The sequence below is a fragment of the Triturus cristatus genome, chromosome 3_1 (genome assembly GCF_964204655.1).
Source record: "Triturus cristatus chromosome 3_1, aTriCri1.1, whole genome shotgun sequence".
Lineage (NCBI taxonomy): Eukaryota > Metazoa > Chordata > Amphibia > Caudata > Salamandridae > Triturus > Triturus cristatus.
The window spans coordinates 777035862-777180040 of NC_140583.1; the positions used below are offsets into that span (position 1 = coordinate 777035862).

The 144179-nt window shown below is 46.1% G+C and overlaps 1 protein-coding gene and 1 long non-coding RNA gene across 3 annotated transcripts; both read left to right on the top strand.

Moving 5' to 3' along the window:
* Window positions 1–11363: 11363 nt before the first annotated feature.
* LOC146861001 (uncharacterized) lies at window positions 11364–77858 on the top strand. 2 transcript variants are annotated; one of them, XR_014978899.1, is made up of 4 exons: window positions 11364–11405; window positions 11600–11710; window positions 77614–77674; window positions 77749–77858. It is a non-coding gene; the product is annotated as an uncharacterized LOC146861001 (long non-coding RNA). The 2 variants fall into 2 exon arrangements; XR_014978898.1 differs by lacking the exon at window positions 11364–11405 and having other exon boundaries at window positions 11504–11710.
* An 18358-nt stretch (window positions 77859–96216) lies between these two features.
* Window positions 96217–130229, top strand: LOC146861002 (dispanin subfamily A member 2b-like). The gene is made up of 2 exons (XM_085644959.1): window positions 96217–96540; window positions 127300–130229. The coding sequence occupies exons 1-2, from the start codon at window positions 96352–96354 to the stop codon at window positions 127450–127452; spliced, it is 342 nt and encodes a 113-aa protein (XP_085501085.1). The 5' UTR covers window positions 96217–96351; the 3' UTR covers window positions 127453–130229.
* The last annotated feature ends 13950 nt before the right edge of the window (window positions 130230–144179 follow it).

The window sequence follows — 144179 nt, forward strand, 5'->3', positions numbered from 1 at the left end:
CAGGAGGATCACTGCCACTGATCCTCCTGAATCCATGATTTTCCTTGCTTCTTCGACTACCGCCAATATTGCGGTTTCTGTGCTCTGGCCTGGCCTGAATCCCGTTTGAGAGGGTTCCAGTAGTCCATTAGTTTCGAGATGGTGGGAGAGGCTGAGGTTGACGTGCTTCTCGGCTATTTTACTGATGCCTGGGAGCAGGGAGATCGGTCTATAGTTACCTAGTTCCAGCGGGTCAAGATGAGGTTTTTTGAGCAGTGCTTTAACCATTGCTCTTTTCCAGCTAGGAGGGACGATGCCAAGGGTGAGTGAGCTGTTAATTAGTTTAGTCAGATAGGGTAGAATGGTGGGTCCGACTAGTTTCAGGGTGTTAAGTGGAGCAGGGTCAATGGGGCTACCACTTTTGATGGAATTGAGAATAAGAAGAGTGGTGTCAGTTGTTAGAGGAGTGATGTCTGACAGCAAAACAGTAGTTGCTATTTGTGGGTGAGGGGGTTGATCAGCGTCAGGGAGGGCTGAGTAGGCGTCCAGAGAAGTTGGGGGAAGGGATTTAATAATGTTGGTGATTTTTAAATTAAAGAATTCTGCAAGTTCATTGCAGCGAGTGGTTGAAGGCTCTACCAAAGGGGGGGGCTCCGGTACTTTGAGGAGTTTCTTGGCTATTTGAAACGTTTCTTGTGATGAATTGGTAGATGATCTTATTTTCTCCTCAAAGTAATTGACTTGAGCGGCTTTAAGTGCTTTTTTGTAGGTAAGGAGGGTTATTTTGTATTCAGTTTTTTTTGTGGGATCAAAGTTTTTTCTCCAGTCTCTTTCTGATCTCTTACAGGCTTTTTTTAAAAGCCGTATTTCACTCGTGAACCAGGGGGAGGTGGCTTTGTTCCGTGGGTTACTGGAGATTTTTTTCGGGAGAGTTTTGTCCAAAGTATCGCTTATCCAAGCTGAGAATTCTGCATCAGCGCAAATAGGGTTGGTATCAAGTTCCAGGGGGGAGCTCTCAGGATGATGTTTCCAGGTTTCTACATCTAATTTGGACCAGGAACGAGAAAGTTTGCTAGGAGGGGCAGTAGAATGCGGGGTACGGATTAGCTGCCAGTTAATTGGGACTAAGAAATGGTCAGTCCAGGGTACCGGAATGGGGTCGAGGACAGTGAGATCGATGATGTTGGTAAATACCGGATCTAACAGATGTCCCCTTGTATGGGTGGAAAGATGGCCTAGTAACTTTAGTTGTAGAGTTTCGAGGTCTGCTATCAGGTCGGCGGTTGGTTTGGCTTCCTTATTATCGAAATGCATGTTCAGATCACCCAAAATCAGGCATGTGAGGTTAGTCGCTGCCAGTGTGTATGTATGCTCCATAAGGGATTCGCAAAATTGACCTAGGGGTCCTGGAGGGCGGTAGATGAGAAAGCCTGATATAGATTGACAAGGGGAGACCTGAATAGAGAACATGACGTTTCACAGTCTAGGAGTGGGCTGCCTTGAAGACGACAGGAGAAAAGGTCTTTGTAAATTATGGCAATACCCCCACCTTTTCCCTTGGGACGGTCCATGTGGTGGATAAGGAAGCTAGAAGGTAAAGAGTTTATAATGTCAGGATCAGAGTCCGGTCCTAACCACGTTTCTGTTAAGAAGAGAACTTCAAGGCCGTAGTTTTCCAGTAGTTGGTAGATTTCTATGGAGTGCTTGGGAAGGGATCTGCAGTTGATTAAGGCCATGCGTATTGGGGTGGGGGAGGGGTTTTTAGGTGCAGTGAGTGTGAATCTGTACGGGCAGTGGGAGCATCGGTTGAGGGGGTGATCCCCGAGTACACTGTGTAGGCATGAATCGTGTATCTTTTTATTAAGATGAAGTAATGTGTCCCTTGCGTAACTGCGCGTTTGGTCGGTGGTTATAGATGTAGGGTCTGGCTCTGCGCTCTGCCTAGCGCGGACGAGCGCAAATGAGCTTGCCTTGAGCGCGCCTTCGGCACGCCATCGTCGCGCCCGCTGCGCTCGTCCGCTGCGCTTCCTGTACAGACACATGTTTTATGGATGGTGTTGTGTGCGTTGGAGGGTGGGCGTGGCCACCTGAGTGGGCGTATCCCGTGGCTCCTCGAGGCAGGTAATGGCGGCGGGAGAACAATTTCAGCCCCTAACAGTGTTCCGATCGGCTGTTCAAGAGTGCAGGGTAAGTGCTGGGGGGTCGGTGGAGGGTGTTTAAAAAACAGAGTAATACACAAGTTTTAAAATTAAGCTTCTTTTAGCAGCGCGACTCCCGGCTTTTCGCCTCAGGAGGTTCGAGTTACAGTGAGGCGCTAGAGTTCAGCGTGCACTGTTATACCTGGCGAGGGTGGGCGTGGCCACCTGGGTCGGCGTGTCCCGTGGCTCCTCGAGGCAGGTAATGGCGGCAGGAGAACAATTTCAGCCCCTAACAGCGTTCCGATCGGCTGTTCAAGAGTGCAGGGTAAGTGCTGGGGGGTCGGTGGAGGGTGTTTAAAAAACAGAGTAATACACAAGTTTTAAAATTAAGCTTCTTTTAGCAGCGCGACTCCCGGCTTTTCGCCTCAGGAGGTTGGAGTTACAGTGAGGCGCTAGAGTTCAGCGTGCACTGTTATACCTGGCGAGGGTGGGCGTGGCCACCTGGGTGGGCGTGTCCCGTGGCTCCTCGAGGCAGGTAATGGCAGCGGGAGAACAATTTCAGCCCCTAACAGCGTTCCGATCGGCTGTTCAAGAGTGCAGGGTAAGTGCTGGGGGGGTCGGTGGAGGGTGTTTAAAAAACAGAGTAATACACAAGTTTTAAAATTAAGCTTCTTTTAGCAGCGCGACTCCCGGCTTTTCGCCTCAGGAGGTTCGAGTTACAGTGAGGCGCTAGAGTTCAGCGTGCACTGTTATACCTGGCGAGGGTGGGCGTGGCCACCTGGGTGGGCGTGTCCCGTGGCTCCTCGAGGCAGGTAATGGCGGCAGGAGAACAATTTCAGCCCCTAACAGCGTTCCGATCGGCTGTTCAAGAGTGCAGGGTAAGTGCTGGGGGGTCGGTGGAGGGTGTTTAAAAAACAGAGTAATACACAAGTTTTAAAATTAAGCTTCTTTTAGCAGCGCGACTCCCGGCTTTTCGCCTCAGGAGGTTCGAGTTACAGTGAGGCGCTAGAGTTCAGCGTGCACTGTTATACCTGGCGAGGGTGGGCGTGGCCACCTGGGTGGGTGTGCCCCGTGGCTCCTCGAGGCAGGTAATGGCGGCGGGAAAACAATTTCAGCCCCTAACAGCGTTCCGATCGGCTGTTCAAGAGTGCAGGGTAAGTGCTGGGGGGTCGGTGGAGGGTGTTTAAAAAACAGAGTAATACACAAGTTTTAAAATTAAGCTTCTTTTAGCAGCGCGACTCCCGGCTTTTCGCCTCAGGAGGTTCGAGTTACAGTGAGGCGCTAGAGTTCAGCGTGCACTGTTATACCTGGCGAGGGTGGGCGTGGCCACCTGGGTCGGCGTGTCCCGTGGCTCCTCGAGGCAGGTAATGGCGGCAGGAGAACAATTTCAGCCCCTAACAGCGTTCCGATCGGCTGTTCAAGAGTGCAGGGTAAGTGCTGGGGGGTCGGTGGAGGGTGTTTAAAAAACAGAGTAATACACAAGTTTTAAAATTAAGCTTCTTTTAGCAGCGCGACTCCCGGCTTTTCGCCTCAGGAGGTTGGAGTTACAGTGAGGCGCTAGAGTTCAGCGTGCACTGTTATACCTGGCGAGGGTGGGCGTGGCCACCTGGGTGGGCGTGTCCCGTGGCTCCTCGAGGCAGGTAATGGCAGCGGGAGAACAATTTCAGCCCCTAACAGCGTTCCGATCGGCTGTTCAAGAGTGCAGGGTAAGTGCTGGGGGGGTCGGTGGAGGGTGTTTAAAAAACAGAGTAATACACAAGTTTTAAAATTAAGCTTCTTTTAGCAGCGCGACTCCCGGCTTTTCGCCTCAGGAGGTTCGAGTTACAGTGAGGCGCTAGAGTTCAGCGTGCACTGTTATACCTGGCGAGGGTGGGCGTGGCCACCTGGGTGGGCGTGTCCCGTGGCTCCTCGAGGCAGGTAATGGCGGCAGGAGAACAATTTCAGCCCCTAACAGCGTTCCGATCGGCTGTTCAAGAGTGCAGGGTAAGTGCTGGGGGGTCGGTGGAGGGTGTTTAAAAAACAGAGTAATACACAAGTTTTAAAATTAAGCTTCTTTTAGCAGCGCGACTCCCGGCTTTTCGCCTCAGGAGGTTCGAGTTACAGTGAGGTGCTAGAGTTCAGCGTGCACTGTTATACCTGGCGAGGGTGGGCGTGGCCACCTGGGTGGGTGTGTCCCGTGGCTCCTCGAGGCAGGTAATGGCGGCGGGAAAACAATTTCAGCCCCTAACAGCGTTCCGATCGGCTGTTCAAGAGTGCAGGGTAAGTGCTGGGGGGTCGGTGGAGGGTGTTTAAAAAACAGAGTAATACACAAGTTTTAAAATTAAGCTTCTTTTAGCAGCGCGACTCCCGGCTTTTCGCCTCAGGAGGTTCGAGTTACAGTGAGGCGCTAGAGTTCAGCGTGCACTGTTATACCTGGCGAGGGTGGGCGTGGCCACCTGGGTGGGCGTGTCCCGTGGCTCCTCGAGGCAGGTAATGGCGGCGGGAGAACAATTTCAGCCCCTAACAGCGTTCCGATCGGCTGTTCAAGAGTGCAGGGTAAGTGCTGGGGGGTCTGTTAAATGGTAGCGGCAGTTGCAGTCGATAACCTTTTGAGTATTGCCCGGCGGTAATCGCCTCTTATACCATTCGATAATTAACCAACAAAGAGGCAGGCGCCGGAGACTGGAAGGCAGGAAACAAAGTTTTATTCTCTCCGGAGGAGAACACATCAGATCAGACAGCAAGGTATCGTCACGAGGTGCCCTAACTGCATCTCCGAGGCCTGGCCTCTTATACACAGGTTTATTGTTTTATTATCGGTTTACAGCACATGGCACATTCTTGAGATTGTTTTGGTACATGAAAGAGCATCCTCGGAATCCCCGGCTTAGATCCGCTCCCACACATAACTACAGTGAAAGTCCCCACCCCACCCACAGTAGGAGATGGCTATCACACAGCAGGATATTCCGCCAGTTCCCGGGGGTGTGTGCAACCGGTCGGGTCTCAGGGGGTGGGGGCCTTGATCTACTGTAATCCCTTTGATGTGAGGTGTTTCCTTTACAGTAGGGGCAATAAACTGTGTCCGCAGGGCTAGGTGATGGCCTGGGATTAGTTCGGACGATCAGGCATGGAGGAAGGGGTTACTGAAAGGATGTATGACCATGTATGGGATGAGAAAAAGGGGGGTGTTGGTCAGGCGCGGGAAGTGGTTCCATGGCAGGGTCGCGCAGAAGGAGAGGGTTTATGGCCCATGTATGAGAGAGCGGGGGTGGCCGGCGCGCGGGGGGGTTTTGCAGCGCCTAGGGAACGCGCTGGTGATCGGCGAGGGGCAGAGGGGCCATTGTGCTTTCAAAAATGGCTACTGCTTGAGGGGGCATGCGGGTCTGAGAGGGGACAAGATGGCGCCGATTATGTTGACATCGCAAATCAGATTTTAACAGTCCTCCCTTTTCAACATATCTAGCCAGCTTGTCTGGCCGACATTCACCTTCGTTAACCTTTTAGCCATAATATCGTAAATGTTTTCATGCGTTCCTGTTTTTAAAAGTACAGAGTCTTAGGACGGGCGGGAGCAATCTGACACAATTGTACATAGTTACATGTGGTTGACGTGACAGTCGAGGAGGTAGCGTATACAGAATTACATCAGCTGCGTCATATATCAGACACGGAGATAGGTGGGGGGAAACTTGCTTGAACACAAACTCGATACTTGAAAAAGGTTCGGTAAAACAAGGGATAATTACGCTCATTACTTAAGGCCTAGACTTCGCGTGGATCAAGCTAAACAGCATAGTCATGTGTACGGTTGATGCTATACAATTGTCATTTATAATAAGCTAATGTTTCCTCATTTATTTAGTGTGCAGTTGGAAGCAACCGATAAAAGATCTTGGAAACTTCATTGGGAGATAGTCAAATCAAAAAGTGGTTGGGAGAGGAATACAACTCAACATAAGTTACGGTCAGGGGGGGGGTTTCTTCTTTCCAGTGTCTTATTGCAGTGAGCCATCACTGGTAAGCTCTCTCTTCTTCTTTCGTTGGCACTGTTGAGCACCGGCGGTGGAGCTAAGGTCCAGCTCAAATCCAGATTTTTCGCGTTGCAGGGTGTGATCATCCTTTGCTCTTGGATCACAGTCCAGTTCTGTCCTGTCCCTTGACTGGTCTTATCATAGGTACCTTGAGACGGGGTACCCGCTTCTCATTTTTCTTTTGTAAAGTCAATGTCAAAAATAGGGGTGCTTTGGGAGGCCGAGGGAAGAGGGGGTGGAGTGGGATCGGATCAAAAGTGGACCAAGGAGAGCAGAATCTTTCAGCACTGGGCCCACCAATTGGGCCCGACGGGTTGGGACTTCAGGCATGAGCTGATCAGCGAGCAGGGGGCTTCGGGATAGCCCTTCGTTCTATTGCTTTCTATGCTGAGAATGGTGCCTCGTCCCGCATCCTTTTGCTTCGTGGCTCCCCCTTGGTCGATGCCATAGATGTTCCATGGTCCGCAGCCAGGCTGTGCGTCACGTCCGACCCCTCTCTTCCGATGAACGCATGTTATCTTTGAATGAGCACAAGAAAAACAAAATCTTAGAGAGTTGGTAGAGAAGACATTTACACACTTCGTTCTCTCTCCCAACCACCGAGTAGTCGGGGAAATGCTTTTATCGGTCGCTGTATGATTGATGTCTATTAACTCTTATGTCGGTGTGTGTTACTAATTTATTAATCATTGCTGTGGTGCAGGTTTCTGTGGGTGTTCCTGTGAATTTCCATCGTCTGGCCTGCTAGGTGTCGATTCCTGTACCCTATAATCGTTGCAGGAAGCCTGACATCTGTCAACTTTCTGGTCTATCAAAATTCGAACCGGCTTCTCCGGTAGAGACTCGTTCTTCTTAACACAAGTTCTGTTAATACACATTTTCCTCCGAGGACTGCTAAGTTTATGAAAAAGTGCGAGGTGCTACTCTCATGGATTCACAGATATCTATTTCGGGGAGGGACACAAGCTAAACATTTTTCTTGCTGGAGACGATAGGTAACCCTCATCTGCTTAGGCGATGTACTTTTAGAAAATAAAGTCATCAGCTGTTTTGTTCGAAATACTCTGGGACGGCTAGTACAGAGCTGGGGTGATTCTGAGAGGACGGGGTGCTTAGACATTCTAGTTCGGCGCAATTGGGCGGGGGCAATTCTGGGCGGTGGAGATGATGTCGTTAGAGCTTTAAAAACGAAAACCACTGACATATAGTCCCCGTGATGAGGGCCAGATTGGGAGACATCAGTCGTCTTACCTGTCCTTTCTTTCTCAGCCAATTAAGTTCAACATTTTGCAGAAAGGAGAGGTAGTAACGGGGTAAAGTACGGTCGTTTTTGTTTCTGTTAATTTGTTCGAACACCGCCGTGTTTTAGGCCAATTATACACATTCTGAGGAGGTATAGGGTCGTTAATTTATTCAAAAAGAGGGCAAGAGAGCCTTCAGCGAGGGGGGAGAGAGAGAGAGAGAGAGTGAGAGAGAGAGAGAGAGAGAGAGAGAGAGAGAGAGAGAGAGAGAGAGAGAGTGCATCAAGTAGGCTATTTGGTATACGTATGACATAAAACGAGAGAGAGACGTGTACGATAATAGGCTACTTGGTGTACACACAACATGGAGTAGCATGGGTCAGTTCTTCATAAGAAAACACAAGCGGGGAAAAACATGAATTCAGCGTTCACGTACACACAAATACCGGATAGGGCGTAACAGTACATGCAACAAGCGCAGAAACTTAAGACGGAGACACAGGGCTACGTTGAGTAAGGGGACCTCTCCTTTCCTGTCCTCTTTCCTATGCATGCTGCGTATTTTTAGTATTTTCCGTAATTCATTTTGGGGGGGTGTCGGACTTTTTACTCCCCTCCCTTTGATCGATAGACAAGTACTTCAGTCATACGATGACGTTCTCTTCCAGCGACCCAAGCATGTGTAATGCATACACATTCATACCGTACAATCAGGGCACATACGCACAGTCATACTATACAGTTTTTCACGTTCCCAGTGGTGGTCTGTGCTTCACGCACCATCCCACAACGTTTGTCTATGTTTTTCCCTACCTTGGGCACGGTGCGGTCCATGTTCACTCCATTCTCCAGTCGGAATTCCGATGTGACCTATAGGGAAGAGAAGAAGGGGGGGGGGGGTTGCGCAGCATTCAAAGTACATTAGCGCGCGTAGACACGGAAAAGTTCTACTTACCACCTACCAGGCTAGCCGCAGGAGTGGGTAATACCACAGACCTATTATTCTTCCTTTCGACTATACAAAGATGCTCCATTTCATTCATCTCCTAAATTCGGGTTCCCTGGTCGTGCATTTATTTCTCAATCGGTCGTATATTATGGTGCAAGATACCGTACCTTGCATTCGGCATATACCTTAAGCTACAGTCGACCATTTTCTGACAACTCTTGGAAAAAAGAACAGCCTGAACTAGTCAGGTAAAAGAACCTAACCTAGGGGGATGGGAGGTGTCAGAAAACAATCTTGATTCTGAAATACACCAAATGTAGAAAAAGGAAAAAATGTTCTTTTTCTTGAGTCCCCTCACTCACCAGGGTTTCCCCACGGTGACATGCTTCATCATTGGGGTCCTCCCAGTCCTCTACGGACTGAGGCGTGCTGCGACTTGCGAATTACGTAGGAGCACTAAAATCAGACTATGTGTAGTGCAAGTGAAAAGGTGGAGTGGAAGTTAAAATTAATCAGCTAGTGGGCCAAATAAACTTTATTGATGCTCTAAGCTGAAAAAATTAAAAATGGGGTGATATGCTAAAGTCCCTAATTGTAATGAATAGGTGTACCTAGCATATTGTCAGGTCAACTAGTTTCGAGCTGTAATCGCCTCTTATACCATTCGATAATTAACCAACAAAGAGGCAGGCGCCGGAGACTGGAAGGCAGGAAACAAAGTTTTATTCTCTCCGGAGGAGAACACATCAGATCAGACAGCAAGGTATCGTCACGAGGTGCCTCAGGGGGTGGGGGCCTTGATCTACTGTAATCCCTTTGATGTGAGGTGTTTCCTTTACAGTAGGGGCAATAAACTGTGTCCGCAGGGCTAGGTGATGGCCTGGGATTAGTTCGGACGATCAGGCATGGAGGAAGGGGTTACCGAAAGGGGCCATGGCGCTTTCAAAAATGGCTACTGCTTGAGGGGGCATGCGGGTCTGAGAGGGGACAAGATGGCGCCGATTATGTTGACATCGCAAATCAGATTTTAACAGGTCGGTGGAGGGTGTTTAAAAAACAGAGTGTGACCAGCGTTGATAGCCTCACAGCACTTATTGTTTTGTGACTATCAATCGCACTGCTGTACAGCATGGCCAAAAAACATTGATAAAGCCAAAACCTCTCATAGGCGAGACATATTGGTTTTGCCATTTCTTGTTATTTCTTTCTGTTTGGGCCTGCCAGGCTTTTCTTTGCAGTACAAACAAGTAAAAAATATGTCAGAGCTTCCTCCTTAAATAGGGCGAATGGTCTGGTCTTCTTGGACCGATGGCCCAACAAATGTCAGGCCATCATTCTATGGTTTCCACCTGTGAAGTCAGCGTGACAACTTCCGCCAAACCATGATGGTTAGCCCTACTCTAAATAGAGCGACCGAACAGTCATTTTTGTGGACAGGGTACTCTGCCACATTTATGGCAGCGTACCCTTTTTGCAAAGCTCTAAATAACCCTCAGGCTCTTTATCCCTGGACAGGCTATTCCCAACAGGCGATGAAGAGGAATGCTTCCACTGGGGCACCCACAAAAGCAACAGAATCAAGTGTGCAGCTCTGCACCCCGCTCCCAACAACCCTTTGGGGAGTAGCACTTGGGGGAAAGACAAAAGGGCAGACTGTGACTGAAAGATTCCCTTCATACTTGGGAAGAACCTGCTGATTTACCTCTCACTTCCCACAGCCACCCTGATGGCAGTGTTCAGAGGGCAATAATCTGCAGAAACTTCACCAAATAGCCACTGCTGCATTTCTAAAGCAACCCAGTCTCCATCCTCTCACACTTTCTCCACCCATGGAATGACAGAAATACCCTTATCTGGGGCAGCTACAACCTCCATCTTGTGCTATGCTGTATGAGGGCGTCCAAAATGGATGCCACTGACCTGGTCAAGCTTACTCTCACATTTAACATGGGCAACACTCACACAGTACACATGCATGTTCACTCTGAATGGCAACACATGAACTGGACACTACTTCCAAGTGAAAACTTACATGAGAAGGATCATTAGGCACCACACTCTCCCTAATTAGAAAAAAGGCCTGTTTATAACTCTCAATTTGAAAACATATGGTGCACATCCACGAGCGCTAACTGTATTGTATATTTCTCAGGACACAAGTAGTAGTCATGAATAAATTCAAGGGTGGGCTTGGTTCGCCCCTCCAGACCACACAGCCAGGCTGTGAATCAGGTGTGGCCCATCCGTATGGGTTGAAGGGCCACTCTGTGACAAGTGAGGTACTGCTGCCTTCCCTCATTTGCTGACCCTAGGTGAGCCATTGAGGGAAGGCAGCAGTCTCATACCTTCTGGGACCTCCGAGGATTCCCTCCCGGCGAGCTGTAGTGAAGGTAAGTTTTGTTTTTTGATGTTTGGTGCGTGGGCGTATGTATGAATGTATGTATGTGAAGTGGCGGCTCCTCCACTGCTGTAAAGGAAACATAAAATGATAATAACCTATTGTTATATTTTCCCTATTGCAGTGGGGCTGGCCAGACAAGGGAGGAGTGCTGTGCACTCTCTAAGTGTACATGAACTATTTGGCCGATTCTCTTGGGCCGACCAAACAGTTCATGCGCACTTTGCATGTTCCTACCAGGCTATATTGCACAGCCCAGTGGCGGCTCCTCCTCTGTGGTGGAGGAGCGTTGCCTCACTGCTTTTAAGCACTGCAAAGTAAAGGAAACATAAAATGATGCTTTGAGTTATTATTATTTTATGTTTCCTGTGCTGGCAAGCGGGTGGCGGGGCTGCTCTGCTCTCTTAGCAGGGCTGGGAAGGAGTGGTTTGCCCACTCCTAAGTGCACATGACTGTTTGGCTGGCCCTCTTGTGCCGCCCAAAACAGTCATGCGCAATTTCCTTGTTCTCCATGCAGGCTGCACCAGGACGCTCAGACCAATCACATCGCTGCATTGCAGTATTGTGATTGGTCAGGGGGAGCCTGGGTGCTTAATGCTGTGATTGGGCAGGGTAGCCTGGCTGTGCTTCCTGTTCTTCGAGTCTGATTAGGAGAGCAGGAGTAGAGACGCGGTACCCGACGGCAAGGTAATTGTTTATTTTTTTGTTGTCATTTTTTTTGCATTGCGCACCCCGCCCACTGCGCCCGCCCCTCCACCCGCGAGTCATGCTGGACGCCACTGACACAGCCTGGTCAGGAACATGCACAGGCTTCATGTTTTCCTGTTCCAGTCTCTACGGCAATCCATGGTGCTCAGACTAATCACAGCGCTGCATTGCAGGGTTGTGATTGGCTCAGGGGAGCCTGTCTGCCCGGATGCTTCCTGCTGCCGGCCGGGACAGGAAGAGGAAGAGAACGAGAACGGAGGAGAGGAGGCGGCCAGCTGTTAAAGGTAAGTCCTTTTTTTATTTAATTCCTCTCAGCACCCCTAACCCCCACCCCACCACCCCGATCCGGTAGCAGCTGCTGCTGTGTATGTGTATTTGAGTGAATGAGTGTTGTGAATGGGTGTGTGTGTATATGCGTGTTGTAAATACATGGGTCAGTGATTGTGTATGTATGTGTGGCCTCGCGCGCCCGTCCCTGCCAAAATTACAGCAAGCCACTGCTCTGGGTGTTACAAGTTACAGGATGTCCTAGGCCAAATAGGGCACACCAAGACCAAAACAAAAACGGCAGGAAACTAGTTATCATGCAAGCTGTGCTTACTCAGAGCAGAGGCTGAATATCTGTGTTATCAGGCCGACATTCCTGTCTATTTTTGGCTTCCTGTTAGTGTCTTCAAAAACACTGTGAAAAAAACATTGTCAGAAATGCCTGCCAATATCGGTAATCCAGAATTCATAGTGGTTTAAATGATGCCGTGTCCTTATTTACAGATTTTAAGAGACATTTCAAAATACAAAGCAAGGTTGTGTTCACCCCATACTTGTACTCATTCGAGTTTGCATTATAATAGTGATGCACGATCAGGACACAGTGAAAAACCACAGGTCGATAGTTCTTGGTACTGTGGGGTTTTGAGCGAACTACAAACACCATACATTCAGCGACAAATTCTGTGTCCCCACATGTATCTAGAAAATATTTGGAATTTTCGTTTATTTAACCTGAGAAAAAAATCTTGCTGGGGCAGACACACACACACCTTAAAGCTGCAACCGCTGATTCTCTAAACCGCGTGAGGAAGAGAAGAGAGACCACTGCCGACATGAATTTGCCTGAGCAGTAGGATCCACGTGGTGCCCCAGCAGTGGGAAGAGGTAGTCACTCCAGATACATTTTTTTAAGGAGGCGGCAGCATGATTTACAACAGAGGCTATGGACGCATGCTACAATGCGGTACAAGATTCATCTCATCTACAGAACTGTGCTCCATATACAGACTGAATAAAATATGTGAGTATGTCACTGTTCCTGCAATAATTCAGCACTGTGTTTGGGCTGTCGTGGATGACCGCTACCGCTTGCGTTGAGAAACCTTCCATTCACGTTGAAGAAGCTGCTGCTGAGTAGAACATCTACTTGAGCGGCAGAAAGAAGCAGCGCTACGCATGGTGCAGTTCCAGCGCGGGACAAAAATCTGTTGCAAAAGATCTGCGTGAACGGTGTGGCCTAACGCACTCCACCACTTACAGAAATCCGGCAGAGTTTTTTGGTCATTTCGCACTCCGTCAACTCCTCCCAGTCCTAGTTCTATTTAGAAAAATATCCACTTCAACTTGCTCCAAATGCACATTGGTCCAGGTATACAAAGAGCTATTTAACAGTTATTTTGATATGTAATAAAATAGTGATTTATGTCATAAGACAAATGTCTTAGGTTGACGACATGCCGGAGGTGGAGGTGCCTTGAGACTAGGTTGACTGAGGTACCCCTGCGGCCCCCCAGGCTGAGATGGGGTTGACCGACACAGCGGCTCCTGCGGCAGGGGAAGCCTCCCCCTCCCACTTTCAACACCTGTGGACATGCTGAGAACAGTGGCCCCAGAGGGCTAAAGTATTGCATTACACTGTAATTCCTGTGATGTCTTTAGTTGAACTGTTGCCCTGCTCTCTGCTGGGAGTGGTAAGGGATGTGAGAGCTGCAGCTTAATGGGGTTGGGTGGGTGCAGGTCATCCCGCCCCACCTTCTTGTTTTGTATGTATTGTTCCCCGTGATGGTTTTGTTTGTTGTTTAGGCATGGTTGCGAGTGAGTGGAGATTGAGATGCACGAGTGACATGAGGAGTGACCTCAGTGCGAGTGTGTGAGTAGTGACTGCGGTCTGTCAGGGGAGAAAGGGGAGAAAGGGTTCCTTGGCCTGACCATGACTGGTTGCTCCCAGGTAATTGCCTCATCCCGCAATAACGTTTTAGTGAGTGTTGTTTTGGGGTTTGTTTAGACTACAGGGAGGGGGATATCATGACTTGGGAGACACAATTCGGGTTTGTGTGTATTTACCCACGGCGTGGTGTGGACGATGTAGGGGATATTGAGTTTAGGTTTTATTGATTTGTGTGTAGTTAATTGGGGGTCGCACCACAGACTCGATCTGAAGAATGGCCTGTCAGGGGGTGGTTGAAGGGGGGACCCGAACCTGGACATCGGGGGAGGGTGGAGGACGATGCGTATTTGAACACCTATGGAGGGACACCTACACTTTATTCCCTGGAATGTGCGGGGTCTTAACACGTCTTTGTTAAACGCTGCAGAGTGAATTCCTATCTATGTAGAATGGGGGTGAAGATTGCATGAGAGGCATCTGTTGAGGGGAGGCTCAGAAGCTCCAGAAAAAAGTGGAGGCGCCAGCCGAAGTGCGATTTACACTTGTGTATGGAACACTTAATGGGGTAGAAGTGTGTCTGCATAATGTATATGCACCCAATGTGGATGGCCAGAATTTTTTGCCGTAGTGGAGGGGGAGCTAACGCCATATATGGGAGTACCGATCCTTTGTGCTGGCGATTTAAATTTCATACTGGATGGCACATTAGATCAGCGCTCTCCCCAGGATTGGCACTAAAAGGACAGATGGGGCGCCGTCGCACCCTATGGTCCACCGCACAGACTTCCTGGGGATATTCGGCCTCAGCACCCTTTGTGCTCCTGAAGAGGGTACCCCTGAGTACCTTTCCGCCTCTGGATCGCCATGTAACTCCGCCTGCAACACAAATAAAAAGATTAGAACATCCTTCCTCCCCTCACACGCCGGGTAAGCGGTAGGGAGGGAGTTGGCGTCAGGGCGAGGGGACAAAGAGGCCGCCAGGGGGGCGGGGGAGGACTATATACCTCTCCCTGACCCCTCCCCCCCGGCCGGAAGTGATGCGCAGGGGACCCCAACAGTGGTCTCAGGCCAAACACTAGGGTGCCCAGTGTGCCATCTTGTGGCACTAAAGGGGCCGCCCTCTTATGAGGGTCCCCTGCGGGGACTGTCGGTCAGCCCGCATTCTATGAGCAGGACTTACTGCTAGAGTGCTGATGGGTAATATTGTGTCTGAGCCAATTCAGGTACGGAGGGGCATGAGACTGGGCTGCCTGCTTTCCCTCCTGCTCTTCTAGCTGGCGATGGAGCCATTGGAGGAATGGATTCGGCGGGAACTGGGGTATTCTGATTGGAGACTTTGCCCACATTGTTTTGATGTATGCAGATGACACTCTTGTTTACTTCAGCTGCCTGGATCGCTCGGTGTGGGTGATGCTGGGGATCATGGAGGAAGTTGGGCATGTGTCGGGTCTTTGTGTCAATAAGCAGAAAACTATACTTTTCCCCCTCGGGCGCTTGGAGAGTCGGCCAAAAGTGGATCTACTGAAGACGGGACTGCCCTGCGAGATGACAGCTTTCAGTACCTAGGTGTGCAAATCGCTCACACAGAGAGGCTCCAATATGATCTTAATATGGGCCATGTGCTAATCGGCTTACGCGCCTCGGTGGGGTTCTGAAATATGCTGCCACACTCGGTTATGGGCAGGGTGGCCCTTAGCAAGATGGTCCTCCTCCCCCGATGCTTGCATACCCGTCAAAATTATTTCAGTGACATCCCAAGATCCACGTTTTGGCCCTTGACAGTCTTTTGATTTCATTAGAATGGGCAGGGCGAAGGAGCAGAGTTAAACTCAAGCTCCTGAAATTGAACACCGACGAGGGTGGCCTGGGCCTTCCAGACCTCAAACTGTACGACATGGCCAGACAGCTACAGCATGCAGTGCTGTGGTGCATTGAGAGGGGTAATAGGGAAAAACGTCTTGTGGCTGTACTGGTGGAGGAGAGTGACCTCCCCAGAAATTTCATGAGCGGGTCACGCGTCTCGACGTAGACTCCGTTCATAGTGAGGCATGTGGCCAAGGTTAAGAGATGGCAGTTAATGTGTGCTGAGGAGGCCCCCCTATGCAGAGCTGCTCTCACTCTGGTGGCTACCACCCTTCCGCAGTATGCAGACACTGATGGACATGTCCCAATGGACAGCAGGTGGATGCCAATATATGGGCAACCGGTACCAGAATGGGATGTTCTTCATGATGGCTGAAGCTACCGACCTGTTTCAGTTGCAGCCTGGCCAATTCCTACAAGATGTTAAGCTATCCCGCAAGGTCCATGAAATATGGTTGGATTGCCTGGCTGAGCCGACAGAGTCCAACACGCTCAGCATGATACTGGACATAGGATCTGACGGGGCCTGATCTCACGCTTGTATGCAACGCTGAAAGGAGATAGAGGAGTGGACATGGAGAGGGTCTGTGAAGGGTGGAATGAGGCACAAGGAGACCAACTCACAGAGGCGGAGTGGAAATGTGTGCAAACTGAGGTTCGGAACACAGCTAGCAATACATGGTTTAAACTGACGCTGTTCTTTTACCCACATCGCACTCACCTTACGCCACAAAGTCTACATATGATTTTCCCAACTAGAGCCAATGGTTGCCCTAGGTGTGGAGGGACCCTGGCACACTTCATACAAATGGCATGGGACTGACCCAGACTGGAAGAGTATTGCACAGCCATGGTAGACATCCTGCATAGGGTGATGAACACCCGAGTAGAGAAAGCAATGCGGCACTGATTGCTGGACTGTTGCTGACTCCTGCTAAGGAGAGGAAGATGAGATTTCGCTTTGCCTTGCTGGGTCTGCTATTGGGGAGGAGGCGTATTGCAATACACTGGGCTAGGCCTATGCCACTGTCACCAAATTGATGACTGGCAGACCTCAGGGAGTGAGTGGCCTGTGGCTGAGGAATGCAGGCTGAAAAAGGCGAGAGTCGATGAACATGTGGAGCGTGACCTGGAGCTCCTGGGGTGAAATGGTAGAAAGTATAGCAACGGATAATCAGGGGGTCGATGCAGATTCAGAGTCCACTGGAAGGAGCGGGGATACATCTGCTGGGGCAGGGAACAATGACTACCATAGAGAGCATCTGTCAGCGGAGAGCAGTGTGTGAACAAATATCTGCCTTATTTAGAGATAAGTGGACCATCAGCTTTCCGTCGAAAGAGCCCACGTTAACTCCATCAAGGGAGAGCTAGCCTCCAATAGCCGAATGGAGTAGGGCCCGTCGGAGTAAAACCCTCACACCTCCCACTTTATTTAGAGTACACGGTCTCATTGTGTTTTTTTTTCTGTCTGTCACCACCAGAAAAAACCTTGCGGTAATCAACAAAAAAATGAAATAATGACCCCATAACCTTAGAGGAAATTCCTTGAGCGTTAGAGTGGTTCATGTTTTGTTTTTCAATAAGAAACTCCCACTTTGGGATTTTATTTTGAAAAATAAACAAATGTTAAAAGTTTGGTGGATGGCTGTCAAAACTGACAGCGGCCACCCAGTACACTTTTTGTACCTTGAAGGGTATCACTGTGACGGCAATTCTTTTCATCCTAGAGACCTGGCCGCTAAGATGGATTTCACCTATAAATAGGATAGACTACCTTCTGTTAATAGGGTGGACATGAAGTCCTCTGCCAAACTGATAGACGTTACTCCGCCCGTCAGCTATTTTTCAGGAAGTCTACCTAGCATATGTATGTCTCACACTAAAAGTAACCCTTGCTTGCTTCACCTTGTTAGTCCCTGGAACTTAAATCCCAAATAGGAGGTACTTGCAATTTAGTGAAATACCTGGCTCTGGAGGTTCCAGGATCAGCAGCAATACTTATCTTAAGGGTTGTCTAATTGCCATTGAGTCTCAAATGCCTGTAGAAATGCCCTGACAAACTTTCTTACTCCTACCCCCACCCGCCATGGTGCAACATTTTTAAATATTGAGATTGTATTTCTTTCCTATAGAAAAGTCTTGCACCACGGTGAATCACTAGCCCTATTGTCACAAATTAGAACAAGATTTCACAACGACAGGCATTTGGGCGTTTGTATTTTGAAAGAATGTTCTGAATCTCGCGTAATACACAGAAGAGGAAGCAATAATGTTATGCTTATATTCCACACTCAGGAAATCTTGCACTGTTGATGCTCGTGTTGTACCTTTTCCATTTGTGTGAGAGGATTGACACTTCTCCCCCGGCTTGTACATTGTCTTAGTGTTAACTGAGGCTTGGACTGCAGCTGCCCAGGCTGTACCTGTGCTGTATGTCAATGAAGATTAGTCAACACCATTGCCCCTTAGAGAAGCCAGTATGAGTGCCACTGACAGTGGTGTTGCTCATAGCGGAAGGAGAGCGAGGAGAAGACGGGGTGAAAAGGTCAGTCTGCATCGTGAAAGGCTCGCAAGGAGGAAACGGGGAGCGCAGGGTGCTAAGAAGATGTGCAAAGTGCACGGGGGAGCATAGGGTGCAGAGAGGGAGCATAGGGTGCAAAGGGGAGCATAGGGTGCAAGTTTCTTTCTACATACAGAACAAGTACAGCAGTGCATGCTCTACCCAGCACACACAGAACAGGTCCCACATGAGCATCAGCCTCAGCATAGGCCTTCTTCTCAATGAGAACCAAGCCATCTCGTATCACTACAACCCAGTCATACACATAGCGGCGTCCGCATGAAGAGCAGTGGGGAGGTGCTGCTGGTCCCGCTACGGCTGCAGGTAAGAGCAGGGGGAGGCCACCGCCCCACTAAACTTGTGCCGCCTATAAATACAGATAAAACAGAAGTGATGGAGTTCGGGCCAGGTTTGCCCCTGTGGAATAAATCATGGTGGCCATCAGAGGCCGGAGTCTGTCCGTCCCCAGTAGAGAAGGTTAGAAATGTGGGCGTCCTCTTTGATAATAAACTTAACCTGGGGGCCCAAATGAATAGTCTTGTGTCTTCCTGTTTTTTCCTCCTGAAAACTCTGAGAAAGGTTTTCCCTTTCATTCCATCAGAACTTCAAAAAACAGTGATGGTGGCCCTGTTTCTCTCTAAGTTGGATTATTCCAATGCCTTATTTTTGGGGATCGATAAATGTCAACTGTTGAAGTTGCAGTCATTACAGAACGCAGCAGCTAGGTTGCTGCTGGGTCTAAATAGAGGACAGTCAACTTCAGCAGGGATACGATCTCTTCACTGGCTACCTATAAAACAACGTGTAGAATTCAAGGCGCTTACATATGTCCACAAGGCAATTTATGGCGGTGCTACAGAGGACTTAGAGAATTTCTTTGTACCCTATGTTCCTGAACGCCCCCTTAGATCAGCTATGCAGGGTCTTGTTAGAGTCCCAAAAATCAGAAGAGCACGCTGGGGTGGTCGGACGATTACATATTATGCACCCAGGCTGTGGAACAACTTGCCTCAGGCCATGAGACTGCAACCCAACCTTCAGGTTTTCAGGAAAGGATTAAAAACTCGCCTCTTAGAAACCATTTGAGTGATCGTCCTTATGTCCCCCTGCTACTACACCTCAGCGCCAAGACGCCTCGGCATTCGAGCGCTTAAGAAACATATATGAACATAAACTACCATTCTTTGTCACTACCATCCCACATCCCTGCCATTCAACATTACTGCCATTCTATGTCACTAACAGCCTGTGCCTCTACTATCTTATGTCATTACTATGTCATCCCAAGTCCCTTCCATCTCATACCACTCCAATCTTACCAACTTATCATCCCATGTAATATCATCAACACAGAGTCACCGCCAGCCTAAGTCCTTACCATCCTACACGCAATGGAACTATGATCCTATGTTAATACAGTCATCACACAATACTAACACTCCAGGCCACTACTATCCTATATCACTACATCACATAGCAGTACTATCCCATGTTAAGATCAACTTCCATTACCGCCATAGTCTATCATCAAGGTCCTAGGTGACTACCACCTCATGTTAAACCGTTAGCACCCTGAGGGTTTTTCATTTCCATCACAAAGCCTTTTTTGATGTTTGGGGCACTTCGCGTTTAAGCCTTCAACTTTTTTCCAGAAAAGATATCCAGGTCAAATTTGCGTCCTTTTTTTTCCATAGGTTGAGGGTTCTAAAGCATCTGTGGATTCCCTGGAGGGAACTGAGAAAATAGCAAAAATATAGAAAAATGTGGTTTTTTTGGGGGGGAAGAATTGGAAAAAGTACTGTGCAAGAAAGACATGTTATTTTCCTACAATGCTGTGCTAAAGATCACCGTTTTCCCAGATTTCAGGAACAAGTATAGTTGTAAAGAAAAGTTTTTACCACACTTTTTACATTTTCTGACAGTCATTTTTTCCTATGTTTTGTTGGGTCTACCTGTTCGTGTACCTCCAGTTTGTGGTGGAGACAACTGTGAGAGCCTTGAGAAATCCGTAAAGCAATACATTTCTGAAAACTAGACAAAACTGCGGGCAATGGATCCAGCCACACCAGTGGGTACTGTTTTTATCAGAAGTGTTTCAACTTTTGGTGATGTGTTGATCTCTGCACATTCTCCAACATCCCTCCACAGCACCTAATGGCACTAACTGGTTTCACTTTCATCAGTGTGACGTCAGACGTGCTGAGTGTGCTGTTCATCACACTGATGAAAAAAAAAAAACTCAGGACGCAAAATACGATTTTCCATTGCATCCCCACTCTGATTTGTTTTACACTGCAGTGGATGAACCATTCACGTCCATCTCACTATCTAGGTAATGTGGTGGATGTGAACGGTTTTTCCACCACATTAAAGCAGTTAATAGCATCCATCCACTATATCCCATGACATCATCATCTCATATGATTACACTCCCTCACCAGGGCCATCGCATGTCATTGTGGTCCTTTGTCACCATCATCTCACAACAACATGCTAGGTAAATGCTATATACCAAGGGACATATTTATGACTGGGGTTGCGCCGCGTTTGCACCACGCAAAGTAGTGAATCCACGATGCAAGCCCAAAATGTGATTTATGAAGCAACGCAAGGCCACCTTGCGTGGCCCTGAGTGGCTTCATAAATCCAGAGTAACTCAACATAGTGCAAATTGATGCATTGCGGTACTTTGTCCTAGGAAGGTGTTCCATGGGCGTTGCATGGGTGTTCCAGCACATATAGAATGAGGAATATGCCTTTAAGGATTGTTTTTGTGCAGGAAGGTGCCCCACAAAAAATAATCTTGCATGGAACGGAGGCATCCGTGCAACATGGTGAACAGAGCTTGTGCGTTGTTACTAGGCAGCCAAAACGGCACCAGCGCAGGGGGAAAGGCAGGAATGAACTGTTTTCTTTTAGATACGGCACATTCCTGCCCTTTCCCTGTCATGCAGCGCAGCAAGGTGACTTGCTGCACTGCGCTGCACTGGGCTGCACGGCGCTGTATGATATTCTCAGAAATGTACCCCCAAGTCACTAAATCCAATCTTACCCGCATCTTAAGTCACTCCTCCAATATTGTGTTTATCATACCTCACTACCATATCTTTCTATTACCCGAACATGGACAATGCTCATGAAGGAAGTTTGCACCGCAGCTGCTGCTGTATGCTGTGTGTATGGGAGTGAAGGTCCTTGGATATGAGCAGGAAGCTCTGCTATGTTACCAAATATCACAGGGCATAATATTGAAGATAAGAATAATTGTTTCTCCTTGTTAATAATATTGGTGTTATGCAGATATATTATGGTGCTTAATTTACTTTGTATTAATATTGTAATTTGTATGCTTGTTATTCAATTTTTTTTTAAAGAGCTTTGTTAGGTGTTCATTTAAAAAAAAATTCTGTTATCATTTAATGTTCTTTTTTTCCACATCTTTTGTAATTTTGGGGTTCAGGGTGAGTAATGTTTCATTTTTACCTTATGATATATATTTTAGTTCAAATAATTGTTTAAGATGTGTACTTTTTTGTTTTAATTGTTATTGTATTTACATTTAATTTTAATAAGTGTTATTTTTAGAAATGTTGAGGGTTCATACATTTTAGTATAATTGTTTTTCATGGGCTATGTGATTCATTACATGATTGGATGTGTAGTGTTTTTATGTTAGGCTAATTTTAATAATTTATTTTGGGGGTTCAAAAATAACTAAAGAGGAGAGGTGTGGCGCAACGGCCAGAGCAACTGACTCCGGAGCACGGGGCTGGTGGTGTGATTCCTGGCACTGGCGGCAGCTCAGCTCAGCACCATGTGACTCTGGGCAATAGCTCAATTAATATCCCCGACAGCCCCCAGAGACTTGAAACCTTAAGGGGTGATATGTTAGCGCTATACAAATATGGATTATAATGTGTTTGCTTGTTATTATTTTTTTAAATATAGTTAGGGTAATTTTGGGGGTTCAATTTCATTAATTGTATTAAATATTATATTTTATTTATATGACTTATAAGTTACATTGTTTATAAATATTTGGGGGGATAAATCATTTTTTTCATATATATTGGGGTGCTGCTTTTGTTTAGAAGATTAGTATATCAGAGACCCCATTTTTAGGTCTCGCCTATTCTATCCCGCAGGGATGGATAGGCAAGATTATAGAGAGCAGTCCGAAAAGTCTACCTAGCTGCGGATCGCGTACAGTTCATGTGAACACAATCATGCGCATTGTCAACAACTGCCACAACCACGCACATTCTTTACAGCTTCCATTTTCTACCAGACACTATGTGCGTGCGCGCCACGCTCTGCCTCTGTTGCCACATGCATTCAGCTCACCAGGCTGCACACCCCCTCACTCTCCATATGGTCACACGCCTTTTCTTTGATCTCCGCCGCGCATTCTCACAGGCTCCTCTCCGCCCACGCGTCTCTCCCCTTCCGTGTAGTTCCGCCCCGCCTTCTCTTTCTCGCATTTTTTTGTGGGCTTTGTGTGACTGACTACTTGACCTCGTGCCTATGAGTTTTGCATGCGTCTATTATATTTATTTACTTTTAATGGTTTTTTTTTTAACCGCCCACGCGTCTCTCCTCTTCCATGTAGTTCCCCTCTGCCTTTTCTTTCTCGCATCTTTTTCTGATTTTCGGCTTTGTGCGACTGACTACTTGACCTCGTGCCTATGAGTTTTGCATGCGTCTATTATATTTATTTACATTGAATGTTTTTTTTATTTAACTTTACTCACCCAATTTTTTTTTTTTAATTTAACTTTACGCACCCAAACACGTTCATTGTTTCCTTTCCTTCTTACATTCTTATGCGGAAAAAAAATCACCCTCTCCACAAACAGCACTTTTATCCTGTCTCGCCTCTCTGTGTATTGCTGTCTGCCCCCGTCTTCAATAATTTCCAGCCTCTGTGTTCTGCTTTACGCATCCAAACACGTATGCTTTTGTCTGATTTTCCTGCTTACAATCTCATGCAAAACAAACAAAAAAATCACTCTCTCCACAAACAGCACTCCTCTCCACCCACGCGTCTCTCCTCTTCCATGTAGTTCCGCCCCGCCTTTTCTTTCTCGCTTTTTTTTTTATTTTTTGTGCTTTGAGTGACTGACTACTTGACCTCGTGCCTATGAGTTTTGCATGCGTCTATTATATTTATTTACTTTGAATGTTTTTTTTTTTAACCGCCCACGGGTCTCTCCTCTTCCATGTAGTTCCCCTCCGCCTTTTCTTTCTCGCATCTTTTTCTGATTTTCGGCTTTGTGCGACTGACTACTTGACCTTGTGCCTATGAGTTTTGCATGCGTCTATTATATTTATTTACTTTGAATGTTTTTTTTATTTAACTTTACGCACCCAAACACGTTCATTGTTTCCTTTCCTTCTTACATTCTTATGCGGAAAAAAAATCACTCTCTCCACAAACAGCACTTTTATCCTGTCTCGCCTCTCTGTGTTTTGCTGTCTGCTCTCGTCTTCAATAGTTTCCAGCCTCTGTGTTCTGCTTTACGCATCCAAACACGTATGCTTTTGTCTGAGTTTCCTGCTTACATTCTCATGCAAAACAAACAAAAAATCACTCTCTCTACAAACAGCACTTTTATCCTTTTATTCTGTTTTGTCTCACACAATGCCCTACACACATTAGACCACACAAAATGCCACCTCACACACTGCCCTACACACATTAGACCCCCCAAACTGCCACCTCACACACTACCCTACACAAATTAGACCCCACAAAATGCCAACTCACACACTGCCCTACACACATTAGCCCCCTCACACTCTGCACCCCCTCACCCTCAAATAAATAAGAATATAGCTTACTTCCAAGGCATTGCAGTCATTTACGTGAGCCAGTGTCAGATTGTGTATTTTTTTCAATACTAATACAGCCTTTAAAGAAAATAGAAATACAGTTACTGACAAGTCACTAACCGACACTGCCTCTCTCACACAGACAGCACACAATGCCCCCTCACACAGACCACACACACTGCCCCCCTCTCACACAGACCACAAACACTCCCCCCTCACACATACCACTCACACTTACCCCTCCACACAGACCACTCACACTTACCCCTCTACACAGACCACACACACTGCCCCCTCACACAGACTACACACACTGCCCTCCTCACACAGACCACACACACTGCCCCCTCACACAGACCACACACACTGCCCCCTCACACAGACTACACACACTGCCCCCTCTCACACAGACTACACACACTGCCCCCCTCTCACACAAACCACACACACTGACCCCTCCTCACACACTGACCCCTTGACACACTGCCCCCACATACACTGCTCTCACATATTACCCACTCACAGTGCTTTAGGTCACACACACTGCACACTTACACCCCGCACACACACACAGCCCGCACCCTTACTCACTCACACTGTGCCCTCATACAATCCCCCCTCACACACTGCCCTCTTACACACTGCCCCCTAGTTTGTACGATGTCAGTAGGTGCCTTTTGTAAATTTTAACAAAAACACAAACGTTACAGGATCAAAGCGTTTCTAAAATGCATCAGTAGATTTTTTTTTTTTCGTCGATTAATGTCTATTGGTGCTAGGCGTTTTGTGCTTAAATTTGAATTTTTGTTTAACTTTATTGGACAAATGAACAAAGTTCACACTGACCCCTCTCACACAGACCACAAACACTGCCCCCTTCACACATACCACTCACACTTACCCCTCCACACAGACCACTCACACTTACCCCTCCACACAGACCACACACACTGCCCCCTCACACAGACTACACACACTGCCCCGTCACACAGACCACACACACTGCCCCCTCACACAGACCACACACACTGCCCCCTAACACAGACTACACACACTGCCCCCTCTCACACAGACTACACACACTGCCCCCCTCTCACACAAACCACACACACTGACCCCTCCTCACACACTGACCCCTTGGCACACTGCCCCCACATACACTGCTTTCACACATTACCCACTCACAGTACTTTAGGTCACAACCACTGCACCCTTACACCCCGCACACACACACAGCCCGCACCCTTACACACTCACACTGTGCCCTCATACAATTCCCTCTCACACACTGCCCTCTTACACACTGCCCCCTAGTTCGTACGATGTCAGTAGGTGCCTTTTCTAAATTTTAACAAAAACAGAAACGTTACAGGATCAAAGCGTTTCTAAAACGCAACAGTAGATTTTGCGAAAGTTAAAACTATTGGAATTGTAAATGACAAAGCTATTAATTTAGCTTTATTCAGAACCAACACATAAATACAAAATTTGGCATTTACAATACCAATAGCTCAAACATTCCTAATGCAAGACCTATTGCATTGCAAATGTTTGTTTTAAATGTGCACATTTCTACAGTTTATCAAAGGTTTGCAGGAATGGAGTTCAAATCGTATCTTCAACTTTCCCCCACCAACTCCAGTTCTATGACATTTGTGGATTTGAGTTGGAATAGTAAATAAAACTCCACAAATGTATGTACTTTCCCCAATGTTTGTGGACTGAATTTAGAATAGTAAATCTCAGATCCTACCAATTTATCAACTTTCTAGATTGTTTGAGGGATAGGGATTAGAATAGAGTATTTACCCCACACACATTTATGAACTTTCCCCAATTTTTGAGGGCCTAGAGTTTGAATAGTATATTTGATTACACCCCACCTAACTGCATCTGTTTTCTACTTTCTCCAATGTTTGTGGGACTGGCGTTAGAACACTAAGGGGCTGGTTTAGAGTTTGGTGTACGTGCACTCGTCCGCCGCCATGGAGTTCCGTTCATCCACTTTACAGTATGGTGGGTTGACAGACGAAACTCGGTCAAACATCTGCCGACTCCATTGCTTTTTCCTACCTCTATCAACAGAGTTATATTCCAAACACGATGGATCGAGTAATCCAAGTCATAACTCCGCCCCATATTTAGATTCTTTGATGGCCGGATGAGTAAAGGATGTGGGAAGTTGACCTGCATGTATGCCCACCTAATTTAGATGGGCGGATATACAGGTCAGTTTTCACTGCCTGTCACCGCCAGGAAAAAAAAACACTGGCATTAAGGGGCAGTGAAAACTGCATAATTCCCCCTCACTATGGGAGATATTTTCCATTGGGAGGGGGCATTGTGTTTTTTTTATTTTGCCATATGGCTCTGTCATGTTTGACAGAGCCATACGACAAAGTTACAATACATTGGGAGGAACCACCCTGACGACAATTTGGTTTTTCGGACCTCCGCCAGGGCGATGGAGTAATTTGCTACGCTACACTGGCAGAGGACAGACTGACCGTCAAATTATAAATCTGGCCCTAAATTTTGAGGTCGTACTTCATAACTCACTATTAACGTCTAAAGTACATGAGTATGCTTCACAGTGTCTTTTTGTTTATTCTTAGAAATATTGACATTAATATAACAATATTAAATATGTGAAGTTACTTACATGCATTTCTGAATGATTAGACATTTTCCTGTTAGTCCTTTTAATGTGTGGAGGGTACCTAATTCTCTGCTGGACCATACCGTGAGCTGTAGTTGGTCAGGCCCTTTGCACAAAGATGTTGAGTTCTTCCTGTAGCCTCTATCACCTGTAGCATCAGCCATGCAGTTCTCATAACACTTCCAGTGTGAAGTATGCAAAACACCTTCTCCTCCCAATGCATGAGGTTGGGGGTCCTGGGAAACCCACCACCAGTTGCCAGCACATCTCAGTGTGTCCTGGTGACCTGGAAGCAAGGGAATGTACTCTTCCACGCAGATCGGAGACATCATTTACTGTATGCACTATTCTGTCCCATATTTGCCGTCTGTGACTCGTGGTTGCTGTGTGGACCAGGGCTCCAATAAACTGGGACTTAACCCTCACTATCTCATCCACAATAACTATTAACTCAGGGAACTAATTTTCTAAAAAATAATCATGAAGGTCTTCTACCAGACTGAAGTCAGTGTGCTGACACTGCTGCTGTGAGATGAGAATGATAAATCGTTTGTGTGGTTAGAGTGGTAGCTTTTGTAGTTTGAGTTGCAGATGTGATTTATAAGTTGATATTAACCAGCTGTGTGTGTTGCCGAACACGTCCCTCAATATGATGGACACATCCGCCATCTGAAAAAAGGCCTGACATTGCTGTACTTCGTTGTGAACTTCCCCCATTTCACTATGACAGCAGACAAGTCTAAATATGGTGGACAGACATACAGCATGCCAACGCTAATGGAATTGTACCCATCGACAGTGGACTGGAAAACCAACGGGAGTACTGAGGACCAGCTGATGGACTCTACTCCGTCATGACGGAGGGCAGTCCTTTAGCAACAACTTTAAAAATGGTCGATGGTATTCTGTTAGTCTGGTGGATGGATCAGTTCCTCCTTGAAGAAGAAAAGATGGTCTGTACTCCAAACTCTAAATCAGCCCTTAAATCTAAACATCTAATCTTAACCCTTCCCCCCGTCAGAGTTTATGGGGTTGGACTTAAAATAGAATATTTGTGTCCCCCCCCCATTTTTGCACTTTAACCAAGGATTGTGGAACTGAAGTTAAAATAGTAGATCTGCACCCCCAATGTATTCAAGTTCTCCAGTGTTTGTGGGTTAGGAGTTAGAATAGTATATTTGTCCTCTCTCCTCACATTTACGCACTTTCACCAATGTTTATGGAACTGGAGTTAGAATAGCATAGTTGCTCCCCTTCACCTGCTTGTATGTGCTTTCCCCAATGTTTCTGGGACTGGAGTTATTTTTTTTTCAACATAGTTCTTTATTAGCTTTTTAGTACAACTGATTAATACAAGCACAACATATCTCCGGATATCAGCCTGTGTAGTTCTAGTTGTGCAATAGTAATAATGTATATAACTCACTCCCCCCTATGTGCTTCCACCACCAGGTATGAACTCATATATATATATCCCATGTTGTCTGTCTCACTACACTCAAGATACTGAAGTACATTGTTGTATCCATATACTCACCCTCAACTGCAAGGTGGGCGTGTGTCAGATTTTGCTTCTAAAGCTATTAGTGCTTTGTCCCAAACATCCATGAGTGTTTGTGTGCTGCTTTTTATATTGAGGGCCAGTATTGTCGTAATCTCTGGCCCTGTCTATTTAATCAAGCCCCTCACCCACTTCATCACACCAGGAGCAGTGCATGCCTTCCAGTTCATAGTGATGTTCCTGTTGGCCACGATTAGTGCCACATCTATAAAATTATACTGTTGTCTGGGAGATTGGGGCCTAGAAAATAGGCCCAATAGACGCTGGAGTGGTACTAGTGGAATTACACATCAAGTGAGATCATTTATAACTCCCAGTAGCTTCCTCTAATAGGCCCGTATTATAGGGCAGCCCCACACCATGTGGCAGAAATGGGCCTGAAGTTCAATGCATCTGGGACAGGTGTCAAGAGCTCCAGTGTACATTCTTTTAAATCTATGGGGGGATAAGTAGGTTGGGTGTAGGTAATTTACCTGCATGAATCAGAACCCAATGTTCCTTGAAACTGTATGTTCGTACTTCAGCACATTCTCCCACGTACCATCATCAGGCTCAATGCTAAGTGCATCTTCCCACCTGTATCTCGACATGAAATTCGGGGGGAGTGTTGTGTGTTGGAGCATTGCTACGTGTTTGCAATTTCCCATGCTAAGGATGTATCATAGTCCTAGGGACGTTGTAGCTTTTTGATAACTAGCCAACTTAGTTTCCTTGTTGTTTCCACGAGGGCCACACATGCCATGATTATACCCACTGGTAATTCTGTTTCCTTTCGTATATAGCATCAAAGGACCTCAAGGATCCCCCAGGGAACATTGCACTCATCCTCCCCAGTCTGACATAGCTCGAGGTCTGTTTGTCATAGTGTTTAATCAAGCAACTAGACAGTGGGAGATACTACAGTTGGATCTCAGGGGCACAGACATTTTTGACTTCCCAATCATAGCCTGCAATGTCGAAGGACTCAAAAGGCCCTCAGGTGTTTCTTAGTAATCCTTGCAATACCCAAAAGCAGCAAAGCTACTGACAATCCCAGAATGGATGCCACCATTTCTACTGTATCCCAAAATTAAGTGTCACCTATCCAGCTCATTGTCAAGATCAAGTGTGCTGCCAGGTAATACGATTCCATGATAGCTGCCCCCACTGCTCCTCCGCACAAAGGGAACATTATCTTGCTCATGGCTAAACCCCCCCAACGCATTAGATCGGATATAGAACCAAAAAAGCATATTTTAGGATAATTGATATTGCTTGAAAGTAGCAGAACAACAGTGGCAGTACTATCATAGTGTTTATGGACACCCTGCCAAAATGGGAGAGAGGCAACTTTCCTCAGAAGGTCACGGAGGATCACACGGATGCCACAGACCTTACCGGATAACCGCTCACTATTTGTTCCACCTCACAATAAATCCAGAAACCAAGATTATTTTAAAGGGTTGAAGGAGTGGAGTTAGAATGTTTCAGGAGATAGAAGCTTAAATCTCTGCATGCATCCCCATGCATTTTTTTTAAATAAGAATTGGATTGCATTAGTTTAGTTAAGTTTAGTTAAGAAGCAGTTTAACAAAATTAACCAATTATATATATATTAATAAAAAATAATTTAAATACAGTATATAATAATGAAATAACACGTATATTCACTTGTTTAAAGTATACTTTATTGAAAAAACTTTAAGAAAATACAAATATTTACATGCAATATTTGTTTTCTCAAAATAATTTATGCATCCGATAGTTTTCATGTATGCATCAGATAATTTTACAAAATGTTTGCTATCATTAAGGAATCTATAAATCCAAACTTTGGTGTTCTAAATTAATCTGTAAAAAAGGATTATAAAATAAGATCCCTTTCAAATGTATAAAAAATTAAGTTTACTTTCACAACATAATTAATGACAGAAGGTATAGAAAAACATTTAGATAAATATTTTTGTGAGGAAAATATTTAACAAAAATCATTTTGTGTATATCAAGTAACTGAAAGGAATTTTAATAGTGTACTGCATAATAAACAGGCTTATGAGCTACAGGAAACATGTATATTTTTATTATTTTGTTTGGACTATTTCTAATTAAAAAAAATACCCTTCAAAAAACGTTTTCACAATTTTTAAGCAGTAATGCAAGTTATAATAATATATCAAATATAATAATGTTTTTACATTGAATGTAATTTATTTGTTGTCTCTTTAATATTTTCATTACACCACCATTTTTCCAAAAAGTGTGTTGTATAGTATTTTTGTTATGTTATTTTAGTTATTGTAAGTGTAAATTGTGGTTTGTAGATTTATAGGGAAGCAAGCATATATTAGTATTAGGTTAGTGTTTGTTTGATGTATTAGCATAGGGTGTATATGAAGAGATTACCTAATATATGTTTTTTGGGTCTCTGTCAGGAAGTTGGGGTCTGTTATGATGACAGGAATATGTAATCTCCTAATATTAGTAGTGTTTTTTATGAAAATGTGTTGGAATGTTTTGTAACTATGTTTAATATTTCACTTATTTTTCTGGCGGAATGTTTTGAGTTGTTTGCTGTGCAGAAATGTACTGTTATTTGTCTAGTTTGTAGTGTAATTTTTTTAGTAATACGTATATTTTGTATTTTAAAACTTACTATTATATATAGTTACTAAATTAAATATGTTTTGTTTATTTTTTTAGTTTATAGAAAATGTATTGTATTTATCTCATCTCTTTAAAAGTGTTATTAACTGAGGTTATTCATTGTTAAGTTTAACTAGATCTGACAGGTCGGTGTTTATGTTGTATATAATATTTTGAATATGTGTTGGACACTTTATAAGTGTTTTTTATGGAATTTTATATCATTTAAGCAGCATAATTTTGTTCCTTTTGTCTTAAGTTTGACTTAAGACAAACTTAAGACAAACTTAAGACAGACTTAAGACAGACTTAAGACAAACTTAAGACAAAATCCTAACTTAAGTCTGTCTTAAGTCTGTCTTAAGTTTGTCTTAAGCCAAACTTAAGACAAAATCCTAACTTTACTACTACTATATGCCTTCTGTGAATACCAAAAGTAGTAAGATTAGGATTTTGTCTTAAGTTAGTTCTGTGAATCAGGCCCTCCTGATTCACAATTTATATGCTATGTCTGAGAAAAGCATTATCAAAAGCATTCCTGAGGTTTGTCATACCCTCTGTAATATTGAAGTGAATCCTATGAAAGTGCAAGTGGTACAACAATAACCTGTCTTTACTACCATCAAACAAGTGCAAGTTCCTTGGCAGTGCTAATCTTTCTATGTAAACATATTAACGATTGTTCTCCAGTTGAATTACTTAAGTAACTTTGTGTAGGGTCCAGCCTAACAAACCGCCTTTACATCAGCCACAATCCTGAGACATCCAGACCTTCCATTACTATTCTTTGTAGAGAAAGATGCCTCTGCTGGAGCCATTGGAGCCATACTATCACAACTAGATGTTCACACCCAGCCGTTGCATTCCATTGCTTGGTATTCACAAACTTTATCCACTACCGAGCACCATCAAATGTCTACGACTGAGAATTAGTTGTCATTAAAGACTAATGCACACATTGCTGACATTACCTGTAAGTGGCTATGTATGAAGTGATTGTGTGGCCTGAACTCAGGGATTTAGGGTTCTTGCAATCCTTCCCCCCCCCCCCGACCGGCTTTCTGCTTCATGTTATAACTAATTGAAACATGGCGTTCCTCAAGGATGGGCCTTCAGTCCCACCTGTTTAACATTTATATGGCTCCCTTGGCCAAGGTGATGGAACTCTGGGGTCTCAATATAGTGTCATTTGTGAATGACACTCAACTAATGCCTTCCTTCCAACTGATTGACAACTCATTGTTGCAAAGTTTCCAAGGCTGTTTATCCACAGTGGCTCCTTGGATGCAGCAGAGTTGCCTAAAATAGAACTCTGACAAATTGAAATTACCTTTTTTTTTGCAATACCTCCCCACTTGACCTACAAAGGTGGTAGCCAAGGGAGCTAGGGGAACCTCTCACTCTCTCCACAATGGTGAGAAATCCAGGGATAAAATGAGATCACAACCTCTCCTTCAAACCCCAAATTCAGTTTGTTACAGTGACCTGTTTCGCAGTGCTCAATTCTTTAAAAAGACCTTAAAATTCTTACCAACTCAGATGCAAAAATTGGTTGTTCATGCTCTAGTGACCTTTCAGATTAGATTATCCCAACTTGCTATATGTAAGTGTTCCTGTCGGTCTGATAAACAAATTACAAGTGATTAAAAATGCTGTTGCTCATTTGATCCTTAACTGCCCTAGAAGGCTGCCCATTCGCCTCTGCTTGAAGGAACTTCACTGGCTGTCGGTAAAAAGAGGATCAACTTTAAGGTCTTATTGGTCACTTTGAGAGCAATTTATAACAAATGGCCTCGCTATCCCATCAGTAGATTCAGTTAAAATGTTCCTAGCAGACAGTGGTGTAGCTAGCGCTATTGCCGCCCGGAGCAATCTCTGAGTTTGCCGCCCAGGGATGGCCTGAGGTAAGAGCGAGGGGTTGGCGACAGACAACGATGAGGGGGAGCGGTGACAGACAACAATGAGCGGGGGAGGCGACAGAGGATGAGCAAGGGGGAGGCGACAGACAACGAGGGAGAGAAAACTTACCTTGCGCTCGCTGCCACCCCTCAAAAAGTGCCGCATGGGGCAGACCGCCTCCAGTCAGCCCCCCTCTCGCTATGCCACCGCTGTCAGAGCACAACGCTCCTGAAATCAGAGAGGGTTGTATTCCTGGAGTCCGTAAAGCTAGGAGGGGCAGCCGCTTCTTCTCTCTGCTGGCAGCAAAGCTGTGGAATGAACTGTCTCTAAAGCTGAGAAAGATTTATTCAGAAGTAATGTTCCAAAAAAGGTTTTAAGAGCTTCTTCATCGGAGAACTGTAGTCTTTGGAATGCTCGCCATTGCTGGCTAGCACCGGGATGATTCTTTTGGAAGCAGCTGTGGCACTGCACAAATCGCAGCTCATTTATTTATTCATGAGATGTGAAAATCACCACCATGTACTTTGGATGATAATCTTTTCACACTTTCATTTTTAGGTCTCGCCTGCAAACGCAGCGCGAAGCGCTGCTGTCCGCAGCGAGATCTATTGTTGCTGACTTGCTTGGGAAGTGGGACAGGAGATGGGCACGCGCAAGGCTATTGGCGGATTTGAGCCTGTGTACGCGCACGTGAACACGCACGTACAGACACGCGACGTGCACATCTCCTGTCCCACTTCCGAGGCAAGTCAGCAACTTTGTGCCATCATACTCACTGTTGCCACTGATCCTTTGAACATTTGCGCTGCAGATCTGGACGATGCTGTTAAAATCCCGGGACGGGGAGCGCTGCGGGCCCAAGTGCCCGTACATGGTGGCGGTAGTGCGTCTGCTTTTTCTCGCTGCTGTGAAGGCTTCCCAAGTGCTACCTCCTTCGATCCAATACGGCGATCTGACGTGCCCCGGTACTGCTCCCAAGCCCTCTCCACTGCTCCGGCCTGCACCCTAGCGTTAGGTCCGCTATAGTCGGGTCTCTGAACCTGCCCCAGCTATCAGCTGCGTACCCAAACACCCATACCAGGCATGCGCCACACGCTGAGCAAGGCACGCCTTACGGCGGGCGCACTCGATACTTACGAGCTACGTCACAAGGGCTGGTTGTATGCAGTGAGGGAATGCATCGCAGCCTACTGAATCGCCACGCAGCTATTCACGCCTTTGGTCTGAGGATACGCCAGCAGTTCTGAGACTGACATTTTCCTCCTACAAGCCACCTGGGTAGATGTACTTTGGCCTGGGAGCCCGCTCTTGCTTTATAATCATGGCGCCTGGTCCGTGTAAATTTAAGCCGTATGGAAGCTGCACTTAGTTTTGTAGCACGGTGCCCACTTAATCTAATATACAAGGCACCGCGCGCTATATGTTCGACCATGGCATCGCTTATTTAATGTTCCTTTTGTCCTGTCACTGCTCGTCTTGCCATCCGCTTCTGTTGCTTTAATGCAGGTACTACTTCTCCTTGTTTCCGTTGCCGTGCTTCCTTTTCTTAGCTGTGTGCGGCATGTCTGCTTCATGGTGTTTGCCTTTGATTTTATTTTCCCATAGTGGCGATGCCCTCCCCTCCCATACTCCGTCCCCGCCTCTGCAGCACACACTATGCTGCGACTCCTCTGGTTGCATTCAGTGCTCCTGCAACTGCCTCAGCCCCGCCTTCACCACTTTCACTCTCGCAGGGGAAAAGGTGTGTGTTTATTTAAATAGGGCTTCTGTTTTCAGCGGTCAAGGATCGGCTGAAAACAAAAGCACTTTTAGCTTGTGTTTTCAGCCGATCCTCGCCCCTACTCTAGCCCCTCTCTCCCAGTTTACTTTGTTTTAAGCAACCAAGCCGATCATTGTCCTTACTTTACTCCTGCCGCTATGTGGTAATTACAGAAAAAGTGGCAAATGCATTCTGTTTCTATTTCAGCCGCAGTGCTTTTACAACCCAAAACAGGGTCGTTAGAACCCCATTGCTGATGGTACCTAAACGTTTTTTACCCTCAGTTCTTTGTTCTCCTTGAAAATACAACTTCACACAAATATCGATAGTCGTTTCGATTTTTTTGTTGTTGTAAAAGTCGCATTTAATCAATGATGGAGAAAGAGCTTATTTTCTGCACTGTCTGTTTTATACCTTTCAAATTTAAACATGGTGTAAAAACGAAAATAATAAACCTTAATTCCTATACCGTCCTTATCTCCGTTTAAACATACCAACCCTCACCCTCTGGCCTTACAGACCACACTCTATTAGACTTCATGTAGACCTGAGTGACTTTTTTAAAAAAATCATTGGGAAGCAGAAGCGGGTCAATAAGCACGTCTGCAAACATCTGCTTTTCAGATTTTGATTGCCATGGATAGAAAAAAGGGCACTGTTTATTGCTGCCAGCTTTATCACTCTCTCAGCGTCAATGCCATCCATGCTTTTCTCGTGCTTGCCCATTTATTCTGTGTTTATGTCAGATCCCTCTTTACTCAACTGATCTTGAATTTGAAGAGCTGTGTTTGTTTGTGTGTTGATATCCTTCTGCATAATCTTAAAGGCTGAGCTGCCAGTGAAAACACAACACAATCACAACACTCATGTACCTTGACTACCTCTCCTTTCCCTGGGTGATCCGTCTGAGTGGTGCTGGGACAAACCATTTCTGCTCGTCCCGACAGCAGCACATCCTTCTCTGATCTATTTTGTCTAGCTGCAGACACTGAGAAAGCACCAAAAACAACAAACAACCTTAACAACATTTACCAAAACTGTTCACCTCCTTGTGTCACCAATTTGTCCCCCAAATATATGCTTTAGTTGGGATGTCACATATTTGTTTGTTTTGGTCAAAAGATGAGTGCGACGGCTGTCTGCATTTTGAGCCCTCTGCAGTTTTTGGACCTGTTATATGGCAAGATTGCAAATGACGCTGGACGTAATCAAAGCGGGAGCTAACTAGTGCTCCTGAAACTACTGCATCCTTCACTTAGGAAATGTAGGGTTAGGGCTCTTTTGTGCAGATTCAGTGGGCTTTTTTTAAGTGCGTATCTGATATATTTACCCTGCACACATCCACTTAATTCCAAAACACATAATTACACTCCACAAAAAAATTCATCTTCACAACATGCCACATAATACCACTACAAATCATGCCACATAATTCCACACATTACACAATTCAATGCCACACAATTCTGCATAACACAACATAACACTCCACATAATAGCACTCAGCGCCACATTTTCACGCTACACATAATTCCACTCTACTCAATACAACATAAATACACCCCACATAAATGCACTCTATGCCACATACAAGCAATCCACATAAATGCAGTCCACACCATAACACATAATTTCAATAAGCATATTTTCACTCAATTCCACACAGTTCCACACCATACAATTCAAATCCACACACTTCCAATACACACCACATAATTACACACCAAACCACATATTTCAAATACACAGCACAATTCCAATACACACCACATACCTCCAATACACACCACAGATGTACACATCATACCACAACTAACAATTCCAATACAACTCACATAATTCCACTCCACACCACTTACATTCACTACACTCCAAACCAAAACACATAGGTAAAAGACATTATCATTTACAATGCCAATAGCTCTAACTCTTACAAATGCGAGACCTATTGCATTGCAAATGCTTGTTCTATTTGTTACTGCCCTGGAAAGGGACATCTCATACTGAAGAAACTCCAAAAACAGAAGCTCCAGCTCTTCTCATTCTTCCTGCTACATCCAAGTCTGCTTTGCAAACAGAAGCTAATCTAGCGTTAATCAAAACAGAACAAAGGATGAATAGTGATACTGATATATGGACACACGAGCACCCAGACAAAAGACAGCAAATGCAAGGTTTACTGTTCCATGAAAATTGTCTTTACCTGCCTACCAAATCTTCTCAAAACTGACTCTTCCATTAGTGTCATGAGGTCGCCAGTGCAGGTCATCCTGTAATCAGACGACCAATGATCTTGTTACCCGTTGTGATTGGTGTCCTTAGTGGCGCATGGATGTTATTCAATATGTCCTCTCCTATACAGTTTGTTTACAGAACAAGCCCATTCACACCAAGCCTACTGGTCTTCTTCTGCCAGTCCCTGCTCCCTCTGACCCCTGAATGTCTATTTCAATGAACTCCATAGTGGACTTACCTTAAATCAAATGGGAACTCTGTCATTGTGATGGTTGTGAAGCCCTCTAGGTTGAGTCACTTAATTTCTTTGCCTCGAATGCCCAGTCCTCCTCAGTTGCCTAGTGTCTTCTTAAAAGACGTTGATAGACTGCAGGGTCTGGCTTCTGTTATTGTCACAGATGGAGGTTTCTAATTTACTTCTCCATTTTGGTCTCTTCTTGCCAGCCTTGGCATTATGGTTAACAAGTCCACCAGTTATAATCCTCAAGCAGATAATCAAACCAAGAGGGTTTGTCATCCACTGGAATTTATCTTAGCCCAACATCCTCAGGATTGGGGTTGCTGGCTCCTTATCACAGAATTAATGTACAATTCCCTACACAGCTCATTGCACTGTTCTACCTTTTACTGCTCTATGGTTTTCATCTATGCAAGCTTCGTGTAGATATTCCTCCTTCTTCTATACCATGTTTCTTTTCTCATTTCCTATCTTTAGTCTCTAAAAAGTATATGGTTTCACATACCATGCATGCCAAAGCTACATGCAAAAGACTTACATTCCTGCTCCTTTCTACTTAGTTGGAGATTCTCTATGGCGGTCCACACATTATCTGTGCATTCCTGGGATTCATGCAAAATTCCACCCATGCTTTGTGGGTTCTTTTCTTGTGTCTGCTTCATTAATTCTAAGTCTGTGTGTAGCGATCGCCCAAGGGATGGCTTCGAAACAGCCCCGTCAGCGCGGAGCTCAGGAGCCCATTTCCAGGCTCTTACAGCGAAAACGCCTCCGAAACTACATTTTCCTACAGGCAATGGGGCGCAACTCAAGGTCTGCCCTACATAAGCACTTCCACCGGAGGCGGAAGGTGCTAGTCAATCGTACTCAACGGATCTTCAGGGCGGAAGGTGCTCCCCGCCGGACTCCAGCGAGAAGCATTTCCGCATTTCCTCCTGTGTCGGGCCGAGACCCGTTTCCCGCACCGCTGAAGTGAAGGAAGTGAGACGAGCCTCCGAGATTTATCTTCGCAGTGGTTCAGGTAATCCGGGAAGGGAAGCCCGTGTGCTTCCTTCCTTGACCACGTTCTGCTTGCTGATTTGGGAACTCCCGTAGCGGTGAGAAGGGCACAAGGGTGCTTTTCTCGCTACGGCCAGAATACATTAATTAATTCTCTAACGCTTACGGAAGAGTAAGCATATCGAGTGCACTGTTGCCCATTGACTGTGTTTGGGCTACAGGTGCATCAGTATATATTTTACTCCATTGTCACCAAGGGTTGCGAGTGTGACGGAACACTCACCCCTTTTCTCGAGACGTTGGGAACCTTATAGCCCGCTATCCTGCCACGAAGCACAATGAGGAGGGCAATCTCTTTATTCCTTTTTGTTTGTGTAAAGTTAACACGCAGTCTTTCTTCGTTGCTTGAGTCAGTCACTGTTGAGTCTTGTTGACATTTTCTCTGTGTTCAGTGACGACCAAGAGTGCTCGGACTTCACCGAGTTCAGAATTAAGAGTACTATTCTAGGAACTGAGCTGGAGTAACCTCGCTACGCTGGGGTGTATGTTCATGGGCTGGAGCGAGACTTTCCTGGGGTATTAGAGCCAGTTCATCCATTCCCTGGCAGACCTAGACACTCCTGCTAGCTGCAACTTTACGGGTGGGTATCTGTAGGGCTGAACGCACATTCTTTCCGCCAGTAGAGAGATCACCATCACATCCGCTGTCTCTCTCTTCCCCATTCTGCAGGTCGCATCCTTCCACGAACGCCCTACCTCCCAGACAAGACCCCGAAGGGACTGTATTACTTGCAGCAGCCTTTCTTATTTTATCCTATTCCCCTTTTTCCCCCGGGCACAATCTCACGCAGCAGGGTTCTCATTCCTCTGTTGGGGGTTATGCTCGAGGGAACTGGGGATTTTAATGACTCCCATCGTCCCGGCTGAGGTCAAGGAAAAGAGGTTAGTGGCGTTTTCCTATATGTGTGCCTCTGACAACCTGGCAGTCTTGACAGATTGACAAGCCCACGATTACGCCCAGCCCGGACGATGGATACCAACGTAGTGATGACCTCGCTGTTGGAAACCCTTACGGCCCTGCAACAGGAGGTTCAGACATCTCGGTTAGAAAATCAGACCATACAGAGAGAGGTGAGCTCATTGCGTAGGGATGTGGCGGGTCTTTCTCGCAGGGGTCAGGGAGAGAGTTCGTACATTAAGCCAGCTACCCTACCCCCTCCTGTGTCGGCTACACCTCATGTAAATCCCGTTAATACCTGAGGTGGGTTTTTCACTGCCACCCCGTATCCACCTGCGACTACCGACACTGTTGCCACGGTTCACGTGTTACAGAACACCGGTATTCCCCTAGCCCCCCCCCCCCGAACGCTTTTATGGGGATCCTAAAAATTTTTAAACCTTTTTGAATCAATGCCGACTTCATTTTTTATGCAAACCAGCCGTGTTCCAGGGAGAAGCAGCAAAAACGTCTTTTATGATGTCCTACATGGGGGGTAATGCTGCCAGCTGGACCATCCTATTTATGGAAAGAAACGACCCAGTCCTGCACCATTTTCCAGATTTTTGCCTCGCCCTGAGGAAACTGTTCGATAGGAAATCCCACATGCTGACGTTGGATCGGGAAATACTCACTTTGCGGCAGGGGTCCCAAGACCTACTGACTTATATTACAACCTTCAATCGGTTGGTAGTGGAAACGGAGTGGCCCCCAGAGAAAAGAATCACTCTGTTCTATCAAGGGCTAAGGGGGGAACTCAAAGACGTTCTCGCCCAAGTCGTGCAGCTGCCTCAAACCTGCGAAGAATTAATAGACTTAACCGTGCAGTTGGATCATCGCCTCCTGGAGAGAAAAGGGGACAAGAGCAGAGGTGAACCCCGGTTTTCTTACTCCCGACCTAAAACTCCAGTGGAAGAACAGCAAAAACCTGTGGAGGGGCCGGAGCCGATGCAATTGGGTGGAATCCGAGGCCCGCTTACCCCGGAAGAGAGGGATAAATGCCAAAGAATGAAACTATGCCTATACTGCGGCAAAGTAGGGCACTTCATTAGAGAGTGCCGTGCTCGGGCTCCAGTAAGCGGCAGGCCTTCCAATTCTCGGGTACAAGCCACCACGAGACGATTCGGCGGAAAACTAACATGCCCAAGTCAGGATGAGGTCTCTGATTTGGGTGTTCCACGTGTTACGATCTCATCAGTGCTAGCGAATATCCTGCAACCTGCCGTTGCTCATCTGAATATTGGGGTGTCCCTATGGCTCACTTCCCGGGACGTGTTAGAAGTGGACGCCCTGCTGGACTCCGGAGCAACGGGAAAGTACATTGACCAAGAGTATGCCCTACGACTTGTGATACAAAGCGAAAAGAAAGCCATCATTGAACTCGTAAAGGCAGTAGATGGAACGGCCCTCTCTTCTGGGCCAGTGAAGTACCGGACTCAGGCCCTTCAGATGGCCGTGGGCCCTGATCATCACAAATATATCCAGTTCGACCTTATTGATGCTCCCCAGTTCCGGCTCATCCTAGGAATGCCATGGTTGACATTACATGACCCCGTAATTAGTTGGACAGACCGCACGGTTACCATGGCTTCGGTCTTCTGCCAAGAACATTGTAAAAACCAAGAAGAAGGGCGTAGGGAATGCAAGGAAACACCGGCCACGTACTTGGCGGCAGTCTGTACCCACGAGCGTTATTGTTGTTCCACAACCCTGCCTGAGAACTACCATGAGTACCACAATGTCTTCGATAAGCAAAAGGCAACTAGATTACCTCCCCATCGGGAGTATGATTGTCGGATTGAACTTATAGCTGGAGCAAACATCCCGTGCAGCCGAATATATGCCTTAACAGAACCTGAAACACAATATCTGAAGACATACCTTGAAGACAATCTAGCATCCGGATTCATCAGACATTCATCGTCCCCCGCGTCCTCTCCGCTTTTCTTCATACCGAAGAAGGATTGTGAAGAATTGAGGACATGTATCGATTACCGTGCACCCAATCGGATACCCATCAAAAATCGCTACCCTCTTCCCCTCATCCCGGTACTTTTGGACCAAGTAAAAGGGGCTAAGTATTTCACCAAGCGAGATCTCCGAGGAGCATATCATCTAGTGCGAGTCCGAAAAGGCGACGAGTGGAAGACCGCATTCAGAACCAAGTTCGGTCTGTTCGAATACCGAGTGATGCCTTTCGGACTCTGCAACGCCCCTGCAGCCTTTCAGTTCTTCATGGACGAGGTACTATGTGGTTGCCTGGATACCTTCTGTGTGGTATACATAGATGATATTTTAATCTATTCCGCTACTCTCCAGGAACACGTAGCTCATGTAAAAAGAAATCTTAGAGCGGCTTCAACATCATTCTTTATACGCCAAACTCAAAAAATGCCTTTTTCACGTCCAGGAGGTTGCATTTTTGGGTTATATCATCAACGCCCAGGGATTTCAAATGGAGAGGGGTAAGGTGGAAGCAATCACCCAGTGGCAAACCCCGCAGAATGTCAAGGCAGTACAAAGCTTTCTCGGCTTTGCCAATTTTTACCAGCGTTTAATTCAGGACTTTTCAAAAGTGATACGCCCTATCTCCAACCTGCTACGGAAGAACGTCCCGTTCATGTGGGGAGAAGAGGCAGCCTGCTCCTTCCAGGTGTAGAAGGATAAATTCACGCACGCCCCTATCCTGCGCCATCCGGATCCGCAGCTCCCATTCATTCTCGAAACGGACGCCTCGCAACGTGCTTTAGGAGGCGTGCTGTCACAACGACACCTGGAAAACGGACAATTACACCCTGTCGCGTTCTATTCCAAAAAACTCACACCCAGCGAGGTCAACTATACCATCTCGGACAAAGAATTACTGGCCATAAAGAGGGTTTGCGAAGAATGGCGACACTATCTCATGGGAGCATTGCACACAGTTGAAATCTACACCAATCATAGAAACCTACTGTTTCTGAAGACTGCAAAGGCTCTGACACCCCGTCAGTTACGGTGGACCTTGTTCTTTTCGGACTACGATATTGTCATCAAATACCGACCAGGGCCCCAAAACGGGAAAGCGGATGCCCTTTTTTGTATGGGCGAATCAGAAAACACCACCTCCCGACCCCTGCAGTCTCCACCGCTTATACTCACCGAGACCCAACCACCCAGACATACCATAGCACTACTCACCTCTCAAGACTTTCTAGAAGATGTGAGAGTATCCTTAGCGAACCTGGATGTGCAAGCTTGGATTCAAGAAGACCTAGAGCACCGGTCAGAAGTAGATGAGTTAGCCTATCATTACCATGCGCTGTATATACCACACACAACCCAGCAGCTACAGGTCTTAACGTTGGCCCACGATTCCGTCTTGGGAGGACATTTAGGGACATACAAAACTATCGCCTGTGTAGAGCGCTCCTTTTGGTGGCCAGGACTGCGGAAGGATGTCCAGGACTATACCAAGAATTGTGCTTTATGTGTACAGGGAAAAGTCATTCACGCAAAACCAGTGGGCCTCCTTCGTCCTTTGCCTACTCCCCCACGGCCGTGGCGCACCATATCCATGGACCTTATCGTGGAAATGCCCCCCTGCGAAGGAAAAACCGTAATATTGGTGTTGATTGACCATTTAACGAAAATGGGCCATTTTATATCACTGGCAAGATTACCCACGTCCTCAGAGCTCGCTTTGACTTTCCTCCAACATGTAGTCCGTGCCCATGGAATCCCTAATGTCCTGATAACTGATCGAGGTACACAATTCACCTCTCGCTTCTGGAAAGCCCTCTGCAAAACACTTAATATCGGACCAAGACTCTCCTCCAGTAATCATCCTCAAAGTGATGGCAAAACTGAACGCCTAAATCAAACCCTAGAACAATATCTCCGCTGTTTTACCTTGCAAAACACCTTGCACTGGCCCACCTTGTTATGGATGGCAGAATTTGCCTATAATAACGCTACCCACGCCACACTCGGGTGCTCTCCTTTCTATTGCACCTATGGTTATCAACCCAACATGCTCCAGTTTGAATGGCCAATCCAATCCCCCTTACCCAGCATACACGAACACCATGCACATCTTAGGGCTGTATTGATAGAAGCCAAACAGAGCCTAGCAACTGCCCAATCAGCTCAAAAGACCTATGCAGATAGAAAGAGACATAAAGAACCTGAGTACCAGGTGGGGGACAAGGTATGGCTCTCCACAAAGAATCTACATTTAAGAGCGGTAAATAAATTAAAGCCAAGATATGTAGGCCCCTATACCATTGAGGAAATCATCAACCCAGTGGCTATGCGATTGTCGTTGCCCTGTTCCTGGAAGCTCCACCACGTCTTTCATGCGTCCCTGCTCCAGCCTTGCCTCACCAGTACACGCTTGCCAGCAAAACCTCAGCCCATAGATATAGATGGTCAGGACGAGTATGAGGTGCAAGGGATCCTTGATTCCCGTCTAGTACGAGGGCGGGTTCAATATCTAGTGGACTGGAAGGGGTTCGGGATGGAAGACAGGACTTGGGAACCCAAGGAGAATCTTCGTTACCCGGAGTTGGTGGATCAATTCCACGAGGAACACCCAGGTAAACCAGGACGACCGCCGAGTTGTCGGTCCATGAGAGGGGGTACTGTAGCGATCGCCCAAGGGATGGCTTCCAAACAGCCCCGTCAGCGCGGAGCTCAGGAGCCTATTTCCAGGCTCTTACAGCGAAAACGCCTCCGAAACTACATTTCCCTATAGGCAATGGGGCGCAACTCAAGGTCTGCCCTACATAAGCACTTCCGCCGGAGGCGGAAGGTTCTTGTCAATCGTACTCGACGGATCTTCAGGGCGGAAGGTGCTCCCCGCCGGACTCCAGCGAGAAGCATTTCCGCATTTCCTCCTGTGTCGGGCCGAGACCCGTTTCCCGCACCGCTGAAGTGAAGAAAGTGAGACGAGCCTCCGAGATTTATCTTCGCAGCGGTTCAGGTAATCCGGGAAGGGAAGCCCGTGTGCTTCCTTCCTTGACCGCGTTCTGCTTGCTGATTTGGGAACTCCCGTAGTGGTGAGAAGGACACAAGGGTGCTTTTCTCGCTACGGCCAGAATACATTCATTAATTCTCTAACGCTTACGGAACAGTAAGCATATCGAGTGCACTGTTGCCCATTGACTGTGTTTGGGCTACAGGTGCATCAGTATATATTTTACTCCATTGTCACCAGGGGTTGCGAGTGTGACGGAACACTCACCCCTTTTCTCGAGACGTTGGGAACCTTATAGCCCGCTATCCTGCCACGAATCACAGTGAGGAGGGCAATCTCTTTATTCCTTTTTGTTTATGTGAAGTTAACACGCAGTCTTTCTTCGTTGCTTGAGTCAGTCACTGTTGAGTCTTGTTGACATTTTCTCTGTGTTGAGTGATGACCAAGAGTGCTCGGACTTCACCGAGCTCAGAATTAAGAGTACTATTCTAGGAACTGAGCTGGAGTAACCTCGCTACGCTGGGGTGTATGTTCATGGGCTGGAGCGAGACTTTCCTGGGGTATAAGAGCCAGTTCATCCATTCCCTGGCAGACCTAGACACTCCTGCTAGCTGCAACTTTACGGGTGGGTATCTGTAGGGCTGAACGAACATTCTTTCCGCCAGTAGAGAGATCACCATCACATCCGGTGTCTCTCTCTTCCCCATTCTGCAGGTCGCATCCTTCCACGAACGCCCTACCTCCCAGACAAGACCCCGAAGGGACCGTATTACTTGCAGCAGCCTTTCTTATTTTATCCTATTCCCCTTTTTCCCCCGGGCACGATCTCACGCAGCAGGGTTCTCATTCCTCTGTTGGGGGTTATGCTCGAGGGAAATGGGGATTTTAACGACTACCATCGTCCCCGCTGAGGTCACGGAAAAGAGGTTAGTGGCGTTTTCCTATATGTGTGCCTCTGACAACCTGGCAGTCTTGACACTGTGTGGTTAACATTACCATCATATTGGCATATATAACTTATATTCCATGCTTCTTTTCTGCATCTGTCCCCTCCAGTGCCTTTTCATTCTATCACCCCCTCCTCTATTGGTTGATGATACACCTGAATATGATTTTCATGCAGTTCCTGACTCCTGTATATAATGGGGTTACCACCAGTACCTCATTGACTGGAAGGGTTAAAGTCCCTCTAATCCTTTCTGAGAACTGGCTTCTCTTGAGCATGCTCCACCGATGATTTGTGCCTTCCATCTGAAGTTCCTTTCAAACAAAGGGGGACCTTCTAGTTTGGAGGGCACACTCAGAACGTACCCCAGGGTTCCCATGTAACTCCAAAGTTTGCAGTAAGTTTCAGCGTGCTTCTCCATCATCATTAAAACAGTGTTGGGGGTCCTTCTTTCAAGTTTTTAGGGGATGACAGTATTGATCACCTGAATTGCAAAGGATATGGTTGGCCCATCTGGTTCTCTGCCTTGCGCATGGTTAGAGTGCTGCCTGATTCAAAATGGCCATCTCACTTTTATGACCTTCATTTTCTTAACAGCTGATTTCCCAATCTAAGATGGCTGTCATTGAGTTCCGGTTTCTGATCATATGCTTTCAGGTTAAAAGAGGTCCTGATAGAATGTAAACCAGTACTGCCTTCTAGTCTATGCCTGCCAACGTCTGTAGTTGCTGTGTTCTTTTTTGTGTTTTTGGATGCACCCCTAGGGTTCTTGTGTAACTGCTTGCTATTTAACCCTCCAGTTATATTTGCGGCCTTACCAATAGGAGTCAGTCTCCCGTTTCCACCAGATCCAAGTTGCCCTCAGTACTAATGGTGGCAAGTGTATCCGCTTTGCAGCTACCTTGAATACTTTTAAGTGTTTATTGTGGGGTAAAAATAATGTTTTACTCTAGAGGAAGTGGTTTACTCCTGGTTTACGTACTCGAGTTGTTGGACCAACATTATTTTCTCTGCCTATCCTAACCCTGTTTCCCCTTTTCCTACTTCCCCAACTTCTGCAGTACAAACAGGGCTGAGGACATTAGAAAATTGAGAAGCTATCCTTTAATGTTTGCAGTCTTCTACTGGGGTCATGCCGGAAATGTTCACTCCTCAGAGAGCCATGATTATTTATGATGTGTTCTAACTATACCTCTTAATTGTTAATTGAAGTTTTGTAACTGTTAATGGCTGTAGGTCTGAATCAGATTGGTTTACCAATTAATTTCGAATTTATTTTTGCTCCTGTGTAAATTTTTTACTGATATATATTTTTAAAGGTTGCCTGTTTTATTTTGCTAATTATATGTTTACATTTTAGAGGCATAGTTTTAATCATGCATCAACAATATTTTTGGTGTTGATATTTATAATGTCAACGTTTTGCCTAATTTCCTTTGTGTTGTTTGGAAAACAATATTTCTGTTTTCTATATGTTTGATCCCAATATTGTTGTTTTAAATTACTCGGAATCTTGAGGTATCTCTCCCCCCAGTGCAACAACGACATGACATTTACCGGAACACTCTGGATTTCACTTGGATGTGTGTAAGGCCCGATATTTTACCAATTGTACAGAGCTGTCTGCCAGTGAACTGTTGTTTTATGTTGCTGAACTTGGGGGGAAAAATTGTCATAGTCATATTGTTGTTTTGGCCATATTTCTCCAGTTAATTTGTGTGGTCTAAATTATTGTACGCCTATATAGTTTTCAATATTTAGACAAAATATTGGCACAGGTCTACGAACTTTTGCACAAGGGAGTGCTGTGTAAAGACCCCCAGCTCTGCATTCTGTCAATCATAGAAAAGTGTTCAGCACCAGATGTACGAAGAGTGGCTCACCGCTGTCATTTTCAGCCACTGCGTTAAAAATGGCCGCTTTGCACTACGCTTAGCCTCGCACCATGATGTAAAAGCCAGTCAGTGGTATCTAGTATGGGATTTGTATCTCAGGTATAACTTTCAGCTGAAATGTTGATATAAAAATAACCATACACTGTTTTGCATGAAGCCCATATGTTACATGTATATCATGTGATATGCTGCTTGGCCCCCTTGCTTGTGCCTCACTTCACTTGGTGTAGGGATTTGGCATAAATCCAGGCCATGCTACTTTAGGTGATCTGGCTTTGCCTTAAAATCCAGGGATGTCTGCAGACACTCTCTTTATGAATTAAAAGGGGGTTGGTGCAAAGTGGGTTTGGTGCTGTGCAAGGGTCCGCTTTCGGCTCTAAAAGCTTATGCACCAGAAAGGTGATTGGCACTGCTGCTTGTGCTGCTTTGCATCGCCCAATCGTTTGCACAAACCTTTGGTTGATCTAAGCCTTAGTTTTGCCAGCTGTAACACTCCTTAGACATTTAAAATGGACATTTCTGTGCCTTTTACCAGTAGTTTGGTATTATTATTAGATGGCGTCCTAAAGCATTACCCCACCTTGCGTAAGCGCTGTCCCAAACAATGACTAAACCTGGTAGTGCCACTGCCAAAGCCATACATGCAGCTTATGCGACCAGGACTTTCACTCTGGCCATCCTTCCTCTACACCCATTTTCATAGAATGGCTGTGTAACTGGGGGCAGCAGGCACTCTGCTGATTCCGTGCCTGCTCTATGTGTGAAGGAGGAGACACGTGACTGTGCCTGCTTCCTACGTAAAGGAAGGTTTTGCTGTATCTTCACCTGCTGCACCTGTGGGCAGTAGAGGTGGTTGAGCACCGAAGGCTCGAGCCCGATGCCTGGTTCTGCCCTAAGTGCTATTGGACTCTCGAGCCAAAAGCGAGCCACGCTTTCCTGTGGCTTCTGGCTGGAGCCGAGAGTCTCACCTCATTGTCCGACAGGCCCGGCTCCAGGACTTTTTATTTGGGTGGGCCAAGGGTGCATTCGGGTGGGCTACTGTCGCTTATATGTCCAGCCAGGCCTGCTTGTGGGCCGTCCTTTATCTCTTCTTAGTCTTACAAGGTCCAGTAAAACACGCTGTTTTCCAAATCTCTTTCTAAATGTTATCACTCTCAAAAAGTGCTTTTCTTCCATGTAATGTCCCTTTGATGGGAAGAGGAGGTTTCTGAGGTGGGAGTAGCAGGCAAGTGACACTACTCGGGCTCCCTCTGTGCGAGCCTTCAAGGAGAAACCCTCTTCATTACTACCTCCACCTGAGCACTGACTCTGCAGCGCACTCCCTTACAGTCTGGATTAGCCACTTTTCTACCACCCCTTTCCAGTGCACCTTATCTCACAGCTGACCTTGGTCCCCAGCCCAATACCAGCCACTGTCCGGTTCCACTTGAATTATTCCCGGTACAAAACATGAGTAAAATCACCTCCAAACTTGAAACATTGAATATAGCAGTAAATATAATTAGCACACACTTTAAAGTATGTTCCACAGTTGCCCCAATGGCCCGACTGTTAATTAAATAAGCACGCATTTGCAATGAAATAGGTCTCGCATTTGCAAGAGTTTAAGCTATTGGCATTGTAAATGACAATGCCTTTTATTTATGTTATAAAAACCAACACATACATAAAAGGCATTATCATTTACAATGCCAATATCTCAAACTCTAGCAAATGCAAGACCTATTGCATTGCAAATGCTTGTTTTAAATCTTGCGCCTCTTCTGGCCATGACGCTCCCTCGTCTTGCTGGTCTCCAAATTCTTCACTCACAACCTTCTTTCATCAAGAGAGCACTTCTGTAATGAGGACACGTGTGAATGGCAATTTATTTATATAGCACTTACTACTTCTGATGAGGCATCGTGATTTAGTTGTTTCGGCTCTGAATGTACATGATATATTGTGCCTTTTATTAAAGGGCTCTGACGTCAACTTAGACTACATGTGCACCATATAAAAGAAAATAAGCATTTCTGCAGTGTGATCCCTCTGGCTGTCCTTCAGAGAGACCCTGTCCGCCACCCATTCCCAGCAGGCACTTAAAAAGACACGGCTGCTGCGCAGGCTTGCAGCACAGAGGCCATGCAGTGAATGAACATGAGTACCCCTAATTTATGTCTTCCCCGCATGTCCACATCAGTGTTCCGACCTGCCATTGGTTGTGAAGGGCTTGTTGGATGTAAAGTGATAGGTGCAGCATGCCAATGGAAAGCACAGAGTAGATAGACTTTTGGACTTAAAGTACCTGTGCATAAAACACATATCGATTTTAATATGTGTTATCAATTGAATGACTTTGTAAAATATCAAAAGTTATTGGTTTTTATGTATATTTTTGTAAGTTTGTTTGCACCTGTAGGGGACAGTGGTGCAGTCAATTTTGCGTTTATTTTAAATTAAAATGCCCCTTTTGAAGGATGTTGGTTTGAATGGGGAGTGGTGTTTAGAGGGATTTAGGCGAGCGCCACGTTATTGTTTCACATTGTAACTCATTCTCAGGGGACGACCAGACAGGGCTAGGTCATCTTTGGGTACATATCACCCCGAATTCAGAGTGCCCATTTCAAACTCAGAGGGATGAAAGGCAAAGCTGGTCCAGTAAGAATGTCCATCTAAGTTGAATGGTACACACAGCAGCAACAGGCGCATTGACACGATGGGCTATACTGCCTCGCTTTGTATCCTATTAAGCCCACTGTGTTGTATGGTTTCACACAAGCCTCGACTTTCTTTTGATATGCAAATCTCCCCACTTTGAACCCCATAAACGGCCTCTTCGTGCTGATTGTTCAGGAGGTAGGAAGAAGGGGGAGCATGCAGAGTCTCTGTGACAAAGGCAGTAACCCACTGAGCTATCCACATAAAATTCAGTTTATCTGCATTTAAAAACTACCAACAGACAAAATGATTGCTCTCCAGCAGGATCATAAATCAACAGAGTTATCAGTGCATTTAATATTATCAATGTGCATTGTTGGCAGATTCACTGTGAGGCCCAAGGCTCATGTTTGGGTGGGCCTGGCCCACCCGCTAGAACGGGCCTGTTGTCCAAGCCTCTCCCTGCAGTGGAAAAGTGCTGGCCAGTACCACACTGTGGTCTTTTAGAACGTGTGAGTGCCTCTTGCAGGAGGTGCTGGCCAGTACCACTAGGGTCTTTTAGGATGTGTGAGTGCCTCTTGCAGGAGGTGCAGGCCATTGCCACGCTTGTCTTTTAGGATGTGTGAGTGCCTCTTGCAGGAGGTGCTGGCCAGTACCACTAGGGTCTTTTAGGATGTGTGAGTTCCTCTTGCAGGAGGGGCAGGCCATTGCCGCTCTTGTCTTTTAGGATGTGTGAGTGCCTCTTGCAGGAGGTGCTGGCCAGTACCACTCTGGTCTTTTAAGATGTGTGAGTTCCTCTTGCAGGTGGTGCAGGCCATTGCCACTCTTGTCTTTTAGGATGTGTGAGTGCCTCTTGCAGGAGGTGCTGGCCAGTACCACTGGGGTCTTTTAGGATGTGTGAGTGCCTCTTGCAGGAGGTGCAGGCCATTGCCGCTCTTGTCTTTTAGGATGTGTGAGTGCATCTTGCAGGAGGTGCTGGCCAGTACCACTAGGGTCTTTCAGGATGTGTGAGTTCCTCTTGCAGGAGGTGCAGGCCATTGCCGCTCTTGTCTTTTAGGATGTGTGAGTGCCCCTTGCAGGAGGTGCTGGCCAGTACCACTAGGGTCTTTTAGGATGTGTGAGTGCCTCTTGCAGGAGGTGCTGGCCAGTACCACTAGGGTCTTTTAGGATGTGTGAGTGCCTCTTGCAGGAGGTGCTGGCCAGTACCACTGGGGTCTTTTAGGATGTGTGAGTGCCTCTTGCAGGAGGTGCAGGCCATTGCCGCTCCTGTCTTTTAGGATGTGTGAGTGCATCTTGCAGGAGGTGCTGGCCAGTACCACTAGGGTCTTTTAGGATGTGTGAGTTCCTCTTGCAGGAGGTGCAGGCCATTGCCGCTCTTGTCTTTTAGGATGTGTGAGTGCCCCTTGCAGGAGGTGCTGGCCAGTACCACTAGGGTCTTTTAGGATGTGTGAGTGCCCCTTGCAGGAGGTGCTGGCCAGTACCACTAGGGTCTTTTAGGATGTGTGAGTGCCTCTTGCAGGAGGTGCAGGCCATTGCCACTCTTGTCTTTTAGGATGTGTGAGTGACTCTTGCAGGAGGTGCTGGCCAGTACCACTCAGGTCTTTTAGGATAGAGTTCCTCTTGCAGGAGGTGCAGGCCATTGCCACTCTTGTCTTTTAGGATGTGTGAGTGCCTCTTGCAGGAGGTGCTGGCCAGTACTACTAGGGTCTTTTAGGATGTGTGAGTTCCTCTTGAAGGAGGTGCAGGCCATTGCCACTCTTGTCTTTTAGGATGTGTTAGTGCCTCTTGCAGGAGGTGCTGGCCAGTACCACTAGGGTATTTTAGGATGTGTGAGTGCCTCTGGCAGGAGGTGCAGGCCATTGCCACTCTTGTCTTTTAGGATGTGTGAGTGCCTCTTGCAGGAGGTGCTGGCCAGTACCACTCTGGTCTTTTAGGATGTGTGAGTTCCTCTTGCAGGAGGTGCAGGCCATTGCCACTCTTGTCTTTTAGGATGTGTGAGTGCCTCTTGCAGGAGGTGCTGGCCAGTACCACTAGGGTATTTTAGGATGTGTGAGTGCCTCTTGCAGGAGGTGCAGGCCATTGCCGCTCTTTTCTTTTAGGATGTGTGAGTGCCTCTTGCAGGAGGTGCTGGCCAGTACCACTAGGGTCTTTTAGGATGTGTGAGTTCCTCTTGCAGGAGGTGCAGGCCATTGCCGCTCTTGTCTTTTAGGATGTGTGAGTGCCTCTTGCAAGAGGTGCTGGCCAGTACCACTAGGGACTTTTAGGATGTGTGAGTGCCTCTTGCAGGAGGTGCTGGCCAGTACCACTCATGTATTTTAGGATGTGTGAGTTCCTTATGCAGGAGGTGTATAGATGGGCTGAGAGTGACGCCATCCTGGAGTGCTAAAGTGGTCACAAAGGGAGTGTTATGCTGGTGACGTTTCATTCTATCTTGTGCTTGGATAATTTGAAAAATCATTAGCATCAGGTCATTCTAAATATTTCAAGTGTTTTAATTAGATCAGCCCATGTCAACCACCGGGACCTCCCCCCAGGGATAATCAGAAATGCAAAAACTGCAGTCTCACATTTATGCAGTGTGAGTTCTGTGTGAAGTCAGTTTACAGAGAGCTTTGCACTTCACTTGTGTCTCAGTGAAGACCTGTATTTCTTGGCATCTCCTACACTTCATTGTTTTGCTGATAGTGTGTTATTGCCTTCACTAAGGTTTTAAGTCTGAAATCGGTCACTTCGTTAGGTCAGGGGAAGCCAGCCTTCCCTTCAATTTGCTCTATTTCCCTCGAAATAGTTCTTGGGCTGTGTCACACAAAGTGAGCACTGCAAGTGCTAATTGAAGACTGCCACAGTTTTGGGCCGAGTGGTGTCATCTCAACTGAAGAGGCGGAGCCATGCTGTTGTACAGACAGAGGTAAATGGTTGCTTGCGATAGAGCACCATGAGATTCTGGAAATTGTAGAGGTGCAGTATAATCATGCATAGCCCGCACCCGCATGTACGCTTGTGTTGTATTAACAGATGACCATTAGAAATGTAAACGTAATAATGAACAATGTGAGTGTAATGTTAGAAATTTAGTTTGTGTTAGTCGAAAGAGTAAAATGACATTTAAATGTAACTGCCTATTGCAAAATGCCTAACGAATTAATTAATGTATAATATAATGCATTTGATTTAAACGTGCATCATAAAGTCTGCATGTGTCGAGATGACCAATTGTGCCTTAAAGTGAAGAAATGTAATGCTTATAAATGCAATTTATTAATGCATGTAATTCTCGATGTGTAAAGGCCTAAATGAATGTCCATGTTGTGCTATGAAAGGCCTATTGGTAATTTCTTATGTTAGCTGAATTGTGTAGGCCGAAGTGTATTTCCCTGGAAGAGCTCTCAGTTGAAGGCAGTCAGCAACATTCATGTGCGTGCAAGGTTGTCTCATTCACATGCATTCTGTTCCTGGTGCAAGGACATCGTCTTCGTTAGTTAGACTGATGCTCTTTGTTTTAGGAGTTAGGTATGGAGGAGACCTGAAACAGTGTATGGTGGAATGCTGATAATTAGGAGCTCACTGAAGAAGCCTGAGACCCAAGGACATATCAACCGTTGTTGGATTGAGTACAAGTTTCAGTGGAAAGTTAACTACGCCATGTTCCCGGTCAGAGGAGGTGTTTTAGGGGCGTGCTCTATTGAGTGATCATTTTGTATTAGGGACAGTGCCCGAGCGAGCAGAGGCAGATGCGAGTACAGAGCCGTTAGGAGGGTAGGAGAAGGGATCGATTCTTAGAAGGTAGACTTAGCCTCTGCTACTGACGCATCCAATGTGAGTGTACTTCTTAGGAAGTCTTCACGAGCTGATACCTTTTCTTGATCTTGCCTGGGAAAATGCTAAGTAGGGATGTCATCTTAGTGTTAGTGTAGGGACAGAGTTAACTGAATTTTTTTCCTTTTCGTCACAGCTGATGAAGACTGCTTTAGATATTGGAGCAGTTATTGCTTGTTTAATCTTTTTAGAGTTGCTTATTCTTTTTATGCTGCATCGGATCAGACTCGTACGTAGGATGAATTTTGTATTAGTGCCCATGTATTTCTTCAACCTCGTCATGAGGTGCTTGTACGTTCAGTTATTTTTGGCTTTGTAATAAAACCCTAAATTGTAAGTCGGATTCAGTTGTCCTTTCCGAGTCTAAGTTGGGTTGGGTTAAATTGTTGATAGAAATTGTATTGGTTTTCTCAGCTTTACACTTCTTAGCAGATAAAAAGATCCAGTCGCCCGAGGATTTTTAAGAGTGGTAAGATAAGATAAGATGAGATAAGAATCCGGCATAATCACTTGCCACAATAATTTTAAAGGCTTGTCCTGTTTTGGCTGGAAATGTAGCACCTGTTGACATCTATAAGGCAAACAACAAACCATGGCACAATAACATACACAAAACAAGATAGCAACACAATGAAAACATAAAAGGTAACAACAAAGCATTCAAACTAGGGGGCATATTACCAAGCCCCTATCACCACCGTAACATCACTATTTGTGACATTGTGGTAGCGATAGAGTCAGCGCCCTATTACCAAGGCAGCGTTAAACCACATAACCTAGCTGAAGGCCACGTTAAGTGGCTTAACGCTGCCTTGGTAATAAGGCCCCTTTCACGCTAAAATTAGAGTGAAAGAGGTGTGCAGTGGGTGTTGTGGTGGGCGTTCCACCACAACACCCATTCACTTCAACGCTGCCACCTATTATTAAGAGAGGCGATAATAGGTGGTAGCGCCGAACTTAAGACCAGGAAAGTCCTGGTCTTAAGGTGGTAAAATGAGGAGAAATGCTTCATTTCTCCTCGTTTTTGCTGTGCAGCACACATGGAAAAAGCAAGATGCCAAGGTTTGTTTATGTACAGGAAGGTGTCCCTTCATGCACATAAACAAAACTTTTTTTTAAATGTCATTTTGTAACTTACATGTGTGCTGCATGAAGCAGCATACATGTAAGTTACAAACTGGCATTTTCGGTTTGTTTATATACAGGAAGGGACACCTTCCTGTACATAAACAAACCTCCCTGCTCGCAGACACCCTTGCACTCTGGTGCAAGAGTGCCTGTGTAGGCGTTAAGTAGTGAGACTTAGCGCCATCGCAGGGGGAGGTGCCAGGCTGCACCATATCCTTGGTAATATGGTGCAGCCTGGCGCTTCCGAAGTGGCGATGAGAGGTGTTAAACCAAGGTGGATAACGCCTCTCACCGCCATTTCCTAGATAACATGCCCCTAGGTTGCAACAAAACAACAAGCTTGTGTGTGAAGGGGAGCTGTTGATACTCGTAAAAGTACTAAAATGAGGCAGGAATGGTGACAAAGCGATCCTGTGAGAATGCCGGGCTAGAGCTCTTAACTGAGGGATGGAACAGGGTTTCAGAGGAGACAGCACATTGACCTCACCCACATCGGTGTGATCTGGATTCTCTGGGGACCAGTGATGGACTGTGGTGTGCATAATTTTGGGAGTCCTGTGTTCCTGCAGGCCCTTTACGGGGTGCCAGAGGTTTGTGAGGGGGAGGAGGGGCACATGAAGAAAGCTGCCTTTCTTGAGATGGAGGACTGTAAGGACTGTGACAGGGAAGAGGGACGAGGTGTTCTGAGATGTCTGCTCGGACTAAGATGTCTCCAGGGTACACTAAGTGGAAGCTGTCCCCTCGTTTCTTGTTCTACCCTTCTTGTACAAATGTTGCCATGGACAAACGTATTCCTGTTCAGCTATAACTGCCCATTCCACCATTCCCTTTCTCACCCTCTCCTCTCGCATCTATTCCTGGATGCGCCAGATGTACTTCTTTCCTGTAATACTCTGTCATGTATGTATGTTCTCTCGTGTCCTCCTGCTCTTTCCTGCCTGCGCAAGAATATTACAAAAGAGCCCGACATTCTCTCCCGCTTCCCCAGACTCCATAATAGCGCTAAGGGAAACGTTGCAAAAAATCTGGGGTTTGGTTCAATGAGAACCTGACTTTTTCTACCCAGGTCAAGACGTCGGCTGGGACCTGCTTTGGCACTCTGCAAGCTCTGAGGAAGTTTCTTCCTTTCCTCCCAAGATCTGCTAAAGAAACTGTTGTCCGCGCTTTGATTCTGTCCTGCCTGGATTATGCCAATGCACTTTATGCTGGCATCCCCGGCTACCTTTTGAATAAATTGCAGGTGGTTCAGAATTCGGCTGCCAGACTCCTGCTGGGTCTGTCTAGCAGGAGTAGTGTGCACGCTCATTTGCACTCTCTACACTGACTCCCAGTGGAGTTCCGAATAAAATTTACATTTTGGGCTATTGCCCATAGTGCTTTATATGTCTTGGGACCTATTTACCTACAGAAGAGATTCGCTTTTTACAATCCAGTGAGACAGTTGCGTTCTTCTTCTCAACTCCTGGTGCAGACCCCTAGGTTCAACCGACAAAGGCTCGGTGGGAGCTCCTTTGCTCGGAAAGCTGCTTTGGCATGGAATGTACTGCCCCTGGTCCTGCGCGGTATTCAGCATCCTGTAATCTTCAAGAAAAAGTTAAAAACCCTTCTCTTGTAGTTCTTTGATCTGGCTCCTGTTTCCTCTTTTGCTTTTCCAAGTTCGTGCCGGAGCACTCTCTGGAGTATCTGCGCGCGCTACAAATGTATTTAACATAACATAACATAATTGTGCAAATACTAGCAGTCTGAGAGTCCTCATTAATTCCAACAGCTGTTTTGTCTCTTCTCCTTGCTCTGTATTCTTTATTTTCTTTCTTTATCTCTTTTCCCCATATTGCTTATTTATTTGATACACCTCCCCTCCCGTTTCCTCTTCAATCCCTTGTTCCAAGGAAGTGAGAATCCAAGAACGGGTAACACTGACGGGCTCCCTTCTAGAGTCTTGGAAGGGGGCTATAGTCCATTCATAATAAGGTCAAAATGGATCAACCAGCTAACTACCGTCTGATCTCGCTTTTAGATATCCCACCCAAATTATATGCCCAAACTTTGATAAAACACTTAGAGGCCTGGGCCTTTGATACTGGTTTGATTCCAAGGGAGCAAGGTGGATTTAGGACGAAGCATTCTACAATGGATCACTGTTTTGCATTGTGGGAAGTCGCAAGGAAGTAAATGGAGTCAGTAGGTGATCTTTGTTGCTGCTTCGTTGACTTTTGACAGTGGCGGCTCACATAGGGCGTGCTCCGAGGCGTGGTGGGGAGGGGCAGGGTGGGGGGTAGTAAACTCGGACATACAACGGAATGGAGGAAAGTAATTATTATGTTCCGTCGTATGTCTAAGTTTACTATCCCCCCGCCCTGCCCCTCCCCACTGCCCCGCAGCACTCCCTATGCGAACCACCACTGACTTTCGAGCGGCTTTCGACAGGGTGAATAGAGATACGCTTTGGTGCAAATTACAGCAGTGGAAGATATCTGGGGCCTTGTTGGGGCTGGAGCTGTTTTATAGTCTTAGATTCTGAGATGTAGCTATCTCCATTGGTCAATATTTGTGTAGAATCATAAGGTTGCAGCTGGCATTAATTTCCCCATAAGGTTTAAGATCTAGGTCGGTATCGATGGAATTACACTCAGCTGGGTGATGTTGAGTAAATTAGTGGATCCCAAAATAATGAAAAGCTGCTATCCATATTGCACTTCAGAATCCTGATAGGGGAAAACGTACTGTTTGCTATTGGTTAAATGCACATTGCACTTTAAAATGCCATTAGGGCAGAATGAACTGTTCTTATATTGATCCCTTTTCTATTATTTTTAGTGAAAGGTCTTAAATATATGTGAAACTTGGGCTGCAGATTGTATTGGGTCTGGGTACGGAAAATGTTAATGTTTATATAGGTGAAATTGCATAATCTACAAGTAGTCGTGCGCTGTTTTTAGATTACTAAAATAGTGTTCTTTTTTTACACTTTTTTCCTTTTTATGAACTAGAAATGTGTGTAATATTTCTATAAGAATAAATTTCTTGGAAATAAAGTACTTCTGATCTAGTCGTGCAAGTGCAAAAATGAGGCAGGAATGGTGACAAAACGTTTGCTGTGAGAATGCCGGGTTAGAGATCTCCACTGAGGGAAGAAACAGGGTTTCAGGGGAGACAGTACATTGACTTCATCCCCACCGGTGTGATCAAGGTTCTCTGGGGACCAGTGATGGAGTGTGGCGTGCAAGACTTTGGGAGTCCTGTGTTCCAGTAGGCCCTTTAGGGGGTGCCAGAGTATTGTGAGGGAGGGGGGCACACGAGGAAAGCTGTCTTTCTTCAGATGGAGGACTGTGACGGAAGAGGGGCGAGGTGTTCTGAGATCTCTGCTCTGAATTAGATGTCTTTAGGGCACACTTATTGGAAGCTGTCCCCTCTTTTCTTGTTCTACCCTTCGTGTGCAAAAGCTTTATCCCACAAGTGCGCAAACAGTACATCTGGAAAACCTAAGCATTTAAAACAGCTGTATCAGTGCAGCTAGGAATTCAGTGCATCCCATTACACCTCTTAAATATCACTTTATGTGCACCTTCAAGTCGCCAAGTCCCAGCTGCCTCCCAAAGTGCCTTTTCTCTGCCTGTGGAGCTGCTCCCTTTATGAACGAATGTCTGCATATCCACACTGACATGAAGCCCCTCCATGGCCCTGGCACTCAACCTGAAAAATAACCAGAAACAAAACACATTATGGCCCAGCCCATATCTCATTAAACTCACTCTGGGCGTGCATAGCATCCAAGACACTGACTTCCATCTCTCCATCTTCTATATCATCCTTTCTGAACATCCTCTCGCTCCCACGTGTCCCCACCCTTATTCTACACGAATGAGTGCCGGCGTTCCTCAAAATCAAACAGCCCCTTATCCCCACCCATATGCTCATGCGATGCACAGGACACACTATCACCACAGGGTATTTCTTCAGCATCGCCAATTTACCTCTCTTTCTTTGATCTGTTTTAGATTCTCACCTAACCTCTATTACCATTCCCTTGTCACATACCTCAGACCTGCATAACCCTCTATCATACCCTACCCCAAAATCACTGACACTCTAAAGCCCCCTAAAAAACTATTGCATGGCCATGGAAAACAATGTGACCTCTGCCTCATCCACACACAGGTACTACCAGTCGCGACAATGCCATATTTATCGGTCTTCTTATCCTTTTACACTGCCTTGATACCACACACAGCCTTGCAACCTTCTCCTCTCCACTTCTCAGAACGACCGCTAACATCCCTAAAACAGCTTATCGTAAAATACTATTCAAGCCTAGTTCCTGAATTAGACATGGACGACAAACCTCTTTCAATCAACAGCATAACAGTCCCGCCTCTTCGCTCCCAAACCTCCCATGCCTGACAATATGACTTTCCAATTAAAAGACCCAAAGAACCTTCAATTAACATAATCATTCCTCACCGCCTATCCTCCATAAGTCCTCTGGCAATACCGCCTTTACCAGCTCTGCTCATGGCACCAGACTACATATTCTCCTCCACCGCGAACTGGACCAAAAAGAAAAATATCTTTGTCCATTCCTAGAATGTACCTTGTTCTGAATGTAATATTGTAATTCAAGCAACCAATCATAAAAACTCTTGCAAAACGTTAACGTTCATCGTGGTCTGTGTAGTTAAAATGCTCACCACGGCAATGTTATCCACATTTTAAGATACACTTTTGTTCCTGACCTCTCCACAACACCAACGATACCACTAATGGGAAAAGACTCCAAGAAGTCAATGCACTGTCCCTCTCTTTTCCATGCACCTGGCCACACCTCTGCACACCACTTCACCTGCCAAAACAAACCAATGCCACCAGATGTGTCAGGGTTCATTTGAATGGACAATTCTGCTTCCTCAACCACACCTTCCAAAGGTATGCCATTGAGCCTTTCCCAAAAAGTTTTCCAAATCCACAAATCTCCTTTTGCTCCCTCTAAGAGCCAAACTCTATGATGTGGCAAAACAAACCCTGACAATGCCAACCCTAACCACCTACAAAACATGCAGGGTCTCTCTCTGCCCAACGAACGTGCTAACCCAGGGCCTTCAATAGCCCAACCTAAGTCCAAGAGTTAAACCTCACCACAACAACACTGCATCGTCTGTCTTATCCTACCATTGGAACCAATAGAAGAATCTGATGACTGTAACAGTACATTACTTTTGTGATCGACCATTGAGGCAAACAATTAAAGAAGAAAGCATAATCAACTATTTCTAACTTAGTTGATTTGGGAAAACCATGAGTAATTGACACAGATAACCCCTTATTGAATTCCCAGTTGTATCTACTTTTCAGAAAGTTAGTGTTTTCCAGGTTCAAGCATGAGTTTCAAGCCTTTTCCCCCCACAAACTGCAAGTAAATAGAAACCACAAAAATGGGAAATATTGACTGCCACTTAGAAATGTGAAGAAAAAACGATACCGATAAAAATATTTTTTTTTGCAACTGTAACCCGGGACATGGAGATCTGAACACAGCAAATTTTTCAGCAATGTATTTTTTTCGTTTTTTTTTTTTTTACAAAAAACATATTTTCGGACACAGAACATTTTAGCATTCCTCCCCCCCCCCCCCAAATAACTATGTTTTGCTCCATGTTGGCTATTTTCTGGGTTTTGCCCCAAATACCAAAAAGGGCCCAGCACTTGAGGGGTTGAAAGCAATAGCTACAGTGAAAGCAAACAGGTAGGAACTGTTTTACTTTACTTGATGTTTCCTAATCTGCATATTTTCATGTGTAGTTTTTAGTTGTGTGTAGAATTAATTATTTTCTTCTTTTTAAAGTAAAAGTACGAGTGGAGTGGTGGCATTATTTAGTGCTATTATTGTCTCTGGGGAGTTTCTATGCCACCGTACCTCTCGGAGTAAGCTTTTTGAGGGTATAGTGCTGAAGCGGTGTGCATAGTGACAATAGTAAGGAGGGCCCAGGATACATGAGGTGGAAGGCTCCAAATGACACAATAGGAGCTCAGTATACTAACCTTTGATTTTCATGACCCCTCCCCAAACCAGATCCCTCAAAACTTTATAAACCATTGTTGCTATTCAGAAAATAAAGCTGTGAGGTATGCAGAAATATTAAACAAGAGAAACTGTGCAATGCAGGGATAAAAAAAAATAGGATATACAATATTTGTTGTAAACGATTATGTGGATAGAACAGAAGGGGGGAAACAGAGAGAATGGAGACAATATGGATTAAGACCACAATATAGCAATGAAAGAAGTTCATCCTGCAGACACATTTTAGAGGTTCTTGGAGAACCAAAGATGCCAAGGCCACAGTGGAAAAAACACACGTGATGTTTATTCGAATTGGGGGTGGGGAGAAATGTACAGTGAAAAATAGGATGCCCCTTCCACTGCACATCACAGGAATGGAGGGTCAGAAAGTGTGTCAGCATTTGCCAGCATTAGAGAGAGATGCAGGAAGGTTTGGACAACCATGAAGCAAGTACTGAAACTGGGGAAACACTTTGTGGTAAAAAAGAACACACTCACGGAAAATATGAATTTGTAATACAGGAAACAATTCGCAAGAAAAAGCATAGAACAGTATGTGCTACATTAGTGGGAGTGACATCTGCATGTGGACAAGGAGGAAACAGTGCAAAGAGAGAAAACATGATTGTTACAAGTACTGGCAAAGCCAATAGGTCTCGCCTAAGTGAGAGCTATTGGCGTTGCCAATGTCTTTTAGCAAAGTTGTACATCAGTGTGGTTGCTGTTCAGCATGGGTACAAATTAGTGGTGTGGCACAGAGAAGAGTGGCACACAGAGTGGGGTAACGTGGAGTAAAGTGGAGTGGCGTAGAGTGGCATAGGGTAGAGTGGAGTGGCGTGTGGAGTGGCGCAGACTGGAGTGGTGTAGAATACAGTAGAGTGGCATTGACTGAAGTGGTGTAGAGTGGAGTGGCATAGAGTGCCACAGAATGGCACTGTATGGAGTAGAGTGATATGGCGTAGAGTAGAGCGGAGTAATGTGGCATTGAGTGGAGCAGAGTGGCATAGAGTAGAGTGATGTGGCGTTGAGTGGAGTAGTGTGGCGTAGAGGGGAGTAGAGTGGTGTAGATTGGAGTAGAGTTGATTGGAGTTGAGCGTAATGGAGTTGACTTGAGTGGCATAGAGTGATGTGAAGTAGAGGGGAGTGGAGTGGATTGGATTGGTGTAGTATGGAGTACAGTGGATTGGCATACAGTAGAGTGACGTGGTGAGGGGTAGCCTAGAGTGGAGTGGCATTGTCTGGCGTAGAGTGCAGTGGGGCAGAGTAGAGTGGATTGGAATGCCATAGATGGCATAGATAGGAGTGCCATAGAGTAGAGTGACGAAAAGTGGTATAGAGTAGTATGGAGTGGCATGGCATAGAGTAGAGTGGCACAGAGTGGAGTGACATTGTGTGGAGTGGAGTGGTGTAGAATAGGATGGAGTAGTGTAGAGTAGACTGGAGTGGGGTAGAGTAGCGTAGAGTTGAGTAGAGTACCGGGGCATAGAGCGGCGTGGTATAGTGTAGTGTAGAGTGGTGTGGAGTAGAGTAAAGGGGCACAAAGTGGAGTGGCGGGCGTAGTGTATCACGGAGTGGCATGTAGTGGAGTGGCACTGTGTGCAATGGAGTAGCATAGAGTAGAATGAGTGACGTAGAGTAAAATGGAGTGCGGTAGAGTGGAGTAGAGTAGAGTGGTGTAGAGTAGAGTGGCATAGCATGACGTAGAGTAGAGTGACGTAGAACAGAGTGGTGTGGAGTGGCAGACAGACGAGTGAGTGGAGTGGTGGAGAGTGGAGTGGCATTGAGTAAAGTGGCATAGAGTGGAGTGGAGTGGCAGAGAATAGAGTGACGCAGAGTAGAGTGGTATAGCGTGGTTTAGGTTCATTGTGTTTGTGTTGGGCATGGTGCCACTGTACCTTCTGGGCAAATGTAATGTCTGGTGTGGTAAGTGTAGTTCAGAATGACCGATAAAGAGAGGTGTGTTGTTGGTGTGTGCGCCCCGAAGCAGGCTGATAAGATGTGGGGTTAGTAAACAATAGTTATGAAAGGGCATACTTTGTATTTATCATTGAGCTGAGATCAAAATGTATATTCTGGTGTAAGCGGTGTTTGGTATCCCTTAGTGCAAGTAAAGGAATTGTGTTCTTTTTGCCTGGTCAAAATGTAAACTGAAATACTAGCGAAGGTGTAATGTTTCCATGAGGTCTTATTGTCCTGGTGCCACTGCACTTGCTGTTTGAAAATAAAGTAAGCTCCTGGAAGTGTGTGTTCAAAGAATAGGAAAGAAAGAGGTGGTTTGAGATGCTTAGAAGAGCAGTAATGTTGTGTTGTTCTTTGTGAAGAATTACTTTTCCTATTTAACTATGCTGAATCTGTACCAGTGTAATTTTCTGACACTGGTACACGTTTAGCAGTGCCTGCACTGTTGTCTGGTTTCAATATAAGCAGCAACATCCAGGTGGGGAGGGGGCGTTTTCATTTATTTTCACCTCCAGCTGGACCAAATATAAAGGTTGAAATTAAGGGGCCATCAGGCCTACTTTTGTTTGAATCTGATCCTGGCTGGGTGCCGTCTGCAGGCTGACACTCTTATGCAAATGGAAAGGAGGGAAAGAAAGGCCCACAGCTCGTTGTCACTTCACAGGTGCTTAAGAGAGGCATGCTTTTGACTTTCTTCAGTCCCTGTTTATAAGAGAAATGCATGCACTGTAAGAATATCAGATGTGTTGGTCTGTCTCAGTAGTTGCACGAATAACAATGTAAATACCACTATTTTATTTCTTTTATAGTGCTACTCATCCCAGTGCAGGGTGTCAGAGCGCTTTACATAACAGACATATTACACATTGGCAATAAATCATGTAAGTATGTATATCAATGTACAAGATGTTCGTTGCAAAACAGTGAGGATTACAAGATTTAGGAGTCACATGTCCTTCATAGCTCACTGTCCTATTTTATACCGATTACAATTTATTAACTGCAAGTAACACAAGCATTGGCAAAGCCAATAGGTCCTGCCAATGTGAGATCTATTGGCTTTGCCATTGTTTTCTAGCCGTGTTGCAAATGGCTGAAAGTAAAGAAAAAAAGCTTTATGATACAGCCAGCATTTACTGCGTTATAGCGTTTTTTTCTTTTTTACTTGCAGCTATGCTGCACTGATACCAGCACTGCTGTATAATCTATACTATAACGTTCCTGTAGTTCTATAGTCTGGGAACAGAAAGCGCACTACTGACCTTTGCATGCGAAACCCAAGTCAAAATGGCAAGCATTTATTTAAAAGCTAATCGATGTGAAAGAAAGCAAGTAACGAGGGTGTCCTGCACAGTAAACTTTTGGGCCACCTTCATTTTTAGAATCAAATCTTTTTTATTGACTAAGAAAGGCACATACACAGCAATCCGCCTACAACCCACCATGAGCCGGCCGCGAAAGGTCAGTGCACATCCAAAGGCAAAGACTGATCTATCTGGTATCGATCATGAGAGGAGTGATTTAATACACAGCGTATCGCCTACATCCCATTGTGGGCCGGCGTTGCGTATGTAACAGTGGAGCTATGTCATGGCGATTTAGCGAAAATGTGGGCTTACCAGAGACAGCTGGGCGTAGTCCTGATCTAGACCTTGTATTGCTGGATGTGAAAGAAAGCTTTACGTGCCAAGAATATAATATAACTAAACAAAACATTTAGTGTGAAACAAAACCCATGCCCACCCCACCTCTTCCAACTAGAGCATGGTGAGCTTGCACAACACTGAGACATAATTATCAGTAGGGCCGGAACCTTGGAACTATGAGACCTCAGGTTCACCCCGTTAAAGAGTTATTAATTTGAGAATGCGCAGGTACGCCGGGCAAGTCTATTCCCTAGAGAGGATGGATACCTTCATTTTTAAAGAAATCATGCAACAAAATTCAAAAATTCCAAAAATGTATTTTATTCACACGCAGAACTGTTTCATTTTAGTAGTAGTGGTACATCAGACTAAATCAGTACAAGTAATTTATTTTTTAAGAAATAGTTTTCAAACATAGATTTTGAAACATTCATGCCTCCACCCACCCAGACAATGACAAGCGTGAACTAAGAAGTTATGTGCCCCCTTTGGATGGTCTGGGTTGCTATTCTACATGGACATTTCAGTAAAATCAAATGTTGGAGAGGATTTCGTATAGCACACATCCTGAAGGTATGTATTTCAAGATCGTATTATATATAATAATAAAGAACAAGTATTGGCAAAGTCAATAGGTTTCGCCTACCTATTGTCTTTGTCAACTTTATACATGTTGCAGATTACTATAATAAAGATGTGAAATAATGTAAAGAATGCTGACTTGGGGAACTGGGTTTGAGTCTCGGCATTGGCTCAACCTCCTGTAATACTGGCCAAATCATGTAATTTCCCCAGTGCCATAAAAAAAAGTGTTGTTTTGCAATATAACTGGTGCTCTAATAAAGTGCTGAAATACTTTATAGAGCTTTTAAGTGCTTTTTATAAAAGCTGCCTGTACTGTGAAAAAAGGTGATCCGTACACTTTTAAGGTTTGACAGAGTCCTAGGTGAGGAGAAGACCAAGCCTGTGAGGGACGAAGCCCATGAGGAGAGAGAGGAAGGGTGAGGGCGTGTGATGGAGGAATAACAGGGGGCACTGGTAAGCAGACGGTTGCTAGGTAGCGAGGCAATAGCAGCCAGAGCTGATTCTGAGTTAGGGATAGTAGTAAAGATAGCAATAATTGGTGTTCAGTGGGATTCTTAGATCTTTTGGCCCCTGCACAACTGCACCTGCTGCACGATTCAAATCATGGCCCTAGTACCTGCAGGGTAATTGCACTTGTGACTGCTTGTTTAATACAAAAATATGGCAATAATCAGTGTTCAGTGGGTTTCCTAAACCTTTTGACCCCTGTGCCACTGCACCTGCTGCACCATTCAAATTATGACCCTCGTGCCTGCTAGGTAATTGCACTTGTGACCGCTTGTTTAGTAGTAACGTATAGAACTAATTTGTGTTCAGTGGGTTTCCTGGACCGATTAAAATATATATCGTTGTTGTGTAGCTAAGTATAAACACAAAAGTTATCGTAAAAAGTGCCTTTAAATGTATCCAACTCTCCAAAACCAGTTGCCACAGATGTCATAAATAAAGCATATGCTTTGCACATCAAGGTGAAAACCAATTGTTGTTAAGTTGTGTTACAATGTGGCTGGCTCTTTCCTGTGAAAGGATCTTATCCTGTGCTTGCCAGTGAATGGGCCATAAACTGTGCAAATTGCCCAAGATCACCATACGTTAGGCTGACGCTGCGATAGAAATGCAGTTTTTTCCTAAAAAGGCAGTTTCACAAATTAAATGGACTCACCAAAGAAAAGGAATTTGGCAAAAAGTGTGTTAAATATGAACTGTTTCATCTTAGTAGCACTAGTACATCAGACTAAATCAGTGCGGTCAGCATACACCCTACTGAACTTTGCATGCCCTCATTGTAAATGGGCAAGCATTTATTTACAAGTTAATCGACAGGAAACAAAGCAAGTAACAATGGTGTCCTTCATACTTAACTTTTGGGCCACCTTTATTTGTAAAGACATTTTGCAAAAAACTTGTTAACTTTGAAAAAGTCTCTGCAAAAATTCCAAAAAATGTATTTCATTCACATGCAAAACTGTTTCATCTTAGTAGTACTAGTACATTAGACTAAATCAGTGCAAGTTTTATTTCGTAAGTAATCGTTTTCAAACATGATTTTAGAAACGTTCATGCTTCCACCCACACATACAATGTCAATAGTGAACTTAATGCCCCACGAATGAAAGGCAGATTTTTTGTGCAGCTGAAGAACAAGAAAACTTTGAGATGGCCACGTCTAAAACATATTTTTTTAAAAAGGGCAAAAGCAGGCTCCATGGAGAAAGCACGCTGCACTCCTCTTTCCTGTAAATGCTCTCACTTTGAAGTCAGCTGAAAGAAAAATACAGACCAGGCTCCCTCGAAGACACAGTTTGACATTTGACTACGCCGCTACGGTCTTTGAAAGCCCAGCAAGTGGCATGCAATAAGAACAAGATTTACAAGCCTATTTATTACAGAAAACGAGTTCGTGAAAGACTACTGTTAACATGGCTTTGGCATGGGGAGGTACAAACTCAATGTGGACAGTCGAAAGCAAATAAAGCCAGCAAAGAGAAAGCCAGAAAATATGAGTTATAAACCACAAAACCATTCACACGTAATAGACAGAATGCATTTCCAGGGCAACTTTCTGAAACTCCCCAAGATGTATTTTGCATACCACACAGCTGCGCTGTCTGGTAGCTGCGACCTAAAAGGAATCTCTGTGTTAAAAGCAGTAATCCACTTACATATCTAGCTGAAATAAAAATCTGTCATCCGCATGTTGCATGATGTGCTATTTAAATGTTACAGCCTCGGAAAAAGGAGCATAGAAGGGACACGAGCGGGCTCCATGGGGTGAGTAATCTGCAGTCCTCTTTCCTAAAACCGCTGTCACTTTGAAGTCAGTGAAAGCAAATTAAACACCAAGCTCCCTCTGAAGACACAGCTTGACATCTGATTCCTGCCTTTGAATGCCCAGCAAATGTGACAAGATAAGAACAAGATATAAAAAGCCTGTTTAGAGAAAGCAAGTGTGTGGAAGAATACAGTAAACAAGACTTGGGCAACAGCAGAGATTAACTTAACCTGGACAGCCTAAAGCCAATAACTTCAGCAAATAGAAAGTCAGAAAATGTGAGTTACAAACCACAAAGCTAATGGTAAGCAACAGCCAAAATGTATTACTAGGTCAACTATCTGAATGACCCCAAAATGATGTAAGCAAACCTATGCAACAACCTAAAAATGGAAAAATAAAGATGTGAGAAGAAGGAAGTGCAACACATGGTGCAACTGGCCAGCAAACACATTTTCAAGTATGTTAGCTATCAGAAAGAATTAAATGTAACATGGAAATTATACACAATCTGAAAAAGTGTGCAGACTAAAGCGTATACAGATGCAATTGAATAGGTAAGTTTCGAAAGGGGATGCTGTTTAGGACAGATAATGTAGTGGAAGTATGCATGGTGAAAGGTCAAAGTGAATGCAGGGGTCCACTCTTGTGCCAAGTGAATGTAGACACTGTAGAAGTAGGATTATTAGCAGAAAAATCGATGTGCTACCCTTTACTTACTAGAGGGCTGTAGGGAGCCAGAGTGCTTAGGTTAGTGGCAGACTTTCCCCAGAGAGGAGACAAAACGTATGGGATCATTTAAGGCAGAAGTTAAATTTAAGGATAGGAAAGCAGTGGCCAAACAATATGTATCAGGGAGAGGGAATTCGCAGTAGGATGTCAGGGGCAACTGGCGTGGAGAATCATTTTACATCAATTTCCAGTGAACCAAGTGTTACAGATAGGGTCCATTGGTGCAATAGATTTAACGGAGAACATGGTAAAGGAATTTAGTTGGATTGTTGGAAGTAAAGACTGGATGAAAAAAAGGCTATTGTCATTGCATCAAGTTGAGAAGGGGCACAGTAATTATTTTAAAAAGGGGGATTTACAAGATTCCCATACATTCTTCGGTGTAGTTTCACAAGATTAAACATTGTTTTATTGTTCTAATGTCTTAGAAAGAGTGAATTGGGATATCCCTAGGAAAATTATGTTGTTATTGAAAATGAGACTCTTGCATGTGTGGTGCCAACTGATCGACATTGGTGTGAGGTATAGGATTTGAGTTATGGACTAACTATAATCCTTCAATGGGTGTGTTGTTAGTCTGAGGAGCAGGTACACTGTTCTCCAAGTTAGCTTGGATTGCAAACAAGATGTAAGGGTGCAACAATAAGGTGGTACACGTAGTAAGAACATGCCAGCTGATTTTCTGTCACAAATTCCATTCCATTGCAGAGGCAGGGGAATGTGTGGAAGGATAACAAGAATGTTTTAATGGCTTATGTCCAGAGATGTAGCACAAGTGTGAGAATCTGGATTATCCTCTTTGGAAAAGAGATGTCAGAAGGGATGAGGTGCTGAAACGTGATAAGACGTATGTGAAAAGGGGATTGACCGACGATGAATAGTATTGGAGCAATGGGACCATATGGACAAGTGACAGAAACATTTCATGTCTATGTGAAGATGGTGCTTGCTTAACACAGGCTAGTACCGTCTTGTGTACTGAGGACACGTTTAATGAGTGAAGCCCCTCATCGGTATCTGGGGACAGTCTCATCAAGAACTCCCATGAGTGTTACTAGTGGCCAAGCACAAACAGAAATGTTGAGGCAAAGGTGAAGTTATTTCGACCGAGCCAAGAAATGTACTAGATGTTGAGGATGGTGTACCAGTTGTAGGTATGTTCCGAGGCCAGTTGACTTGTGGATGAATTTGATAGTGGATGATAAGGGGCCATTCAATACACTGCCTATTGAACAGAGATATGCAGATGGTTATTACACTTGACTTGGCTGAATCAAGTCTTGAGCATCAATGGATTAACCACATTCATACCTTGCTTCTGTTAAAGTTGAGACAGCGAGGGGGGCATGGCCAAGCATGAATGGAGTTGGAAGCAGGGCACATTGCTCCTCTCTGACCCAACCACTTCAGTAACACTTAGCACACCATCCAGCACTAAAATCACCCCTAAATCCCCCCACCTCTACTTTGGGGAGGTGGTGGATCGTGAGGTGAGAGATCGGGAAACCCCAAATGACCCACAGTACTGAGGCTGCACCAGGATGGACAGGCGGCCGACCGCACTCTCTCTCTGATCACGAATACCTTCTTGAATGGCTCCAGCCACAACTAAACTTCACCCTAAGCTGCTGCCGCCTGACACTGGGTGTGTGCAGCCCTCGTAATGGCACACTGAGGTCCCCAGGTGTACCTGGGTGTACTTGGGTGCAAGAGCAAAACTGAAGATGGGAGGCCTTCTGTTTCACTCGAACACCGTTTTGTGCCACAGGGGCCTTATCATTGGCAGTTTCCAATGGAGCAGCAAGACAGGCTCAACAGGGGACAACATATGGGGAGACTGTGTTTACAGATGGCTGGATGGACTGCTAGTGGCCATTGACGACTAAGTTAACCTGGAGAGGGACCCTGTGGTTGGAGTGCAGCTGTTCCCACCCTTGGTAACTACTGGAACAGCTTGGGAGGATGGAGCTGGTTGTGGCTGGCTTCTCTTTCCCTTTCTGAAAAAACAGCCCATTATTACAGTTGGGGAAATGTGCAGCGGATGACGGAGCAACATGAATCCCAGTTCCAGTGCTGGGTCAAATGCTAGACAGAATTATACCAGGAAGACAATGGCAGCCTGAGGGAGGACTCCCGGTTAAGGGTCCCTCTAGTTTAGACCCAATGTATTGTAGGTGACTCTTGCAGGTTGCCTTTGCAGCGCCCCCGTCCCCCATGGCATGGTCGGTGTGCTAGGCCCAGTTGTTTGTTTTATCAGAAGCTCCCGTCACCCTTTCTTTCGCCGCATTCTGCCGATTGGCCCAGAACGGGGCTGTGTACATCATCAGAATTCCCCCCTTGGTGGGCAAGAAGGTACACTTCATCTAAAGCACTGTCATCTTGATTTCTCAACTTTCTGTACCACTCAGCAACTACATCTTATCTATCATACTATGACAAGCCAAGCCTTAAGCTTAAAAAGGCGATGGTTCGGGGCAATAAAGCAGGACACACTCAGGCACTTTTTCCTGTCTTTATATGAGAGGAGAGGAACACCCAGCTGACATACGAAGGTACCTTGAACACTGCAATTGGACACACCTCTATCCAGAGCAGAGGAATTCCTTTAGAAGGCATCATAGACAGCTCAGAGTTAAGACAAGTGCTAAATTCTATGCCTTCTGGGTCCTGGTACATCCCTGGTCCCAACTGACTTCCGTAGAGAATTCTACAAAATATTCCAACCTGTGGTGGAAGAGCCAATGGTCGCTCTGTTTTACCTGTTCTCTAAATTCACGGGCCTATATCCCACTAAGGGGGAAGTAGAAATAATGTTAATTCACACAGCTGGAAAGAGCCCTGTACAATTCGTGGACTACATGGGTTCTAAACATGGACTCAAACATTTTCAATAAAATATTGGCAATGCGCCTGGAGCCCCTCCTGCCCCTCCTGATCGACCTTGACCATGTCGGGTTCATCCATAACAGACGAGGAATAGATAATATTAATACGACTAGCCTACTTCATTGAAAAAGCGCAAAGGAAGAACATCCCAGCTATGATCCTATCACTCAATGCCAAGAAGGCATTTGACTAAATCAGCTGGACTTTCCTAGAAGGGATCCTAGATAAATTATGGATGGGTCTGAAAATGAAGGGCTAGATCCTTGCAAGATATAAAATCCCTTCAGCCTCTGATAGGGTTACTGGTGATCCACCACTCTCTCCCGCCATTTCGCTCTTGTAGTCAACCTCTGGCTATCCAGAGGAGAACCATAAGAGGGGTGAGTGGCATTCCCTTTGGGGGAGAATTACAGGAGGCCTGTCTTACGGCAGACAATTTGCTTCTTACTCCATCTGAACCCCTTGGATCCTTAACAGAAGGGGGTGACCTACTCGACGAGTTGCAGCCTTTATCAGGTTTTAAGGTCAACAAAAGAAATCACAACTATTGAATATCCCGATACCACTTGCAGATGTCCCAAAGCTGCTGTCTTGCCCTCTTCCACTGGGCAGACAACTCCGTCTGATACCCGGATCTCAACATCGCTAACCGCTTGGAGAACTGGACCAATGCCAGCGGGTCTCTGTTCCGCATGGATATTTGAGAGGACCTTAGGTGCTGGAGCCCACTCAATGAATCCCCGCCGTTGCAGATCAGTGTTGTTAAAATGAAGATCCTTTCTAGGATACTGTATCTGCTTCAATCCCTCCCAACACCCTTCTCCCTTGGGGACAAACGTACCTGGCAAAAAGACTCTCAGAATTCATATGTGGAGGCAAAAAACCCACATTTCAGCCAGGCTCCCAATGGCAGGGAGGATGCCCTCACATAGTTGGATATTATTGGACAGTGCAACTACATTATATATCAGAGTGGATGGGGAGAGAAAGAGAGAAAACATGGTTGGACTTGACTGGGCCATAGCGTGCCGCCCTCTATAGGATTTGCCTTGACTAGACCAGAGAAAACATACAAAAGAAGTGATGGATGGAAAACTTGAATGAATCTCAGCCACTGGTGATTACTCTAGGCTGCATCCCAGTCCATGGTATAGAATGGCGGCACAGACTCTGGAACACGTCTCCGCCCGACAAAAACTACTGTTCTCGAGGGCTCATGACTTTCCCATCCTCCAACGCCTCTTATTCCAAACATGAACTTTTCCCAGCAGTAAGGTGCGGGCCTGCTCATGAGGGCGAGGTGGGGGAGTCCTAAGTGACCTTTATAAGCAGGGACCTATGAAACCCTTCATATATAAGGGCCTTATATATGTACCAAACGGACCAAAACAGCAAAGCCACCCGGAAATTCGCCTTTCATCGTGGTTGGAATTCCAACACTAGGACAGTAGCTACCGATAAACCACGGGGAAGTCTTTGGTGAAGATACACCACAGCATTCTGTACAAATAATAGGTTTACAAACAAATGTACCAGTGATGCTTGACACTCACTTGCCTTAAATGCATAAATGCATATTCTCTTCTATTCCTGGCGCGTGCTTGTGTTGCCATCAGTAACATGGCACATGGAGTCACATATGGTAGTCCTTCGTAGTGACCCAAACCTTCTGGAAAGAAATACTGGGGCTTATAAAGGGGAATCTAGACTACCCCAGTCCAGCCAAACCTGGATTAATGCTGCTGGGCCTGAAGGGGAGGCCTGACAACCTAGGTGGAATGACAGCAGCAGACTAGGCTTTACTAAGACACATGACGCGGGCTGCCAAACAACGACAAATGACGGCAGGCAATTCAGAAAAATACACACCGCTGCTTTGCAATTGTATGCTCTGGGAAATTACTCAATAAAAACATTTTGGAAAACAATCTGACGTAGCAGATGTATAGATACGAAATACTAGTACTGTCACATCTGTGTTCAACATCTACCAACCATCCATTCCATAACCTCGTCTATATTTTCCCATTATTGCTGATAGTTCTTTATGCACCGTGTAACTGCTGCTATGTACGGCATTGCCTGTCAAAATGCTCTTGATGCTATGACAAATAAAATAATATAAAAAAATAAATAAAAATAGAGATGCTAGGATATAAGCAAGGCAAAGGGGCGAGAATAAATGTATTGGGCTATAAGAAGCCATGTAGGTACTTGGAGAATAGAAACTGGTAGAGGTAACAGGGTGAAGACGGGGGTGGAGATACTATGATATAGGTAGGTATGGAGGTATTACGGCATCTGCAAGAGCAGAGGTATTGGAATATAGGCAGGGGTAAGGGTATAACATCATAGCCATGGACGTATGTCCCACGGTATAGGCAGGGCAACTGGAATTATGCGATTATGGTGCTTCAACAATATCCATGTAGCAATGGATTTACTGTACTTTGCCACGTATTCCACCATCTGCTGTATACATTTTATAAAAGCCTATCACACGTTATTAAAAGAAATTTGGCACCAATGGTGCTATGCTGTGGGAGACATTTTCTAAAGCTTAACTGGTCACCTTTTTGTTGTGCGCCAGTATTTTCAGGTGTTAAACTGGTACCAAGCTGGTGAAACTGTAGTCCAGGCCATGCTAATTTGTCCAGTGAAAGAACTTGGGAAGTGATTTTGACTGCATCACGAAATATTTAATTGGAATTCAAAAAAGGCAAACATGAGTTATTCTTTGCGCAAATATTTTTTTGCCCGTGATTCGTCTACATTCCTATTACGCCAGACACATTGTTCGAGAGCAGTAATTATTTCAAGGGGGCATTCCCAAACATTCTACTTCTCCTTCTAACTTTTGATGCCTTAAATCAATAATCGCCAGGAACACTCTGAGAGTCAGATTTCTAAAAGATTTTGCCTTAGGTTTGCATCACTTTTTTGATGCAGTCCCGACACATGATCCTTTGTGGTATTTACAAAGCAAAGCAAGCAATGTAGAGAATAACGCTGCCTTGCCATTACTTTGCAACAGGCAGGTGCTCAATGGTTGGTATATGGGTGTTCATATTGAGAAAGTCGATGTCAAAATGAATAATGATACATTCATGTATAAAAACGTATGAACTTCATGTTAAGCCTGACTCAGAAATACGAAGTTATGCAGGCACTGAGACCCAGGCCAGACGTCTCTGATTGACAGGTCACAGGTGGGGTGGCATATAGCCAGCAGACAAACGTACGAACAGGAAATCCCACAGATAGGCGCGGCCACACCACAATGGTCCAGGGAAAATGGCCCCATAAAGCACACATGGCCGGAGGGGTACACGCTCTCTCAAAACACTATGAAGTTAGATGTCACATAAAGTTAGGACCATATAGTGAATAGGATACAGCACACACAGCACACACAGTACACGCAGTGATCACACGCTCCTCATGCTGGAGATCTGTACATGTACCCACTGGCCACATTGTGTCCGCACCTGGATTCCCTATCAGATACATTAATTTATGACCCCACAGACAGCAGTTCACATTTGTTACCAAAAAAGGATTGCTGGAACTGTTTATGACATTCAATGAATTTTATATAAACCCATTTCAGATCGATTGTAAGTTCCTGTTCCTGTTTGCCAAACACCTCTTGTGTCTTATTTTGTCAAGGTATTTTATTTTCAAGCAACATGGGTGTTTCCCGGGATCCACCCATGGATTCTGACACAAACCCAAGTCTACCAGGACTTGTAGACATGGGTTTGCAGCAACACAGTGCCCCTGCCTGAGGCTAGTATAAAGAGGAGAAATATCTTTATCTTTTCTCCTAGTTATTTCCTCTTTGCATGTGAACAGCATCCTGCAGCATACATACAAAGGGGAAATAGCCTCAATGGATAGTTTTTGTGGCTAAAGGTTCCCTTCCTGCAAAAAACTATCTTGACCTTAGCCTAGATACCTTTGCATTATGGCACAAGCGTTCCTGCATTGGTGCTAGGCAGCCACAACTGTTCCTGTGCATAGAGAGAGTAGAACAGTGCCATTTCTTTTAAGATATGTTGCAGTTCTGCTCTCTTCTTTTCATGCAACAGATCTCAGCAACTTCACCTACTATGCTGCATTGCATGAACTCTTTGGAAATATGCCCTTTAGATTATAATTTGGAATCCATAGTGCTTCCAGGCTCTTTTTAAGACAAAGATGAGCTTCTAAAGGCCGAAGTGTGAACACAGAGCATACTCACACATAGGGACTAGCTCTAAAACATAACAGGGATACGTAGAATAATAAAGACACATCTTTTATTACAAGGAGTGCACACATGTATGCTTCTTTTCTGCTGAGTGCACCAACAGCAATGCATTCAGCAGAGAACAAGCATACATGTGCACACAATTTTACTCTTAGAGTTACAAGGGAATCTAATCATAAAAATGATTTGCTGCTGAATAACATGTTCAATAGAGTCTAGTGTATCATTATACTGTTTTTCAGAAACCCTTGTATTTTGCATAGTGTTTGGGGTGCCTTGTGTATTAATGGGCCACATAATTTAGTCAACCATACCATATAGTTTGTAACCCTGGGCGTAGTTCGCGAAGTAGTGCTACGTGTAGCTACGCAAAGTGCACTTCGCACTACGCGAGCTACGCGTAGCACTTCGCGAACTGCGTAGTACCCTGTTCGCACTGTGCAAGATGCCGTTTTCAATGATTGCACAGTGCGGACAAGCATCCGGCACTGTGCAATCATTGAAAACGGCATCTTGCACAGTGCAAGCTGTAGTTTTCTGCCGCTCGAGTAGATTTTTACTCGAGCGGCAGCTTTCTCAACGCGGACTGGTAGTTTCTCATCGCGAGCATATGCGATCACTCGCAATGAGAAACCTAACCTCCCCGCGTTGAGAATCTCGCCGGGAGGTTTATTTTCCACGCTCGCGATCGCCAACTTGATGTTGCTGATTGCGAACGAGGAAAAAGTCTCACCGGGATGTCATTTTGCTTGCTCGCGGTCGCCAACTTGACGTTGAGGACCGCGAGCAAACAAAAAATGACCACTGCACTACGCTACGCGTGTTTGCACTGTGCTACGTGCAATTCGCGTAGTGCGAAGTAGCGCAAACTTCGCAAACTACGCGAGCGTACCGTACTGCTTTGCCCAGGCTTAATAGTTTGGCCCTTCACTGTTGCATGATTCAAGGGTCAAAGAATACGGTAAAGGAGGAGATGAAGGGAAGGAACGATAGGCAAGTTGGAGGAAGAAGAGGAGTATCAGGAGAGTGTGCAGGATTTCCCATTCTTCCTCCCGCCTCCATCCCATCCTCCTTTTTCAATCCAAATCTCATTTTATCATCTTCTCGCCTTTCATTCTTTCTTTCTTCTAGTCTTTCATTCTTCCCCACTTTTCAATAATCTGGGTGTGTAATTATTACACACTCGTAACTTTCGTAAGCCAAGCAGCTCTTTCTCTTCTCGCCTTCGTCACTCTTCCCATGTGTCTGTTCTCCTCGCAGTTGTGCTTTCTTTCATGTGCTCTTTCTGTCCTGCTCTCCCTCTGGTTGGGTAAGTGTTGCACACTGGCCACACTCTTTCTATCGGATTGCTCTTCTTCTTTATGTTATGTTATCCAAGCACTAATCACCCTACCCTAGTGGCCTTACTTGAAGAGCCATGGTCTCAGCTTCTTGCGGAATACAAGAGGGGGGGAGGAGGCTCTGATATGTTGAGAGAGGTTGTTCTAGGGTTTAGGAGACAGGTATGAGAATACAGGACTGATCTGCTTTTGTGTATGCATGCGGTGTGTGGTACTGGGAGCTGAGGTATCTGGAAAGTTGGTGCAAATGAATGTAGGTGTTCAGGTAGGCAGGGTCTTTGTTGTGGAGTGCTTTGTAGGAGTGGGTGAGGAGTTTGAAGTGTGCATGCTTATGTATCGGGAGAGAGTTGAGTTCCTTAACATGAGGAGGGATATGGGCCCAATACAAGGAGTAGGGTACTTCATGATATCTATTAGAATTAAAAGCACATGGGTAGTCTACAGGTAGACACACGAGTCAGAGAGGCTCTGAATACCCAGGTAGTAGAGCAGAGGGGCCATAGGAAGCCCGGACACTGGCCCCTTATAACCTCAATCAACATTACCAATGAAGCTCCTCTGTTCTCCTTCAAACGAGGGTGCAACATTAAGGACCATTTAGTCAGAGCACAACAACCACCACGCAAGGATAACACTTTGCAGGCGTGCCTAGGTCTCCCACCAGTAGTGGGCGTTTTCAAATGTGGTAACTGCGCTGCATGCCCGCTCACAAAAAACACGAAAACGTTTGATTATGGCACAGTCACACACAAGCTGAATTTCTTTTCGAACTGTTAATTCGGTAAATGTAATCTACTGCATCCAATGTCCGTGTAACCTCATTTATGTTGGCCAAACAACCTAGAACATGAAAGCAAGAATAAGCCAACATAAAAGCAGAATACGTTTCCAAGTCATCACTGCACCACTGGTCGAGCACTTCATGGATAAAGGACATTCAGAACAAGACCTCCACTGGCAAGTCATTGACATTGTTCGCCCATGCAGCAGAGGCGGTGACCCTCAAGCGATCCTTAATAGTCTTAAATGCAAATGGATGTTCAATTGCCGTTCCATTGAGAATGGACTCAATACGCTCCACGAATGGAACATGATTCTGTAATACCCTACTAGCTGCTATAAGTCCAATTGTATATAATATGCCTGTACCTGTTTTTATCATGTATATAATTAATGACACCATTCTTAACTGTCCTGCTTATCTATCCAACCTCTACTATTAGGGCCAACTCTGGGTTCCTGTCCGAGCTTCCTATGGGCCCTCTGCTCTACTATCTGGGTATTCAGAGCCTCTCTGACTCGTGTGTCTACCTGTAGACTCCCCACGTGGAGCTACCATTATATCATGCAACATGCTAGCTGCTTTTAATTCTAATAGATATCATGAAGCACCCTACTCCTTGTATTGTTTGGCTTAAATTCCTCCTGTGTTGCACAATCCCATATCTGGCCCCTCTTGTGCCTATTACCATCGCGCACCTACCCAATATGGCTACCACACTCAGTCAGCTTGCTTATGGCAGGAGCACTAGATTAGATCAGCATCACTCTGCGCATGCGCGCCGGTTCACGCGCGTTGTTTTATTCAGGCTCATTTCTCACCCTGGTCCACAAGTAAGTGTACTGTCCCGGTTGGCTCTCGGCAGATTTGGACTGCTCCCTTTGTCATGCCCTGACCAACCTTCTTTATTTTTAGATTGTTGCCTCGCTGCCGACGACTCCCTTCCCGGATCCCTGGTTGGATTTGAACTCACCCCGTAAGTAATTCGCAGCCCCGCTGTCTCCCTTGAGCTCACTACGCCCTGGCATTAATACTCCTTCTCCTTTTCAGGAACTCTGATTCAATTCGCTAAGCTCCTCCGGCTTCGGGCATTGGCCCCACGCTACCTCCGCGTCAGGCTGCAATCCCACGTCCTCAATTTTGAGACGCCCTAACTTAGGTCTGTACATGGCTTTATCCTTACCGCGCAGGCTTCTCTTGCATGCCTCAGGATAGGATACACTTCCTTCCTCTATCATCAAGTACCCTCTTTCGCTTTGCGCTAAGTCAGCTCTCTACTACCGCTGGTGCAGGCTTCATCTTTAATGCCTCTGTGTTGTATTGTCATCACTGTCTATCACTATCATTTGCAACTCCCCTCTCTAACCTTACGTTAATTCATGCCTAATAGGAATTCAGTTCCGCCTTTCGCATGTTCTTTAACTTACCTTCTTTTCATTCTCCGCACTCTTGCGTCACGTTGACTAAGCCAAATATAAGGTAACTGTTTTTCTTTGCATATACTGATCTTCCTTTAATGCTGTAGCTAACCCAGTCACAGATTGTGCAACTGTTAATTGTCCTTATTCTCGGGACACATGGTCACTCCGTTGTTTTCTTCCTCTATAGATTCTAGTTGCTCACACTACAGTCCTGATGACGATCTTTAGTTAATAAGATCGAAACGCCGTCGACCTCACAACCAAAACTCCTCCATTGTATTTGAATAGAATGGAGTTTTGTAGTTTGTTGTCAATGCGATGTAATGCTTTTAAAGTCAATAAGCACTTTCACTTCATGCACTTGCACTTTTTCGTGTGAGCACCAGAACTATTATCGTTGAAATTTGAATGATACTCCATTTATGCTGCTAATAAATGTGATGTCATTCCGAACCATGTGTCCCGTCATACATTGCTTCATGAGTCCAGCTCGGACTCCCTTTGAAAGTGTTTCTGTAGATTAATACTGCACCCATGAATAGTAGCCCAAGCTACACGAGGACCTGTGAGGCCTACCTGAGACCACTGTTCCTTTCAACTATATCAGACGAGTAGGGTGGCATATTGATGGCCTAGGTTCTTCCAGTCAGGAAGATGCAGATCCACTTGAGGGTTTGTCCCTGAATGCCTGCCTCGTGGAGACATCAGATCAGAATGGGTTAGGAGATTGTATCGAAGGCTGCTGATAGCTCTAGGAGGATGAGGACTGTGAATTTCCCCCTGTCGAGGATCATCTGGATGTCTTCCGTTGCTGCTATGAGAGCGGTTCCTTGCTGTGGTTGGGTCTAAAACCTGATTGTGTGGAGTCAAGAATGCAATGATTGACGATGCAGTCCAAGAGATGTTTTTTGATGGCTTTTTCCAGGAATTTAGCCAGGTAAGGGAGGATGGATGTCGGCATGGATATCATTTAGTGTAACCAGGGGTCACAGCTGCAACCCCTGGCTTGCTCCTTGCAACCCCTGGTACTGCCTTGGTGACCCCTGGCCTCAGAGGTGGCAAAATCAGTTCCAGGAACACAGTGGCAGCTTGTCCTTATGGACATCGGTTAGAACTATACTCTTCTTGTTTTCTGTCAATTTTTTTATTACAGTAATAGTGAATAATATTTTATGATTCACTATTAGTGTAATAACAATGTGGAATACAATTAGCTGGAATATGACCTTACATGGCCAAGCTGAAGTCAAAAATGCTTTTAAATGTATGTTATGTTCGTGCCTGCGGGCGAGAGTGTGTTTATGTGAGAAAGAGTGTGTGTAAGTGCGAATGTGTGTGTATAAGGATGTGTGTGTTAGTGAAAGTGAAGGTCAAAGGGGTTTGTGATGTCACTTCTGCTACCCCAGGCATTTCGGTGAATTGACGTCCATGAATATCATTCTGTGGTTGGCAAGTTTGGTTGGGTTGGCTGAGGCCTTCTTTAGGAGGGCGTTTACCGCTGCATGTATCCTGGGTCCGGAAATGTGTCTGTGCTGATGGAGGTGTTGAGGAAGGGGATGAGGCCCTCGCTGATGGGGTTTGTTCCTTTGAAGAAGGGATGATGAGTGCAAAGGTCCCAGGGTGCCCTGGAGTGTATGTCTTTGTAGTGATACACTAAGTCATTCTTGCTTTTTTACATTTCAGTTATTACTTTCTTGGTACAGTGGCTGTCTCGCACTGTGTTTATATTTGGATACGTTGATATGTGTTCTAACTCACACTCAGCATTCCTTCTCCATGGCACCCAGCTACAGCAATGTCAGTTGCAGCTTGGATTCCTTGGAAGCAGGACATGTAGAACGTGGACTCCTGTATTTCAAGGAATAAACTTTCTCTTAATTGTTTTTTGAAGTCTCCTGATTACTTCTTCACCACTGCTACATATTTGGCGATGAGCATCAACTGTTTCAGGAGCCCAGTGTCATCAGCGTACATTTCTGCCTTTTTGCATTTGGTTGCTGCCTAGCCCAGCTGTGCCATTATCGTAAGTTCGGTTCCTCCTTGGATGTGCTACGGAGCGTTGCTCTTGCACATTTTTTGGCCTTTCTGCTGAGCATGTGTTGAGTGCCGGGGCATTAATTTTGCTGAAATTGTGCGAATCTGAGGCGGGGCATCCAACAACGCGCTGATTGGAATCTAGGACATGCGTACAACCATTCACGCGCAAAGCGTCATTCAATGTGACGTGTCATCACGATGCGGCAGCCATTTTTAAACGAGTTATATACCCATTTGTTTCTACCTGCATTGCTGCATTTTGGCCCTGTGTGAAGGAAATTTCAACACTGCTATTGCGTAACAGTTTTGGGATTTCAGTGAGATCATTGCTCTGTTGCCTCGTATTGAGGTAATCTTACTGCTGCTACCGACCTACAATTTTTATTTATTACTGAAATCGTTGGACCACTAGTAAAAGCACCTCTTTAAGGTATTTCTTTGACATTACTTTCTGTGTTTTTTTTGTTTAAAAAAAACCGTTATAATAAACATGGAGGATCTGATAGGAATTCTAAAGCCCGGGCGCTCTGAAATAAAGAGGTAGATGTGAGGGGCGGCCTGTATGGCAACATGAGATGAAGACTGGGCAGTGCTAATCACACGTGAGGACGGCAGCCTTCGGAAGTGTGAGGATCGCTGGGTATGCGGTGGAGTCAATCAGGGCATCTCCCGCTGGTGCACGGGCAACTTGAATGACACGAAGGACGCCCAACAGCTCGCCCGAGGGAAGTGCAGGGGAAACGCACTCCTTCTATTGCAGCCGCGCACCCTACTCCCTGTGCTGCTACTTCCAGGGTGTGCTGCGTGGCGCATGAACTGACTTCGGCGGCGGTGCCTGGGCGCGCGCGGTGCGGACCTGCGCTTGCCGCCCTTTCACGCATCGTGCTTCGCCCGGACCGGCATCGGGTCCCGACCGCGCGATGGTGAGTCTCTCCGGTGCTTCAGGGGCGACGGACCGTCTGGCGACGACTGCTGCCACAAGCAGCTAACAGTCCCTCCTATACCGGACACTTGCGGTGAATGCCCACGGCGCAGCAACTCGTGATGGGCCGTATGCGAGGCAAGGCGCAGCAGGGACCGATGCGAGTTGGAAGTCTAGATCCTGCACATCCGAAGGAGTCGAGTGAAACGGCGCCGACCGCGGTGCTGGCTGCCAAAATGGACACGGTCCTCGCGGCAGTGGAGAGGCTAGGGACTGCACTGGAACACACCAGGACATCCTTGGAAACTCGGATCGATAAAGTGACGTCTGACTTCACACTCCTCTATGCGGATCATCGCAAATTAACTGAGAAGGTCACCGCACAGGGACAGGTACTCAAAGATCTCCAGCCGGTCACCCACAGTCACGCGGCTGCATTGCAGGACATGATGGAGCGGATACATGCCCTTGAGGACAGGGCGGAGGATGCTGAAGGACGCTCGCGTCGCAACAATGTTGTGGGCTTGCCAGAAGGAGAAGAAGGGAGACATCCTGAGCAGTACGTCGAGAACTGTCTGCTAGGCCTCCTGCCGCAGGGAACACTTTCAAAACAATTTGCGGTGGAGAGGGCTCACCTCGGCTGGGTGCGCGTCCGCGCCCGTTTCTGTTCAAACTCCTTAACTACCGGGATCGGGATGCGGTGCTGCGGGAAACCCGGAAACTGGACAACCTGACTGTCAATGGCAGCCGCATCATGCTTTTCCCGGACTATACCGCCCTGGTGCAGCGCCGACGAAACAACTGCATGGCGGTAAAACTCACTTCTTCGACACACCGACGGAGGCGTGGGATTGGTTGGAAGAGTCGGGCCTATGGACGGGGTCGAGGCCAAGGGATCCGACTGACATCGCGACCTCAGGCAAGACCTCAGGCAAGAGAAACAGGCGTCACTAAAGGCGGAGGACGCCCGCGAGGCAGCACCCAAACAGGTGGCCCCCAGCCCGGAGAGAATGCGACTGGAGCGACAACACGTACTGGAAGCAGTCACAACGCTTGGCTCCCCGAGTGCTCCGGCTTGCCTGGACTCTCCTACGCATCACACTGGGGTATCGAGTGGATTGTCGACACCGTCATCCGAATGCTCTGAGGAGCTGCACATGCCCGTAGTCACTCCGCAAACGGCGGATGAGATCCTAGGATGACGTTGTTGCTGTAATGGACATTGTGGACGTTCGTGCACGCAAGTACTGAATTGTGGGATATGGGGGTTTGTTAAATAAGTGGGGGGGACTTAGCGGGGGCACTGTGCATTCGTACTTGGCTGATTGCTGCCCGAGACAGGCTGCGTTTGGGACTGCAGAATCCGGTGGGTCCTTGTGTGGCTGGCACTCGCGCACGCGTAGATGGCTCGCGGCTGTGCTAGAGCACCACCACTTTGGTGGGCTCCACCAATGGTATCCTGTGTGGCGCACCGCATGCGAGAGGTAAGATGGGGATGGTCATAGCAGATTGTTGGCTACATGCACACCCCATCAGGCTACACACTGACCTAGTCCCTGTATATGCATGGTTACAAGGTTTGGACCAACGGACAAGCAAAGTTCGCCCCTAAAGTTATGTTGGTCACAGTTTACAAGATGTTATGGTTACGACAGACCGGTTTACTCAGGCTCAGGCAAGCCCAGCACTTACTAGAGCACACTCCGCTCCAGACCTTCCGCCGATCTGCACACCTCAGCAATGACGCACGTTAACATAATCACGTGGAACATCCGCGGTATGCACACGCCAACACGTATACGCCTATCTCCACAGACACTCAGTTGGAATCGCCCTATTACAGGAAACACACATAACACAGCTCGAGCTGGAAAGGCTGCGCAGGCGCTGGTGAGGACAGGTGTATGGTACGGTGTACTCCGCTCATGCCAGTGGCACGCTCATCTGGGTGAGGGCGGGATTCCCGTTCGTTAGCTCAGAGGTGGTAGTGGACCCGGAGGGCAGGTACACTCTAGTACGTGGAACACTCAACGGTCAACACATACTGTTAGCCTCGATCTACGCACCGAATGTTGATCAACCGTCAATCCTGACGCAGCTGTCGCTCACCCCGTATGCTGGTCTCCCCTGGCTGCTGGGCGGCGATTTCAACTCAGTGCTAGACGTGCACAAGGATAGATCCTTCCCCCCCCCTTCGTGCCACGTCGGCAGTGTCCAACGTGCAGGCACTCACGGACTGGCTCTTGGACTGGACGCTATTAGGTGTGTGGCGGGTCCTCCACCCAGCTGATCGCATTTACTCCTATTACTCTGCGACGCATGACCTGCATGTCTGACTAGATAGGGTTAGTGGGATCCCAGTCTCTCCTGCCGTTGGTCGAGTGTTCGGAGTATTTGGGACGGACACACTCCGATCATAACCCTTTACGGATTCAACTCCGATGGGAGGCTGATCGGCCCCCTATCCCCACATGGTGCCTCCAACCCGCTGCGCTGGAGGATCCTGAATTCCGCTCCTCATTAGGGACAGCTATCCTGACATATTTTGAACTTAACAAAGGCATGGCGGGTAGCGCGCTGGTGGAGTGGGACGCCTTCAAAATAACACTTAGAGGTCACTGCTTGGGAGCCACGTGGAATATATGGAAACAGTTAACGAAGGCTCTTGTCCGCCTTGAATCCCAGCTGTTGCAGCATGAGCGCGAGGGTGGGGGTAGCCACTCCAATCGACTAGAGGAGCTACGGACACAGAATGCGGAACTTCTAGAGCGATTGCGATGTCATAACTATGCAGCCCACACAGCCCGCACACACGTCACGGCAGATAGGGCGGGCCGCTTGCTCGCCTGGCTGCTAAAGCAAGATGGCCCTTGCGCTCCGATCGCTGCCATGCGTACACGGGAGGGAGAATTGGTGTACACACAAAGGGAGATTCATAGGGTCGTGGTGGATCATTATGCGAGCCTCTATCAGTCAGGGGTTAGTGGTACGAACCTCGAGATAGAGGAATTTCTCGAGCACCTCCAGTTGCCTGCAGCTTCGGCCGCCCAACAGGAGGAACTTAACCAACCCCTCACCTTGGAGGAGATAGGGGGGGCAATCGCGTCCATGGCATCTGGGAAGACGCCAGGACCGGACGGCATGCCGGACGAATTTTATAAAGCTTATCGGGAGACCCTAATGCCTCAATTGCACGCACTTTACGCCGCAGCGCTGGAGGAAAACGCGCCAGCCCCTTCGATGCGTGAGGCGTATTTCGTATCCCTGTTGAAGCCTGACCGAGATCCAACGATCTTGGGGCCCGATTCACAGAACAAACTTAAGACTAAATCCTAAACTTAGTACCATTCTGGTATTCACAGAATGCACCTAGTACTTCTGGTATTCACAGAATGAACTTACTACTTTTGCTATTCACAGAATGAACTTAGTACTTTTGCTATTCACAGAATGGATTTACGACTCCTAAACTTACGTCCGCACTCGGGCCGGAAATTCCGGCCCGGAGGCGGAGCTTCCGACCCGGAGGCGGAGCTTCCGGCCCGAAGGCGGAGCTTCCGGCCCGGAGGCGGAGCTTCCGGGCCGGAGGCGGGGCTTCCGGACCGGAGGCAGAGCTTCCGGCCCAGAGGTGGAGATTTCAGCCATAGCTAAATCGGCCGGAATCCCCACCTCCGGGCCGGAAGCTCCGCCTCCGGCCCGGAAGCCCCGCCTCCGGCCCGGAAGCTCCGCCTCCGGCCCGGAAGCCCCGCCTCCGGGCCGGAATTTCCGGCCCGAGTGCGGACGTAAGTTTAGGAGTCGTAAATCCATTCTGTGAATAGCAAAAGTACTAAGTTCATTCTGTGAATAGCAAAAGTAGTAAGTTCATTCTGTGAATACCAGAAGTACTAGGTGCATTCTGTGAATACCAGAATGGTACTAAGTTTAGGATTTAGTCTTAAGTTTGTTCTGTGAATCGGGCCCTTGGTGTCTTAGCGACCGTTGGCGCTTCTCAACGCTGACTATAAAATACTGGCTTAAGCTCTGGCGGAACGGCTGGCGCCAGTGGTTGCAGCCCTGGTCCACAGTGACCAAAATGTGTTCGTTCCCAAGCGAAGCACGTCGCTGAACTTGCAGAGGTTTTTTAGAGTGGCGACGGATAGCATAAACGAGTGGCCAAGGGCAGGTTGCTTGATGTTGGACCTGGAAAAGGCCTTTGATTGTTTGGAATGGAGGTACTTGTCAGCGCTGTTGCAGCGATATGATCTGGGGTTGGAATATACACAAATGGTCGGCCTTTTGTATGAGAACCCCACGGTCCGGATATGGCTGGGCCTGTATATATCAGAAACCGTGCCTATCTGGAGGGGTACCAGACCGGGGTGCCCACTGTCGCCGCTCCTGTTTGCGCTGGCGATCGAGCCTCTGGCGGTAGCCCTGCGCGCATTGATGGGTGACGGCATACCGCTGGGAGACGAGTTCACCAAGTGTCGTTGTACGTGGAAAATCTGCTGGTCTATGTGAGAGACGTAGAAAATATTCCAGTACAGTTGGCCCGCATATTGCAGGATTTCGCTACTGTATCGGGGCTGCGGGTAAACGCCACTAAGTCCTGTCTTTATGCGTTCAGGGAGGGGAGGCAGGACCCGGGATATATCCTCAATGGAACGAGGTTATGTGGAAGCGGGATACCTTCCGATACCTGGGAATACAGATATATCGTCAGCCATCTGACCTTTTTTTACGGAAACCTGGGCAGGGCTCTCACAGCCATTAAGTCACAGATGCGTTTCTGGGGCACATTACCACTGACGGTCATGGGCAGGGTGGCATTATCCAAAATGGTGATCCTCCCAGACTCTTGTATTACTTTGCCAATCTGCCATTATATGTCCCAGCGGCATTTTTTGCCACGTTCTCCAAAATACTTCGGAACTTCATCTGGGGGAGTAGTCGGCACAGGCTGTCATCAGCAAAGTTGTACCTTCTGACAGATCAGGGGGGACTGGCAGCGCCTTGCTTAGAACACTACTATTTGGCTGCTTAGCTACAATGGATTGCTCGCTGGTTTGCGCATAAAGGCCGCGAGGACACAGCCTCAACGCTGCCCCCCTACTCACTGGAGCGACTCCTTGCGCTCTTTCACCCAGCTGTCAAGCACGCGGCGCCAGCACCGCTCCTCCTGAGAGTGGCATATAAATGCTACCGCAGAAGCCTATTTCTCACCAGAGCTCTAACTCCATACGCGCCGGCGTTGCCACTGGAGGGCTCCCCTAGCGGGGTAGGGACACTCACCAATCTCATGCTCACACACTGGCGGGATGCTGATGTACAGACTCTAGGAGATTTGTATCAAGATGGTGCGCTTATATCATATGACTCTCTTATGGAAGAGGAGGGACTGCCACCAGGCCAATTCCTTCTGCATCGCTCGCTTGTTGCATCCCTGACAGCGAAATGGAGGGACATGTCCACAGAGCCTCATCAACACCTTACCATACAATACCTTCACGTTATGGGGCGTGGTAGGCATTTGATCCACTGGTTTGCGGCGTCACTACGCACCCACGCAGCGATCACACTGGAACCCCTTTGACATAAATGGGAAGCTGACATGGGGAGGCCATTGTAAGATAAGGAATGGGAGCGAGTGTTGGGTAGCCCAGTGCACATACCCAGAAATATGAGGTTCCGACAGATCCAGTTATTCATTATACACAGGGCATATCTTACACCGGAGGCAGTCAACAGGTATTTCCACCACACGGATGCAGTGTGTCCCAGGTGCACCGAACCGGGGGTGGGTATAGTCCACATGCTATGGAGCTGTCGCCGGCTCCATAGGTACTGGCATACAATCAGCGAGTTACTGCATGTTAGCACTGGCCGTAGTTTACCGTTTGAATGGACTGTATACCTGTTACACCTGTTCCGCAGAACCCCGGGCACGAAGGTAGCGTCCCGGTTTATGAATCTGGGTATAATAGTCGCTAAGAGATTGCTCACTAAGAGATGGAAGGCGCAAGACCCACCCCACGCGCAAGCATGGAGAAATTCACTTCTTGCGTGGGCCAGAGCAGAGGGAGCCGCCATCAGGAGGGAGGAGACGATGGGGTTGCGGGAGGAACCCATAGCTGCCCAATGGGAGGTTTTGCTTCAGGCGCTACAGAGCGCCAGGGAAGAGTGCTCAGGGGGTCAGCTTGAAGGGGAGGACGGGGACGCAAGGTAGATACTGGAGTCTCTCACCGTGTGCAGCTGTGATGTTCTCATGTGGGAGTTGATTTGTATAGTTATATGCGAAGACTGCGGTAGTCGCCATTGAGAGAAATTAACAGTCAATCTGAAATGCTGGGACGTGTTGTTGGGGAGGCGGGGAAAGGGGCGGGGGGAACGGAGATTGGGGTGCCAATACCGCTCTGCGTTGAGTCTGTTAGTTATTCATAATTGTTATTATTCTACGCTGTCTGTTCTGAAGTCCACGCTGAATCAGCTGAAAGACTGTACTTATGGGACTGCCGTAGCTAACCAGTCACCGACCTGTGAAGCATCGCACTAATGTAAGGAGCCGTATGTTGTCCTTGTAACCAATTTGGGGCGGTGAATGCGCCGTGTATGTTAATGATCTCCACTTACATGCAATGAGAATACGCTTTTATTGTTGATGCGTGGCAACATGCATGACCAGCGCAAATATGCTTCTTTGTATGTACCTGTAAGATTCAATAAAACAGATTTGAACAAAAACATGGAGGATCTGATCACTATTTGCAGCACTTAAAATGTCCGATATACAGCAGTTTGTGCAAATTCAACATTTTCTCCAGATCCCTGGAAATCCTTCACTTTCATGTGAAAAAATGGTTCAATTGTTTTGAGAATTTCTTGGTGGCTATTGAAGCTGAAAAATTCTCAACAAAAAGGAAAAAAGGTATTTTTTACAGCAATTTAAGGTCTGAAGGTCAATAGGTTTATGATTTACCTGTTGTATCACCTCCTGGGAATGGTGGTGTTTGGAATGAGTATTTGGAGGCGATTACAAGGCTGAAGAACAAATTTACAGAACATCCGAGTGTACTGCTTGAAAGATTTAATTTTAACAACAGGAAGCAGACTCAGGAAGAGTGTACTGAGGAGCTTGTTTCTGCGCTCAGAATTTTCGTAGCAAAATGTAATTTTGGCTCTACATTTGACTCTTTTATCAGGGATCAATTTGTTTTTGGTTGCAACTCAAGAAAAATCCAAAACGATTTACTCAGCTTTCATGATCCCACTTTCGTTGAAGTATTGGATATGGCCAAAGCCATAAAATGTTCGGTTATTTCTAGCAAATGTATTGCAGCTGAACCTGTTGCACATGAGTTGAATTCTGTACAAATTCATGAAACCATAAATGTGTTGTCTTAGAGAGATAAAAATAACAAAAGCACAAAAAGGAGCGGGACATATTGCTTTAGATGTGGCTCCAAAACACATCTTGGCACTTAAGCCTTGTGTTCGGCTGTAGGAAAAGAATGTAGTGAATGCCATTAAAAGGGACACGTTTAGGGGGTCTGCAGGAGTGCTGGAGCTGCTTCTCGGATCAGTTCTGTGGAATTTACTTCAGTTATGGATGAATGTTCACAGGGTTTTTCAAGATTCGTAATTACGCTTGATGTGGATTCAATCGAAGCGAAACATTTGAAGGGTCCACACAGTGACGTGCATATTGGTTCAATCAACTCAACATGCTGGCAGACTAAGGGGGCACCCATTACGATTGTTTCAGATATGTTCTATGGTCAACCATGAGCTAAAACCAAACCTTTACTTTCTCCTGATGTCTATCCTAAGGCATGTGGAAATCAAGATATTAATATAGTTGGTTTTTTTATGGACGATTTAGAGTGCTTGAGCAGGCAGACACGGACAAAGATATATGTAGCTGAAAAAGGGTCACATTGTTGGGTGGCAGGATTTAGCAAAATTGGGTTTGATGATTGTCCCTGGTTCCTCCTAATCCTGTTATGGTGAACAATATGTTGGTGGCGTCAATCACTGACAATAGTGACAGCTTATTGTCAGAGATAGTTCAGAAATTTCCAGATGTTTTTACCAATAAGATTGGCAACATTCACAAATTTGAACACAGGATAAAGCTTAAGAAGAATGCCATACCAGTGTCTCATACGGTTAGGCCAGTACCCTTATCCAAGAGGTCAGAATTCGAAAACCTGCTCGACAACCTGGTTAAGGAATGTGTTATTGCACAAACTGACTCCTCAGAGTGGGTAAGTCCCATTGTCGTTGTATGCATGAAAGATGGGGATATTAGGCTCTGTGGTGACTTGCCCACTCTTAACCAGAACTTTACCCAAGATAAATGGGTTATTGGCGAATATAAGTGGTGCACAATTTTTCACATTGTTGGACTTATGCTCCGCATATCACCAGATTCCATTCACATCAGACTTGCAACACATTACTGCCTTTGTCAACCTCTTTGAGGTTGCTAATTGGTCTTGCGTCTGCTGCAAGCGTGTTCCAGAAGTTGATGTACTCTGTTTTGACCGAAATTCTAGGTACTCAAGTCTACCAGGATGATATATTCATATTTTCCAGCACAGTTGCAGAACATAAGACCATGCTCAATAAAGTTTTGCAGGTATTTAAGGGAATGGACATCACCCTCAAACCTGAGGAAGTTGTTTGTTGAAACAGGAGTCAGACTATTTGGGCCACCGTATTTCTGACAGTGACATAAAACCCAAATGTTCATTAGTACAAGCAATGCAGGATGTAACTCCAGCTGCAGCACCAGGATGCTTGTTTGGGAGCCACTTTCCCGCTTCATTCAACTCCACCAAAAGACAAAGAAACATTAAGGTATTTTCTTGGCATGAGTGAGTACTTCTTAAGGTTCTTTCAGGGGTATGCCCTAGTTGTACAACCATTTCGGAAGTTATTGCAGAACAGTGTACAGTTCATTCGGGATGATGCAGCTAACGAGGCCTTTTCTAGAGTCAAAACTTTGGTCATTAATGCTCCAGCTTTGTCCTTTTTAAGACCTGAAAGCAAGTGTGTGCTTATGGTAGATGCAAGTCAAATTGGAATAGGGGTGTTCTCTCACAGGCCATTTAGGGGTGGAAGCCACTTGTAAAAATGTAAAACAATTATTTTGGTGGCCTTATTTAGGTCCACAAGTTGCAAGTTGGATCTCTGAACGCAGTACTTGTTTACTGTCAGATAAGCACTGGAGTACTCACCAAACACTGTTACAATCTGTTCCTATTCCTGATGAGGTGTGGGCTAAGGTTGCCTTAGACTTTGCAGGACCATTCGAAGTTTTGCCCTCAGACAAAATATTTGTATTGGTCTTTTTTGATTATTTATCCAAATGTAATCAAAATTCTCAAAACTGAGGCAAAACAAAAGGATTTAGTTACTGATAACAGGACACATTTTGATCTAATTTCTAATTTCTAATTTAAAACATTTATAGAGCGCAGCGTACACCGAACGGTTTCTTGGCGCTAGTGGAGGGTGTTGGCAGCAGAGGCAAAATAGGAGCCTATGGGAGAGCAAGGGGGGGAGGTTTAAACAGGGAAGGCCTGTTTAAACAGAAACGTTTTTAGTTCCTTGCGAAAGGGCACATAATGAGTAGCCGCGCGGAGATGGTCAGGGAGGGAATTCCAGAGAGTGGGGGCCAAGGTAGAGAAGTTGGTCCCTCCCCACTTTTTACGTCTGAAGCGTGGGATTTGAAGGAGGGACTTGGAAGAAGAGCGAAGTTCTCTGGTGGGAACGTATTCTTTTATTAAAGAAGAAATAAAGGCGGGGGCAGTGCCTTGGCGGGCCTGAAAAACCGTGCATGCGGTTTTAAAAAGGGAACGTTCCTTGACAGGGAGCCAGTGAAGCTCCCTGAGAAGGGGTGTGGAGTGGTGATAGCGTGGGAGACCAAAAACCAACCGAGCAGCCTGGTTTTGGACCATCTGGAGCCTCCTTAGGCTGTATGCTGGTATGCCGTTGTAAAGGGCATTGGCGTAGTCCAGCCGAGATATTACCAGAGCGGCCATGATCATTTTGAGTGCCTGGGGGGAAAAGAAACGGGAGACAGTGCGTATAGTTCGGAGGGTGAGGAAGCAGGAGGAGACTACAGAGCTGATTTGAGAGTGAAGGGTGAGCTGATTGTTCATTTTGACCCCCAGTGTTTTGACCGTGGTAGAAGGAATGGGGGCGGGACCAAGAGAGGAGGGCCAGAAAAGAGAGTTCCAGGGACTGGAAGAACCCCCGGTGAGAACCAACTCGGTTTTATCCGGGTTCAACTTGAGATGGTTGTGGTTCATCCAGTCCCTGATGAATGTCATGGTGGACTGGAAGCTAGAGACAGAGGCGGAAGAGGAGGATAAGTCAAAGATGAGCTGGAGGTCATCCGCGTAATTGTACACGGTAACCTCCAGCTGCTGGAGGGCGAAAATGAGGGAAGAGATATAGAGATTGAATAGTAAAGGAGACAAAGAGGAACCCTGGGGAACACCACAAGTGACGGGGAGTGGGGTGGTTGTGAAGTCACCCAGCCGGACCGCCTGGGTACGGTCCCTCAGGAAGGAGGAGAGCCACACCAGGGCTGATCCCTCAATTCCAGCCGCCTTGACACGGGACAATAAGATGGTGTGGTCCACCGTGTCAAATGCGGCGGAGAGATCGAGGAGTACGAGCGCATGGTGTTTGTTGTGATCCATACCCTTCCTGAGGTTGTCAAGGACTGATACCACGACTGATTCAGTCGAGTGCCTGGGTCGGAAGCCAGCCTGACGGGAGGCCAGACCCCCATTGGCCTCTACGTGGGCGCTGAATACCACGGTGACATGGCGCTCCAGCACCTTGCCCAGATAGGGCAGCAGGGAAATGGGGCGATAATTGGCTGAGATGGACGGGTCAGCGCCAGGCTTCTTTAAGATGGGTACTATGGTAGCTGATTTGAGCGCGGGGGTCACTACTCCCTGCGCCAGAGAACTATTGAGGAAAGTGATGGGGGGTTCAGGGCAGGAGGAGTAAATTTGTTGCAGGATTCGCGCCGGACAGATGTCTGCCGGGGAACCAGACTTAACTTTGGGGAGTATCTCCAAAAATACCTCCTCAGTGAGAGGAGGGATGGAGGTAAGATGATTTTGGGCGCTAGGGGGAGAGGAATCAACAAAGGCAGACGAGGGGGGGGGGATGTTGGCCTTGATGGTAGCGATCTTGTCAAGAAAATAAGTGTTGATTTGGTTGCATAGAGGCTGGAATGGGGGGATTTGGGGTGAAACTCTGTCGGAATAGGCCAGGTCATTCACTATACCGAAGATTTCCCTGGGTTTGTTCTCAGCTGACATTATTTTTAATGAAAAATAGGAGGTTTTAGCAGCGAGAATTGCAGTCTTGTAATCGGCAAGTGATGTAAGGTAGAGGGTTTTGAGTAAGGGGCAGTCATTTTTTCTCCAGTGCCTCTCTGCCTGTCGGACAGATAGTTTTAGCTCTTTTAAATGGTCATTGAACCACCTGTTCGAATCCTTAGGTCGCCGGACGGAAATGCGGCGCAGGGGAGCCACTGAGTCACAACTTCTAGCCAACCAAGTATTAATGGTGTTGGCTTGAGAGTCAGACGGAAGACCAGAAAGGGTCGGGATAGAGTTCCGAAGGTGAGAGGTCAAAGTGGGAAAGTCAACTCTGTTCCAATTCCGCGCCCAGGTATTTTTGGCGTGTTGGACTTTGGATACCGGGTTGAGAGAGATGGAGAAAGAAATAAGGGCATGATCGGACCAGAGACAAGGGGAGACCGTCACAGGGGAAACAGGAAGGTTAAGGGACCAAACCTGGTCAAGTGTGTGACCGTGAGAGTGAGTGGGGACAGAGATATGTGACACAAAATTCAGAGATAGAAGAGACTCCGTGAATTCTTTCGAGGCAGTGCACTCAGAAGGGTCCAAGGGCCAGTAGTTGAAATCCCCTAACACCAAGACCGAAGCGTAATTAACCACCATATTGGCCAGCATGTCTTGAAATGCCGGCAAAAACAGAGAAGACTGGGGAGGGCGGTACATAAGAAGACAAGTAATTGGGGGGAGAAGACGAGGGAACGAACTAAAAGGAATTCAGTGGATGGAATGGGGGAAGAGGGAAGGGTTTGAAAATGCAATTCCGACCGGGCAATTAACGCCACACCACCGCCTACCCTACCCGCCGGACGGTCGGCGCGTAAGGCGACGTAGGGAGGGGGAAGAGTAGCCAAGAGAGTGGGGAGGGAGGAATCACAGAACCAGGTTTCGGTCAAGAGCAGTAAGTCAGGCTTCTCAGAATCGAGCAGGACAAAGAGCTCATGATGGTGCTTGACCGCTGACCTGGTGTTGAGTAAGAGAACAGATAATGATGGAGTAGAAGGAAGGGGGTCCGTCGAGGAAGGGCATTGTGGCGGAGGGGCGGGCAGGGAGGACTGCGATGTGGGAATAGGGGAAGGGACAAGCCCTAGTGAGACAATGTGCCTGCGGACGGATTCTGAGAGTGGCCAGGGACCCCGGAGGGTGGTAAGCTCATCCGAAGAGTATGAAATAAAATTGGGATGGTGTCGTGCCCCTAGCCCCGTCCGGCCACGGACGGGCGCAGATGGGCTTGCCTTAGGCGTGCCTTCGGCGCGCCAACGGCGCGCCCGCTGCGCACGTCCGCTGCGCGTTCTGTAGATGCACATCTGAAATAGGCGACCTCAAGGGCGGGAAGAGGGCGTGGCCAGGAGGTGGGCGTGGCCAACGGCGAGGGACGCCGGTGCAAGGGGTCACGTGAGCGCTAGATCCGCTCCGTGATACCCAAAGTGCAAAGTGCTGAATAAGGTGTCTAAGCACAGTTAAAATACATAAAATCACAGTAACTCCCACACAGCGTCTACTCCCGGCTTTCCGCCTCAGGAGACAAACCCAGCCGAGCGCGAGGAAATCGGCGCTTAAAAGGGGTGGGAAGAGGGCGTGGCCAGGAGGTGGGCGTGGCCAACGGCGAGGGACGCCGGTGCAAGGGGTCACGTGAGCGCTAGATCCGCTCCGTGATACCCAAAGTGCAAAGTGCTGAATAAGGTGTCTAAGCACAGTTAAAATACATAAAATCACAGTAACTCCCACACAGCGTCTACTCCCGGCTTTCCGCCTCAGGAGACAAACCCAGCCGAGCGCGAGGAAATCGGCGCTTTAAAGGGGCGGGAAGAGGGCGTGGCCAGGAGGTGGGCGTGGCCAACGGTGAGGGACGCCGGTGCAAGGGGTCACGTGAGCGCTAGATCCGCTCCGTGATACCCAAAGTGCAAAGTGCTGAATAAGGTGTCTAAGCACAGTTAAAACACATAAAATCACAGTAACTCCCACACAGCGTCTACTCCCGGCTTTCCGCCTCAGGAGACAAACCCAGCCGAGCGCGAGGAAATCGGCGCTTAAAAGGGGCGGGAAGAGGGCGTGGCCAGGAGGTGGGCGTGGCCAACGGCGAGGGACGCCGGTGCAAGGGGTCACGTGAGCGCTAGATCCGCTCCGTGATACCCAAAGTGCAAAGTGCTGAATAAGGTGTCTAAGCACAGTTAAAATACATAAAATCACAGTAACTCCCACACAGCGTCTACTCCCGGCTTTCCGCCTCAGGAGACAAACCCAGATCTTCACAAATGAAGGAATTTGTTCATAACCATCACATTCAGACATTTGAGGCTGGCCTTATACTCGCCAACCTCAAATGGTCTGGTGCAAAAATAAACTGGCTTCAGAAAGAGACAATACAATCTGGTTTGGCCAGCAGGGTTCCTGTGGAGTATTTTCCAAGGAAAAAGGTATGGGCATATCATCTGATTCCGCATTCTACCTCCTGGGTGTCTCCTTTTTGCTTGTTAAGAAATAGAAAACCCAGATCTCAGGTTTGTCCTGAATTGGTCAAGGACCTTATTCCAAAAGAGAAAGATTGCCAATGTAAAATCTCTGAGATGCTAAAGGGAAGGGTGGCTGGGTCCAGTCAGCTCATAAAATGCACTGTGACAAAATGCATGATGTAAAAGGTATTGATGTCAAGGTTGCTGATTGGGTTTTGACCAAACGTCACACCAGAGAGAGTAAAAAAGGGGCAATCAGTTCTCTCTGGACCTGTACAAATTATCAAAGTTTCAAGAGGGCCAGTCCAGTCTTGCTTAATGTGAGAGGTTGGTGGTGGAGTAAAAAGGCTCTTGTGAGATTAATATCTGAGCAAGCTTGTAAAATTTGCACACACAACGGTCTCGTTGGTGAAGAAGGAGGTCAAAGCAATGATTGGTTTGCATTAGAGGGAAACATCTCTTCTTCAAGTGCTACTCAATTTTCTTCCTCTGTCATGTCTAGCACTCCTGAGGGAACAGAATCAGATCTCACCGAGCCAACATTGACAGGTAATTCGGAAGAATGTTTTGACCTCGGGTCCTCTGAGGGTCCTGATGCAACTGCCCTGTCTGGAATGTTAGAACTTCTCTCAATGTTCCCATGCCTGTGAAGTACAGAGATTTTTATGTGCACTGAAACTTACGTTGTTTCTCTTTTTGTTTATAAGGGGGATGATGATGATGTAGTGATACGCCTAGTCCTTCTTCCTTGTTTACATTTCAGTTATTACTTACTTGGTACATTTGCTGTCTTGCACTGTGTTTATTATTGGTATATGTTGAAATTTGTTTTAGCTCACGATCAGCATTCCTTGTCCATGGCACCCAGCTACAGCAGTCAGTTGCAGCTTGGATTCCTTGGCGGCAGGAAATGCAGGACGTGGGTTCCTGTATTTCCAGGAATAAACATACTCTTAATCGTATTTGAAGTCTCCTGATTCACCACCACCACTACAGTCCTCATGGTTGCTGTGGTTTCCTCTGTGCTGATGGTGTCCCATGTGGTTATTGTGCCTTCTTTGTTTGTCACCGAGAGACTTCTGGTGAGATTCAAGGGGTCTGGTTGTGGGCTGAAGTTTCTGTACATGGTTGTGATCTTGCTGGTAGTGTGCTTGTTTCTTTCATTGTCTTGCCTTCTCTCTGTATGTCCATTTCTCTCACTTCCCTCTTCCATTCTCTCCTCTGCCCCCTCTCACCCTCACTCTGGTTGTGTAAGTGTTACCACACTGGCTCTTCCTCTCTTGCCCAACCATCACTATCAACTAAGTTGGTGCAATGATGGAGAGGCAGGCAGGCAGGCAGGCCCACGCTGCGTTCGCTTGCCCACCCCCCCCTGGGTATAAAAGTGGCACTGTGCGGAGAAGGCAAATCTGCTCATCCATCCCTGTGAGACAGCACTCCCCCCTATCCCGGAGATGTCGGGTCCTTACACAATAAATGCGCCCCCTGCGGTGGTCTACGTCCCTCCACCCTCCCACCAGATTCAAGGCCGTTCTGCATACTTGGTGCCCAGTCAGCGAGACTATGTCCTCTGGTCCTTCTTCAACGCCATGTTCTGCAACGTCTGCTGCTTGGGCTTCGTGGCGCTCGTCTACTCTATCAAGGTGAGTCTCCCACCTGGAATCAGCCCTTAGTTACCCATTGCATCCTCCTAATCCTGACTACACTGCTCTCATACATCTGCAGCTCTGGGCAATGACCGATGCCACTACGTTGCACCCGAACTAACCCTCGTACAATAACTACTCCGGGCCAATCAGACACCGCCTTCATTACCCTTCTCTTGTCCTCCGTCTCTCCTCACAATCCCCCACCACCTCTGTTCGTGGAGTTCGAGTGTCTGATTAACCTTCCGGGTCAGGGCCGGCTCTAGGGCGGTGCGATCGGTGCCACCGCCCCGGCATTGACTTGGTGTGGGGGTGCCCTGTTTGCAAATATATTATGGCTTGAAAAGCACCTGCTGCCGCGTTCCTTGCCTCCAGAAATTTTCAGACATCAATAAAAATGTCACGATAACTCAGTTGATTATAGTTCTTCCTGGAGAGAGATGGAGTTTTGTCTGGTGGAAGTTTGACTCCTGGTAAAGTAGCTCAGAAGGTTAATATGCCTGCTGCTAAGAATGTGTGCCATGCAGGTCACAAAGTGCATACTTTGTTAATAGGTCAATGGTTTAGTGCTTTTGTTAGAGAGATCTTTTTACTTGCAGTTTATAAGTTAAAATATTAATATGGAACAATTAGCTATTAACTGTAGTGATCAAAGAACCGCATGCAAACTGCAAGATGTTTATTAGACCTACATGTTTTTTATCTGGTCTTTCCTTAACCCAATGTTCTTCAATCTGTGGGGCGCACCCCCAGGGGGGCGCAACACCATCTCAGGGGGGGCGCGCACTCCACCCTGAAATCTTACCTTTGTTTGTCTTTTCCTGTCCCGCCTCGCAAGTCTTCCCCCAATTCAAATGGAAATTTTTGTTGGGCAGAACTCCGGTAACAGAGGGTTGGAGGGGGGTGGGAGGGAATTAGATGGGGCTCATGCTTTGTTGTCCTGTTAAGAGGGAACAGTTCTTAATTGTCCCAGAAGGGGGGTTAATTCATAGAGCTGAAATGCTTCAGCTGCAGTGGAAGGTGAAAGTCTCCTCTGATAAAATCGAAAGCAAACAGACAGTCCTTTTCCTTTGGTTTGATTTCATAGAACAGAGGTGACTCCTTTTCTTCCACTGCAGCTGAAATGACTGTTACTTTCTTTCAGTTTTAGGAGACATCCTGCCTCCCACTGCAAATGAAGCATTTCAGCTCTATTAATTTAACCCCGTCCTGGGAGGGTTAGCTCTTAGCAGAAAGGAGACAAAGTTTCTTTTACAATTACACAGGCAGGCACACAATGCCCCACAGGGCTAAAGGGCTTCAAGTTGCTAAAAGAAAAATGGCAGCCAGCCATGTGTTGTTTAAACAGCCTGCAAATTACTTATCTTGACATTAAATATGCTTATAAATAAAGAAGTATTTATTTCTTTGTACTGTTACTTTTCTGTCTTCCTTCCCTTTTATTATCAGTCATGGATCATTCAAGCAGCCCTAGAACATAATTAAAAGTGCTTTCTATTTATATGTGCTGTTCGAAGTATGCACAGACAAGTGCTGACAATACAGCTTTAGGTGACTGCTTATTTTTATACCTCCTGGCTCATCAAAATAATGAGCTGGCAACCCTAATTTTAAAACTGGAAGTTTTTTGCAAGATCAGCACATTTATTTCCTCCACCCTGAACCCTGGTTAATGCCATAATAGCAATAGTTTAACATATCTGAAACCCTACACTGCCGTCAATAACCTGCTGAGTTACTTCAAGTGTATGGGAATGCACCATGCATTCAGACAACTCGCTCCTCATTTTCGCCCTTCACTTTCTTGCTCACCCTGCACTCACAGCGATCACAATACACTCACACTGATCACCATGCACTCACACCATTCACTCACTTACCCTGCCCTCACTGTGACCACACTGCACGTATGCCACTCGCCCTGAACTCACACCAATCTCCCTTCACTTACCCTGCAGTCACATGAGCACACCGCTCACTCCGCACTCACAGTGATCACTCTGCACTCACTTGCGCTGTTCACCCTTTACCTCACCCTGCAGTCACACGAGCACACTACTCAACCTGCACTCATATGACACTTCCCTCACCTGTCCCCCCTCACTGCTCAATCTGGAATCTCACTCAAATAAGCCCATAATTACCCATACATGCATTCGTCCCACTCTGCACTCACATCCGCACCCAAATTCATATGGTCATCTCACTCACCCTGCAGTCACTCCTCTTACCGTACTTACCCTGGCTCACCGTGCACTCAAATGGGTAGTCATGTCACCCACACAGCGCAGAGGGTTGATGTGCCTGCTACAAAGAATGTGTACAATGCAGATCAAAGAACTGAGTGTGAGTAAACAATGAGTAGTGCTATAAAAAAATGAAATGTTTGCCAAAAAGGTGCTATAGAGAGGTGAGGTGCATTGTTGGTGAGTGGTAGTGAGGGAATTCATGGAGAAGGAGGAAATGGGGGAGGGGCGCCAAAACAGACTGTTGCACTGTGTGCGACCAGTGCTAGGGCCAGCCTTGGCTGGAAGTCTTAGCCTCCACCTGAAGTTCGGGTCTAGATGCGCCCCTGTACACATGTATGGGAATGTCGTGCCCCATCAAGGTTTTTGTCCTAAATTACAAAAGGATACATTTACATGCACTGCAATCCAGCCTTTCAGGGGCCCCTTGATAGAGGCAACTTTGTTTTGCCCTGATGGCCTGGAATAATTCCTAAACAGATTCTTGTAAATACCATTTTGTTTCATTTCTGTTTAATGTGATTGATGTGAGAGAGTCTATTACTATTTGCAGAGATATGTTTTTTTCTTGTAACAACCATAAAAAAAGTTTAGATCAAAATGGGTCCTCGTCTATGAGATATTAAAGATATCACAGATATTCGCTGTAAAATTAGTGGGCTGCTGCTTTGTTACAACAGTGAAACCACACATCACTATCTCTGAATGTTAGATGTAAACACTTTTAGAATTTACAGTCACTGTTTTGGCTGAAAATGTCTGCAGAATATTCAGCTTTGAGAGAAACTGCTATCAAAACTCTCTTGCCTTTCAGCACGTCCTATTTATGTGAGATTGGGTTCTCAGCACTTGCGGTGTTAAAGACTAAGTACCGTTCGAGACTGGATGTGGAGCACAACCTGAGGAGGGCAGTAGCAAAATCCATCCACAGATTGACCGTCTCTGTGGCAAAAAGCAGGCACACCGTCACATTTATGTTGGTGGTGTTATTAATAATCTATGTCATGTGTAAAACAAAGCATCCTAGTAAAAACAATTTGCGCACATTTTATCTTGGAAAATTGTGTTTTGAGCTGTGTAATAAGCCTCTGTCATTTCACCACACCCACTCACAAACCTGCAGTGTCCTAAACACTCTTATTGTGTTGAACATTATTTTCCGGATATGGCCCATGATACGCGCGTGGCGGCCAATTGTGTAGTGTGCCAGGTTCCTGAAATTTATGTTAGGTGGTGGGGGGCCCAACATCTAAAAAGATTCAGCAGGGGGGGCTCAACCTACAAAAGTTTGAAGACCTCTGCCTTAACCTAATCTTGTAAAAACGGTTCATTTGGGTAAAAATTATTTATTATTATTAAACAGAAACCCTAACAATTAGTGTTATGTCTTAAATTCTGAATGTGTGCTTTTCCACACCAAGGACTCAAACTATACTGCCTACCAGTATGGATGACACGTGACTCCTACATCTTTTAATCCTCTGTTTTATGTAACATTTCCTATTCACTGATTTACACGTGTGATTGTCTCTGTTAAATGTGTGTATGATGTAAAGTGCTCACTGGTATGAGTGGCGCTATAAAACTAAATGAATATGAGAGACTGGTTATGGAGACTTGAGGGGCACTATTAAATGGTGGTAGTGAGGGAATCTGTAGCAGCGGTGGTCATTGGGGGGGGCGTCAACAAACATTGTCGCACAGGGCGCCAATAGTGCTAAAGCCGGCCCTGTTCCGGGTCGCCAGCTGTCATTCTCTCTGTTCGACTCTGACCCAGCCCAGCAGTCACTACCGCCGTGTGACGGGGAAGGGGGGATTCTATTGCAGGTGATGCGAACACGTTGCCCTGGGGAGTAGAAGCTGGCAGTAATGAGCCCCGAGCGGGTCTTACCAGAGCGCTGTGTGAGAAGCTTGCACCAGCAGTAGCAGAGCAGTGTGGAAACAAATCACTGGAGAGCGACGTGAGGCGATTTTTATGAAGCAGACGAGGGTAATGCGATAGTTTAAAAAATAAAGAACGCTTAGATAATTGATTCTTTATCTTTTGTTATTGATGTTCATTAAATAACATATTTAACACAAATACTTTACCGTCTTATCTCGTTTGGTTAGACATTCGAAAGTGTTTTTAACATGTATGGTTCCTCCGTAAATCCAACCAAAGAGGACTCATGCAGTCTAAAATACTTTATAATGTATAACTAAACTAACACATTAAATTAAACGTTAAAATACAATGGGCTATATATACTAAGGGGTTGACCTAGCGCGACGCGAAGCGCCACAAACAGTAGTTACGGTCACGGATCAAGGTTCAGGTGTAAAGGTTATTTTGGACTGACAACCTTCGTGCTGCGCACAACCCCTTTTGCTCCGTCCATAGGTGATGGATGCTGTAAAGAACAAAGTGAGGCAGTATTGTAGAGTAGTACGTTCTTTATTCTTCGCCAACACAGCTCCGAACGTGGAGCGCAAGAATGCAGCCGCTGCTCAGGATCACCAGCTGTCAACTGTCACCAACTGACAGCTGGTGATGTCACAGCTGGTGAAGGGCAACGATACGGTGTCCTCGCAGGGACACGCAAAGGCATATGACACTACGGTGTCCCCAGGATGTCAATACAAGTACACAACACATCTTCCCCCTTATGAACAGAGAGACAATGACTAAACAAGGCTTAACAAAATGCCTAATCACAAATGTAATCGCTAAGTTTCGCAGGAGGTACTATCCTTCTGCCACACCTGCTGGTACTCGATGGTAGTGACTCGTCGTACCTAGGAGTGGGTGGCAAAACTCTGACAACCCTACCAGAATCCGCGCTAGGGGTGCGTCTCACTGGGTTGGGAGCTTCAGTATGTGTAGTGAGTGGGTCCTGTGTGGCTTCACTGTCGGATGAGTCAGACAGAGAAATGTGGTGCTTGTTATCATTCAACTTACTGTGCACTTTGTTGGTGACTTCCGTGGTAGGCTTGCACACGGATAGGGCTGAGAAGTGATGCACCTTACCATCACTTAAAAGAGCGGAGTTGCAATACACCTCTTTAACAGTAAGGGGTGGCGAGAACCTGTTCTGACCCTTCGCTACGTGGCCACTTCTCTTTACCTTAACGGTATCCCCTATTGAGAGTTGCACATCTTTGCAACCATGTTTGTGGTTGTACATATTTTTGGTTTTGTTCTGTCCATGCTCAACCTTCCTTCTTACTTGGTCACTAGTCCAGTGTACTCTCTTTGAGGCTAAGGCCCAACCCACATTATCCTTTGAGAGGGGCGTTCTGCCCCGCATGAGTACGAAAGGGCTGTGACCAGTTGAGTCACACGGCGTGATTCTGTAGGCCCATACTGTTTTTAGGATCTCATTTTTCCAGCACAGTCTGTTGTCATTGGACAACTGGATAATGCCTTTTAGTACTCTATTGAAGCGTTCCACCGCGCCGTTTCCGGCTGGGTGGTACACCGATGTGGTTTTGTGTGTAATTTGGTTTCTAGATGTGTAGGCCTTAAATAGGTCTGACAGGAACTGCGGCCCATTGTCACTGGTTATCTGTTTTGGGAGCCCTTCTCGCGTGAATACTGAATCTAGAAACTCTACCACCGCCTTGGAATCAGGTTTGACTGTGAACTTGAGTTCAGGCCATTTGGTAAAATGGTCTATAAGTACTATTATATACCATTGCTCCTCTTTTCCCTCTATGGGGCCCATGATATCTATCCCCACTCTTTCCCATGGCATGGTTGGGCAACCAATGGGGTGTAATGGTGGTCTAAGAGTGACTTGGGTCTTCTCGGATTGCTGACACATGTTGCAGCTTCTGACTACTCTTTCTACGTCCCTGCTTACCCCAGGCCACCAGTAGCTTTCCTTGACTCTCCTTTTACACTTAACTATGCCTAAATGTCCCTCGTGACATATATCAAGGATTCTTTTCCTTAACGTGACTGGGGTTACCACCCTACAACCCCTCAACAGTAAGCTATTCTCGTGTGACAGTTCCTCCTTCACTTCATAGTAATGTCTCATTGTTTCAGTGAGTTTATTTTTGTGTGTCCGCTCTTCCTCTAACATCCTGATCACGAGACAGATGTCCTTGTCCTTTTCTTGCTCAGTGAGCCATTCTTCCTTTGAGATACCCTGTAGATTGTCATCTAGGCTGGCTATACAGTATTCTCCCACGTCTGTTTCGTTTTCTTGGTTTTCTTCTTTTATTGGTAATCTGCTTAAGTAGTCTGCAACAACGTTCTTCACTCCAGGTACGTATTCAATATTATAATTGTAGTCAAATAGGCGTACAGATAAACGCGCTAGCCTAGGTGAAGCTGAATATAAACCTTTTGTCGTGAACACCTTGGTGAGCGGCTTATGGTCCGTGCATAGTGTGACTTTGTTTCCCCACACGTAATTTCGATAGTGCTCCAAGGCCCACACACATGCCAATGCTTCGCGTTCAATGACGGAGAATTTTTCCTCCGTCGGTGTCAATGACCGTGATGCGAACGCTATGGTGTACTGTACTCCTTTGTCATCTTTTTGAGTCAATACGGCTCCAAGACCCTTTGAGCTTGCGTCCGTTGTGATGGTGTTACGGAGTGAAGGGTCAAAACCCTGTAGAGGTATTACATTGCACAGGTCATTTTTTACGGTGTTGAATGCAGCTTGGCACGTGTCAGTCCAAATGAATTCACTTCTCATCTTTAATAGTTGTCGAAGATCGTAAGTCTTTTCAGAGAAGTTCTTTATAAACTTCGCATAAAATTCTACAAGGCCTAGGAAAGACATCAGCTCTTCCTTGTTTTTGGGCACAGGAGAGTTTTTTATAGCATCCATTAAGTCCTTTTTCGGGTAGATTCCTTTACCATTTATTTCGTGCCCAAGATAGTTCACTGACTCACATGCAAACTTGCATTTACTGTACTCTGCCGTGAGCCCCTTAGTTTCCAGGATACCTAGTACTTGTTCTACCTTGTCGTCGTGCTCTTCCTTAGATTTACCCATGAAAAGGATATCATCCTGAAACATCAGAATACCCTTGACTCCCTTAAAGATGTTGTTCATTAGTCTTTGGAACATCGCTGCAGCGGATGCCAATCCAAAAGGTACTCTCGTAAACTGGTAACACCCAAAGGGTGTGATGGACGTCGTAAGTCTTTTGCTTTCACGGTGCAGTGGCACCTGGTGGTATGCAGACTTTAGGTCAATAGTTGAAAACCATCTGACCCCTTTGGTAGTTGCCAGCATTTCGCTAATTTTAGGTAATGGAAACTGTTCAACTATTATATTCTTGTTCAGGTCCCGTAAGTCCACACAGAGTCTCAATTTTCCGTTGGGACGTTTGGCTACGACCAGAGGTGCGACCCATTCACTGGCCTCCACTTGTTCAATTATTCCTTCATTAAGGAGCTTCTCAATTTGTCTTTTTACTTCGTCCTTTATTGCAAACGGTAGATTGCGAGTCTTGTGTACAACTGGTGTTACATCTGGTTTGACAACTATTTTATGTTGGTATCCCTTAAGTGCTCCAATTTTGTCCTTAAAGACATTAGGGTACTTGTTTAGAATGGATTTGTTATAGTCATACGCGTTTTGTACCACTAGAACAGGGTCAGAACTGCTGGGGTCCAAGATGATGCTCAAATTCCCCTGGTCCATCCAGCCCAAGACCGATGGGCCAACAGCGGATACATAGAGTTTTCCTTCTGACTCTCTCCCTTTGTATGCAAAATTTAGTTTTCTGTAGCCACACACATCAATTGGTTCTCCCGTGAATGACTTAATTAGTATGTCTGCCTTCTCAAGGTGACTGCCAATATGTGGTGTGAACTTCTCTTCCCATACTTTTTTGTTCACTATCGTGTATGGTGAGCCTGAATCGGCGACCATGTTAATGTCTACGCCACCAATGGCCATGTTGCATGTAGGTTTCTTCTTTTTAGTTATGCCGCCTGCACTGACTTCATTTATCTGCTCCTCCTCGATGCTGAGGACACACATATTGACGTCGTCTTCATCAGAATCTTCATTCTCTAATTCTTCTGATTCATAGATGTTTTTCACAGAGCGTGCCTTACGCCTTCGACATGCCTTCTGGAAATGCCCAATGACCCCACAGTATGTGCATTTCACTCCACGTGCTGGGCACTTTTTGTCGTCAGCCCAATGTGTATTGTCTCCACATCTGTAGCAACGCCTAGCTCCGTTATCCCCAGATTTGTTGTTTATGTTTTTAGCTGACTTGTTCCATGTGTTCTTTGCGTTTTGTTTAACATGTGTCACCTTGCTGACGGTTCCACTTTCTTTTTTTTCATTGCTTTCTGCTATCACTGCCTTTGCGCAGCGCCCAGTTAATTCGGATTTTCTGGCAACGTCAATAATGTTCTGGAGTGGATACTCCCCTTTAGCCCAGAGGCTGTCCTGAATGTCAGCATTTGACCCCTGCATAACAATTTGGTCTCTTATGAACTCGTCGTGTAGATTCCCAAAGCGACAGTTCAATGCCAACTCCTTCAGTGCAGAAACATAGTCATCGACTGAGTCTTCCTTCCCTTGCTTCCTGTGGAAGAATTTATATCTATCCACACCAACGCACATATTAGGTTTGTAGTACGCATTTAGGTCATCTATGGCATTTGCGTAAACATCATCTTCTCCCTCACCTCTTGCTTTCTTGTTGATGCTGTTGTACACTTTTATTCCACCTGCTCCGAGACAATGTAGTAGGAGTTTGTATTTCTTTTTAGGTGTAAATTCATCATCGTCATCGAACTGCGAGATGTAGTTATTAAAATACTCCCTCCATTCTTCCCATTTTAGTAATGGTTCTCCCTTGCCAGGTAGGAATGATTGTGGAGGGGATAGATTCCACAAGTAGCCAGATGACATGCTGCCTTTAATTTATTATTATTATTTTTTTTTCCTTTAAACACAGTGCTACGTGTGCTAGATCAGTTCACCTTTAATTTCTTAGATATCTGATGCGTTTTTATCCAATGGTGTGTTCCAGCGCATGAATTTTGCTTTAGTTCGCTGCCGGCAGCTGATTATATGCACAGTACTGAGCTGCCGGTGTTTTTTTTTCCTTAGCGCGTGTTCGCGCGTTGCCCTGGTGATTCAATTTCACTTATTTTGTTGATGCATCGCAAAATTCAAAATGGCCGCACGTTGTCTACGTCATGCGTCACACCGAGATTCCTGAAGGATTCCTCTACGCGTCAGCGTACCTTACGTCACCTTTAATTTGCATGCGTGACGCTGAATCAGCTGGCAGTTGACACCGTTAAACTGTCATTTTTTACAGTTGGAGTTGTGCGAAGCGCTTCACCTCACAAAAGCTTTACAGTTGAGTTTGGCACAGCGTATCACTTCACAAATGCAGACTTCCACCAACACGTAACGTTACTCACGGTGTCACCTGTAAATGTTCAGATGTTTCCTTCACAATTTCCACGGCAGTTTCTTTGTTTGTATTTCTTTGCTTTTTTTTCCATGTATTACTTCACGCACCTTGTATTTTCCTGGTGTATCCGTAAAGACTTCCACAGCAGCTTTTCCTTACAGTTTGACAACACCTTTTTTTTTTTCCGTGATGGTATTTGTCCTATTACTGTAAGTTTCCTTCAACGCCGGTTTTTTTTTCTTTAAAGTTCAAGTACCGGTAGTGGGTTCCAGTGTTGGCGCTCGTCGCCACTTTGTAAAGAACAAAGTGAGGCAGTATTGTAGAGTAGTACGTTCTTTATTCTTCGCCAACACAGCTCCGAACGTGGAGCGCAAGAATGCAGCCGCTGCTCAGGATCACCAGCTGTCAACTGTCACCAACTGACAGCTGGTGATGTCACAGCTGGTGAAGGGCAACGATACGGTGTCCTCGCAGGGACACGCAAAGGCATATGACACTACGGTGTCCCCAGGATGTCAATACAAGTACACAACAGATGCATGCAAGGCGCATGCCTAGGTGGAGCAGGTTTTGGTAGAAAGACAGATTTATTTAAAACGCTTGAACTGGCATCGTTTCAAATCCTAGCGCAAAGAAAATCAAGCGCAAGTAAGGGGCCGAGCGGTATATCTCCTGATCCTTGCGCTGCATCTCACATATGTGCAGCGGCCTCTCCAGAGGGGGTCAAATGGAGCCCGTGGTCCACCTGTTCGTCCCGGAACTGCACCGAGGCTCGTCCACTGTAACTCGCTATCACGCTAGGGCAGTGTGAGTTTCATTCCGGGAGTGTGGGCAGCTGCCCACGAAGACCCCATGTGAGGAGTTTGCACGGCGGCAGTACACCAGGGTGGTGAATTGGGTAGTGTGAGGAATGTGAGAGCTTGCAGTGGTGGCCAGTAGTGGTATCTCACACCGGGGCAGTGTGAGGCGCTTGATTTGGCGCGCCGTATTAGGAGCTTGAAATGTGGGGCATCAAAAGTGTGTGGTGGTCTACAACCTGCACGTCACAACCAACAACACACTCATTCGCCAAAGATTCTCCGTTATTCCCCAGTTTAATGCAGCACGCGGACTAATGTAATCAACATGTTGCTGCACCTTATTTATAAAGCGTAACCAATTAGAATATCTCTACAATCTAAAGATATCACATAAGGATACTCAGTAGTGAAAACTTGAACAAAAGCCAGTGATAAGTCCTTGCACTTACAAGCAGTTCCTTTGGGCAGTGATTGAGGGCGATTTAAAGCTCTTCCCACGTGACAGTGACAGTTGCCCACACTGGTGACTAGTGCCAAAAGCTCGAACTCCTGTGTTATGAGAAATCCGCAGTGACGCGTGGTGAGATAGGTCCTCAGTGGTGAGCAGAGCGAGCTGCTCTCTTCAGTGGGTCAGTGTGTTGGACTCACAAGCAGTGTTTAATTTGTAAAATAATAAGTGCCAGAGCTCGCGTCAGGCGGTCACTGAAATTGTGTACCACACATTGCCCCTGCTGTGCTGCCAATGATAGTAACAACTCAACTACTAACCGTCACACTCCTACAAGTGTGACGATCCAGACTATTTCAGGCCCCCAAAGCTATAAGAATGACTTGGGTGGCCGGTGATAGTGGTTTTTTTATGTATATTAAGGTAATAATTAACTGATGTTGAGGCCATCTCTAAATTAGCCAGACAGCACCACCCTGTGGCAGACTGTTAAATGGCAGGTGATGACGATTAAATGCCAGTGCTGAACACCGCAAACCACCAGCTCAAATTAAGCACTCGTCACAAGGGAACACGCACTGGAGAGTACTGCAAGGGGCCACAGTGGGCAGTGTGAGGAGCACACACTGAAGGAAACTGTAAGGTAGAGGTGGCCAAGTCAACAAATTAACAAGGCTAGCTGAGCCAGATCCGAGCCAACGTTCTGGCTTAGCTATAATGGCCCATGCACGAGCTGAGCCATGCAAATGTTTGGCATGTAAATTATGCAAAAAACATCGTGTAAAATATGATAAAGTCTCTTCAAATTAAAAAAACGCATGCAGAGGCACTTCGCCTTGGTACATCAGATTATATCACTGCATTCAAAGACGTTTATTAAAATTGAATATTTTTTAAACATGAATTAAAAACTATTTTTGCACACCCTCCATCTCTCCCAACTTGCTGACAATGTCATTAGTGAACTAGGAGGCAAGTCAGTTGACATGTGCATGTCCAATGCTTGGATATACATGGAACAACATTTTGTCTATTGAATCAAACAAAGAAGTTGGTTTTGGATTGCACACATCCCGAACTCACCTAATTCCAGACCTTCTCATGTGCAATAACGAAGAATAAAGGGCCTGGTAAAGTTAAATATTTGCCTTGAATCACAAAATTTGGTCAAGCAGGGGGAAGCAGGGATTGATTGAGGCTTTCTGGTTCCAAATTGCACAATTCAGCCACTTGTCGCTCATGGTTTATATAAAAGTTAATGTTTGCCTTTAATTCTTTGTGCATGTGGGTAGAGTGTGTGTGGCAGGAAGAAACCACATGAAAACTCGGCTCATTTTGGGTCTGAAAGTCCCAGAGGACTTGAGCTCAGCCACAGCCAGGCATCTGGCCCTGAAGCCTGCCTCCAGCATCCAGCGGCTCGCCCATCTCTGCTATGTGGAGCCACACTGGGGAAGGATGAGCACAGACACCTAGTTACACAAGGGTTTGTGGAACCCGAGAGCCCAGGACCTTTCACATTGTTTATCCTGGGCTGACTTGGCTGCGGGAGAAATCAGTGTGTGAAGAGGAGGGGTGAAGAGGAGGGGTAAAGAGCGCACCCAGTATCCAGCCCTGTATTGTACAGTGTCTGTTTTCTATAGACCTGGGGGTGGAGTTCTTCCCACATCCAAAGGATGCTGCAAGGGTCAGAGACACACAAGGCTGTATTTGAATGGCATTATTTATTATACAAATCATTGTTACCAAAGCAGCACCACATTATAGATCGAACATTTGTTTTACTCATTGGAGAAAGAGCCTCTTTTCAATGTGCCAACTAGCTTTTTTAATGTGCCAACTCTCTTAGTTTTAAAATATTGTCTTTTTTAGTCATTTCATTGGAAAACTACCCCCGAATTTCCGGATAATATACGTGTGATTTACTATGGTTACAATTAATTCAAGATGCTCTTTTCATATTTCTCTTTGTGACTTATTAGGTTTTGTACAGCACTCACAGAAAGGAGGCTGCTTCAAGGCACTAATAAAAATAAAACTGAATCGAAGACCTCTGACTATTTGCAAAACTGTACTTATGTCCATGGCGCACTCTCCATAATGTATCACAAGTAAGTGCATTGAACATGCTATGTCATCACTAACATTAACCTTCTGAGTTCTGAATATAAAGGGAATCAGCTGTGCCAGGTATCTTTAAGTCATTTTTGCATTACTGTGTGTTTTATTGCACGGTAGGCTTTATTGAATGTGTACATTCTTGTTTTAAATGAATGCTTATATATTACCCCAAACATTACTGCTTTACAATGACAAGTAGATGAACATGATCAACATTCATTGAAAATCACATATTTTCATGCCTATTTGATGGCTTTGCAATTTGTACCTCAGCTGTAACTGCAAATGAGGGTACAATATGGTTGCGTCATACCTTCTAGTAAATAAGTGACATTATTTTCTTGGTTAATTAGATTTCCACTTATTTTTTGTAGGATTTTTTTCATAAGTTTTCGTATTGCACAAAAATAGTCGGAGGGCCTCACAGCACTTTACAATAGAACGCGACACATTTACACATTTTTTTATTTTTTGATGCACAGGGAGATAAAGTAATTTTCCCAGAATCCCAGGATGTTGAGATGAGGCCGGGGTTTCAGTGGCTCCCATGTTCAAAGGTGATAGTGCTAGCTATGAAGCCACATCTCCTTCCCAATGACTTGCTTCCTACTTTCTGGGGTAAACGCGGTGCAACTGGGTGGATATCATGCAGAATTAATTAACAAGAGACCATACACCCTTTGGCAGTCCCTGCCACGGGGTCAAGCATGCAGAGCAGTCATGGAGGCATACTGGGCTCTATTAACCAACCCTTTTATATACGTCACAGAAGTGATGTTCTTCCAGTCAACTCGTATAAAGTTCTGCCGGATTCTTGCACTAACATCCCAAGTGCCTGTATGTATGTATGCATGCTGTGATCTACGTGTTACACGTTTAGTATGTGTCTGAGTGAACCAGAGTGAAAGAGGTATGCATGTGTGTGATCTACGTGTTACACGTTTAGTATGTGTCTGAGTGAACCAGAGTGAAGGAGGCATGCAGGTATGCATGTGTGTGATCTACGTGTTACACGTTTAGTATGTGTCTGAGTGAACCAGAGTGAAGGAGGCATGCAGGTATGCATGTGTGTGATCTACGTGTTACACGTTTAGTATGTGTCTGAGTGAACCAGAGTGAAGGAGGCATGTGGGTTCCAGTACAGCAATGTGGAAGATGGTGGCGGTGAAGGGTGGTACTGCAGTCCTCGTTGGTCAGAGTGTGAAGGGTCAGCCTTTTGTCTCTCTTCCTGATTACTGTCAGGTGTGGCTGTTGAGAGTCAGGTGCAGACAAACACATCTTTGTGCCTTTCTTGTGGGTGATCCAACCTAGGGACAACCTTTCATGAGGCGCACCACTCTAGACAAAACCTGAGAATGAAAGACAGCCTGAGAAGGACACATGAAAAGGGATCCGACTCAAACTGGTTCTAAAAGTGTAGTCACAGAATACACATCCCCTGTCTGCTGTGCCCATATAAAAGTGGAAGCTGTTGACCTCATTCTTTCACTGCTCTGCAGAGCACCCAGAAGATTACTGAGCAACCAAGCTGGTGTCTGCCTGACAGCCGGCTTCCCAGCGGTGGGTGAATATTACCTGGAGTCTGTCTGGAGATAACCCTCTCCCTGCCCTAGAACAATTGGAGGAAATGGAAGGAATGAGTCAGCCCTATCGGAGGAGCTCACTACTAGTGTAGGCGAGAGCAGCTGATCCCTGTACTGTGGGTCTGTCTAACAAAGACCCCTGAAAGCATGACTGGTGTGCTCCTGGCTCAGAGACGATTATCATCAGTGAAGCGGATGACCTGCAGCAATGCCAAAGTGTGCCCGAGTGGATCACCCCAGTAGAGACCTGCTGTCGCAGTCCATGGCAGTCGTTCAAGTGTGCCCAAATGGATGCTGCCACGGCAGACTGTGGCTCTTGTACCAAGTGTGCCTTAGCAGTCTGCACCTCTGAAGAAAAACTACTGACAAGACGTGAAATCCCACTTTAGCCTCCCTGAGAAGCATGTGAGTGCTCTCCATCACTACCACAGAAATTCAAATGCTGAAGGGGTTGCCTAGGCCCAGTTTGCAGAGTCATAGAAGAAAGGACCACACATCATCAGAGGCAAGTCTCCACATCTGTAGCCCAGTAGCCCCTGATTGCTCCATGGCCACCTGAACTGGCTCTGACAGAGACAAAACAGAAACATAATTTGCAGGAGGAGGCTGGGCCAGCTCAGCTCTGTATTCTTCAAAGGCTCCTGCTAAGAGACATGATGTACAGTGCAGGATGGGTTCATATGTGATGAAACCAAGCAGCATGGGTTTGACAACGGAGGGAGAGAATGTAAATGTTCTTGCTGGGGTCATCTCACTTTTTATCATTCAGAGATGTGATATTTTGAAGAGTGTCAAACTGACCAATCATTGCAGAGAGGTTTAGCCACAAGTGAGACAAGCATTTGCAATGCAATAGGTCTCGCATTTATAAGAGTTTGAGCTATTGGCATTGTAAAATTACAATGCCTTTTATTTATGTTTTGGTTTTAAAACAAATAAAAGGCATTGTCATTTACAATGTCAGTAGCATAAACTCGCATAAAAGCAGTGTGTGGAGTGCAGCAGTGCAGCAGTGTGCGGCGTGCAGCAGTGTGCGGCGTGCAGCACTGTCCGGCATGCAGCACTGTGCGGCGTGCAGCACTGTGTGGCGTGCAGCAGCGTGCAGCAGCGTGCGGCGTGCAGCAGTGTCGTGCAGCATGCAGCAGTGAGTAATGCCGCAGTGTGCAGCAGTGTGCGGCGTGCAACAGTGTGCAGCGTGCAGCAGTGTGCGGCGTGCGGCGTGCAGCAGTGTCGTGCAGCATGCAGCAGTGAGTAATGCCGCAGTGTGCAGCAGTGTGCGGCGTGCAGCAGTGTGCAGCAGCGTGCGGCGTGCAGCAGTGTCGTGCAGCATGCAGCAGTGAGTAATGCCGCAGTGTGCAGCAGTGTGCGGCGTGCAGCAGTGTGCAGCGTGCAGCAGTGTGCGGCGTGCGGCGTGCAGCAGTGTGCGGCGTGCAACGGCATGCAGCAGTGTGTGGCGTGCAGCAGTGTGCGGCGTGCAGCAGTGTGCGGCGTGCAGCAGTGTGCGGCGTGCAGCAGTGTTCAGCAGTCTGTGGCGTGCAGCAGTCTGTGGCGTGCAGCAGTGTGCAGCAGTGTGTGGCGTGCAGCAGTGTGTGCCGTGCAGCGGTGTGCAGCGTGCGCCGTGCAGCAGCGTGCGGCGTGCAGCAGCGTGAGGCGTGCAGCAGCGTGAGGCGTGCAGCAGCGTGAGGCGTGCAGCAGTGTGAGGCGTGCAGCAGTGTGTAATGCAGCAGTGTGTAATGCAGCAGTGTGTAATGCAGCAGTGTGTGGTGTGCGGTAGTGTGCGGCGTGCAGCAGTGTGCGGCATACAGCAGTGTGCGGCATGCAGCAGTGTGCGGCGTGCAGCAGTGCGCGGCGTGCAGCAGTGTGCGGCGTGCAGCAGTGTGTAATGCAACAGTGTGTAATGCAGCAGTGTGTAATGCAGCAGTGTGTAATGCAGCAGTGTGTGGCATGCGGTAGAGTGCGGCGTGCGGTAGAGTGCGGCGTGCGGTAGAGTGCGGCGTGCGGTAGAGTGCGGCGTGCAGCAGTGTGCGGCATGCAGCAGTGTGCGGCATGAAGCAGTGTGCGGCATGCAGCAGTGTGTAGCGTGGTTTGTAAACAACAAGAAAAGCGGACATCAAAGGAAGGGTGGGAGGGAACGAGCATATGGGATGTGAGTTATAACGAAAGTTAATTGTTGTAAGAGGGGATGCAGGAAGTGAGGCAGAGCGCTCGCTGGCGAAAGCAGTCTGCTGCTTTCAAGTCCGATGCCAGATGCCAGCTTCGCGCTTGAATGCCTCACATGCACTGGACATAAATCGCATTCCTAAGGTCTTGTGCCCCTTACTAAATCTCTCTGAATGCGTGATGCGGCGCACGCGCAGGAAGTAGCTGGTGGCAAATGGAATGCGCGTGGTTGTGCGCGTAACCGCCACCTGATCCGCCTGGGAAGCCTTTTGGAGCATTTTCTGAGGCCCCTACTGAAGTCTCGCCTGGCGATCGCTTACGCGATAGCCAGGCGAGACCTAATGAGGTGGTGAAATGTTTCCTGGCACCGGTGGTGACAACCTGCAGATAGCGCTCTTGGAGTGGTTGGTGAAAGATTCATTTTTGGGGTACTGTCCAGTGCATGCTGGGGCCCGCTGTAGAGATGAGGAACCAAAAGGCGATTCAACAGTAGACCGGGACCGCGGTCTGATAGTGGTGCTCTGTGAAGGAGTGGGCCATGAGAACGAGCCGGGGAGGGTCTGAATTCACCAGAGGCTGTTGAACTTGAGATATTTGATTCATGGACCAACGATGATGTGAAACCTTATGGTTTCTGCCAATAAAAATATTTTGGAAAAGTAAGTCTATGGAGGAAAAATGTTATAAAATTGTATTAAAATGAAGCTATCCTGCTAAAACCCTAAACATGCAGCCGGTATTAGTCAAATGCACTGAAGTCTTTCAGCCCTATCAAATGTTCCTGTTGCAGGTTAGTGTCTGAAAGGGCAAAGAAGATACGCTGAAGCAAAACATGAGGCAATGTATTGCTATGAATGATAACAATGAGCATAATGCAATGAAATGGGACTGCAAAGCTATCAAGTAGTGAAATGGATGCAATTCTGATATAATAGAATAACTGCAAAATATAAGAACCAACACCTGGATGCAATGAGAGTCAAGAAGGAGAGAAATTAAAGACACACACACAGACCTCATGGAGCATCAGCCACCCAAGACCACTGTGAGCTCCCTCGTTTCCTCTCTTGATCCTTCACCAAAGGGCAAGACATCTTTCTACTCCAACCATTCCACCCAAAAACAACAGTAGTCCTGAGACAACTGTGCAGCAAGGAACACACTCAACCACTCCAAGAAACACAACTTTTGCTCTTCATCACATTGAGTGTTGTACTGCAACTGGAAGAGACCCCACTCTCCCAAATGAACCGGCAGCAACAGTCCACCTGGCACCGTGACACTCCTAAGACAAGTCCTGCAGCCTCTATACACTCTCCTTTACCACAGCACCATCTTAAAAAGTCGTCTACTTGCAGCACAATTAAAAGGATACAGTTTCATGAGCATTCACCTAGACATAATTAAACAAAATTAAATCTTAAACTACAAATTTGAACAGGAAGAACTCTAAATCATAAAAAACAGAAGAGAGGTTTTCAATCCACCCTGAATTATTTGCCACGGAAAATAAAACTAGACCGCAATCCTTACATTAATATAAAACACAAACTTATGCTGCTGTGCAGACTTCAGCTTGTTCCATCCACCTCTCACCACTCTCAATCACTTGTGGCCATACTCTCCAGAATCTTAAATAGAGAAGCAAGACTATAGTTGGATGGTAACACATTATTTTGTGCAAACGGAGCAAGTACCATCACAAGTTGGCTAAGCAGAACACAACAAGCACCGGCAAAGCCAACAGGCTGCGGCTTATTAACACCGGCAAAAAGTATCTGAAAAAAAAGGCAAATTGACACAGTCACGTCTTTCCCTAGGTGGAGGCCTCACCATGCATTTGTGCTCCTTCTAAACGGTGTGGCCGTTCTTTATTTTCTTTACCAATCCAGAATGGCAGACGTCACTTGAATAATTTTTTTAAAAAGTTGCATTCAAGTGTATTCCTTAAAGTGGAGTAGCAAAGCAGCAAATGTGAGCTGCCAGGAGCTCCAGAAAAAAATGGTTTAAAAAAAACAAACTCATTTGAAGCACTGCAAGGGGTGGGAGAGCAACAAAGGGGAGGGTTGGAGAAGTAACGAACAGTGGGCAAGGTGAGACAGTGAAAATCAGCAACCAAGGCAGCAAGTAAATTGGGCATGGGAGAAGCATATGAAGAAAAGAGCAACACAGACTAAAGGAAAGGGTATTTGGCAGGGGTTGTGGTGGAGAAGTGCAGAAAGTAGAGAGTTGGAAAACTCATGCATTCTCATTGAGCACTTAAATAGAAAAACATATTTTTCTAAATCTGAGCAGTGGAAGAAATAAGTCAGCCAATCAAATGGGTGGCAAAGAGACAATGTATCAGGGAAGGGCTAAACACAAGAAGAGAAAAGCAGGCCATTGAATAAGAAACAAGTAAATTAGAGGGACAATCAAGCAAACTAATGGTAAGCAAAGGGTAGGCTGTAAGCCCACTGCAAGTTTTGGTAAGCCCCCAAAAGGTCTTTCGCAATGTCTGGTAGCTGAGACCTGTAAACAAGACTAAAAACACAAACATTAAAGTAAAACGGCAGCACCAGTCCATCCAAAGTAGTGCTTTTGCATTGCCAAATTGTCTCATAATAAGCTCTATTGCTGTAAACTGTACATCTTCTAAGAAGTCAGACCGCAGAACATGTCGTTGAAAATTAAGGAAAAATACTTATACAGCAAGTAAAATTTATAGGCATAGCGATCTGCATACAAAGGGTGAAAAAGAAGCCCAGGATAGGCATTTATAGAAAAATGATTGTCCTGAATTTAGGAGTCTTCCCGGTGTGTGGCCTCAGGAAATGTCAAGTTTCATACAGCAGGAAACTTCACATTTCCCCGGTTCAACAAAGCATCTATTTTCAGATCTTGTGCGTAGCTCAAAAGACGAACTAAATGCAACCGCTTGTTTTAACGGTCATGGTTAGACCTCACCACACAAATTATATCACATCCCAAAAATTGGAGAACCATAGCTGGACATTAAGGACTGAATAAAGTTAACCCTAATACAAGTCGTACTAACCGCCAATACGGCAAAACAAAAACCTGATGAACCTTGCATCAAATACAATTTTAGCAAAAAATAAAGCAAACATAAAGCTGCGGAAATAAAGCTGCGACCTGGTCCGTTTATACCAGACTGACCTGCTAAGTGAAAGAAGACGGAGGAAAGCTTAAATAGGTAAATAGAAAGACAATTGTTAGGAAACAAGGAAGAAGATATAAACTAGGAAAAGAGCAACATACAGGAAAGACGAACTGTAGAGAAGCTATAGTGAGAAAAGGTAGACAGTGAAAACAGAGAGGTAATGTGCACTTGCGTTGACATGCTGGTATAAGGATTTGTAGAAGCGGGGATGTAGGGAACCAGAGCCAATGGTGGGATCGGGTAGATGGGTGCGCAGTGTGTTTTCTTTTCTAGGGAGAGGCTTCCAGGTCTTTAGCAGCTGTCTGGACTCATCTGAAAGGGAAACAAGAAGGGCTGGGCGAGAATGGAGGGGGGAATGCCAGCAACAGAGGAGCCCGCGAAAGTGAAAGTGATCGTGATTACGATCGCTACGGAGGAAAGACACATGGCGCTGCGCGCGTGCACGTTCAAGTGCACTGTAGCTTTAGGCCACGGCAGCACTTTGAAAAGCCCAGATATAAAATGTCTCTTCGAGCCTTTGGCTCGCGAGACCTCTGGGATTGAACTGACAGCCTTCATGACTTGCAAGGCAAGGGCTTCATGACTTGCTTGGCACAGGCTTCAACCACATGGAAGCTGCTGGTGGTTGTGTATGTTACATGGCTAATGGAGCCCAGACGTCTGAGTGCTCCCAAGAGACGGAGCACAACTGGAGGTCTGGACAAGAAGACAGCCAGACCACAAATGCATGTGGTGCAGGATGCTGGAGGAGAGACTACTGGAACAGCGGGAAAGGGTGGTGGCCACCTCAACCAAGAACCATGTGTTTTAAAAGAGAATCTGAGAGAGCTGATCTCCTTGAAGCCCACAGGGACATAAAAGGCACACAAGAAGACACCTTTTGTGAAACGGACCAGTTTTAACTGGTTTACCACTGGTCTGTGGTTCGATTTTTTGCTGGCACTTGGGAGTGAGTAACAAGTCTCACCCCCACTCACTCAGAGGAGAGCTGATATCCCGAGAGAACTCTGTGAAGTTTGAAAGCTGTGAATTGTGCCTGCCTGCACCTATCATGTGCACAAAAGTGTGGAATGATACTGTTACTTTGAAAATCCATGTCTTCTCAGTGACTGATCCAGGTTTTGTCATTTTGGGCCTATTTTAATCCTGAAATATTTTTTTTTTTAATACATTTTTTTGGTGCCTTTAGTCTGCGTTTGGCTTGAGTAAAGTGTTGCACCGGTACTGCTGATCCTAAATAGGCATTTTCTGGAGTCGCTTTCTGTATAGCTCTTGCGCTACTAACCTGTAGGTGAGGCTGTCTTAGTGAAACTGTGTTTTCCTGAATTGGAACTAGTTTTACATGGTGGTTGAGAATTTACCACACATAGCAATGCGGCTTTCTACACCTGGTTAAAACCTCCTTACATCTTACGTTTTACCATAGTATGTTCTTATAACGTGAGGAGCCCGGCCCAACTTAAGGGTTTTGTGCAGTGCTTGAAATGGAAAAATAGAAGTGCAGGTACTCTGTAGCAAAGTACCTGCTTTTTTCTGAGAAGTGCTGGTACTCTCTAATTAAAAGTATTGCATTTCTCTTGAGAAATGCCAGTACTCTCCCTCTCAAAATAAAAAAGTGACGGTACTCCGTACTGGGCAGTACTGGCCCATGTAAAGCCCTGGCTTTATTACACCTTTACAGTCCGCGTGAAGCGAAGGGTAGACTTCTCTGTGGCAATAGTCTATTGCCAGGGAATCAACGTGTTCCCAGCAGCTCTATCGCATGTGGGACCAGGCAGTCCTGCCTAGTGTACTAGAAGAAAGTTGGTTTGAAGAAACTCTAGCTAGCGGTAGCCATCACATATAAGAAGGTTCTTCATGTGGACTTCTCTGGTGACCTCAGAATCTTAAAACATTGTGACAAGGCATTGTGGAGTGCATGGGAGAGAGGCAATTAGAAGACAAAAAGGGTGATGCTATAACATTGTGTCCTGATTGGTTGGGGATAACCTGCAATGGTGTGCCCAGTTCAGGAAGCAAGGTCACCAGTTAGATAACAACAGGCGTAATACTATCTTAAGTGGAACAACCAATAAACAGAGACAGAAGGACCTATGTCTACATAGTCTGGGGATGTCGAGGAAGGCAGTAAAATACAGCCAGATTAAACATCTCAGGAATATAAATGCAGCGGTGAAGGTGAGCCTATTGCATATTGAGGAGGTCTTTAGGGTTACCAGAAGTGGCTTTGCTGGAGGGGTAAAGGGTGCTGTTGGGACCGGTGCCCCCCCTGCCACCCCACCACCGGCCACAGCTGCAGTCAGCAGAAGCAGGCACTGCCATCTCAGCCTAGAAACAGCAATGTGTTTCTGTTCCACATTTCACGTTTATTCGTGCTTTCCCTATGAGCATTATTCTTTAGTTCTTTTCATGCAACTTATTACTCTTCTGTAGTGTCAAAATAATTGCTCCTATGCAGCTGTATAAGTTCAGGTTGTGGATGGGCCACAATGGAAAGCTGTGGAGTTGAGGCCGAATTCCTCACAGTGCCTGTCAGTGGATCATAAAGGGGTTGGAAATACAGGTTTATCCAATCCTTGGCCTCTCTGCAGAAAACACAGAACAACTGCCAGATGTGTCAATTGTAATTTTGATTATATGCAAAAATATATGATGGAGGTGCACACCTGTCAAAATATGTACAGGGAGAAAGTTATAGTGTTATAGTTAGGACCAAAGTTTCCATAGCAAAAGCATGTTTTGTTTTGCCAATAACATTAGCGCCACTTGACGAATCTTCACGAAATTTTCACAAAACGTCCCTTTTTTGGTTCAGCTGCTGGTTTGAAAATTTTGGGGTAATTCACCAAGTGGGGGTTGAGAAAAAAGGGGGGTTCCAAAACTCGTTTTCCCGAGGTTATATCTATGGAGAGTTTTCATTTTTTGAACACGACTACAGCCCGAACTGCTGAACAGAATTACACCAAATTTGGAAGAAAGCTAGATGTTGGTTCGAAAATCGTGCTTTTTGTGATATGGTGTATATCCAGTCAGTAGTTTCAGAGATACTTAGGTGTAAATAATATAGATCTCTGGCAGCCCAAAATCCTACTGAAAATTGATTGGCTGCCAACACTTCAACCAGGAGGTATTGGCAGCTATCTTGGGACCAATATACATGATAGCACACTATTGAAATGTATTGTAGTGAATGGCAGGTTTTGAGCGCCACAAAAAGGAGAACTTATAAAGGGTGATAACAGATTTTAGGTACATTATAAAAATATCAAAGGAGAGGGAAAAAGAAGCTGTGGTCCATTCGGCTTCCTATATTAAATGCAAAAAATCAAAAAGAGAGTGGACCACTTGTCCTATATAGCCAGGGTCTTTCTTCTATTAGTTCCTTCATAAAAGAACCCTCATAACTATACACAGGTGCAAAAGGCGGCATGAACTGGGTTATCGCTTGTGTGTATTAGTGCAGCATCATCATTGGGTCTTTTTCGAATGTACGCTGCCCTCCACCCGGAGGAAGACCTTCTGGTTCAACAGTAGTATCCAGACATGAAAAACAAAGGAGGGGGATGTGAGAGGGTTCGTATCTGGTGAGCTAAAATCTCTTGGTCATTGTTTCCATAGTAACTTTATTCTTGAAAGCTTGATCGGAGAATTAAAAGAAAGAAGTGCGGGGTGAGACGGAGTTACTGGTCTGCCGTACTTTTCATAATATAGGGGTCAACATGTTTCAGCCTTCTGTAAAGGTCTAAAGGCTTTCATCAGGACTGATAATTGTAGGAAGGCGCATTGTAGCTCCTAAAGCGAAAAAACTTTTCACTTGTTCTGAGTAAAGGGGTCAGATCAATAGTATCTGTACCTGAAAAGAGTAGAAAAAGTTACATTCACTAAATTTTCATAACTCGAGACCATGAAATGCTGTTCCATGAGATCATCTGGGGCAACTACTTGTTTGGGGGAGGTAGGTGAGGGAGAAGATAATCTTAAGCAAATGGCGAATTTCGGGGGCGGTTACGTGAGGTTAAGGGATGCTTGTCTTAGCGAGGTGAAATTATAAAATCACTGTGAGAGTTTTTTTAGAAATAGTAAGTCGAAACAATGGTGGGTACAATATTAAGAACGCCGTGAAATGTCATTCTAGGTGGCTAAAGGGTTCCACGATAGACTTCGTGTAACATCATAAATATGGAAATTGTGAGTAATTAGAGATGCCGATTATGAAGACATAGGTAATATGAGCTTAGTCGCATCTTTCAAAAGAATTAGGTCACAAGTGTGTCAGAACATACTACGATAATGTGTCAAAACGTGTTTACCTTAGACAGAATTATTAGCATTCATTCGGAGATGCCCGGGGGCAGGTAGAGAAATCCATTGCTATGGTTAAAGAAGAAAGCACAAGTGAGGTAAATTAGAAAGATCTTACTTCAGTTTAGATGTTGTTCCAAACAAAGGCGGCCATCGGAGCTTACCGATTCTCTCACGTTCGTTGTCTGCATCTGCCTCTTTCCGCGGTGCATCCAACCAGAATCGTCCGTATAGGCTTACCGTTAAGAAGTGCAACGGTAATGGAGGTTAAGGAAGGACTCAGTATTGCACGGTAAAGATTGGCAAATGGTCGTGGTTGGCAAAGTGCAGTTGTGATTGTTGATCTCTCAGAGACTTTACTTTATGGGATGTGAATACGTTAATCTATCAAAGACATTACTGTAAGGGATGTGAAAATACACGTATTTATTTTATGATGGTATGGTGTGATTATGTGGTTATGTATACGCTCCATGGGGAAACAAACAAAGCCTGAATGTTGGCATCCTTATAAGTCTGGGATCAGATAGTCAGATAATCATTTGTTTGGTGTAATTTGCGTACTCTGGTTAGTCGGAAGAGATTAAGGTTAAACAAGTGCTTCGATCTGATTTGATTCATCATTGATCTGTTATTCATGTTTTGACAACATTATTATGCCAAAGTGTACCAAGGGATATTATCGTTGAGGCCTTGTTTATCTGTGGACAGACGGTCAATCCAACGTTGTTCTTTTTGAAACAAAGTACGTTCAGCATTATGGTTAACAGTTCTTAGACTCTCTAGGACAACCCACTTTAGGTCACTGGTGTCATGGTTGTTCTCTATGAAGTGTCTGCTCATTTTGGTTGTCGCTCTTTTACAGTTCACATTGCTTTTATGTTCTGTGATCCTCAGCTTTACTTTTCGGCAGGTCATTCCAATATATCTAAGGTCACAGGGGCAGGTGATCATGTAAATTACATGGGTGGTATTGCAATTAGTATGCTGTCGAAGTGTCCAAGTTAGATTGGGAAGAAGTTGGAGAATTTTGGTCACTTTTGTCAAATTGCAAACTGAGTACGTCCCACAAGGGTAGTGTCCTGTGATCGGTTCAAGGTTCCATGCTGCTGTTATAGTTTCTGTAGTTGTTTGTGGAGCTGGTCTAGTATGTACTAGAAGGTCTTTAATGTTCTTCGTTCTTTCTGAAGGATACACGTGACCTCCTTAATCAACTGGACAACCAGATATACAATGAGAACACTATGTATCTGGTGGGACTGGATGTAGAAAGTTTATACACCAGTCTCCCACAACAGAAGACCCTAGACACTTTGGAAAACGTGTTGTTCTCGGAACCTTGGACTTATTCAACACCGAGACATTTCGTACTACAGTGCTGCAAATTGGCCGTGACCGAAAATTATTTTGAATACAATGGTACTCTCTACAGACAACGCCACGGTACATCTATGGGCAGCACCTTTGCTCCCAGTGTGGCGGGTCTGTATGTCAGTGATTTTGAACAAAAATACATTCATAACTCCGTCAATCCTTACCTGACTAAAGTAAAATTCTGGAAGCGTTACATAGATGACGTCATTATGATTTGGGAGGACACTGCTGAAACCCTAGAAAGTTTTCTTGGATGGATCAACTCCAGAGATGAGTGCTTAAAATTTACCTGCACTTCCGACAGACAAAAACTCGACTTCCTTGACGTCACTGTCTATTCAGAGAACAATCTCCTTCAGACGAAGACGTATTATAAACCAACAGCAAAGAACAGCTTGCTGTCTTACAATAGCTTCCACCCACGCCCTCTCAGAGACAATTTACCATTCAGCCAGTTTCTCAGACTGAAGAGAAACTGTAGCAATCTCCAAACTTACAAAACTCAGGCCAAAGAATTGGGCGAAAAATTAATCAAAAGAGACTACCCAATGAAAATTATCAGGAAGTGCCAAAAAAGAGCGCTGTATCAACCAAGAGAAAATCTTCTACAGTTGTCCACACGGGCAGAACCAGAGGATCTTCTGACGTGTGTTACTACCTATAACACCGTATCCAATACAGTGAAAAAGATTGTGAATAAAAACTGGAGAATCCTAACTTCTGATACATTACAATGGCCAAAACCAAGGTTTGCGAACAAAAGAACGAAGAACATTAAAGACCTTCTAGTACATACTAGACCAGCTCCACAAACAACTACAGAAACTATAACAGCAGCATGGAACCTTGAACCGATCACAGGACACTACCCTTGTGGGACGTGCTCAGTTTGCAATTTGACAAAAGTGACCAAAATTCTCCAACTTCTTCCCAATCTAACTTGGACACTTCGACAGCATACTAATTGCAATACCACCCATGTAATTTACATGATCACCTGCCCCTGTGACCTTAGATATATTGGAATGACCTGCCGAAAAGTAAAGCTGAGGATCACAGAACATAAAAGCAATGTGAACTGTAAAAGAGCGACAACCAAAATGAGCAGACACTTCATAGAGAACAACCATGACACCAGTGACCTAAAGTGGGTTGTCCTAGAGAGTCTAAGAACTGTTAACCATAATGCTGAACGTACTTTGTTTCAAAAAGAACAACGTTGGATTGACCGTCTGTCCACAGATAAACAAGGCCTCAACGATAATATCCCTTGGTACACTTTGGCCTAATAATGTTGTCAAAACATGAATAACAGATCAATGATGAATCAAATCAGATCGAAGCACTTGTTTAACCTTAATCTCTTCCGACTAACCAGAGTACGCAAATTACACCAAACAAATGATTATCCGACTATCTGATCCCAGACTTATAAGGATGCCAACATTCAGGCTTTGTTTGTTTCCCCATGGAGTGTATACATAACCACATAATCACACCATACCATCATAAAATAAATACGTGTATTTTCACATCCCTTACAGTAATGTCTTTGATAGATTAACGTATTCACATCCCATAAAGTAAAGTCTCTGAGAGATCAACAATCACAACTGCACTTTGCCAACCACGACCATTTGCCAATCTTTACCGTGCAATACTGAGTCCTTCCTTAACCTCCATTACCGTTGCACTTCCTAACGGTAAGCCTATACGGACGATTCTGGTTGGATGCACCGCGGAAAGAGGCAGATGCAGACAACGAACGTGAGAGAATCGGTAAGCTCCGATGGCCGCCTTTGTTTGGAACAACATCTAAACTGAAGTAAGATCTTTCTAATTTACCTCACTTGTGCTTTCTTCTTTAACCATAGCAATGGATTTCTCTACCTGCCCCCGGGCATCTCCGAATGAATGCTAATAATTCTGTCTAAGGTAAACACGTTTTGACACATTATCGTAGTATGTTCTGAGACACTTGTGACCTAATTCTTTTGAAAGATGCGACTAAGCTCATATTACCTATGTCTTCATAATCGGCATCTCTAATTACTCACAATTTCCATATTTATGATGATACACGAAGTCTATCGTGGAACCCTTTAGCCACCTTGAATGACATTTCACGGCGTTCTTAATATTGTACCCACCATTGTTTCTACTTACTATTTCTAAAAAAACTCTCACAGTGATTTTATAATTTCACCTCGCTAAGACAAGCATCCCTTAACCTCACGTAACCGCCCCCGAAATTCGCCATTTGCTTAAGATTATCTTCTCCCTCACCTACCTCCCCCAAACAAGTAGTTGCCCCAGATGATCTCATGGAACAGCATTTCATGGTCTCGAGTTATGAAAATTTAGTGAATGTAACTTTTTCTACTCTTTTCAGGTACAGATACTATTGATCTGACCCCTTTACTCAGAACAAGTGAAAAGTTTTTTCGATTTAGGAGCGACAATGCGCCTTCCTACAATTATCGGTCCTGATGAAAGCCTTTAGACCTTTACAGAAGGCTGAAACATGTTGACCCCTATATTATGAAAAGTACGGCAGACCAGTAACTCCGTCTCACCCCGCACTTCTTTCTTTTAATTCTCTGATCAAGCTTTCAAGAATAAAGTTACTATGGAAACAATGACCAAGAGATTTTAGCTCACCAGATACGAACCCTCTCACATCCCCCTCCTTTGTTTTTCATGTCTGGATACTACTGTTGAACCAGAAGGTCTTCCTCCGGGTGGAGGGCAGCGTACATTCGAAAAAGACCCAATGATGATGCTGCACTAATACACACAAGCGGTAACCCAGTTCATGCCGCCTTTTGTACCTGTGTATAGTTATGAGGGTTCTTTTATGAAGGAACTAATAGAAGAAAGACCCTGGCTATACAGGACAAGTGGTCCACTCTCTTTTTGATTTTTTGCAGGTACAATATAAATCATTTGTTACCGTACACATTTTAGGAATTATGGTGTGTTTTTAGGTAATTTTACCCTGTGGAAAAGCCTTCTGCAGGGATTCTAAAAATCATGTTTGAGAAAAAACTGTTTTCTCATTATTTCCCCATAAAGGTTATGGAAGGTGCTCCAGAAGCTAAAATGAGAGCATATTTAATTGTCTGTAAATTCACACTATCTTTCTCAGCCATATGAAAATGAAATCTGACAGGTGACTATCCCCTTGTGTTCTACTGCAGCCTCTCAGAGTGTTCTAAAGCACCACTGGAGCGCTAATGGTGTTACTTATGACAAAAGGATGGCACACCTGAAGCCATGTTGATTGAATCACACTGGTAAAGCTTAAAACATTTAATTTAGAAAGGAGTAAAATGTGGGGGTTCAGTTTGTCTTAGAAATAATAGTTAGTGCCATAGAAAGAAAATTAGGACACATTTTAAGTGAGTTCTCAAATATCTTCCTCTTCTATTTCATTAAAACATTCTGACACGCAGGCTGAAACATGCAGACTGAAACATGCACTTTTAAACACATGCAAACTGTAACATGCACTTTCAACACCAGCCGCAAACTGCCAGTTAACTCCCTGGTGATCAACAGTTTTACTACAGTGTTCTAATGAGCAACTAGAGTGCTAACATTCTGAATTAATGCCAAAAGTGTGGCACATACGAACGCCCTCTTGATGGAATCAAAGTAGAAAGCTGAAAGCATTTTCTACTGAGGATACTGCAGTGAATGATGAAATTAGGGAGCTTCATAACAAATAGGTGTCCCAAGATGGCCACCGGAGAAAAAAGAGCCCACATTAAGCACACATATCACCCAAATGTAGCCCAAGTGCAGCCCAATGACAGAAGTGTGCGAAACAATTAATTATGTTTTTTTGTTTGCAGTTTTAAATGGCACAGACTTGACCGAAGGTATGGGAGGGCCTTTTGTAAGCATGAGTTACACTGGTTCCTTATACTACAGGAACAGGATTCACACTCTGAGGCCCACTGGAGGGTTTATTTGGGTCCTGTAAAAAGGTTTGAAAGTGCACATGAATCCACTGGAGGAAATAATTAACTCTGATTGTACCACAAGTTCCGGCATGCACTGGAAACATTTCTACCAAGAATGGCACACCGGAGGCCACTTAAGTTAAGTGAAATGCAGGGAACTGTGGGAGTTGAACTTTATTGATGCACGCAAAACTGCCTCTGATGAAAGAGCTTGAAGGCTCAGAAACGCGTCAGGCAGCAGGATGAAACAATCGGAGTGAAATGCCTGTTCCTTTTGAATAAATGATTTGGTTAAATCACTAGCTGGAGGAGTGCGTGTCCTGATGCATGGGCATTTTTGTTGGGATATATATATATATACACACATACACACACACACATATATATTTCACAGTTTCATCTTCACTGTGTATAGTTAGGACCAAGTTGCCATATACAATTAATTTTTGTGTGTTGCTAATACCTTTGTGACGTTTGATGAGTCTTCACAAAACTTTACAAAAAAAGTTGTCCACATCAGCTTCATCATATAAAGTTTTAGGTGATACATCAAGTAGGGGCTGAGAACATTGCTACAGCCAAAAATGTCTGAATGGAATTACACCAAATTTGGTAGAAAGCTAGATACTGACCCAGAAAGTGTGCTTTTTGTGACTTGGTGCCAATCCATCCAATAGTTTTTGAGAAAATAGGGTTCAAAATGCATAGATATCTGTAGGGTTGTGTTCACCAGAGAGGAACAGGAGTAACACGAGGAAGCCCTTCTTTGCAAAAAGATCAGTAAATACACAGGGTATCCATCAAGCACAAGAGGCGTTCTAGTTCGTGGACTCAAAAATACACCATGGAGAAATCAGAGCAAAGGACTTGCTGGAAACCAGATATAGTCTACTATCTCCTAAGAGGCTTGAAAGGGAACAGTAGAATAGGTCCGGTGGCCCATACCTGCCCTCAATATCCATCAATGCAGGTAGGGCATGAAGGCGAACATACTAGAGAGGCCAACAGAGCCTTTTGGTTCCCTATTGCCAAAGGCAGACCCTGGCATGTCCTCACTACTTGTCTTGAGACCTCCAGCCTGTTTTGTGTCCCCCACCCCAGCACCCCCATATTATTCCTGAAAGAGTCAAGTATATGTGCTCCAGGGAGATTTTTCTTCAGATTCTGTCTCACAGCCTCTATTTTTCTTCTCTTCGCAGGCCCGCGACAGGAAGGTTTTGAATGACATTGGTGGCGCTACGGCCTACGGAAGAACCGCCAAGCAGTACAACATTGCAGTGAGCATCCTTATCGGCCTCTGCCTTGGCATCACAATCAGTGCAGTCATTGTCACCTCTGCAACTGTCCGTTAACTGGACCAGGGCCTTCCGAAAGACGCTGCCCCATCATTCTTGAGGACCTGCCCCGAAGACCCCATCAAAACGAGATCCCGGAGGAGACTGGCAACGGAAACCCAACATGGACAAGGACTCGGGATGGACACCACTCTGCAAAGCTGATGTGCCTCGAAAAATACTTTCTTATACATGTTGAACATTTCCCAAGTTATTGCAAAGAAACGTTTATTCATAAAATAAGCATTGAGCCGAAACCAGTCCGAGGAAACATTTGCCCCACGGAAATCAAACCAGGCAAAATATTTTATTCCTGGCACAAATTCCTAAATAGAGAGAACAGAAATTCCAAGCAGACACTTTCCCAAGAGCTCATTGGAGAAGGGGGAACTCCGAGAAAATAAGCAATATCAAATCTGGACTGTACCACTGTCTATACCATGTGCCTGTCAGAACCCAATGCTGATATCAAGGCTCCTTCAAGGCGCCAAAAAAACAATCACTCTCCATTGAAGAGAGATCTCACATGGATGCCCTATGACAACTCACACAATCACTCTCCATTGAAGAGAGATCTCACATGGATGCCCTCAGACAACTCTTAGAATGGAGCCTCTAAAAATATATCTTTGCATAAAGAGGAAGAAAACGCACAGGAAAAAATGCCATTAAGTTGATACAAATAAAACCAAATAGCCTAAAAAGACAATCCAAATCATTATTTCTCATGCATGCAGAGTGCATTACCAACCAAGCCGTCTAAAAACAATGCAACGAAAAAATACATACTTGGGAGGAAATGTCTCAGAAAAAGGCTTGCTTGAGAGATTGCTGAAGGAGAGCATTCCAATACTGGAAATAGAAAAAATGTACTCCAGGAACCCATAAATTGGAGGTCAAGTTGTGACAGAGAAAAGGGCAGCCGCGGGTCGTGCAGGTAACAGCGGTAGGGCAGTGGGGCGGTGTAAAGGGGGATTTTGAGGGACGATGCAGAGGGAAAATTAATCATGTATTTAATTTTCCCTCCGCATCGTCCCTCGAAATCCCCCTATACACGGCCCCACCGCTGTTACCTGCACAGACCACGGCTGGGAAAGGGGGTGGAGTCATAAGGGGCGGAGTAATGAAAAGCAGAATCTGACAGTTAACGTATTCATTTTTTTCAAATCTACCACAAAGAAATTGGCAACACCAACAAAATCTGATGGTAAACGTGTTCTGCTTAAATAATTGTGGGAAAGAGGCTTCCTTTTATACTATATTGTGGGTCAAAACATCTACAGCAGAGCTATTTATGTGGCCAGCAAATTTCAAGGGATAATAATAATGGAAAAATAACTTTGGGGGTTAATAGAATTACCAGAGAGATCAGTGTTTTGTCTAGTCACAGTTTTGACACAGAAAGTAGCACAGAGTGTTAATGTGCCTGCTGCAAAGAACATTGTGTGACATGCAGATCACAGATTAATATTTTATGTAGCTAGGTAAGGGGGTTACTATTTTTTGACAACGGAATCTTTTTGTTACTTCCTGTTCATAAGTTACAATCCTTTTAAGATATCACAGTGAGCCATGAACCGGCATCAAGGAGCAGGATGCAAAGTCATGGGTCTGGATCCCTATTGTTATATTATTCTAAGGTTGCAAGGAAGGGTTCCTTTGGGTAGTAATAAAGTCTTGTTAGTTCAGACAACCGCAATCACTACCTTACTTTTTAAATCCTGACTTTGTGTTTCTCCCGACTGTGCACTCTTAACATATCATTTCTAGGAGTATGGACCATAGGTCACTCCTAAAACGTATAACCCCCATTGTCTACGTAACATTTGCTATACATCGATTTACACACTTCTATGATTTATTTTCTCTGTGTGTGATGTAAAGCGCTATGACACCCAGAGCTATGACATGCACTAGGATGAGTAGGGCTATAAAAGTATTACAAAATAAATTACTGAGTGTCACCTGGTCTGCTGGATTGTAGTTCCGGCTCAGAAACAGTCGGGGGGGGGGTGCCCTCATTTCCTGAGCTAAAAGTAACTACTAGAAACAGCTCCATAGAAAAAATAAACACCTTTGGGGGCAGATAAAACGTACCTAAAGGTGACAGTGCGCCAGAAAATAAAGGTACCTTTAACTGTAGATCCTAAGATAAGAAAGACGCGAGAAGAGAAGGTATACCCCATAAAGATGAGAAATTAAACCCATTGAGGCAATGCTCACAAAAAGAAAATACAGCATGGGAGACAATGCTCCCAAAAAGAAAATACAGCTTGGGAGGCAATGCTTCCTAAAACAAAATACAGCTTGGGAGACAATGCTCCCAAAAAGAAAATACAGCTTGGGAGACAATGCTCCCAAAAAGAAAATACAGCTTGGGAGACAATGCTCCCAAAAAGAAAATACAGCTTGGGAGGCAATGCTTCCTAAAACAAAATACAGCTTGGGAGACAATGCTCCCAAAAAGAAAATACAGCTTGGGAGACAATGCTCCCAAAAAGAAAATACAGCTTGGGAGACAATGCTCCTAAAAAGAAAATACAGCTTGGGAGACAATGCTCCCAAAAACAAAATACAGGTTGGGAGACAATGCTCCCCAAAACAAAATACAGCTTGGGAGACAATGCTTCCAAAAAGAAAATAAACTCTGGGAGGAAATATCCCGAAAAGAAAATAACCTAATGCTAATGTTGTTTGTTTGGTTTAATAAACAATGTTTTGCATAAAATGAAAGACTTTCTGCTTATTACTGTGTATCATCACCAACAATAAACCGCTATCATGCAGCACCACTATTGCCAGTCCTGTAGTTTGTCCCAACCCCCCATATGTAAACCCTGACCAATAAAATGACCACCAGTCCCTCCAGTCCTCGTCCCATTCCTTACAAAGTGGAGATGACTATCTCCACGACAGAAAAAGAGAACAGGAGAATGCTGGGACACCTAACCCCACCCCCTCCCACTGGGAGTACATTAGCAGTACCTACGCAGCATTCTGCCTGTTCTATTTTTCTGTCTGCTGACAGAATGGTACGTGGGTGCTGGTTGACTTACCTGCTGCTGCTTGCTACAGTCTTCTCTGGATGCCGTCGGGCTGCTGGGTTGTCCTCAACGTCCTGCTGAGGAGTCTCCTGGCACTCTGGGTTTGCCAGGAGCCGCGTTGGTTGGCGGCCAACTCTTTGTGGCTGGGCCACCGGTCCTCCGGCGCATCTTCCTGTGGCTGAGCTGATCAGGAGGTCGCATTACTGATGCTGTGAGGTGACTCGGGCCAGTCTTCGTAGTGCCCCTGGAGTTCCTGGCTGGCTGGTTTGTTCTTTCTTACATTGCAGCCATTCCACGCAGGAGGCACCTGCTCTTGTTTGATCACCAGTGTTAAGCAGGGTTGGGCCTGGTTTCTACCTGGATGTGAGACCGCCTGGGGATGCCATGTGCTGCTGGCTTTTCATGTTTGCCTGGCGCTGGTCTGAATGAGGGTCCTCGGCTGGCTGGTGGGGTGTGTGATGGTGTCTGCCTGCCCCGGGGGTAAGTACTGCATCGCATTTTTTTTCCAGTCCTGGTTCTGCCTGCAGCCGTATCACCCTTCTTGCATGTGTTCTGGTCTGCTCTCAGGTTTGGTCCTGGTGTGTTCCTTCCCTTGGAGACCGCCTGGGACTTCCTGATGATGTTGGCTACTCACTGGCCTTTTGTGACCCCGGCATCCCTGTTGCTTGGTCTGTGTTTGGGTCTCTGTTGTCTCTCTCTTTCAGGGGGTGTTTCCGGATGGCCTTCTGCCCGGCGCTGAGTTGGTTGTCAATTCCTGGGCTGGATGATGGGGACAGGCGGTGTGTTGGGGAGTCCGCCTGCTCTGGGGGTAAGTACTGCATGGAGATTTTTCTCCTGTTCTGGCTCTCTGGCTATGGCCTCTGGTGTCATCGTTCTCCCTGTGCTTGGAATATGTTTTCTGCCTGTTGCCCGATGCTGAGTTGATGGTCTGTGCCTGGGCTTGTGGTGGGGGTTGACGGTGTTGTGTGGTGTCTGCCTCCCCAGTCGGTTTTTGTTCAGGCTTTCCTTGCTCTCCTGTGGGTCTGCCACATTTCTTGATGGCTACGTCGGGCCCTTGGGGTTCCTGGTCTCCCTACTTCTTGGGTTCTGTTCTCACCTGGGGGTTGGGGTGGGGGTTGGGGTTGTGCCCTCTCTCTGGGTGGCATGGCACTTGCCACTGAAGTTCGCTGGTGCACTGTGCCTCTGCTGACTCTCGCTGGTCTCCAATGGCTGTCCGTGGTTGGCTGTTGGCTGGGGGGTTGCGCTGGTGGTGCCCCTGGTATGCATGGTTGCCAGAGTTGGTGTTAACCTGTTACCCTGCACAGGGATGTGGATGGTGCTTGTGCTGGCTAGTGAGGGATGGATGCCGTTTTGCGGTTTCCTTCTTGCCTCTTTTGTTCCTTTCCGCGTGCTATGGCTGCTTTTGAGGGCAGTTGGTTCCGTTTGCCACCGGTGGGGGCTGGGTGTTGTGGGTTGTCCTTCGCATCTGCCTCTTCAGCACCTTGTTTTCTCCATTTCTGCCTAGCTGGTGGGGTGTTCGTGGGGTGTCCAGTGTGGTCTGGTGTCTGCCAGCTCTTGGGTGTGTGCCACGTTGCATCTTTTCCGATTTTGCTCCTGGTTGGCAGCCCTGTTGTTCCCTGTTTCCGGGCTGTGTCTTTTCTCAGCCCTGGCCTTGCCTCAGCCCTAGGGTTGTGGCTTTGCAGGGACTTTGTTCAAGATGTCCCTGGTGTGCTTGGTTGCTGTTGGCGTTGTTTGTGGCGTGCTTGCAGTTTTGGCTTGGTACTGTCGCTCTCCCCTCGAGGATAGTCGTTTGGGCTTGGCAGTACTGCGCACCTTCCGGCTTTTTTTTTTTCCGGCTGGTGCACTGTAGTTCGGGGGCTGGTTTTGTGCTTGTAGTGTCTCTGGTCCCTGTTCTTTCTGGGTCTTTTTCGTGGCTCTTAGGTTGCTAAGTCTGCTGGGGTCTGGGTTCTAACCTGTCCCTCTTCAGGTTTCTTCCCCCTCGTTGGGTTGTGTGCCTTTGGGATCTCCGGGCTCGTCCTTCCTTGGTTTAAGGTGTGGCCTCGAGTCTTCGGTCTTGTGGTGGGGCCTTGGCTTTGCCTCTGTCTGTCTTGGCCTTGATGTCCCTTTGTTTGGCCCCTTGTTTGCCTATGCGGAGGGTTGGTGGTGCCTTTTCTGCCTGGTTGTGTCCGGCTACGGCCATTGGGGCCTTGGTCCCCTTGGGGCTCGCCTTTGGGTGTCTGCCTGTGTCCATTGTCTGGCTTTCCTCTCTCTGGTCACTTTGCACCTTGTTTGGGTGTGGGTCTTTCGGATCCTTGGTGGTAGGAGATCCTGTGCCTGGTGTTGCTGGGGACTGGACCGGCCTTCTTGCCCTTTCCTCTGGCCCTCATCTGCGCCTGCCTGGTGCGGGCTGGGCCTTGGCGTTGGCTTGCAGGTTTGGGCTCCTCGGCTCCCTCCCTGTCTTCCTGCCATTTTGAGTTCCCTGTGTGGCATGGCTGTGGCTGGTTCCTATGCCTTTCTCTGTGCCCTTCATGTTGGGGGTTTCATGGTTGTGGCGGGTGGCCCTGTGCTGCTTCTTCCGGGACCATGGGGGCGTCATGTTGGGGGCCTCGTGACTTGCTGGTGTGTCAGTTGTTCAGTCTGCTGGCTTCTCTGGTGTTTGTGGAGGCGTCTGAGGGGTTGGGCTGTGGGCCACCCTGTTTTTCTCTCCTGTTTTTTCCCTTCCGTGGCTGCTCTTGGGTATCACTTGGTGGGTTCGTTGAGGTAGTACTTTGTCGTCCTGGTCGGTTGGTCAGCTGTTGGTTTGGTTGGGGGTTTCTCCCTATCCCTGTTTCGGGTTCTTCTTCAGTGGCCGGTGGTTTGGTCTTTCCTGGTCCTGTGTTTCTCCCCTGTGTTCGGCCCCTGGGCTTCTAGTTGGGGGTGTCCCCATTGGTGGGAGTTGTTTGTGATGGCTTCTTCCCTGTTGGCCTTGTTTGGTCTTTGGGTTCCCCTGGTCTCGGTGGCCTTGAAGGTTTTGCCTCTCCCCGCTCTTGGCATTGTGCCCTGGTCTGGTTCAGCATCTGCTGGGCTCCGTCCATTTTGATAGTGGGGTTGTGCTTCTCGCTTCTCCATTGCCTTTGTTGGGCGGGGTGCTGGGTTTGTGTCCCGGTGTCCCTGGCTTTTGGGGTGGTTGCCTCGATCCTGGCCTGTTGGCCTGTCCCTGTGACCCGGGTCTTTCTCCGGCTTTAGGTGTTTTGGGCTGTTTTCCGGTGTCTAAGCTACTCATTGGTGCTGGATGTTCCCGCCCCATGGCCTGGTCCTCCTCTGGGGGTTTCTGTGGTGATGTCCTCTGGGCTCCCTGAAGACCGGGTCAGTCAGGTTGGGGGGGGGGCTTGCTCTTGGTCGCTGCTCCTTCTCTTCCTTATTTTCTCTGTGTGTGCCTGCCCTTGGTTGGTCGTCTGGGTCGGTGCCTTGGCTCTTTCGTTGGGCCCTGTCCTCTTTTGTCTGGTCTGGTCTGGTCTTCTGGGGGCCTCGCCCGGTGTGTTTGGGTTGGTCCTGTGGTTGGTCGTGTTGTTCCTTTGTCTCCTGCTTTGGGTGGGCCTGTTGGGTCTCTTCTTGCTTCCCCTCGGCTTTCTGGTTGGGTCATTGTGGGTTCTTTGCGGAGGTGTAGGGTGTTCTTCCCTTGTCTCCTGGGGGGGTCGCTCTCTGTCGTTTTTGCTGCTGGTTCTGGGCTCTGTGTGGTATTCCTGGCCTTGATGGTCTTTTTGCGGGACGAGTGCCCTTCTGGGCTTTTTGTGCCCTGGGAGCGCTTCCACTTCTTCTGGACCCCCATGTGCTGGTTGTTTTAAGGGGGGGGCTGGTTGCTTCAGCCCCTCTTGAGGTTACTTTTTAACATAGGTCTATGTGCTTTGCCTCCTTTCTGGCCTTAGGTGGTGGTCTTGTGTCCCTGTTGGTGTGGCACTGACTTCTTACTGTGTCTGGTTGCCTTGGGTCTTCTTCTGTGGGTGGCCTTGTCACTGTCCTTCTGGTGGGATCGGACTCTGGTCCTTTCTTGCTGGGTTCTCCTCCTCTGTGGTTGGTTCAGAGGTGTGGGTTGTCTGCCCTTTGGGTAGTGGCTCTGTGGTGTGGCTCCTTCTTTTGCTCTTCCTGGTCGTCACCTGTTGTTTTGGGGGATTCGGCCCTGTTGTTTGGTTGGGGACATTGGGGGTTGTGTGCTCCTGCCTGTGTTTTTTTCCTGTGGTTCTCCCATTTGCTTCTTTTGGGGTGCTGCTTTCGCTGTGGTGTCCTTGGTTTTCTTGGGAGTTCAGAAGGCTGGGTTTCTGGCTTTGGTATGAGCCACTGTGTAAGGAATGGGACGAGGACCGGAGAGACCGGGGGTTATGCCCTATTACTTACCTGTAATCGTCATTACTCCTGGTCCCATTGTCCTCGTCCCATTCCTTATGCATCAATTATATTAAAGTTGCAGCACTTTCCAATTGTATATAATCAATTAGTCCATATAAAGTCCATCTGATGATTAAATTTCCTTCTTTATTGTTTTTTATTCTTCTTTTTAAATGAACCACAGCCAATGCGTTTCATTCTGTAAACAGAACTTCTTCAGGGCATTTGCAATTTCCACGGAATGAGTATATGATACTTGAGGCAATATAGTCCATCTCCGGAATAACGTTATAATGATGCACTCCTATATCTTGCAAATTGAACTTCTCGTTTTCATTCAAATGTCGATTTCATTCCCAAATGTGAGATCGTGATATGATAGTCACTCTCAAATTCTCAAGTCCATATCTACATTGGACCCATTATACACCGTACATCGCAACGGGAGAAATACGTTTGAAATACGGGCGGGATTCGAAACGACGTGAGTCCGAGTTGGGCGCACGGGCCCCGTTGCGAGGTACGGTGTATAATGGATCCAATGTAGATATGGACTTGAGAATTTGAGAGTGACTATCATATCATGATATCACATTTGGGAATGAAATCGACCTTTGAATGAAAACGACAAGTTCAATTTGCAAGATGTAGGAGTGCATCATTATAACGTTGAAATTTGCACACATGATTATTTTGTCTTTGATAATATATTGGTATAATTTCTGAGTTTGCTGCCTATCGTTGGCAAGTTGGTCCACTGTCCAGTTATGGGTGTCCCATTCCTTATGCCCCTTCCTCCCTTCCAGATGGCCAGCCTTCCTGTTGGTGGCTTGGTAGTTCAGGCGGAATGCTGGGTAGGTACTGCTTATGTACTCCCAGTGGGAAGGAGTGGGGTTAGGTGACCCAGCATTCTCCTGTTCTTTTTTCTGTCATGAAGATAGCCATCTCCACTTTGTAAGGAATGGAAAGAGGACAACAGGACCACAACAGGACCATGAGTAATGAAGATTACCGGTAAGTAATAGGACATTAACTCCTGATCTGTCCCGCTTCACTATGTCCCCCGTAGGTAGGGTGACCAGATTTTGAAAACTGAAAACCGGTACATTTACCAAAAACAGAAGAAGGACTACAATTTTACATCAACCATGGGAAAAAGAGTGACAGCACTCATCATCATAAAAGCACACGAAAGAGGCACTAAGGATATTCATAATATGCAATTTTTAAACCCACTTTCATACATATTAATAAAACTACTACCTGGTTACAACAGCTAACTAGTCCCGCTTAAATCGTGCATTTCCCTGTTTTCAGTCGACCCGATCTAAAAACCAGGATATGAGCAAAATTTGCTGAAATGTACTAGGACAGCTGATGAAAAACTGGCACTGTCCTGGTAAACCCGGAAAGCCTGGTCACCCTACCCATACGTTTGTCTAAGGATCCCCTTTCATCATGTCAATTATGACTTTTAAGCTCTGGTAAAAAGGCACCCAGGGTCAGACTGGGACATAAAATAGGCTGGGCACCAAAATAAAAGTGCCCCCCTCCCCGCCCCCCAATTAACAAATCAGATAGCTAAAAAAGTGGTCCACATTTGCAAATTGGGCCGTTTGCAACTTGTTAAGACACTCTATTAAAGTGATTGGTATGTAAGAACAAATACATCTGAGCTTGCTACAGACAACATTTGTGGTAATCTCTTGGATATCAACAGTAAAAACGGACCCACAAGACAATAAAACAGACCCACAAACAGCCCCAAAAAATGGTCCACGCATTGACTTTTCAGACCAGCCTATCAGGCACTGTCCAATTGCGCTGTAGGCCTGTCCAACTGTGTCTGCACCATCCATCCGAGATTCCTGTGTACTCTTCAGCCGTGCTCCTTTTTTACAACCCCTCCTCGACCCGGGCTTTCACAATATGCCATTTTTATTCCATTGTAGCTTTTCTGCCCCACTTTCTACCTCGTGTCGGGATACCAAAGCCCTTTCCACATGATCCAGCAACTGCTACTTCTTCTGTAATGCACAGATGGAAAAGTGTTGGATTAAGTGTCATCTGTCAATGTTGAGCTTTGGTGTTGTGTGTGAACTCCAGACAAGTGTGTAAGAGCATTTAGGGCCTGATTACAACTTTGGCGCTGTTGTCCCAGCTCTACCCCAGTGCCGCTGCACCAAAGCCGCCAGATCACGAGTTCAACTTGTGCAGGCGGGCAGTCTTTTTGCCTTTCCCACGGGGATGCCTGAAAAAGGGGCACTGCAACTGAAACCGGAAAAATGTTCCAGCACAGCATGGACACTGAAGCTCATGCCGTGCTGGAACTGGGGGTGCAAGCAGACAAGAGGGCACATGTTTTGCCCCCCTGAATGCATCCCCATTGCGGGAGGCATGAGGGTGTTGTAGGGCCCCCTTTGTTTCTCCCTCGCCAGCCTTTTCATGGCAGACTTACGCCCACGAAAAGGCTGGCGGTGGGGAAACTCTTAATATGCAGAGCAGGACAGCTCAGCATATTGCATTGCCCCTCCACCACGCTACAGCGACGACGGTCCACCTCCGGAACGACTCTGAGAGTCGTAATCTGGCAGACGGTGGACTACCATTGGTGTGCCACCGCGAGTGCAGCAGTCGCAAGACCGCTGCACTCGTAATCAGGCCCTTAATGCACGAGGGGTCAGCTAAAGGAATGTGAGAATAAATGTGCAAGCTGTGCATGCCTCCAGCAGGGTTGTGGGCTGAGGGTAACTTGGAGCCTGATTTTAGGAAAGTCAAGTGGCTATCCCCTTTCTCAATTACTAAATAGTTGAATATAAAAATACAGGATTTGGAAAAAGCATATCATCAAACAACACCACAAATTCACAGAAAAACCATTAATAAGAGTGAGCTATGGTTTATTTTCCTCGTATTCACATATATTTTAAATAAAACTCTCAAATCCACAGAAAAACACATGTAAAGCAATGGTATGATTAAGTGAAAAAACTTAAAAACACTGAAATTGGCCAGTTTTTGGTTAGCTGTGCAAACCACAATTCATCCCCAATACACTGTTCATGATCTTACACATGATGCCTCAAATAACATCACAAATGACATCATCAATGACATCTGAGAATATTCCTGAGATTTCTTTGAACATAAATTAATTTCTTTACAACTAAATAAAATATTACTTTTCCTTAACAAAGAGTTTGTTGTAACTTCCCCTTTAAGTCTTGACTATTCATAAGAATGTGATGACATCAAAGAGGAATGTACTTGAGAGGGGAGACGGTTATGTTCACGGAGCCAGCTAGAAAGTTTACGAGTTATAAACATAATAGAGTTTTCTGTGTTTTTGCATGATATACTATGTCCAATGCCCTTGTTTTTATATTCCAGTATTACCAACCCTCAGTTTGTCCAACCCATCGCATGGTCATTCACAGATAGGCATGGCCTTCACTCATGGGCTCCAGGATGGCCACGGTGCCCAATCTCATGCGTGGGTAAAACCTTCTATGCACAGCCTTTATTCATACACAGCGGGGTTGGTTGTAAGACCCGGCCTGCTACCAAGCCCTGTGGCCAACCTCCCACATGGCAAAGTGTATTATCCTGTGTGTCCCCTTTCCCTGAATGTCTGAGCTGGCTTCTAGAATGCTGAGAGTGAATGGTGTAATTGAATGTTGGTGTGTGGTGTAAAGTGGAAACTAGGAGACATGAACAATTGGATAGAGAATGAACTTACCTCCTACCAAAGTGGTTCTACCATACCCTCTAACTTCAACACCAACCCACACTGCAAATTTCTTGCTGCCATGCACAGGAGTGGGTGGCCCCAGAGCCCTGTCCTGCATCACCCACCTTCCCGCACAACCAACTACTCTCTGGACCTGGGCTTGAGCCAGGCATAGCGGAAGTTGCTGTGCCATACAATATGCTAGCTCCCTTCCCACTACAACCAGATTGGTCATGTACATGACCTACTGTAGAAAATATGCTGTGGACAATGGCTTCATGCAGCCTGTGTTTTTGCAGGATTTGTACATATGCAGCAAGAAAAAATAAAAATGTTTTAAAAGCATTTTGCTGATCTACACAGTCGTAGGCCTGGGTCGAAATCCCATAAGAAAAACGTATATTTTTATTTTGGGCGGCTGTAGGAATTGTTTTTGGTGTTGTCCCATAACAATGAAAGGCTACTGAGCTTCATCTGTGTCAACTGAAGTCTCTTACTGGCCTTCATCTGTGTCAACTGGAGTCTTTTACTGGGCTTTATTTGTGTCAACTGGAGTCTTTACTGAGCTTCATCTGTGTCAATTGGATTCTTACTGGGTTTCAACTGTGTCAAGTGGAGTCTTTTACTGGGCTTCGACTGTGTCAACTGAACTCTTATATTATGTTTCGACTGTGTCAAGTGGAGTCTTTTACTGGGCTTCGACTGTGTCAACTGAACTCTTATATTATGTTTCGACTGTGTCAATTGGAGTCTTTACTGAGCTTCATCTGTGTCAATTGGATTCTTACTGGGTTTCAACTGTGTCAAGTGGAGTCTTTTATTGGGCTTCGACTGTGTCAACTGAACTCTTATATTATGTTTCGACTGTGTCAACTGGAGTCTTTTACTGGGCTTCGACTGTGTCAACTGAACTCTTATACTATGTTTCGACTGTGTCAACTGGAGTCTTTTATTGGGCTTCGACTGTGTCAACTGGAGTCTTTTACTAGACAGACTTTCAACTAGAGTCTTTTACTGGGATTCAACTATGTCATCGGACTCTTTTAAAGGGCTTCGACTGTGTCAACTGAAGCCTTTTACTAGACTCCGACTGTGTCAACTGGAGTCTTTTATTGGGCTTCAACTGTGTCAACTGGAGTCTTTTACGGGGCTTCGACTGTGTCAACCGAACTCTTTTACTATGCTTCGACTGTGTCAACTGGAGTCTTTTATTGGGCTTCGACTGTGTCAACTGTAATCTTTTACTAGACAGACTGTTTCAACTGGAGCCTTTTACTGCGCTCCGACTGTGTCAACTGGAGTCTTTTACTAGGCTTAGACTATGTCATCTTGAGTCTTTTATTGGGCTTCATCTGTGTAAACTGGAGTCTTTTACTGGGCTTTGACTGTGTCAACTGAAGTGAAGTCTTTTACTGGGCTTCATCTGTGTCAACTGGAGTATTTTGCCTCTGGCATCATGGTGCCACCTTTCCTTTGGACCTAAAGCTGAGCACCAAGTACATCCCTTTAGCACTTGCTCTTCATGGTAACAGGGCAAAGTTGTACAAGGCAGTGTGAGCTATTTGAGAACTCAGCAGACATACTAATAGTAAAAGCCACTGCTTTTACTTTAAAAAGAAAAAGTACTTTATTTTACACACTGCTAAATACTATATATGGGAATACAGATGAATCTGGAGGAGCCACAATCAAGATAAAACAGGTTTTTAACAATAAACAACTCCTACCTATTGGTGTTGACATCAGGTTTTCATAAACGGCAAGCCATTGCTATTGGTTTTCACAGCAGACTTTCACAATGATCCACCACCGACATACAGACTTTGACAGAGGTCTTAACATAAGTAATACGCTACTACCTATTGGCTTTATCACAGGCTTCCGTTAAAAGCATCATGCACCTTCCCATAAGGTCTCACTGAGAATCCTGAAGGAGTGGACAGACAGGTTCACTTTAAAGGGTTCACCTCCGCAGATGTAGCTTTTCTCTGCTGTTGTCTCAGGGCTCAGGAGCCTGGCCTTCAGTCCCTCGTTTGGAGTGCACACATAAACATCTGAGGCAGGGCTTTAAGTGAAAGGAAAAACTACAGGGTCTCTCTGAAAGGGGCGTGACCAATGTAATTAAGGGCGTGGCTTAAAAATCTGCAAGATAAACATCTTTGCTTAGCATAGTGTGATGCCCGGCTGGTATTTTGCTGCTTCTGTCATTGCATACAGATATATAATGCAACAAGTAACATTACACCTACAACAAGTCAGGGCTATTGGCTTTGTCAATGGTTGTTAGTTGTGTCAGATAAATAAGCAACAACCATGGCTTCGTTGTATAGAATATTGAAAATGCTTCAGTTCTGAAATGATGAGAATGTGAACAGTGCTTAATTTGTAAAATATGAAGTGCAGGTGCTGAAATGTTTTTCGGAGGCCACACCTACTTTTCGCTGGCTCCACCCACTTACTCACAGCACATCATCAAAAAGTCCGCAACCTTGAATTTTTCTTCAAAGGACTCAAAATCAGCCTCAGAACCTTGCCACCCAAAAGAACATACGTCAAAATCATCTAACATTCTCCTAGAACACAGAGTTGATTTCTCAAAGCACTTCACTTAATATTTCACGGACAGCCAAATGTTCTCCACAGAAAATAACATCCAAGGTGACTTCAACATTAAGAGGGAAAAGAAAAACAAGAAGTGTTCCTGCAACATCAATGTTCATGTGAAAATATTCACCTTTCATTGACCCACTAACACCCACCTCCCACAAAGCCAGAAAAAAACTAGATACATGATTTCCAGCACCGGCACCCGATTATGTCTTTATTATAGACCTTACGGTAACAGAGCCGGTTTTCAGCATGTACCTACCCATCCCGCCATGTTGCCCACTTACACACGCAGTCAGTGGGAATTGAGGACGGCGGACCCAGAACGAGGCTCCACTGCCACGCACCCAAACATAAAGCAGCGTTGGTTGGTTTGGCATGGGCCCCACGCCATCGCCACCCACGGGCGGCATATTCATGATCATGGCGGCATGGCGGATACGCTAGCACTACTAGTAGTTACTTAAAGTTTACCTAATTTAACTTCTTCCATACAGTTTAACAGTTAACTACTGTTAAGTAACTGTCAGTGCAGTGTCAAGTAAAACAGAACTTAAATTAGCGGTTCGGGCCGGGCGGCCGGCCGGGGACACACACACGACTGCCTGCAGCCTTAGGCTGCTGCGCAGCTTTATTTAACTGATTAGGCCTAGCTGCCAGGGCACACCACCCTCTAGAAACAGTACAAAAAGATCTTCCATCTGGCCACCGTACTTCTTGCTGCTTAGCGCTCTGAAGTCGCAGCAAGCAACACCGCAGCGCATTACAAAACACGCAAATGCATTACAAACACGAAAAAACAAACCTGCAGTAAACGCAGGAATGCAACAGCGACAGCTTTAAGGTTGTTTCAGTCTGTGGTAGTGAGTACTAGCAGAGCATGTCTTGCGTCAGTGAAGTCCTTGTTTAGAAAGGAAGATGGACATTGAACGTCACCTGGCCGCCTCTCATTCCGAGTGAAAGGCTTCCCGAAAGTCCTGCTCGGCCGCTGTCTGGGCGCTGGTAATTAGTCCGCCATCAGTGGATAATTGGCCCTTGTGATGTCTGCTACTTCGAGCACCCAAGGCAGAGTAAATATGTCTGATGGAATAACGCTCACACCCCCTTCAGAGTCAATCAGTGAAACGCCCTTAATCAGCTGAAAATCATTGCAATGCACCCTCTCCGCATGGAGACCCGGCCGCCCTTGCCCCAGCTCTACTCACCTGGTGGCTGGTGCTGTTACTGGCCAGTAGAAGTACTCACTGGTGGCAGCGGCTACTCCAGGCCTCAACAACATCATCCGTCCAGCCTGGCCGGTCGCGCTTGCTGCTGTGGGCCGTTGAAGCACGATGACTCGGCACTCGGTAGTGGGTGAAGTGCGGCCGTGCGGGTATGCTGGGGCATGGCAATGCAGTGAATGCGCGCGCATTCTGAAAAAATCCGCGCCTGCTGCCGCGCACAGCCCCAAACCCCGCAGAAGACCAAATCCAGCCCTGCCCAGTGTCCCACGCGCCCCACACCCACTGGGCGGCCGGCAACACTGAGCCGCGGCTGCTGGGCCGCCACCGCCAGACAATGCTACTGCAATGTGCCACTGCCAAGTGCCGTAGTGAGGTAAATTACTTTAAAATCAATTATGTGCTCTAAATGTGTGTAGACCCGGACCTGCTAATTAAGTGCCGTTGCTAAGCACCGGAAAGTTTCGGCACAAATTAAGCACTGAATGTGAAAGAACTATAATGAGTCTCTTTGAAGGTACATCAAAGACAGCGAAGGGTGGTACTGCTGCAGAATTAGGATTATTATTTTCACCCCTAGGGCAAAAATGGAGCGCCCGATAGGGACCCATCTCAGCACCTGCTTTTTAGAACTGCCAGTGCTGAGCACCGACAGGACCCGACCCACTTAAAGCCCTGATCTGAGGCAATGTGCTTGTGGCAGCAATGAATAACTGAGTCTAAAGGCAGGGACCCCAAAGTGTGTGTTATGATTTCCAGGTACCTTTGCACCTTGCACCAGCACGCCCCCTGCCCTATCAGACCCCTCACTTGTCCCAGGCACACTGTGCCCGTTTCACCGTGTCCCAGTCCCCTGTCCAAATAAAGGGGACCCCACCTGAGCATAGGAATGGTCCCTAAGAGGGAGCGCATAGAACGGGAGTCTAGATGGGGGACTAAGGATGTCTACAAAACCAGGTCCTGGCAGTGCTAAGGGACAATCAGGGAACCGCACAATTGTGGTCAACATTTTCTGGCACCCACATATAGGGCCCTTAACTCAGGACCTACTAGAAACAGACAACATTTCCTGTATGTGGGTAACCCACAGAGCCTGGGGGGCAGAACAGGCTTTGGGCAGACTCACAGAGGATCCCACAAAGTGGGGCCTTGAAAACAAATATCTCTGCTCCTACTAGGTGGGTTTTAACATGGTTGGCTGGGATCGGTTTCTTTGTGCCTAATATAGTAATTTGATCATGTCCAGGCCTGAAGGGAGGACTGAGCTTGCTCGAGTCTAGAACTGGCCTCCCAACCGTGCCTCATACCATGGGCGGTAATTATTTGTCCTTCTATCACAGATGTAGACTTCTCTTCTACCATGAGTCGGCCTCTGTCCCTGAGACAGAAGCAGGACCTCAGGTTCTTTTAGATCCAAATTCCATGCAGTTCTTCTAGTCACCAGGCTGCTGGGCTGATGACTCCATAAGGCAGGGGCTCCTCTGGGGGATGTAGTCGAGCAATTCCTTGCATCCTGCAGACGGGCTTCCGTCTTCCAGGCAGTCTTCAGCCTTCCTTGCCAGCCGTTACCTCAACTGTGCCGCTTTCTGGGAATCAAAGATCTCAGCCCTGGCACACAAGCGTCCTCTCATGCACACTGCTTTGTCGCTCCTGGCCTGATCATTGAGTCCTTGCCACCCAGAGTAGAGCAACTAATCAAAGTTAAGTCTTTGCTGCGCAAACAGATGATGGATAGAATGATGACCAAATCAAACATTCACCACAGTGAAGAGATCTGGGTTGGATCCATTATTCCTTTGCTCG

What these genes read in the sequence shown, in the direction of transcription:
- LOC146861002 (XM_085644959.1), top strand. Translation starts at nt 96,352, where the DNA reads ATGTCGGGTCCTTACACAATAAATGCGCCCCCTGCGGTGGTCTACGTC. An exon ending in CGCTCGTCTACTCTATCAAG is followed by an intron (nt 96,541 to 127,299) that starts GTGAGTCTCCCA and finishes TTCTCTTCGCAG; the next exon opens with GCCCGCGACAGGAAGGTTTT.